General features: G+C 43.2%; 2 protein-coding genes across 3 annotated transcripts; both read left to right on the top strand.

Moving 5' to 3' along the window:
- Positions 1-22,684: 22,684 nt before the first annotated feature.
- Positions 22,685-34,720, top strand: LOC120929418 (chymotrypsin-like elastase family member 1). The gene is made up of 8 exons (XM_040340833.1): positions 22,685-22,773; positions 23,605-23,702; positions 25,725-25,825; positions 27,476-27,601; positions 29,559-29,695; positions 31,552-31,697; positions 33,316-33,465; positions 34,578-34,720. Exons 1-8 carry the CDS (start codon positions 22,734-22,736, stop codon positions 34,584-34,586), a joined length of 807 nt encoding a protein of 268 aa, XP_040196767.1. The 5' UTR covers positions 22,685-22,733; the 3' UTR covers positions 34,587-34,720.
- A 15,794-nt stretch (positions 34,721-50,514) lies between these two features.
- On the top strand, positions 50,515-108,800 carry BIN2 (bridging integrator 2). 2 transcript variants are annotated; one of them, XM_040340835.1, is made up of 11 exons: positions 50,515-50,625; positions 66,228-66,308; positions 69,619-69,673; positions 74,730-74,824; positions 80,828-80,923; positions 82,427-82,534; positions 86,584-86,669; positions 93,929-94,004; positions 95,783-95,865; positions 98,726-99,775; positions 108,476-108,800. In XM_040340835.1, the coding sequence occupies exons 1-10, from the start codon at positions 50,548-50,550 to the stop codon at positions 99,729-99,731; spliced, it is 1,764 nt and encodes a 587-aa protein (XP_040196769.1). In that variant the 5' UTR covers positions 50,515-50,547; the 3' UTR covers positions 99,732-99,775; positions 108,476-108,800. The 2 variants fall into 2 exon arrangements, with proteins under 2 accessions (XP_040196769.1, XP_040196768.1); XM_040340834.1 differs by having other exon boundaries at positions 108,479-108,800.
- Positions 108,801-114,253: the final 5,453 nt, after the last annotated feature.

Raw genomic sequence — 114,253 nt, forward strand, 5'->3', positions numbered from 1 at the left:
GGCATCGCCGCTTAGTGAAGGATTGGCTCGGGCGGCTCGGCTGCTCTAGTCCTGCAAAGGGAACTACGTTCCTGCTGTGAAAAAAGTGCAGGAACTCCGTTCCCACGCGTTCCCGCAGGACTAGAGCCCTGGGTGATATGTATTATAGGCCTGCAATTCTTAGTAATTACTTACTTAAACCTGATCAAAACAAGACTCTAGTAGACATTCCAGATGTGATAAATTTGAAACACAAACACATGAATTATAATTAATCAATAATATAAATTTTATTCAATAAAGCAATGAAAAATAAAGAAATTAGTCAAAGAAAGAAATTCAATACACATCCATAGTGTGAAAAAGTTTGAAGCAAGGAACTAGACAAAGTCCGACATTGCAATCTGGGCAATAGTACCTTGATTCTTTTCGGACTTTTTTCCCATTTTCATCCCTCTTGGAGCAGCAAACGACGCACATCCTGGTAGGCGCTAACTTTCGTGCGGTTGGCGGTACAAATTCTACAAAATGACGACCTGTCAGGCGTTCTGGATTCCCAACGTCAACAGAGCGTCGTCCGGGTCTGTTAGCAGATACTGATGGCGTCGGGTGATTGATAAAGATCTGCTCAGCCACCTTCCATATAAAGTCAGAATGAACAAGAGGTATGTTCGTGTTTGCTTTATAAAGGATATAGGCGTTCCAAAGACATTGTTCAAGGAGATGCCTGAAAATCTTTTTGTAGTATTTCTTTTGTTGTTTTCGCATCGCCGGGTAAAATGTCATTGCCTGATCGGCTCGGTCGACACCTCCCATTGTGTGGTTATAGTCGATCACGACTTGTGGTTTCAGCACATCTTTTCCGTATTTTGTGCGGACCATGGTAGTGGAGGTGCTGTGCACGGTGCTCATGAGACACACGTCCTTTTTGTCTCGCCAGCGCATTGCCATCATTTTACCCTTTTGAAAGGCAACCATCTCTCCTTTTTTTAATTTCTTCTTGCCAAACGTAGATGGCATGTCACGCCGGTTTGGCCTAACGGTACCATACCCATCCGTTTTATTGAGGAGCAAAACCTCATAAAGTTCCGGCGACGTATAAAAATTGTCCGTTGTCACGCAGTATCCCTGGTTCAGTAATGGGTCCAGCAGTGAAAGGACAGACGATGTGGCCATCCCATAGTGGTTGCACCTCGGATTAAACTTTGTACCTTTCCCGGTGTAAATGACCACATTCCATATATACCCGGTGGATGATTCACAGAGCATATAAAATTTGATGCCAAAGCGCGCTCTTTTGGACGCAATAAATTGGATCCAACTCAGGCGTCCCTTGTCGGCCATCAGACTTTCGTCCACACTGACATCCCTTTCTGGCACATAGGTCTGCTGAAAGTTGGCGACAATCATCTGGCACACCTCCCAGATTTTTTTTAGCTTTTGGCGCAGGATGCGTGGCCTCGTCAAATTCTTCGTTGTTGGCGAAGTGTAAGTTTTTCATAATTCGTGAAAAACGATACTCGGACATCACAGTGACAAAAAATGGAGTGGCCAGCATCTTATTGGTGGTCCAGTACCATTTCTGGAGCGGTTTGCCCACCACCCCCTGAAGGATGATGAGTCCCAGAAAATTCCAGATGTCCTCCTCAGTGACCGGTTCCCATTTTCTGGATCTGGAAAATCTGCCACGCAGCGTAGCAGATTGCTGATCGTGGTAGCGATTGGTCTCCGTCACAATTTTTAAAATTACCTCCTCAGATAGAAAGAGTTTCAGGTACGCCAGAGGGTTGTTGGCCTCCACATCTACCTTCATCCCAGGAGATCCAGTAAATCGGAACCTCGGGGGCGCTGTCTGGTCCGCATCGCTGTCTATAGGGCACCAAGTGCGCACATCACTCAGGTCAGGTGCGGGATCATCGGCGGCGTCACTTTCTGGATCAGTGTCAGTGTCAGATCCAGATGACAAATCTCCCCACGATTCACTGTCGCTCTGATCTGCGATCAACTCCGTGTCGCTGTCGCTCAGCTGATCCAAAAGCGCATTTGGAGGACAGCGCTTTTTTGATGCCATTTTTTATAGGGTTTTATATGGTTTTATATGTCAGAAATGACAATGGCAAGGGGCAATGAAAGGGAACTGTGTCAGTTTTCAAAGTGATACAGTGTAATCCTCTCAGATTACATTGTATCACCACCTTTTTATGTGTTTGTGTTGGTGCAACTTTTGAATTTCCCTCCCAATTCCGTTCCCATGCACCATTGCGGTGCATGGGAACGGAACCAGGAAGTCAGATGAGCGATGGACGGCGCGGTGGGGGTCTCGGCGCCGATCACAGCAATAATAGATCATCGCTGGATCGCCTGGAGAAGGTAAGGAACCCCGCTGCGCTCTCTGCACATCCACCCCGAGCGTGACTTGGAGATACCGATCGTACCATAAAAAACCAACCCCGAGTCACGCTCGGGTTTACCGCCAAGGGGGTTAATGTTCATATTTAATTAGGATTATCACTATTATTTTTATTTATTTGTCTTTGTTCACATATTGAATGTTTGCACAATCATTCTAGTTAATAGAACATAGTTTGTTCATAACTTAAGAAACATATCACTCTTAATAGAACAATGGGAAGTTATGAAAAGTTTTAGAGCATAAAGTATATTTCCAAAGAGCTAAAATATTATTTGAGCACACATATGGAAATATATTATTGCATCATTTACTTATTTTAATAATATTAATTATCAGTATTATTAGTATTGTTATTAATATTAATAATTATTGATATTAGTTATGATTATGTTTTACATTTGTAAAATCTATACCATTTTTTTAAGTTTTTGAATAGATAGATCTAAGAGGAGTTAAAAGTAAAGGGAAAAGCATTTAGAAGGAGGAATATTTCTAGCTGCTTCAGTTCTGAGGAATATTGTGTCCAATCATTTAATACAAGGTGGAGCAATTGTAATGCAAATGTGGTTCTGTATGTATTTAATAATTGTAATGATTAATCATAATTCAGGGGGGGTTGTTAGAATATTATTTCAAATTCATAATTCGGCACTTATAGGTGTTCTATTATATTCATGGCAAGCTTGCAAAACATATTTGGTTTTATGATTAATCATAATAATTAGGTATGAGTGAATGACCTTGATCAATTGATATGACATGATTCTTCAATCTAAAGCTGAGTATTTCTGGATTTTTCTGGTTAGTCAATTTGAGTATGACATATAAGGCATCTTGGTGTAGGGTGACAAGAATAGATCTCCAGAATAGATCAGTATTTACGTAGTGAGATAAATAATATACTTGTTTATATTATTGTTTAGTTAGTGGAATCTTATTCATACTAATATGTATTAGTATATAGTCACTTTATTTGTACTTATAGTTAGTAATATATGTTCATATAGGAGATGCTTGGTTATGACATTACATCATCAGCACACCACTCTAAGTATAGAGTGCCACATGTGTGCTTGTCAATCAAACTCCATATGACTCTATTACATATTCCCGTATTGGCAGAAATTAATGTGTGCCATGCAAGGTTCTAAGTTTGTATGTATGAGGTAATGACATTCATTTGTAACATATATATTTAAGCTATGCTTTATGAAGGCACATCAAACTTGCACGACACAGTGACACTCACACACACAAAGACACACTCACATACTCACTCACACCCACTTTGGAAGATAACACTGACATATTTACTCAGACTGACCAGGAGAATAGGGATGAGCCGAACACCCCCCATTCGGTTCGCACCAGAACCTGCGAACAGACCAAATGTTTGTGTGAACTTTAGAACCCCATTAAAGTCTATGGGTCTCGAACATTTAAAAACTAAAGTGCTCATTTTAAAGGGTAATATGCAAGTTATTATCCTAAAAAGTGTTTAGGGACCCGGGTCCTGCCCCAGGGGACATGTATCAATGCAAAAAAAAGTTTTAAAAACTGCAGTTTTTTCGGGAGCAGTGATTTTAATAATGCTTAAAGTGAAACAATAAAAGTGAAATATTCCTTTAAATTTCGTACCTGCGGGGTGTCTATAGTATGCCTGTGAAGTAGCGCGTGTTTCCCTTACTTAGAACTGTCCCTGCACAAAGTGTCAATTCTGAAGGAAAAAAAGTCATTTAAAATCACTCGCAGCTACAATGAATTGTCGGCTCCCAGCAATACAGGGAAAAGTCATTGATTAAAAAATAACATATATTGGAGTTCCCCTTAATATCCATACCAGACCTGAAGGTCCTGGTAATTGAATTTGGGGGGACCTCCATGCATTTTTTATTCTGAAGGACTTTCAATGCCTTTTCTCTGTATTCCCGGGAGCCGACAATTCATTATAGCCACGAGGGGTTTTAAATTACTTTTTTTTCTTCAGAAATGACACTTTGTGCAGAGACAGTTCTAAGCACGGGAAACAAGCGCTTCTTTACAGGCATACTTTCACACCCCCTAGGTATGAAATTTAAAGGAATATTTCACTTTAATTGTTTCACTTTAAGCATTATTAAAATCACTACTCCCGGAAAAAAAACGGAAGTTTTAAAACTTTTTTTGCATTGATACATGGCCCCTGGGGCAGGACCCAGGTCCCCAAACACTTACAGTTGCTGTATCGCTGGGACTAGTGAGAGGGCATTGCTGCCATTAATCTATTACTGCTAGCAGGGACTGAGTACATAGGGACCGACGATCTAACTAGTAGCCTTATTTGCTGAATCCAGACTTGAGTCTGAGTGAGTATGGGCATGGACCTACTGCGTGCAATGTCACACTATGCCCGCCTGCTTGCTGTAGACACACTCCTTGCTATGGGGAGAGTGAACACAAAGGAAGCTGTGTGGTCATGTGACCGCATGACCAAAGAAAGAAAAGGTACAGTCAACGCTGTATCTTGGCCTAGGCCAACAAGGCCCAGGCCTAGGGCAGCACTTTGCAGGGGGGCAGCATTAAAAGAGTCCCCGTCAGCTTGCACTACACTTTTAGTGTAGCGCCAGTCTTATGAGGTTGACAGGGCCGCAAGACAAATCGGCCGAACTGCTGCCGGTATGATAGGGATGGTGGATACACAAGGGACACTATGGTTACCTACACCTGGCAGTTAGGTAGTAGGACTCTCCTGCAATCCTTTTCTTGAATCAGTTGTACATATTAAAGCGGATGTGCCATGGGAAAAAAATATTAAAAGCCAGCAGCTACAAATACTGCAGCTGCTGACTTTTAATATTAGGACACTTACCTGTCCTGGAGTCCAGCGCTGATCGCAGCAGAGCACGAGCGATCGCTCGTCTCTCTGCTGCTCCCCCCGCCATCCTCGCTGAGGGAACCAGGAAGTGAAGCGCTGCGGCTTCACTGCCCGGTTCCCTACGGCGCTTGCTGATGAGAAAAATAAACAGATGGATTTATTTGTTCCTGCCCCCAATCCTTCCTTTGCTCACTACCTGAACCACATACCTTCATCACTATGCTATATGTTATCTGCTGCACCACTGGCATGGTTATATCCTCTTAGTCCTCCATAAATTTAGCAGAAATGTGTGCTTAAAGTTAATTTCTCTTTATTTTCTGCCCCATAGCCAAACAGGAAGTGAGGGGAAATTTCTGCAGATAGGAACCCCCCCCCCCCCCCAAGGCCCTTAAAACTAGTGTCCCCACTGGAAAATTTCAGGGCAGGTCTTAAACAGGAAGGGGTGTAACCTTGACAGGAAGGGGTGGATCATAATTAAATTAGGGGTTGCACAAATTTAGTCAGGCCTAGGGCAGCAAGAAACCTAAATACACCACTGAGTACAGTACATCATTTTTTTGTTGATAGTCAAAGTAAACTGAGTAAGTAATTAATATGTGCTGTCTTATTCCTGAGTTTAAATACTGAGTTCACAAATACTTTAATGATAATCTGATGTCACATCCTACTGAAATCCACTTGCATAATTGTAGAATAATTTACAGATTACACAGAGCACACTGCACAGAGCAGCCAGTGATAGATAGACACAACCAGGGCAAAGTTGATTGGGTGACTATTAGCAAGGAAATGCTTCACAGATCAGACATTCATCATCAAAAAATCTTAGACAAAAATACTTATTTTAAAAGGGTTGTGGTGGGGTGGTTGATGATGCAAAAGAAGATTTTTTTTTATATAAATGTTACAAAATCAGGCCTATGATAAAAGATCATGTATGCAAAACGGATAGGTTAAAACTAGATACATTTCTGAGATGTGACCCTTCATTCTCTACAAGTGAGAAAGCCAGCAATAATTTTGGCAGTAAAACTATAAATTTTTAATAAAACATTTTTTCTAAAAGGTTTTTTATCTTGTAGTCACTTATAGACTGCTGTATCTTACTCCTCACAGAGTCAGCCAATCACCCATATGAGGTCACACGCAATCTAATGTCGTAATGTTTTACTTTCAAAAGTGTTTTTGACTTTCTCACTGTAGAGAAATATATTGATCCTTCAGAAATTAGGTCTTCAAGTGCGATGGTAATACTTAAGGGAAGGTGGTCTATAAACCTGAAGCATTGTAAAATAATCTTCAGAATTTAAGTCTACATTCAGCAAAGATGGAGAGAAATGTCCTACCTTCTCAGGGCCTTAAGTTAAACCTAAGCTTATATGCGGGAGTATAGCCTGTAGATGGGGTTGTGCCTTTTTTAATTTGCATAGTGTCTGAACCTGTTAGAAGTTTTGGCTACACCCACATGTTGAAGACTTACTTTCCAAAGGTGCAAGTCCCTTGGCTTTAGCCCTCATACCTACAGTATGCTGGGTTCTGAATTTCCATTAGTATGGCATCTCTGTGTCTAGTTTTGAACACCACTGAAGGACAGATTTTGGACCTATTCCTCCTTGGTCCTTACCTTCGTTGAGGGTATTACTCATATTGCCCCTACTGTTATGTCCAGGGGCTGTCCTGGTTTATCTCTCCTTACAGGTTCCTTTAGGAAGACTGACTACCTGTTTGAGGTTCTAGAAGATCACTGCAGGAGGTCTTTGGCATCCAGTGCAATCATATCCAGGTGGACTTGCTAAATCATTTGTTATGTTTATCTCCAAAAACAACGGCTCACTGTTAATTTTACAAGGGCAGGAAATGTTTTCAATTCTTTCCAACACCAAGATTCAGTCTTCAAGGTTTGCAAAGCTGCACTATTCAAATTTATGCACAGACGAAAGGAATTTAAACAACGCTAAGACCAGTCAGGGATACAGGTATGGGGGAGGGTGTGGTACTTTAGGCTGAAGAAGGGAAAAAATGAATGCACTTTATTTACAAGTGCACTTATATTTTAAGGTAGCTGAAGTTTCCTGCATGCAGAGACAGATTTCATCACTGAATCACGTAAGTTTAACAGGGGACCAAAATCACCCCTGTTAAACAGATCTTTTTTGCTTTACCGATCCCAACCTTGTTTATTCTGACAAAGTGTAAATAAGTTACATTATGACTGTTTTTCTTCTGTTGATGGGAAAAAAAGAATGGGTAAAATGAATGGCGGATTACTATAGGATAAAGCCTCCTCTTTGCATCCACTGCTTATAGGCACAGGCCTATTTTGCCTAACGGTAAATCCGCCCTGTTAGCAATTGGGACAGTTCATGGCTATGAATGAAACATATACTGTATAGTCACATTCTATGGGTCTAGGTATGATAAACTGATTTGAGTGGCTGTCACATTCTGTCTTTGCTATTGGTAAATAAATCAGTCTGACTATGTATGAAAAGCTTGTGCCTGAACACTCACTGCTTCCAGGCTCCTGTAGGATCATCATAAAATCTGAAGAAGGTTCCAAAACCCAGGAAGCTGTAATAAGAAATATCCGCTACATACATCCTGGGCTTTTTGTATTGGCTGCCAAATATGATGTGTCTGACCACTGACCACTGACCACTAGGAAGGTGGAGGGCTTGAACAGAGAGGATGGGTTTGATATCTACATGAAAAGTGTCGTTAGGTTTACATATTCTTGGATGTCCAGCAGACAATCTGCGAATGTGAGCAGGCACTCTGGGGTGTCTAATGAATGGATCTTGGACCTTTTTAGAAAGTAAGGTGAGTCTACAGGTTTACTGGAGGTCTGAACATGTTACTGCTCTCTGTAATATCATATTTTTCTCATCTACCCAGATACAGTTGTGCTCATAAGTTTACATATCCAGGCAGAATTTATGCTTTCTTGGCCATTTTTCAGAGAATGAGAATGATAACACAAAAACTTTTCTTTCACTCATGGTCTGTGTTTGGCTGAAGCCATTTCTTATCAATCAACTGTGTTTACTCTTTTTAAATCATAATGAAACTACCCAAATGACCCCTGTCAAAAGTTTACATACCCCACTTAATACCGTATATTGCCCCTTTAACATCAATGACAGCTTGAAGTCTTTTGTGGTATTTGTGGATGAGGCTCTTTATCTTCTCAGATGGTAAAGCTGCCCATTTCTCTTGGCAAAAAGCCTCCAGTTCCTGTTAATTCTTGTGCTGTCTTGCATAAACTGCACGTTTGAGATCTCCTCACAGTGGCTCAATGATATTGAGGACAGGAGCCAATAAAAGGTCGACTTGGCCTTGTGTTTTGGATAATTGTCATGTTGGAATGTCCAAGTACGTCCCATGCGCAGCTTCCTGGCTGATGAAGGAAAATAATACAAGGAAAAGAGAGCACACCCTAGTGTGATTCCGTTTTAATGATAAAAATGTAGATAGAGTAAGCACCACAAAAGGAATAAATGTCTCTTAGGCCTTGTACACACGAGAGGATATCCGCTGGAAACGGTCCGCCGGACCGCTTCCAGCGGATAAATCCTCTGGCGGATTTGGATCTGATGGCTGTACACACCATCAGATCGAAATCCCCGTGGAATACATCCGCGGTGACGTGGCCGCGCCGTCGCCGCGACGATGACGCGGCGACGTGCGCGACCCTGAAGGTAAATACTTCCACGCATGCGTCGAATCATTATGACGCATGCGAGGGATGGGAGCGGACGGACTGATCCGGTGAGTCTGTACAGACGACCGGATCAGTCCGCTGGACTGGATTCAAGCGGATAGATTTCTTAGCATGCTAAGAAATTTTTATCCGCTGGGAATCCGTCGGCTGGATTTTTATCCGCTGGGAAATGTCCGCTCGGACGTACACACGACCGGATCTATCTGCTGGAACTGATCCGCGGATCAATCCCAGCGGATAGATCCGGTCGTGTGTACGGGGCCTTAAAGTAATGTCTCTCAATACTAAACTCAACAGCCCATTTAAACGCAGAATGATGTGGAAAACAGCCCTGGAGAAAAACTGTAACATTCTATGTGTGCAAGAAACACACTTTGCAGAACACTCTTAAATGCACCCACATCAGATTCCTGCACATCTTCACAGCAAATAACTCTTGCAAGCGCAACGGGCTATTAGTGGTAATTAAAATTAATCTTGAATGACAAAATGGACACCTCCTCTGTGGGGGGAGGCACAGACCATCCCTATATGAGGGAGGAGCTATATGGAGCTATATGAGCTATATGATCCATGGCAGTGCCTCCACACCACAGAGAGGGACTACACGTACTTCTCTCCAATGCAAAAAAGCTACTCCAGGATTGATTTTTTCCTCACGGATAAGTTCACCCTACAAAGTGTAGCCAAAGCGGATATTCATAATATCACATTGTCTGACCATGCCCCAATTACAATAGACATTATGGATACCCCGCAAATCCAACCTTAGACCTTTATGGCGTAACAACACCTACCTTCTTTCACTACCCCAAATTAGGGAGGAGATGCAAACCAAACTAGAGGAATGCTTTAAATGAACACCAGGAGACTCGCCCTATCACAGTATGGTGCGCACACAAGGCCTTCTCCAGGGGAGCACTTATACAAATAGCGGCTAGAGAGAAAAGAAACAAAGTACGACATACAGAACACCTACACAATTGCATCTCGGATCTGGAGACCAAACACAAACAATCACCCGAACACTCAATACTCCTGCAATTAAACACCTGCAGAGAGGAACTAAAACAAACACTAAAAAATTACTAATGATCTATACTTTAACCACTTGTCCACCGGGCCTATTTTGGCACTTCTCTCCTTCATGTAAAAATCAAAATTTTTGTTGCTAGAAAATTAATCAGAACCCCCAAACATTATACATTTTTTTTTAGCAGACACCCTTGGGAATAAAATGGCGGTCATTGCAACTTTTTTTCTCGCACGGTATTTGCGCAATCATTTTTCAAACACCTTTTTTTGGGGAAAAAAACGGTTTCATGAATTAAAAAATAACAAAACAGTAAAGTTAGCCCAATTTTTTTGTATAATGTGAAAGATAATGTTATGCCGAGTAAATTGATACCTAACATGTCACGCTTTAAAATTGCGCACACTCATGAAATGGCGCCAAACTTCGGTGCATAAAAATCTCCATAGGTGATGCTTTAACATTTTTTACAGGTTACTATTTTCGAGTTACAGAGGAGGTCTAGTGCTAGAATTGTTGCACATGCTCTAACGCACGCGACGATACCTCACATGTGGGGTTTGAACGGCGTTTACATATGTGGGCGGGACTTGCATGCGTGTTTGCTTCTGCACGCAAGATAACTGGGACAGGGGCGTTTTGAAAAAAAAAATGTTTTAATTTTATTTTTATTTTACTTAATTTTTTTTATTTTTACACAATTTTTACATTTTTTTTATCACTTTTATTCATATTACAAGGAATGTAAACATCCCTTGTAATAGGAATCAGTGTGACAGGTCCTCTTTATGGAGAGATGTGGGGTAAATTAGACCCCACATCTCTCCTCCAGGCTTACAAGCATGAAATCGGTAAAAAAAATCACCGATCACATGCCGACAGCCGCGATTGCGGCTTTGTTTACTTCTGAGTACCGAGCGTGACGTCATAACATCGTGCCCGGGCCTCCAACGGTCATAGAGATGACTGGTGACCATCTGGTCACCAGTCATCTCTATACTTTCCAGGCAGCACCGAACGATTTGCTCTCCGGCCCCCGATGGCACGGGAGAGCCCGGAGAAGCACCGGATGGCGACGGGAGGGGGGGACGTCCCCTCCCGCTGCTTATAAGAACGATCACTTTGATCGTTCTTATCATACACAGAATCGGCGGCTGAAGACGGCGATATCTGATATCACCGCACAAAGTCGAGGACGTCATATGATGTCCTCCTTTGGACAAGTGGTTAAAAGGCTTAAACTCTCATACTACTCCCAAGGGAACAGAGCAAGCAAAATTCTACAGTGGGTGACCGCGATATTGTGTCAATCTCGCTCCCTTTTTTGGCGAGATTGAGCACCTACGAGCCCCATCGCGGGAGCCAGTGCCGAGCTGGCCAGCCGCGATGGAGACAAAGCCGTCATAGAGGCGACGGGAGATCCGACTTGGATTCCCGCCAATTCTAGCGTCGGCATTTGGTATGCATTCCTGAGAGGGAGAACTCCACGCCAATTTTTAAATAAAAAAAACGGCATGGGTTCCCCCCCCAGGAGCATACCAGGCCCTTAGGTCTGGTAGGGGTTGTAGGGAGACCCCCTATGCTGAAAAACCGACGTAGGGGGTCCCCCTACAATCCATACCAGACCCGCATCCAAAGCACGCTACCCGGCCGGCCAGGAAAGGAGTGGGGAAGAGCAAGTGAGCGCCCCCCCCCCCTCCTGAGCCGTACCAGGCTGAATGCCCTCAACATGGGGGGGTCGGGTGCTCTGGGGCAGGGGGGGCGCACTGCGGGGCCCCCCCACCCCAGAGCACCCTGTCCCCATGTTGATAAGGACAGGGCCTCTTCCCGACAACCCTGGCCGTTGGTTGTCGGGGTCTGCGGGTGGGGGGCTTATCGGAATCTGGGAGCCCCCTCAAATAAGGGGGCCCCCAGATACCGGCCAGCCCTGAAGGAGAAGGCACCGGACAGCGGGAGGAAGAACCGGGGTGCGCCGAGTCAACAGCGGAGAGTGGCGAAAATAGAAGAAGACTCCTGGAGAGCGGAGAAGACCCCCGGAGAGCGGAGGAGACCCCCCGGACAGCGGAAGAAGAAGCCCCCCCCTGGAGAGCGGAAGAGAACCAGACGGCGGTGAAGAAGAACCCCCCCCTGCTTAAAGAGCTAAAGAAGACAGGGGGGGCCTCCGGAGCAGACTAATAAATTATTTTAAAAACCCTGTGTTGTGTGTTTATTTACTTTAACACGTTGCCTCCAGGTGAATGGGTAGGGGTACGATGTACCCCATATCCATTCACTTAGAGTGGGGGGCCGGTATCTGGGGGTTCCCTTATTTGAGGGGGCTCCCAGATTCCGATAAGCCCCCCGCCCGCAGACCCCGACAACCAACGGCCAGGGTTGTCGGGAAAAGGCCCTGTCCTTATCAACATGGGGACAGGGTGCTCTGGGGTGGGGAGGCCCCGCAGTGCGCCACCCTGCCCCAGAGCACCCGACCCCCCCATGTTGAGGGCATGCAGCCTGGTACGGCTCAGGAGGGGGGGCGCTCGCTCGCTCATCCCCACTCCTTTCCTGGCCGGCCGGGTAGCGTGCTTTGGATACGGGTCTGGTATGGATTGTAGGGGGACCTCCTATGTCGGTTTTTCGGCGTAGGGGGGGTCTCCCTACAACCCCTACCAGACCTAAGGGCCTGGTATGCTCCTGGGGGGGGGAACCCATGCCGGTTTTTTATTTAAAAATTGGCGTGGAGTTCTCCCTCTCAGGAATGCATACCAAATGCCGACGCTAGAATTGGCGGTAAATCCAAGTCGGATCTCCCGTCGCCTCTATGATGCGCTCGCTGGAATGTGCTTTGTCTATTCCAGCGAGTGCGAGATGTCGGCACCATGTCGCCGAGAATCAGCGCGATGCTGTCGTGCTAAAAACACAATATCGCAGTCACCCACTGTAGCTTCACAACTTAAACAATGTCAAGCCCGGGCAAATATTTCGGTAATTAAACACCATAAGAACGAAAGCTTATATATTAACCCCAAAGACATAGCAAACGCCTTCAAAGACTACTATGAATCCATATACAACCTCAGTCCAGATGCGAACACACACCAACCCACAGATACAGATATCACTGCTTTTCTCTTGTAGCGCCCCCTTTACTTTCGATAAGGGCACTACACTAAAGTGATTGGGAGAATGAGAGGGGTAAGTTGCTCTCATTCTAAATTTTGTTAAATTTGTCTGTCGCCAAATCCTGGATTGTCCTGTGGGTCAGTCTGTGCGTCCAGAGATATGGTCTCATCTCTGGACGGCAGATGGCGCCAGAGGTATCCAGGCGGAGCCGCTTCTTCCCAGCAGCCAATGAGAGGAGTTGAGCCTCGCTGTGCATGCTGAGAGGGGGTATTTCTGTGGCGTAGGCCGTTGTTCTGGGTTCTTTGTGGGTTCCTGGTTCCAGGTGCAGCACCCACCTTTAGGGTTTGCGCACATCGCGGGCCCCACCACTATGGCCTGCCTGGCCTGGGGGTCGCGCGCCATGTGGAGTTCCAGACTCTGGGCCCTCCTGGCCTGGAGCCACTGATGCCACAAAGGGGCCCCAGTGACTTACTGGGTCCCCACTTCTACTGAGGAGATCCCAGGCTGTATGACCTTCGGTGGGAGATCGGCTTGCGGAGAACAGGACATTGACAGGTACACTTGCACTGTCAACCGGTGACCGCGACGTTAATTGATTGGGAGGATTCGCTCTGCTGTTCACATTGTCAGCATTGAGCCTGTGCCAGAGGCCTCATCTGGCATCCTAAATTAATCAGAGCCAAGTCAGTGGCAGAGACTTGTTCCTCCCAGCAACTTAAAGTGACACTCCGGCTGCCAGGCTCGTGGCAGGAGTCTGTCCGGGGGCACTTCACCCACTCTGGCTGGAGTGGCGACGTATTGCTACAGCTGCAGAAATGCAGGACTGCTTTTCCTTATCCAAGGCCTGATACCACAGATTTCTTTTACTTCATCAACCTTTTCTGTTTACCTCAAGATAATGTTGGTCGTGTTGGGCCAAGAAATAAAGCATTCAGAAAACTTAATCTTCAGACTGGACATTCAATTAGTGCTCTACTCACTACCTTCACCCCTAGACATTACATAGAGGTAACTTAATACGCAGATCCCAAAACAATCAGCGGCTCCTGAGGGGGTAGCGCTACACGTGGGGGTCTTCCGGGATATCGGCTGTTACCTCTGGCAACAGAAATTGTGAGTACAAGATTTACTAAAGAGCGAAGAGTGTCGTGCTCCTGTCGAGGAGTTGCGAGGAGCTGTCCGTAAAGATCCAGCCGTTTGCCCGGTGCCAGAAGTGCCGGGCCTACCTGTTTGTTGCTGAGTCGCCTGCTAAAACTCCTAGGTAGTATAGGGTGGACTATATTACAGGAGTCGTCAAGGCGGAGGAGGAAGCCACATGGCCAGAACCATCCACGTCGGTGAAAATTTTGGAGCCGAAACCTTCCAACGTTGAGGTCATCTCGGTCTCATCAGCCCTGCCCCTTCGAACGGCTACCTACTCACCGTAGGTAAGCCCGACGACCGAGAAAGACCAATAAGGTGACCCGACCAGTGCAACAGGTGTGACCAGTTCTAATGCAGAGACCACATTGGGGAATACTACTTCCACAGCTATCTCTTTGTGGTGTGCCTCTATAGGAACAGGGCCTGCTCCAGCCTCCCGCAGCCGCGGTCGAGGCCTACCTATTCAACGTTCCTTGCCGGACTGGCCAAGGGACCCTACAGCCAAACCTTACAGTCTGTTGCCAGCAGAAGAGTTGAACTCGTCAGACTTTGACTCGCTCTCCGATGATGGAGATCTCCATGATGAAATGTTCGAGGCAATGTTTCCTGAGTCGCAGGGCTTCGGGGGATCCCGTGCCCTCTACGGTACTCGGAGGAGGAAAAAACGCTCCGGCCGGAGAGCAATGCGCTGGTCCCAACAGCCGTCCATGGACGTCCCGCAGCTAACCTGGGGAATCGGTGAGTCCTTTCCTGTTGTTTCACTCACCACCCCTGTGCCCCTTGTTGCTCCCACTTTGAAAAGGGCATCGGAATCTATAGTGCGGCGGAGACGCGGAGACCTACGTACTTTGCCAAGTTTGGCCAGGCTACAGCGCCTGGTAATCCAAAGGGTTGCTGCCAGTCACGGGTATGAGTACCCATATGTGCCACCTTCCCTTTTGAAGCAGATTGACCAAGAACGGGAAGCTTGGTGCCAGGAAGCTATTTGGTCCCACCTGAAGATACCCCGCATTTTGGAGGGTGCGGATTTGGGACTGTCCTACCTAAACACCAAGTTTGAGCGCTGTCATCGAGCCTGGAGTTGGGGCCGACGTATTTACAGCGATTTGGTCGTGCTGAAATTTCCTGGGAGAGAGGACCAGGTGTTTTCAGTCACCACGACCATTGCGGATGGTGAAATTATTATTTTGCCGGACCCGCGCTTCTACAAGTGAGCTGCATGTCTGCTTTGTCTGGCATATGTACTTTTAAGAAGTTCTGGACAAGGGTTCTTGCCCCTATTCAAGTTGTTTTTCTCCCTTTTCCCCTTTCCCCCTGGCCTTTCCGGATCCACATTCTGGCCGATGTGAAGAACTTTGGAGGGGTTGGGTTCAGTCAGTTAGAGGGGGTCCTTGCCAACTTCTTCACAGCGCAAGAGGAAAATTCAGCGAGAAAATAAATGTTTTATCTTTTTACTTCCTTTTTGCTGCTATTTCTTTGCTATTGAACTTGGACTGCCGTAGTACCAGCGCACTGGCCGCTAGGGGCAGTGTTCTGCAACGTTTTAAATGCAGAGCTGTAATGTATATATTGTTTCTTTTTATATATTTCTTGCAACAAAGTAAAGAGAAGCTTATGCTCAGCATTTAGATATCTCTTTGGGAGGAAGGGAAATTTCACTCTCTGACGGGAGGGTGCAGTTTCAATTCTGACCTTAGAGATTGTAAATAGGAAAAATTTTATAATATATCAGGATGTATATTTTTCATGTATGTTCTCTTTTATATTTTTTATGCAGGTTTTTGGACCCACCTACTATCAACACTGCGGAGAATGGGCAGACTAGATAGATAGGGTTGTGTATGTTATTGTATGTCATGTTATATTTAAAGCACTAAGATTTGTAATCCAATGTTTTACATTTATGTTTCTCTCTTTTTCCTACTTTCCTTTACTATTTGGCAGGTATCAGGCTGGCATTCAGGCTTGAATGCCTTAGGACACTGGGGACAGTGTCATTTCAAGTGGGGGGAGTATGTAGCGTCCCCTTTACTTTCAGTAAGGGCACTACGCTAAAGTTAGTGGGAGAATGAGAGAGGTAAGTTGCTCTCATTCTAAATTTTGTTTAATTTGGCTGTCGCCAAATCCTGGATTGTCCTGTGGGTCAGTCTGTGCGTCCAGAGATATGGTCTCATCTCTGGACGGCAGATGGCGCCAGAGGGATCCAGGCGGAGCCGCTTCTTCCCAGCAGCCAATGAGAGGGGCCTCGCTGTGCATGCTGAGATGGGGTATTTCTGTGGCGTAGGCCGTTGTTCTGGGTTCTTTGCGGGTTCCTGGTTCCAGGTGCGGCACCCACCTTTAGGGTGTGCGCACATCGCGGGCCCCCCTCTATGGCCTGGGGTCGCGCGCCACGCGGAGTTCCAGACTCTGGTCCCTCCTGGCCTGGAGCCACTGATGCCAGAAATGGGCCCCAGTGACTTACTGGGTGCCCACTTCTACTGAGGAAATCCCAGGCTGTATGCCGTTCGGTGGGGGATCGGCTTGAGGAGAACCCAGAGGCAGGTTATCTAAAAGGGCTTGAACGAACCATCGGGGATCTGGTGACCGGACATTGACAGGTACACCTGCACTGTCAACCGGTGACCCTGACATGAATTGATTGGGAGGATTCGCTCTGCTGTTAACATTGTCAGCATTGAGCCTGTGGCAGAGGCCTCATCTGGCATTCTAAATTAATCAGAGCCAAGTCGGTGGCAGAGACTTGTTCCTCCCAGCAACTTAAAGTGACACTCTGGCTGCCAGGCTCGTGACAGGAGTCTGTCCGGGGGCACTTCACCCACTCTGGCTGGAGTGGCGACGTATTGCTACAGCTGCAGAAAAGCAGGACTGCTTTTCCTTATCCAAGGCCTGATACCGCAGAGTTCTTTTACTTCATCAACCTTTTCTGTTTACCTCGAGTTGATGTTGGTCGTGTTGGGCCAAGAAATAAAGCATTCAGAAAACTTCATCTGCAGACTGGACATTCAATTAGTGCTCTACTCACTTCCTTCACCCCTAGACATTACATAGAGGTAACTTAATACGCCGATCCCAAAACAATCATCGGCTCCTGAGGGGGTAGCGCTACACTCTAAAAAATGTACCTTCCAGCAATTGATGGGAACACACTACACACACTGATTCGACCATTCACTGAAATCGAAATCGGGGAAGTGATCAAGCATCTCCCAAAAAATAAATCCCCCAGAGCAGATGTTTTTTTCAGCGGAGTATTATCAAGCATTCTCCCCCCTTCTAACCCCCAGATTAGTAGAAGTTTTTAATCAAGCAGCAGAAACAGGTAAATTCCCAAGTAAAAAAATGCTACAGGCCATAATAGTAACCATATCGCTCTTTCAGCTTAATATAACCTTGTCAACCTACGAGTATCTTATACACAATTTTTCCACACACCACTGGAAACAAAAAGGCATCCACTTCTCCACGGCAGATCTAGCAAATCCTACGGCTCTAGTATATATTCTTAGAATGCAGCAGATTAACCACTACACACAAAAAATCCAATCCCGACAATGACAATCCCACTTTCCAACTGGAATTTTCTACTGAACAAACACAAACCCAGTACTGAAGGAACATCATTATGCTATAAATATTGTAACTTTTTATGACACCCACGTTAATCTACCAACGATGGATAAATGGGAAACGGAACTGCAAATGTCTTTCAATCTACCGCAGTGGCTACTGGCAATAAAGCACAATAGTACCTCTTCAGCATGCGCCGACCACTGGGAAAACTCACATAAAATGCTCCACAGGTGGTACATAACTCCCATGCGTCTACACACTATAGACACCACACTTTCACCACTATTTTGGACAGACTGCCATCACAAGGGCAGCCTCATGTGGCACTGCAAAACCCTACACACTTTCTGGAAGGATGTATTCTCCCCACTATCGAAAACTACCCATACTATGTACACCTTCTCCAGCACTAGCTTTACTAAGCCTAGGAATACACTCTTTTCCCTTCCTACACAGAAAAGTGATGGTACACATTCTCTTTGCAGCACACATCTCCATTGCAAAAAAATTGAAATCAAACTATTAGAGAAATCATTGATAGAGTGAACTCGCAAAGCCTTGAAGGCAGGATACAAAGTACTGTAATAGCTGGTTAAATATCCAAAATAACCTCTAGTGTTGAACTTGTTGAAGACACCTACAACGTTCAATTATTGAAAAACACAGCACATCTAAAGGTGCTATAGTAGCAATAGTGCAAAGGGTTTAACAGCTATACACATGACAACTTACTATGTTTGATATTGAGATTTAGGCCCAGATTCTCAAAGGACTTACGACGGCGTAGCGCCATGTACGCCGTCGTAAGTCCGAATGAGAGCCATCGTATCTATGCGGCTGATTCTTAGAATCAGTTACGCATAAATTCGGATAAGATACGAGCGGCGTAAGTCTCTTACGCCGTCGTATCTTAGTTGCATTTTTACACTGGGCGCTAGGTGGCGCTTGCGTAGATTTCCGCGTCGAATATGCTAATGAGCTAGATACGCCGATTCACGAACGTACATGCGCCCGTCGTAGCAAGATACCTCGTTTACGTAAGACATACGCCGGCGTAAAGTTACCCCTCATAAAGCAGGTGTAAGTCATGTTAGGTATGGACGTCGGAAACGTACGTACAGCGTTGTGTTTTACGTTGTTTCCGTATGTCGTCCGTAAATTTGGGCTGGACGTAATTTACGTTCACGTCGAAAGCATTGACTATTTGCGCCGTAATTTTGAGCATGCGCACTGGGATACGTTCACGGCCAGCGCATGCGCTGTTTGTTAAAAACGTCAATCAGGTTGGGTCACGATACATTAACATAAAACACGCCCCCACACTAGCCTACTTTGAATTACGCGGGCTTACGCCGGCACAGTTACACTACGCCGCCGTAACTTTGGCCGCAAGTTCTTTGAGAATACGGGACCTGCCTCACTAAGTTACGGCGGCGTAGTGTATCTGAGATATGCTACACTCGCCTATAGATAGGCGCTTTTTTGAGAATCTGGCCCTATGTCTCCACGTTTTGAATATTTAACCACTTTCCGCCCGGTCAATAGAAAATTGACATCCGGGAAGTGGTTCTGTTATCCTGACTGGACGTCTATTGATGTCCTGCAAGATAAGGCCGCGTAAACACGATCGGTTAAACCGATGAGAATGGTCTGATGGACCGTTTTCATTGGTCCAAACCAATTGTGTGTGGGCCCCAATGGTTATTTATCCATAGGTTAAAAAAAAGTAATCTTGATTTAAATTCAATTTAACCGATGGATACCTAACCGATAGAAAAAAAACGATCGTCCATCGGTTAAAAATCCAGGCATGCTCAGAATCAAGTCGACACATGCTTGGAAGCATTGAACTTCGTTTTTTTCAGCACGTCGTTGTGTTTTACGTCACCGCGTTCTGACACGATCGTTTTTTTAACCGATGGTGTGTAGGCACGACTGACCATTAGTCAGCTTCATCGGTTAACCGATGAAAACGGTCCATCAGACCGTTTTCATTGGATGGACCGATCGTGTGTCGATCTCCGACGGAGGCTCTTTACCACGTGATCAGCCGTATGCAATCATGGCTGATCACAAGATAAACAGGAAGAGCCGTTGATCTGCTCTTCCTCACTCGCATCTGACAGACGCGAGTAGAGGAGAGCCGATCGGCGGCTCTCCTGACAGGGGGGTTCACGCTGATTGTTCATCAGTGCAGCCCCCATCGGATGCCTGTCCAGGACCACCAGGGAAGCCACCAGGTCCACCAGGGAAGCCTTCAATTGGCACCCATAAGTGCCCATCAGTGCCGCCTATAAGTGCCCATCAGTGCCGCCTATGAGTGCCCATTAGTGCTGCCTATGAGTGCTCATCAGTGCCGCCTATGAGTGCCCATCAGTGCCGCATACCAGTGCCACCTATCAGTGCCCATCAGTGCCACCTATCAGTGCCCATCATCAGTGCTTATCAGTGCCACCTCATCAGTGCCGCCTTATCAGTGCCCGTCAGTGCAGCCATATCAGTGCCCGTCATTGAAGAATAAAACTTTTTCTGTCTTTTTTTATTTGTTGCGCAAAAAAGAGGTGATCAAATACCATCAAAAGAAAGCTCTATTTGTGCAAACGAAATGATAAAAAAATTTGCGCGTCGGAATTGCTACAGACGATCGTAATTTACGATTGGAATTTTTTTACGTCAGAAAAATTGAGAACAAGCTCTCAAATTTTTCGTTGGTGGAAATTCCAACAGGAAAAGTCAGATGGAGCCTACACACGGTCAGAATTTCCGACCAAAAGCTCACATCAGATTTTTCTTGTCGGAAATTCCGACCGTGTGTATGGGGGATAAGAGGAGACACTTCACTCACTTGGTTCTTCCTTTGCGGCTGCAAGTGATGTCACGCAGCGCCGGCTAGACCGTGCGCATGCCCCGCAGCAGAGACAGTCGGACGTGATGAGGAAGCAGAGTCTGCAGTGACATCCCACATAAACATTACCACTCGTTTTTGGGAGCCAACCCAGTTATACAGGCCAGGAAGGGAGACATGCGATCTAAGTCCCACTGACATTTCTGGATTGTTAGGAATGAGGAAAGCAAAAGAATTGTCATATATCTGCAGGGAAAGGTAGTTGAACTGTATAAAACATAAGTGATATAAAAGGATTTCCAAGGAATTGAAATATACAAGGAAAAGAGAGCGCATGGCTGCCCTAGTGTGATTCAGTTTTAATGATAAAAATGCAAAATCAAATAGTAGAGGATTGCACTCACAAATATGGGACTTAGATCGCATGTACAGCAGGATATATGTCTCCCTTCCTGGCCTGTATAACTGGGTTGGCTACCAAAAACGAGTGGTAATGATGTGGGATATCAATGCAGACTCTTTATCATTCACCCACATCATTACCACTCAATTTTGGGAGCAAACCCAGTTACACAGGTCAGGAAGGTAGACATTTATCCTGCTATACGTGCGATCTACGTCCCATGTTTGTGAGTGCAATCCTCTACTATTTGATTTTGCATTTTTATCATTAAAACAAAATCACACTAGGGCAGCCGTGCACTCTCATTTCCTTGTACATTTCAATTCCTCGGATATCCTTTTATATCAATTATGTTTTACACAGTTCAACTACCTTTTCCCACAGATATATGACAATTCTTTTGCTTTCCTCATTCCTAAGAATCCAGAAATGTCAGTGCAGCACTGGATGAAAGATGCAAGGGTCTGTCAGGAGTCCAGAAACACATTGACCTTTTATACACACACACTAATTACAAGCAAACAGATCACAGGTGAGGATGGTTACCTTTAATAGCCATTCAAACCTATTTATGTCAACTTGTGTGCACGTTATCAGGCCGAAATCACCAGGGTATGTAAACTTTTGATCAGGGTCATTTGGGTTTCTGTTGTGATTATGATTTAAAAAGAGTAAACACAGTTGATTGATAATAAATGGCTTCAGCCAAACAATAACCAAGAGTGAAAGAAAAGTTTTTGTGTTATCATTTATATTCTCTGGAAAAATGGCCAAGAAATCATAAATTCTGCCAGGGTATGTAAACTTATGAGCACACCTGCAGAATACAACAGAGTCTTGCAAGGTCTTGCAAAGGTCTGCTATGATGATTCATCAGTGTTACGTAAACGTCAGACATGTCTATATTTGACAATTTCCAAATAACATTCTACTGTGTATCAATTTGTGTGTTTGCTAATTTTTTTTTTACAAACTTTTTTTATTGAGGTAAAATTTTGGTATAATAAGAGGTTTTAGGGTTTTGTACAAATAAATGCCTGTACAATAGAGTAATATATATATATATATATATATATATATATATATATATATATATATATATATATATATATATATATATATATATATATATATATATATATAATGAAAAAATAAATAAAAAAATATAGAAATATAAATTTGAACTAATATCTTTATTCAATTGTTTGCATTTCTGAACAATACAATGTGAGAATCAAGAGTCACATTTTTTATTATAAAATTGTATAGAGTTGTTTAATAAGTGAAAGATTTTTTCCATCTGGTTAATGGAACTAATTCTTGTTTTTAATTGATTTATCGGAATTGGGGAGGTTTCCAGTGATAGGCTATGAAGCAATAAATCGCAACATATATATATATATATATATATATATATATATATATATATATATATATATATATATATATATATATATATATATATATATATATATAGTGTGATTGTCTGTTTGCTAATCTTTTTAAAAAAGGTTAAAAATATCTATTGTCCTTGAGGAATCTTGGACAATCTTGCCACCTGCTATCACCTGGAAATGTTCTCACTGGTTGTTGACTTCTCCTTGCTATAAAAGAGGAGACATCTAAGGCTTGGTTGTGTAAGAGATTGTCCCTGCAATTGCCTTACAATGTTCAGGCTTCTGGTACTTGCTGCCCTTGTCCTCTGCGGTAAGTGATGTTCCCTATACATCGACACTTTATTTAAGTCTATAACAGGGGAAATAATTGAATAAACCCAGGTATATTTTAGAGAAGAAAAAGGTACTGAATAATTGAAGCAAATATTAACAATTTGTTTTGCGAAGTTTATAATTTCCTTTAGTAAATCAACCCAAAAGTATATTATATATTTTATAGTATGCTATACCCACATTGGTCTATCTTTTATTTTTAGATTTAAAGTATATGCAAAGCCATTTTCTTTATATAGTAGGAATGGGTTTAAACCATTTTATTTTTTGGGGTGGGGGAGACACTATCTCTATTTGTCCAATCGCCAGGACTCAAAGTGGGGAAAAATCCCACATTTTCAGCTGTCAGCAGAACAGGAAGGTGGGAGATACACTGATACTGAAATGTTAACTAGATGCACTACTAATGGTTGTTTTTCTACTACAATTTAATGGTCATAGCAGAATTAACTTAAATGTAAAGGCAATTTCTGCAAGTTTCTACTGTGCTGAATAACTGTGATCAGGTTTTTTACGTGTCAACTTCACTTTTGCAATTGAGTTTTCTTGTTCTTTGTATAAAGCCCCATACACACTATCAGTTTTCCTGCAGGTTTTTCTCTTCAGGTTTACCAAAACCATCTAATATGAGGTCAAACCTTAAGAGTTTCAATTTGTATGCAATCAAGCAGGCCGGTGCACTACAAGGTTTTGGTAAATCTGATGAGAAAAACCTGCAGGAAAACTGATAGTGTGTATGGGGCTTAACAGTATTTTCACATAACGTATTCACATGCACACTTTTTGTCTTTTTAAATTTTGCTTAAAGGATACTGTCATGATGAAAACGTCCGCTATGTTGAGGACAGTGATAATAGCCGTGTGGTAGGAGGCACCAATGCAGCCAAGAATGCCTGGCCATGGCAGGTTAGTTATGAAAAAGCACAAGATCAGGTCATTGATTTGACCTTTAAAGCACAATTGTTCATAAATGATCAGTATACATTGTAAAATGTACATCGTTTTTGATATTGATGATTTCATGGAGGTGAAGCATTTACAAAATAATTTACTAACTCTATAACCTGTTTTTGCCAACTTTAACAGAATTAGTCAAATTAAATGGAAAGTTAAAGAACTGTGTCTAACCCAAGTGAAATGATATTCAGGATAAAGTTTGAATATTATCTGAATATGGCTGCAATCAGAAAAAAAACACACAAATCACTTCTAATTAGAGCTCTATATAGACCCTTGCAGTCACTTTGTTCAGGGTCTGCACAGTTATGTTGGGTGGGACAATAGACTATTTTCACATAGTTTTGACCTGTGCTTACTGTCTTTTCAGGCATTGCTTGAACATATGAACACACTTAGGCTGGATTCACATCTATGCATTTTTGGTGCTTTTTGCATTTTGCAGATTTTCACTACAGATTGTGTTCCATAGGAAACCATGTAAAATGGACTGTAGTGCAAATCTGCAAAATGCAAAAAGCACTAAAACTGCATAGGTGTGAATCAGGCCTAATGCCGCGTACATACGGTTGTTTTTTGTGATGAAATAAAACAACGTTTTTCATCATGAAAAAAAACGACGTTTTTCTAACTTCATCATAAAAAAGGACGTTGCCCACTCGTTTTCTGAAAATGCTCTAGCAAAGCGCGGTTACGTACAACACGTACAATGGCACTCTGTTCCATTCAAGCTCTCGTCTCATTACTTGCTTCTGAGCATGCGCGGGTTTAAAACATTGTTTAAAATGTCGTTTTAGCCCACACACGATCATTTTTTATGACACAAAAAACAACATTTTAAAAAACGACATAAAAAATTGAAGCATGTTCGAATTTTTTTTTTGGTCGTTTTTTTTAAAACAAAAAATGATGTGAAGCCCACACACGATCATTTTAAATGACTTTTTAAAAACGTCGTTTTATTTTATCACAAAAAACGACCGTGTGTACGCGGCATAAAGGTTTAAAGTCTTGCTGGCACAGATTTAGGCCAGATTCACACCTATGCAGTTTGCATATTTCACGAATGTGCTATCTCCATTACGAACGCTACTTTTACCTAAGGTGCGCTCACGTCTCACACTTTATTCTGAGCATGCGTGGGTTTCTAAGCATACACACGAACGTGTTTCTCGTCCAAACCAGCCCAACGAGAAACACGACGAGGAACTTGAGACTTCCGACGAGGAAAAAGACAACCGTTTTCCTCGGCAAAAAAGCTCTGCCACCAAGTTTCTTGATGAATTTTGTCAAGGAAAACGGTCGTGTGTACGAGGCCTCACTGGTGTGCACGATTAGTAACCTCTTTAATATGGCACACAGTGTGACAGTCAGGCTATTATATGAATTCACAATTGGCATGTACACAAATTGCATCTATAAACATTAAGCGATAAAAAGATGTCAAAATATTATAGCTATTCAGATTGAATCAAAAAACAAAAAAGGGGAATAGGGACGGGGAGAGCACTCACATTAGCCACATCCGTAAATATTGTAAACAAAAAAAGGGGAGCAATTACTCGCAAAAAGCAATTGATGGTCGGATTTTGGAGGCAAGACGGAAGTATATAAAAAATACAAATTTATTCCAAAAATATATAGATTTAACAAGGAACAATAAAGATAATAAAAACAACATATAGATTGAATAATAAATATGGACAATATCCTCTGTACATCGTCAGTATCTTTATTGTTCCTTGTTAAATCTATATATTTTTGTAATAAATTTGTATTTTTTATATACTTCCGTCTTGCCTCCAAAATCCGACCATCAATTGCTTTTTGCGAGTAATTGCTCCCCTTTTTTTGTTACCAGATTGAATCAGGTTAGAAAAGTAAAGATTATATCAGATTACTTGCCCTGGCAACATCCTCCATTGTTTTATCTTTCAGCAAAGTTATATTTCTGCTCTTTAATTCCTCCAGGTATCTCTGCAGTATCTCTCTGGCAGCAGCTGGTACCACACCTGCGGAGCTTCCCTGATCCGTGCTAACCGTGTCTTGACTGCTGCTCATTGCGTGGACAGGTATTATTACATCACTGTACTTAGACAATAAAATATATATATATATATATATATATATATATATTTATTATTTCATATATATATATATATATATATATATATATATATATATATATATATATATATATATATATATATAGTATTCATAGGTGTGCGCAGCTTATTGCATTAGGGTGTGCAACCCAAAGTTTAAACGCACATACGTGTGTGAGTGTGTGTGTGTGCATATATATATATATATATATATATATATATATATATATATATTGCACCCCAGTATTGCATGTATATATATATACACAATTATTATTTTTATTCCCCTAAAGCATGGGTGCTCAACCTGTGGCTCTCCAGCTGTTGCAAAACTACAATTCCCATAATGCCTCAGCCTTTGGGAGACATGCTTGTACCTGTCAGCGGCTTGCAATGCCTCATGGGAATTGTAGTTCCGCAACAGCTGGAGAGCCACAGGTTGAGCACCCATGCCCTAAAGTAATATATGTAACCCCTGTAAAAATCTCTGCAACCATCCCTGTACTCCTATTATCATAATATATATGTATAGCGATGTATGTGGCCCCTCTACATTAGTAAATGTGAGTGTATAGGGCCCCTCTACTGTGATGAACCCCTGTAGCGCTCACCAAATCAGTGACAGCCTGATCCCCATGATCCCATTAGCTGTCCCCCCAGGATCAGGGAGAGAGAAGCGGACAGGCTGGAGATAGGGCGGAGAGTGGAAGGATCAGTAAGATGGCTTTTGTGTGTGCCTGGTCTGCTGCTGCTCCTTTTCCCCCCAGAGGCCTATGATCAGACCTCCTCAACCACTCCTCTACACTGCTACCCTGCATGCCATGCCTTCTTTGCTCTGACCTGTCAGGCTGCGGGAGTGGCTCCTGCTTTGGATGCCCAGTGCAGCTGTCAGCACCTGTTTTGGTGCTGCACGGAAGCTTGTGGGGGGGGGGGTTGCCCCCCCATCCCCCCCATGTCTACTCTCCTGCTCCCCTGATGTGTGCTGTAGCCCCAGTGAATTTCCAAATACTTTAGTACTAAGCTGAACAAAGTGCACTTTTGGCAGTAAAAGAGACACTGTCACATGGCAGAGAGAGTGACACCACCACTCCCCATAGTGTCTGTAGAAAAATAGACTGTGTACTTAGCTTCATCATCAACATATTCTTCCTGTGCTCTCTCTACTCTAACAAGGGACAGACGTGAGATATACAGATCAGAGAGTGCAATAGATGTACAGTAAAACCTTGGTTTGAGAGTGTTTTGCAAGACAAGCAAAATGTTTTAATAAATGTTGCCTTGATATACAAGCGATGTCTTGATATAAGAGTAGTTTCATGTCACAACTGAGTATAAAAAAGAAGAGAGGAGCCTCTAAGTGTAGCACTATGGTTACATTTAAATGAAGGTACAACATTTAGCAACTTATTGCTACACTTAGAGGAGCCTCTCTTCTCTTTTACACCCTGTAAGTGCTTTGGATTACAAGCATGTTTCTGGAACGAATTATGCTTGCAAACCAAGGTTTTTCTGTATGATATTCCTACAAGTACTAACTTTTATTTCCCTCTGAAATTTAGTATATGCCTAATAGTAGAAACATCTCTCATTTTCTTTATTCTTTCTAATTTTCCCTAGAGTTGTCTCCTTCCGTGTTGCCCTGGGAGACCACAATCTTAACACTAATGAAGGAACTGAACAGTACATCTCTGTATCTTCAATTAGAAAGCACGCCAGCTGGAACACCAACAACGTCGCTGCTGGGTAAAAAATCTGAAACATGGTGATAGATCTGTTATTGTTTACTCAAAGTCATATAAATGTCCTTTTACATAAAAGTGGATAAGGTGGCATTAAGTACAATGTGAACAATAAAAAACAGTAACTGTTCTGCTGAAGAGGTTGTTAGAGCAGACTCTATGTCATATTAATCCAATAAATGTACATGCACTCAATAGAAACCTGTAAGTGGTAATATAACCCAAAATATCATATACATGTTCCAATTTAGCCACAACTATTAACATTTTCTTAACTTTTAAGGGGCAGGACCTCATAAAAAAAGCAATGTCTTTGCAACTTAGTCATGTGAAAAAATATAATAGACTTACTGTATGTTCTCTGGGATATCATAATGAATCGTTTCTGTTTTCTAACAACAATTATAAACCTGGTAAACTTCTCTATGACCTCCAATTTTCTGCTAGTAAATAGGACTACTAGTGTTAAGTTATCCATGCACAGCTCAATTTTCTCTTCTTCAGCCTTTGGGGAAAATCAGTTGCTTCCTCCATACATGCTAAACATGGAGGAATTTCCACTGACACAAACTGTATTAAGCAGCCGTGACACCTGAAGTTGCCTGATTACCTGAACAGTGACTGCATCTAATAGGATACAGTCACTGCTCAGCCAATAGTGTTCACTTGTCCCACCATAGAGTTTTTGCACTGTTGTAATCATATGCACTGGAGGTATTTGGATATCTGCTTAGTTCTGGAACCTGTATGTTTGTACTAGGGTTGTCCCAATATCGATACTAGTATCGGTATCGGGACCGATACCAAGCATTTGTGCGAGTACTTGTACTCGCACAAATGCTCCCGATGCCTGACCCGATACCTGGTCGGCGGAGAGCGGACTCTGGGTGGAGAGGGTGGGCGGCGTCAGTAGGTGGCATTTCAGTGCCTGCCCATAAGTGCCAGCCACCTGTCAGTGCCAGCCACCTGTCAGTGACATTAGTGTCACCTATCAGTGCCATCTAAGAGTGCCAACCACCTATCAGTGCCCATAACTGCCACCTATTACGGCCAGCCAATTGTCAGTGCCATCAGTGCCCATAACTGCCGCCTATCAGTGCCATCAGTGCCCATAAGTGCCGCCTATCAGTGCCACCTGTCAGTGCTGCCCATCAGTGCCAGCCACCTGTCAGTGCCCATAGGTGCCACCTATCTGTGCCCATCAGACAGTGCCATCTATCAGTGCCCATCAGTCAGTGCCACCTATCAATGCCTATCAGTCAAACTGTCACATGGCATTAAAAAAAAGTATCGGTAATCGGTATCAGCGAATACATGAAAAAAAGTATCGGTACTTGTACTCGGTCCTAAAAAAGTGGTATCGGGATAATCCTAGTTTGTACAAACCTAATAAAGTTTTTTGGGGAAAAAAAACATTTGTCCCACAAGGTAATACTTGTAGATCCACCCATGGACCAAATCTCTTCAGGCTGAATCAGCCAAAATTTGAGTTGGCTATGACCCGCCTTATCCTACAGAAGAATCTCGCTTCTTGCTTTGAAATGCTTTGGAGTTTATTTTTAAACCATAGAATGTTATATCACAGTTATACAAGGCACACAACACTAGGGACATTTTTGGTGCAAACAAATTGACCTACAAGTATATTTTTTGACTGAAGAGAGAAAATAGATCACCTGGGGGAAATCCAAGCAAACATCAGTAAAACCAGCAAACAAATTAAATGCATTTTCCCTGATGGAACTTCAGCCCCAAACCACAGCTCTACAAGGCCACAGTGCTAACCACCTAGCCACTGTGTACATATTAGGTTTACCCCTGCTATAGAACCAACATATCAATGCCCTTAGTATTTTGTCTTGTCTCTTTTCATGGACAGTAGACTGTGCAAATGTCATTATGTTTTGTCTATTTTATGATGTAGTAATGTAAAGCACTCATGTCTTTTGTATAATTTATAGTTATGATATCGCTGTCCTGTGGCTGGCCTCCAGCGCTACCCTGAACACCTCTGTGAAAGTAGCTACTCTGCCAAGTGATGGCTACATCCTGGCAAACAACTACAACTGCATTGTCACCGGCTGGGGAAGAACCAGCAGTAAGTATTGATTCCATCATAGGGAAGCTTAGTGACATAGTTCTGTTAATATAGTCAGGAGAGGGTTAACAACTGTGGTGTGCAGACACATTTCAGAAAATAAATCGTGTAAAAGTGTTTTTAAGACAGATATGCTGTATGATTGTAGCTTTACTCAGAACATATCCCCTCTGCTGATTGGAAGTAGTGCTACAAAAATATCAAGCAAGCCCCTGGCAAGTTCTATAATGTGAGCCTGTTTAACCACGTAACCCCCGGACCATTTTGTTGCTAAAGGACCAGGCCCCTTTTTGCGATTCGGCACTATGTCACTTTAACTGACAATTGCGTGGTCGTGCGACGTGGCTCCCAAACAAAATTTACGTCATTTTTTTCCCACAAATAGAGATTTCTTTTGGTGGTATTTGATCACCTCTGCGGTTTTTATTTTTTGCGCTATAAACAAAAATAGAGCAGCGATTTTGAAAAAAAAACAATATTTTTTACTTTTTGCTATAATAAATATAGCAAAAAATGCTATAAAAATGCACTGATAACTTTGAAAATTACACTGGCAGTGAAGGGGTTAACCTGTAGAGGGCACTGAAGGGGTTAAGTGTGACCCAATGAGAGATGCTTACTGTGTGAGGGCGTGGTTTGGCGTATCACGTCACTGATCGTCGTTCCCTATGACAAGGAACAGACGATCAGTGAAAGTCTGACTAGGAAGCACGGGGAGAGGTTTGTTTACACTTACCTCTCCCCATTCTTCAGCTCTGTGGCCTGATCGCGGGACACCGGCGGCAATCGGGTCTGCGGGTCCCACGGGCGCGGTAACGGAGGGGACGTACCTGTACGCCAATATGCGCAGCTGTGCCATTCTGCAGACGTACATCAGAGTGTGGTGGTCTGCAAGTGGTTAAAATGTAATAAAAATGCATAAATACATAATACATTTGTTGTTAATGAATGTAAAACCTGGTCACCAGAGATTACAGGCATAACTTTGTATTTGGTGTGACACAACACTTACCCATTAAGCTAGTGTACCGTATAATCATGACTCAGGCCCCGTACACACGGCCGAGGAACTCGACGTGCCAAACACATCGAGTTCCTCGGCGTGTTCAGTCCTGGAGCCGCCGAGGAGCTCGGCGGGCCGAGTTCTCCCATAGAACAACGAGGAAATAGAGAACATGTTCTCTATTTCCTCGCCGAGGTCCTCGTCGGCTTCCTCAGCCAAAAGTGTACACACGGCCGGGTTTCTCGGCAGAATTCAGCTCCGACCGAGTTTCTGGCTGAATTCTGCCGAGAAACTCGGTCGTGTGTACGGGGCCTCAGACTGTGCACTTTGCAAAGTGCAGATGTGTTCTGCAAGAGCAGTTGCTCCAGAGCTTAGTAAATGAGCAGAAGCTCTGCTGACTTCCATCGTCCAATCATGTGCAAGCAGAAATGCTGTTTTTTTTGTTGTTTTTTTTATTTTTAACCTTGCACATGATTGGGTGTTCTTTGCAAAGTGAAGCCTTACCTCATTTACTAAGCTCTGCACTAAGATTTTGCAAAGTGCAAAGTCTATTTGCCTTTAGTAAATTAACCCTGTTGACTCTCCTGTGGAAGTATTAATAGCAAAGAGAGAATCAACTAGTTTCCAGGCAATTTGCAATATTTCCGGACTCTCCATTTATGCATGCAGATTTGAACAATCTGCAGGGAATCAATCATACAATTTAGAATTCAAAATTGTCTGAATTACTGAATTTTATGATCCCCACAGATTAGACAAAATCTGTGAATCACTTGTTCTTCTGGTTTACCAATTACTGGACCTAAGTTTTTTCTTTGCATTGGCTGTAATGCAAACCTTTCTTTGTCTGCAGCTGGTGGTTCCTTGGCTGCCATCCTCCAGCAGGCCACTCTTCCCACCGTTGCTTATGCCACCTGCTCCTTGAGCAACTGGTGGGGCAGCACTGTTAAGACCTCTATGATCTGTTCTGGTGGTGACGGAGTCAAGTCATCTTGTAACGTAAGTTATTTTGTTTTGTTTTTATAAAAACATGCTACTACGTTTGTATATGACAGGAAAACAAATCCCCAGTTTGAATATTGTTGTCATTAACATTATCAGAAATAATATTATTTCTACAATTATTTATTTATTAAGTGGAAATATACAAAATTCCATGCCACTTTACAATCTGTGAGATCACAATAAATGTATTTATATCACATATAAGGATAGACAAGGAGAGAGCGGCTAGGACCTCTACTTTCAGGGTTTAGCAATCTTCCATAAGAACAGAAACACATCATGAGACTTACTGATAAACGTCCCTATATTTCTTACAATATATGTCATTTTATACATTTATATTTATCACAATTATATTGCTACATCATTTCTAAAGTCATAATTACTGAATGTTCTACTACAACTAAATTGTGCATGCAGCAATTTCATTATCTGAACTTTATTTAGATGCTCCTATAAATACAAGTCACTTTCAGATTTTGAAAAAAAAATTTGCCCCCTTTGTACAGTATATTGTCAGCCTACTATATGTAGTGCCCTCTACCATAGGTAGGTGTAAGAGGTGAGGTTTTTTTTGTGATAGCTGCCAGGCAGGTAAATTTAGGCAGGCCTATGCTTCATGCTAGACCTGTGGAGAATGTTCTGGAAGCTGGGCAGGGCTGGGAATTGGAGTGACAGGGAGCTCATTTGAGGAGCCCTGACCAATCCCCAACTGGAATTGGCAGCGGGCAGGCCTTCTTCTCAAGATCAGGTCCAGCCCACTGGAGTGGAGTTGTCAGCTGGGTGAAGTACAGAATGGAGTGTTAGACTACAGCATCAGGGGGGGGTGCAGGCCTCGGCGGAGGAGCTTGGGAGATGGGAGGGAGCCTCTCTCCCTACACGGTCATGGAGGAAGTGCCCTGGAACAGAGGAGTTGGAGAAGCAGACGGTACGCATGTCCTGGTAAATTCTTCACCATGTACTCAGGCAGGAGAAGTTCAGTGAGTGAGGCACAGTGGATATCTGGAGGAGGCATGCCAGGGGAGCTGGGTGCAAGGCCATAGGAGAGACTGTGGGGTTTTGTGTCAAATCGATGTAGCCTTCGTGCACAGGATTTGCAAGTCGGGCTAGCTAGGATCAGTAGTCCACCAATTATCTAAAGCTGCTAAATAACTAGGCCATCAAGAGGGGGTACTGCAGCCCCCTGGCCTATTACAACTCAGCAAGTTCAGCCACCACCTGGGATTATTCAGAGTGATGGGAGTAACAGTATTCAGGAGTTGGTGCAGAGGAGAGACTGTAAATGTTAGAGTCCATCATTTGTTCAAAGCGCAATTGATTCAACAATTGTTTAATAACGATGGCAAAGTGATCTGTTCTTTGGGCATCCCTTACCCCTTCCCCAACCAAGTTATATCCCCCAAATAAACAAAAACAAAACACAAGCAAATGACTGTTCATTGCCTCCTGGAGAGTTATTTATGAAGGTCTGGCAGCAAGGTGAACATGGTGGATGTTAGTAACTAGTATATATTGCCAAATAATGAGAATACATAACACCATGCCTTCTTAAAAGTCAATTATAAAGCAAGTGATTGTTGTGATTTCAGCAATATTTTTCTTACAATTTCAGGGTGATTCTGGTGGACCCCTGAACTGTTCCATCAATGGTGTGTACCAAGTCCATGGTATTGTCAGCTTTGGATCCTCTCTTGGATGCAACTATTTCCAGAAACCATCCGTGTTCACCAGAGTGTCTGCCTACATCTCCTGGATCAACAGCGTAAGTAACCAATATGACCTTCCCAGATAGAATACACAGTAGAATACACAGGTATTTTACTTTACTTTGCACAGCTCAGCAAAAATCTATTTAAGTGTTATCACATGGAAATCAGCCAATGAAAGCTGGCCTGGTTCACACCTATGCAGGTTGCAGTTTGCATAATCCAGGTGCATTTTGCATTTTTCAATACACATTATTTAACCATTAAAGTCTATGGAACCAAAAACTAGAAAAAAAAAGTCCCTGGCCCTTTCCATAAAATGCACAGATGTGAACTACATCCATAGGAAACCATGTTAAAGCAGACCCCCACCCTAAAGTGGAACTCCCGCTGATCGGAACCCTCCCCCCTCCGGTGTCACATTTGACACCTTTCAGGGGGGAGGGGGCTGCAGATACCTGTCTAAAGACAGGTATTTGCACCCACTTCCAGCCGCACAGTCTGCGGGTAGACTGCGGGCAGGATGTCAGATCCCGTCCACCCCCCGTTGTGTTCTGGGAAACACTCGGCTCCCAGAACACAGCAGGAGCCAGTCAACACGGCGCAGTGCGACTCGCGCATGCGCCGTAGAGAACCGGGCAGTGAAGCCGGAGCGCTTCACTTCCTGGTTGCCTCACCGAGGATGGCGGGGGGGGGGCAGCAGAGTGACGAGCGATTGCTCGTTCTCTGCTGCGGACGGCGCTGGACTCCAGGACAGGTAAGTGTGCTGATATTAAAAGTCAGCAGCTGCAGTATTTGTAGCTGCTGGCTTTTAATATATTTTTTTTCAGCGGAGCTCCGCTTTAATGCAGAGAATGCATTAAGGAATAAAAAGAAAAAACACATGCCTTTAGGATCACTTTAATTTGCACTTTCTGTTTTGGCTATGGGATAGAAAGTGAATGGACATCTCCCCAATGGGATACAGATGGAAAAATAATCCTGACAGGGTTATAACCCTCACTCTATCCAAAATAAATGTTTTGCCTTTAGTTCTACTTTAGTTGCCCACTGATGGCTGTATACTTGAGTATATTCAGAATGCTAAATATTACACTATATTTACAGTAATTCAGTGAATTGACTAACAAACATATAATCCTTTATTTTATTTTTTTGCTTCTTTTAGAACATCTAATCAAAGAACCCTTTCTAAAGCATTTTTGAAGAGAAATCAAGTTGTTGCATTTCATCTATGATATATTTTTTTTAACAATAGAACATCTATATTTAAATGAGATCAGCTTGATAATAAAGAGTTGAACATCAGTACATTTTGAGTATATTGTTTTTCTTTCAATATTTACATAAAACGCATCCTATTAATACCTCCACACTGTATCTATATTATTTACAGTGTATATAGGAATATACAGGAGATCCAGCTATAAAACTGCAAGCCCTTGGGAAGCGCATATACTGTATGGAACAATATTGCAAACTAAGTGTTATATATCCAAATATGTGTTTAAACATTTAATTATTCTAACGTAGCAAAGACAGGTATTATCTATTTCCCATCTTTTTTAGTGTTGAACTTAGAGCTTTTTTTCTCAGAAAATAGGTGCAGGAACTAAACCATGACCCCGTTCAGATTTAAAAAACAGTAGAAGGGTCTTAAGGGGTATTACATACCAGGATTGCATTACATACAGAGTGCAGAGTTCAGGGGGTTACACACAGAGTGCAGAGCTGTCAGAAACCAGACTTCTGTGTTTACAAGTGATTGTGATGAGCAGGCACCAAAGGGTCTGAGCCAGAGGTGGTGGAACTGAGTTCCCCCAAGTTCCCCCTGAAAAAAAGCCCTGGTTGAACTATTTACATCAGTCCCTGTGTTCCAGAATGAGTTCACAATCTTTTATTTATGTCTCACTCAAATATTTTATGGCAAAATTGAGAAGAAGCCAATCAACCAATCAGTATGTTTTTGGGAATATACAGTACTTATGCAAGCATAGGCAGAACATACAAAACTTCATGCAAACTGTGTCCCAAGTGCACACTCAGGACAGCAGGGCAAGTGCAATAGCTGCTTTTCACAGTCTTTTGTATACCAATAGACAGTCCATGCCTCCACATATGTCTGCCCTTTAAAGTCTATGGCCAGGTTTACAGGTGGATACTGATAATTCTTTCTCTACACAAGGAAAGTAATACTGTAGTAAACATATAGATATTTCAACATTGTATTTATATGTTTGCCTGGGATTGCACTTTATTTCTAGAAATCAGTCAAGGGGAGTTATTATTAGGGGACCCCTTCAATTTATTAGAAGTTCGCTTCTTTTACTGAACAATGTCACCGGCACTCCCAAAAATCAATATGAATGGATTTACTCAGGTTTTTTTTTTTCTCAAACAATAGGTGCTGGAACTTAACCACGACCCCCAAAAGCCCCTCGACCCAGACACACCCTCCAAATTTTCACTAACAGTAGGAGGGTTTTAAAGGGGCATTAAATGGCAGGATTGCATTACATACAGAGTGCAGAGTTTAGGGGGGTTACACGCAGAGTGCAGAACTGTCACTTGTAAACACAGAAACCGGACTTCTGTTTTTACAAGTGATTCCGGTCAGCATCCCCCCCAAGGGTCTGAACCCCTGAAAAAAAAGCCCTGGATTTACTAATTTCCTTGATATAGTAGCTTCATCAATTTTCCTTTCCAATGAAGCAATGCCAACCGTTTTTGGAAGCAATGCAATCAGCTACTCTTCTAATGATGACCACTACTTATAGAATCTGCTAATAACCTCAAGATAAGGACAGTTTGTTAAGCCTCGTACACACGACCGAGGAACTCGACGGGTGAAACACATCGTTTTCCTCGTCGAGTTCCTTGTTAGGCTGTCGAGGAACTCGACAAGGCAAGTTTCTCCATTCCCGTCAAGGAAAAAGAAGACATGCTCTCTTTTTGGCTCGACGGGATCCTCGACAGTTTCCTTGTCGAAAAATGTACACACGACCGGTTTCCTCTGCAAAAAAAAATCCCAGCAAGTTTCTTGTTGGTTTTTGCCAAGAAACTCGGTTGTGTATACGAGGCCTCAGACAGAATTCTCTAATATATCCATCCAGAAAGATTTAAATGCGGAAAAAAAACGATTTGTAAGTCAAGAGCAGTGGCCTCCAAAGTGCGGCCTGGGAGCCGGATGTGCCCCTTTGCTTGCCTTTATCAGGCCCTTTGGACACTATTCCTCCCACTGATACAAGGCATTATATTCCTTCAACACCTACAATTGGGAATAATTCCTGTCACTGAGGCCTCGTACACACGACCGTTTTCCTCGACAGAATCCATCAAGAAACTGGGTGGAAGAGCTTTTTTGCCGAGGAAAAAACGGTCGTGTGTATGTTTTTCATCGAGAAAACTGTCGAGGAACTCGACGAGAAAAAAAGAGTACAAGTTCTCTTTTTCCTCGGCGGGAGTCTCAATTTCCTCGTCGTTTTCCTCGTCGGGCTTGTTTTCAACGAGAAACACGTTCATGTGTATGCTAAGAAACCCGCGCATGCTCAGAATAAAGTATGAGACGGAAGCGCACCTTCGGTAAAAGTAGCGTTTGTAATGGAGATAGCACATTTGTCACGCTGTAACAGTCTGAAAAGTGCGAATCGTCTCTCACCAAACTTTTACTTAACACGCAGTAACATGAGATTAGCAAAAGCAGCCCCAAGGGTTGTGCCAGTGGAATCGAACTTCCCCTGCTGTTGTATGTGTTGTACGTCACCGCGTTTGAGAACGACGAGATTTGGTCTTGACAGTGTGTACGCAAAGAAAGCTTGTCGAGTTTCTCCACAAGCCTGACAATGAACTTGTCGAGGAAAGCGATGTTTCATTTACGACGAGTTCCTTGGTCGTGTGTACGAGGCCTGATACCAACAATAGGGCGCTATTCTTCCCATTGACACCAACTGCAGGGCCCTATTCTTCCCAATGACCCCAATGACAGGGCTCTATCCCTTGCCCTGATACCAACAATGCGGCACTATTACTCCCACTGACACCAATGATGGGGCACTATTTCTTCCCCTAATACCAACAATGGGGCAATATTCCTCCCAATACCAATAACAGCATTCCCATTGATGCCAGGGCATTTTCTACCCATGCTTGCCACAGTCCAGCCCCCAGGACTGTGGCTGAGATAGGCAGTCATAAACTAAAAGCTGCGGAAATTCCAGAAAATGTACCCTAGTTTGTAGTTGCTATAACTTTTGCGCAAACTAATAAATATATGCTTATTGACATTCTTTTTACCATGTGGCTGAATACATTTTGGCCTAAATGTATGACTAAAATTGAGTTTATTGTATTTTTTTATAACAAAAAGTTGAAAATATCATTTTTTTTCAAAATTGTCTGTCTTTTTCCGTTCATATTGCAAAGAATAAAAATCACAGAGGCAATCAAATACTATCAAAAGAAATCTCTATTTGTGATGAAAAAAAAGGACGCAAATTGTGTTTGGGTACAACATTGCAAATTACCAGTTAAAGCAGTGACAAATTGTAAAAAGTGCTCTGGTCATTCAGCAGCCTAATCCTAAAGTGGTTAAAATGTTTTTTTTATATATCTATACACAAATGTTTTGCCTTTCATTTCTATTTTAAACTGAATGGGTTGTTTTACAAGGTGATCGTTTACAATCACTTTAATCAATTGACGCCAGTATAATGTAGTTATACTACTACTACGCTAGAGAGTCTACCAGCTCTTACTCACAAGGTTCCAGTGTAAGGCTGCATTCACACCTGAGCGTTTTGTCGCCTGAAGCGCGACGCTCAAATACGCTAGAGGGGAAAAAATACATTATTTCCTAAGGAGATGGTTCACATCTGCACGCCAATACGCCTGACGCCGAACGCCTGAAGCTCAAACAAGTCCCGGACCCTTTTTTGTCGTGCGTATCGGGCGGTTTGGGCGTATTTGAGCGTTTCCATTTCCCATAGAAAGTAATGGAAACGCTCGATTCAAGCGACTAGCGCGACAACGAGCGTTTGCTACGGGCGTTTCGTCGCTTTAATCAATAGAACTTCTCACCCATGCATAAGATTAAAAACATCTACCAACATAGCAACAAGTGATGAAAAGATGATAATTTTTCCTATTGGCTAAAATAAAAAACGTCGAAGTACAAAAACGTCGGACAACGCTGTATGCAAACGCGCAAATAAGCATGAATATGCGTGACAAAACGCCGGAAAAAAACGCCCTGAAAAATCTCCATCATGTTCCCAATTTTCTGCAGAAGAGTCAATCACCTTCCATGGAACTCCATCCTGCCTCCAGAGGGTCACCAGCAACAGGCATAAGCACCTAAGCGCCAGGCCTAAACACATTCAAGCCTCTTTAGGCAAGCAAGCCTAAATAAGCAGCTCCCACACATGCACCCTCCCCAGGTCAGAGCCTGGGGGGAGGAAGAGCTTGCATTGAAATATGTATACCCCTTCCCATAATGCACCACTGGCACAGGAAATTACGAGTAGTAGGCTGGGAAAATATATACATATTCATAATCCATGTATCTGCTGTGTGATCTCACACTAATACCTAAGGCAGACCTGGGCAAACTACGGCCCGCGGGCGTATACGGCCCGGCGGACCTTTTAATCCGGCCCACGGGCAGTGTTGCCAACCGTCCGTAGAATTACGGACAGTACGTAAATAAAAGGCACTTTTTCCCTGTTCGTAAAAGTCCGTAATAAGGGAAATGTGCCCGTAAAAAGATCCGAATGTGAGCCGCAGCGCAGGCAGCGTCTAGTCCTCCTACATTATGCATAGCCTCGCCCTCTCTGACCGCCCAGCCCACCACCACCCGCCGCGCAGCCAATTATCAAAGCGCATTTTCGCGCTAACAACACTGCTGCCAGCCTATTCAAAAGAGCAGCGCGGGGAAACTGAGGAACATCGTAGAATGTGTGGACTCTGTGGAGAGCGGCACCGGCGGGATAGCACACAGCAGCAGATGTAGTGGACACACTACAGACGCACCCCCACTGTGACGAAGTGGACTGAGTGGAGGCAGACGGAGACCGACCAGTGCGCCTGCCTGCCTGCTCTGCCCGCCCGACTGACTGTAGCAGTCGGCCAGCCGCCATGCTGGTGCCCGGACCTGGAGTGGACCCTGGTCTCCACTCTCTTCGTTGGAGTAGGACTCCTCGCGACGCCTGCTGCCTGCCCTCAGTGCCACTGCCCTGGCCTTGTCTGGTGAGTCCTCCTCAGTCCAGCAGCAGAGTGTGAAGTGCTATCCTACCTAGACATCATCAGTATGCTGTGTCCTCCTCCTGTGCCCCTTTCACCTCTCCACAGGTCAGATCTGTGGAGAGGTGAAAGGGGCACAGGAGGAAGACACAGCATACTGATGATGTGAAGAAGTGATATGATAATTTATTTGCAGCCTCTGTGCCATGTCCCCAGCCTCTGTCCCCCTCCTGTGTCATGTCCCCAGCGTCTATCCCCCTCCTGTGTCATGTCCCCAGCGTCTGTCCCCCTCCTGTGCCATGTCCCCAGCGTCTGTCCCCCTCCTGTGCCATGTCCCCAGCGTCTGTCCCCCTCCTGTATCATGTCCCCAGCGTCTGTCCCCCTCCTGTGTCATGTCCCCAGCGTCTGTCCCCCTCCTGTGTCATGTCCCCAGCGTCTGTCCCCCTCCTGTGTCATGTCCCCAGCTTCTGTCCCCCTCCTGTGTCATGTCCCCAGCGTCTGTCCCCCTCCTGTGTCATGTCCCCAGCGTCTGTCCCCCTCCTGTGTCATGTCCCCAGCCTCTGTCCCCCTCCTGTGTCATGTCCCCAGCCTCTGTCCCCGTCCTGTGTCATGTCCCCAGCCTCTGTCCCCCTCCTGTGTCATGTCCCCAGCCTCTGTCCCCCTCCTGTGTCATGTCCCCAGCCTCTGTCCCCCTCCTGTGTCATGTCCCCAGCCTCTGTCCCCCTCCTGTGTCATGTCCCCAGCCTCTGTCCCCCTCCTGTGTCATGTCCCCAGCCTCTGTCCTCCTCCTGTGCCATGTCCCCAGCCTCTGTCCCCCTCCTGTGTCATGTCCCCAGCCTCTGTCCCCCTCCTGTGTCTTGTCCCCAGCCTCTGTCCCCCTTCTGTGCCATGTCCCCTGCCTCTGTCCCCAGCCTCTGTCCCCCTCCTGTGCCATGTCCCCAGCCTCTGTCCCCCTCCTGTGCCATGTCTATAACAAGTACTCGTACCAGTTGTCCAACAATGATATTTACTGCTTTTTATAAAGAAATACAATTGATTTTATGCAGTATTGAGTTTAGCCTTTTGGCCCGGCCCTCCAAAATATTTTTAGTTTCTCATGTGGCCCCATCGAAAAAATAATTGCCCACCCCTGACCTAAGGTGACGGTGACACCTACAGACAGAGGGGAGAATTGACAGGCAGGCTGAATTTAGGGGAAGCTGAACACCGACAGATTATATTTGGCATTGGCTAACTGCAGCAAAGCAGAATTAAATTTAAAGACTCTCCTGCTTAAAACAGGGTGGCTGCATGCATTACTTTACCAATCTTAGGGAGGTAAAATAGTTCACAGACATGATTCACCTATGCATTTAGCTGTCTGGTTGTAGTGTGATGGATCTGGATACAATTTCTATTTTGAATTCTTTTATTAGAACCACTAAAATGTTTTAATGTCTTTTATATTTTCATATTGTTTCTATATTGTTGTTTTTTATATTTCTTTTTATATATGCATATGTATGTATGAGAATGATCAATACTGCTTATTTTCCTTGATAAGATTTGTCAGATATGTTTTTAAAGTATATTTCAACGTCGATGGACATACAAAAGGACTTTTATCAAGAGCAGATGCTGTCATCCTCCATTTTCCCCTCATGTTACAAATGTGTTCAAGCCTCCCCCTCCCCCTCCTTCTCACTCGGACCTCTTGCAAAGGAGCTGAATGAACTTGTTTACACTGGATGATGTGGGCAGCATGCCCAAACATGGACTTCCATTTTTTTCCCTTTGCTCCTGGACTTTGGAATGTGTGTGTCATATGCTACAGACGTCACAAGGGGGTGGGTGATACTGAGGATGGAGTGGGTGTATCTGTATAATGTGAACCAATCAACTGTAATGCCTTGTGATTCTATGTTTTTTTAATAAAGCTGTGGGGGCCATAGCTCGCTCTCTTGGCCGTTGACCGTTGGAAGGTGAGCATGTGAAATCATTTTGTCTGGATTGCATGCTCTCAGTAATTTGAATCAGGCCGAAGGAATGGGTTAGTCCTGAGATTGTCAGGATATCAATTAAAGAGTCCATATCAGTAGCTGCCCTTTAAATGCAGATCACTATGGAGGCTGTCCTTTAACATTTCCCTAAGTCTATTCTTTAACCACTTTCCATCCCTGCTATAGCAGAATGAAAGCTACAGCGCAGATCTACTTTGCTGGAAGGCCGTCAACAGACATCCTCCTCTTTGCACGCTCCCTGCGCATGCTGTAATCACAGAGTCACTGAGACTCGGGTGATCACAGCTCCGAGTAAGCTCTGTAATGGGGGTTTTTTCTCCTCACGCTGACAGCGCAAGGAGAAAAAAAGCCTATCCCTGGCTTTTGTGCAAGGGACATCGGTCCAGAAGAGGAAGAGGCACATCCGTCTCATCAGTGCTCACCAGTACCACCTGCCAGTGCCCCTGCTAGTGCCCCCTGCCTGTGCCACCTGCCAGTGTCCACAGTGCCCACCAGTGCAAAACAGTGCCACCTATTAATGCCCACGAGTGCCACCTAACAGTGCCCACCAGTGGTGCCAATCAGTGCCTCATCAGTACCACTTAGCAGTGCTGCCTATCAGTATCACCTACCAGTGCTGATCAGTGCCTATCATTGCCACCCATCAGTGCCACCTATAAATGCCAATTTTCAGTGCCCACCAGTGCCACCTATAAATGCCGTTTAGTGCCACCCATCAGCGCCACCTCTCAGTGTCACCTCTCAGTGCCCATCAGTGCCGCCTATCAGTGCCCACCAGTGCCACCTTATTGGTGCCCATCAGTGTCGCCTTATCGGTGCCCATCAGTGCAGCCCATCAGTGCAGCCCATCAGTGCAGCCCATCAGTACAACCTCATTAGCGCACATCAATGAAGGAGAAAAATTACCTGTTTGCTAAATTTTATAACAAATATAAATTGGTTTTGTATTTATTTATTTTTTAAATCGGTCTTTTTAATTATTTTTTTTACAAAAAATAAAAACCATAGAGGTGATCAAATACCACCAAAAGAAAGCTCTATTTGTGGGGGAAAAAATTATAAAAATCATTAATTTGGGTACAGTGTTGTATGACCGTGCAATTGTCATTCAATGAGTGAGAGCACTGAAACCTGAAAATTGGTCTGTGTAGGAGGGGGGGTTTAAGTGCCCAGTAAGCAAGTGGTAAATATTCTTTCTAGTGGCTGTTTCTGAAAATGCCCCCAAAATATAAAGTGCAATGAAATATGCTAATATTTTCCCTGTGTTTATAACTATGATCTTATAGGTGTTCCTGGACCTTATAGCAATTACAAAATCTTTCTTATATTGATATATAATTACAGTTGTACTACTGCATGGAAAGTGTGTGAAAAGACACATCTGAGAAGCTTGTATTTTTTTCAGTCTAATAACACCAAAGCTAGAGCAGAAATATACCATGGAGGTGAAACTGGTGTTCCAATGCGGATTGAGGAACATTGATGAGATCTTAATTCATGAATAAAGATTATGCTTCACACCTGTTAACTCATTTAAATAGATTCTGCTTTTCTAAGGCCTCATGCATGTTTACTCATGTAAATGTGGGTTGCTTCTGCATTGGCATTTACCTGCACAAGTGCGATATGGCACATGAAGTATGTAGAAGCAATTGGCATTTACACAAGTGTGACCGTCTACAGCCATTTGTATTGGTGGCTGTATGTGGCATCTATGGCTTTCTAGGGAAGGAGCCAGGAATGTTTCTCTTAAAGAAAAAGTAGCTGTTATATACTGTTTCCATAGGCATGGGGTCAATAATGCAATGTTTTACAGAGTACAAACATTCATTTACACCAGTTCCTGTGTCACAGAAGACTACAGTTTCTTATACTTACCACAGCCTGTGACGGTATCGGTATGATATCCCCGTCAAGCATTCCCTCCTCTCCATACAAGAACATCACAGGATCCCCCACACATGAGTCAAGACTGGATGCTGGAACCAAGACTGATTTATTGGCAGCTTGCTGCTGGTTATAAATACAGTTTTACAAGCTAAATCCTTAATCAAGGAACAATGGGAGCTCCACCCCCTTTTCACCCACTCTGGAGTTCTCATACAGAATATAGCCAGACAATTCGGAGCCGACCTGAAAACACATTTTCTTTAGATAAGGACATCAGCGGAGTTAATTACTAGGTGTAACAGCCTGACCACAATGAAGCAATCAGAATAATTAACATGAGCCACTTATCTAATCATTGTAAACAGTAAGGCCGGTCTCCTTCCCACACACAATAAATCAATTACCATTTGAACTAGGGCGCTGGCTGAGGAAGGGTCATTAACATATCAATCAGCCTGTAACACATGAACCCTTTTTACCTCTAACACACACAATATCTCTAAAACAAGCAGGGAGAATTACATGCTTCACAATGGCCCCCCTTTTTCTCCCTGCTCCGGCAAACCCGGTTGGACCTTCCCTGGTCCAGTAGGGTTGACGGGTTCAGAGCTTTTAGTCCGAGGTTAATTCCGTTTGGCGGGACTGACCTCCCTTGGCAACTGCTTCAGACTCAGGTATGCCACCGGGTCGTCAGATCACACGCCGGTCAGTCCACAAGTCTTTGTGCGATCTGCAGAGTCACCAGAAGTCAGTGTGAAGACAGCGAATGGGTCTGTGCGCCGCCATCTAGGTGTCCCGCTATGGGAGGGGCAGGTTATGGCTCTGAAGTGACAGTCACAGGAGATTCATAAAAAGAAAAAGTTATATTTGTTGAAATGCTGTAGCACTGGTGCTCAGAGTCCGGGGGGGAGGGGACTCAGAGCCCCATAAGGTCAGCCACCCCCTGCTCCCTCCGCAGCCGCCGGTTCTCCTCTTTGAGCTTCTCCAGCTCCATCTCCAGTTCATGGAGCCTGGGGGGGTCAGCCCGCTGTGACCTCAGGTGGTTGTTCTCCTCCTCCATGCGGCTTATGCACTCCTCCAGCTCTATGTACTCACGGATCAGATCCTGCTTGCTCATGTCCTGCAGGCTCTCCACGTGGTCCTTCATCATCAGGAACTGGGTGGTGGTGTAAGGGGCCACCGGTGGGCCCTTGGCGAACATCTCGGCCCGCATCTGGGGCGCCCGCTGCGATCCCATCTCCTCCAGTCGCTTCTTCTCCTCCCAGGTCCGCTGGTTATATGACTTCCAGGACCTCTTCTTCTTGGAGGGTAGCTGGCGGTGCCTCTTTCTGCCCAGCTCCCTCCAAGGCCCCTCCGGCTCATGGCTGTCGCCCATGACCAGCTGACAATGGTGTTCCCTGTTGTCCGTAATAACAGATTGTACCATGAGGGCTTCGTAAGGGGTGCCCAATGGTTCTTCCTGACCCAGCTCCTGGGGATCCCAAGCCGAGTCTACACAATGGGCTGCTGCTGGTGGGCGGTACCCATGTTGAGACCAAGTTGACCTGGTGTTGTCACTCATGGGGCAATTCTGCTTGAAGTGACCGAGCTGTTTGCACCGGAAGCAGCGTTGTTCGTTGTCCTCCTGGCGTGGATAGCGAGGGCTCAATGTCATCGGTCTGTTAGGCGGTTGGTATCTAGCGGCTGGTGGGTGTGAGGGCGCCGTTGGTCGTGGAGGTTGTATCCGTGGTGTGACCTGGTTTGTCTTGCGAGTATCCGCATATTCATCCGCCAACTTCGCGGCCTCTGGTAGAGTCATGGGCCTGCGATCTCTCACCCAATCTTTGACGTCCGTCTGGATGTGATTGTTAAATAGCTCCAGGAGCATTAGTTGCAAAATGTCCTCTGCGGTGGTGGCCTGGCTGCTGTTAACCCAGTTAGAGGCCGACAGGGATAACTGGCATGCCCACTCCGCGTAAGAGTCTTTCGTGGTTTTGCGTGAGTCCCTGAACTTCTGTCGGTGGGACTCTGGGGTTACTGCATAACGAGCCAGGAGCACTTCTTTAACCCTGGCGTAGCTATGGATATCCTGATCTGGCACGGTCCGGAAAGCATCAGAAGCTTTGCCTGACAGTTTGCCTGACAATATTGCAACCCAGTCTCCTCTAGCTATTCGGTGCAGGTTACATTGTCGCTCAAAATCCGCCAGGTAGTTATCAATCTCACAGTCCTTTTCATCAAAAGCTTTAAAAGCGCTAAACGGAATCTTCCTTGTGTCTGCTGTGCTGTACTCACTGTTCGGAGAAGGTGCGGCTGCTTGTTGGACTGCTGCCAGTTTTAACTGTAGTTCTGCGTCCCTTATTTGTTTATCCTTCTGTAGCTCTGCGTCTCTTATTTGTTTATCCTCCTGTAGCTCTGCGTCTCTTATTTCTTTATCCTTCTGTAGCTCTGCGTCTCTTATTTGTTTAGCCTTCTGTAGCTCTGCGTTTACTAACAGGTCCATCACTTTCAGCACCACATCCGGCGTTGGGTTCGGGCCGAACCACGCTAGCTTCTCTCTCATTAGCTTGTTGGCTGGCGATTCCTCCTCCTGAATCACTGGTGTCTCCATCTCTTGTACTGCTGGCGTTGCTGCAATCCCGTCCTCCTGGTCTAGCTCCATTGATTCTGCTATGATGACCCGCTTGGTTTTGTTGCTAGCAATCCTTCCACGAACTTCCAGTAGTTCTTCCAGTGTCGGCTTGGAATCCGGGTGTGAAGGGGAGTAGAAGGGAAAATCCCGCTGCTACCAACCAATTGTGACGGTATCGGTATGATATCCCCGTCAAGCATTCCCTCCTCTCCATACAAGAACATCACAGGATCCCCCACACATGAGTCAAGACTGGATGCTGGAACCAAGACTGATTTATTGGCAGCTTGCTGCTGGTTATAAATACAGTTTTACAAGCTAAATCCTTAATCAAGGAACAATGGGAGCTCCACCCCCTTTTCACCCACTCTGGAGTTCTCATACAGAATATAGCCAGACAATTCGGAGCCGACCTGAAAACACATTTTCTTTAGATAAGGACATCAGCGGAGTTAATTACTAGGTGTAACAGCCTGACCACAATGAAGCAATCAGAATAATTAACATGAGCCACTTATCTAATCATTGTAAACAGTAAGGCCGGTCTCCTTCCCACACACAATAAATCAATTACCATTTGAACTAGGGAGCTGGCTGAGGAAGGGTCATTAACATATCAATCAGCCTGTAACACATGAACCCTTTTTACCTCTAACACACACAATATCTCTAAAACAAGCAGGGAGAATTACATGCTTCACACAGCCATACAGTCACGCTAGTTTGGTCAGAGAACTCTATGATTGTGGGTATAAACCACAGCATTCAAAGGAAAAAAATGCAAAGGGAACCTATAATGTTCATGCAATGTCCACTGTAGACATTCCCATAATCCCCAGTACAGTATAACTACCTAACAACAATTCTTTGTAAGTGTACTGTATATGTTAAATGCATTTTATTTGAAAATATACATTTGGTAATAAACTACAAAAATAATTTCCCAGGATATTTGTGAGTGTACGTGCATCTCTGTAAGAATGTGTTTGAATTCTATGTGTCTCAATTAATAAAATGCTTAATTGGTTTTAAGTGAGAATTTAACATTTAGATGTGTCACAGTGCGTTTACAACTCTTGTGTAATAAAATGGCCCCTGACTGTATGGTTTTTCTAGTTCAAGACGTGTGAATGCAAATTATACACACTCTGGGGTAGATCCCCGTACAGCGGCGCATTATTGCGCCGGGCGTAGCGTATCTAAGATACACTACGCCGCCGTAACTTACCTTTTTTTTCCGAATCCTCAAAGAATTTGCGCCGTAAGTTACGGCGGTGTAGTGTATCTTTGGCGGCGTAATGGCGCGGCATTCAAATCTCTGTGATGGGGGCGTGTTTTATGTTAATACGTCGTGACCCGACGTAAACAACGTTTTTTTAACTGCGCATGCGCCGTCCGTGGGGGTATCCCAGTGCGCATGCTTGAAATTAGCCCGGAACAAGCCAATGCTTCCAACGGTGACGTCATTCTACGCAAATCCCTATCCGCGAACGACTTACGCGAACGATGTAAAAATTTCAAATTTCTACGCGGGAACGACGGCCATACTTAACATTGAGTACGCCTCATAACAGTAGCTTTAACTATACGCCGGAAAAAGGAGAACGCAAATGGCGTAAAAAAATGCACCGGCCGGACGTACGTTCGTGGATCGCCGTAACTAGCTAATTTGCATACTAGACGCGTAATTCGATGGAAACGCCACCTAGCGGCCGCCGAAAAATTGCATCTTAGATCCGACGGCGTACTAAGACGTACGCCTGTCGGATCGACCTGAGATGCCGTCGTATCTTGTTTTGAAGATACAAAACAAAGATACAACGCGGCAAATGTAAAATTACGGCGGCGTATCAATAGATACGCCGGCGTAATTCTTTTGTGGATCTGCCCCTATGCTTCTACAAATAATAAAGCTTAATTCCAGACTCAGGAACACCACATAGAAATTGTTGACTCTTTCAATATATTTAATGGACAAATAATAGATTTTTTACTCAAACAATACCTACAGAAAAAATGTGATATACTTGAGTTATGACTTTTTTTTATATAATTCCTAATATTCAATAAAAATTCAATAGATATAATGCTGTATTGTGGAAAAAGTAGGTAGACACGACTTCAGAAGCTTGTATTTACTCTTTAGCAGAAATGACTTGTAGGTGTTTCAACTGACATTAACTGGGTGAATTTCTTGACCGTAAACCTATACACAATTCCTTCATTTGCAAGATGTTGGTTGGATCCTTGCATGAGTGGTCCATTTAAAACCCCCCTACTACAAATCAATGGCATTTAAATCAGGGCTTTCACTAAACAGGTTCATAGCCCTCCATTTTTATTAAGCCATTTCTTGATATATTTACTATTGTGCTTCAAAACATTATAATATGGAAAGATCCATTTCCAGTTCAACTTTTAAGCAAATGATAATACATTTCTCATCAAGCCCACATATATATGATGCATAAGTCACAGTTGACTCAATGGCTGTAAGATTCCTAAGCCCTAAAGCAGTAAAGCAACTAAAAACTATAACATTTTCACCACCATGCTTCACGGTAATTATGAGGTTCTTCTATTTTCTATAATGTTGTATTTGGTTTATACCAAGTATGTATACCTTTACTGTGGCTAAACAAATTTATCTTTGTTTCATCAGATTACAGCACATCTTTGAAGAAGGCCTGGTCTTTGTCTATATGTTCAGTGGCAAATTAATGTCTTCCTCCTCCATTTGGTGTAAACTGTTTCTGATTATAGATGGATTCACTTTGACACCCAAAGGTTTTGAGACTTTTTTAGCATCAAACAGTCAGATTTCCTGGGCCAGCCAGTCCTTTACAATTTATCATTCATTTAAAATACTTATAGCATATTATAGCATCTCGTGACGCGATGGATGCGTCGGTCGGATGCCTGTCCATCAATAAGGAACGCCCACCGCCAGCATCGTACCCGGAAGTGGCGGTGGGAACGAATATACCAAACGCTACGTATGGAGGTATTTTTTACATAAAACCAGCCGATTCTAATTTTAATTATTATAGAAAATGCAATGTCAAAAGTTTATTTTTAGGGGAACCACCGCTTTAAGGGCTGTGTCTCTGTCTACAATCAACATTTGGACCCAGACTACCACAACAGATATACTGTTCTCTTTTGGCATCTTGTATTGCCCTTTTAGTAAGATAGTGTTTATGTTAGGTGGATATATCTTACCCATCACATTTTTGTAAATATTTTATTATATCTTTTCATGTGACAACACTGACCAGTATGAGAGAATGAGAGCGATAACACCAAATCTAACACACCAGCTCCCCGTTCACACCTGAGACCTTGTAACACTAACGAGTCACATGACAGCGGGGAGGGGAAATTGCTAATTGGGCCCAATTTGGACATTTTCTCTTAGGGGTGTTCTCACTTTTGTTTAGACATTAATGGCTGTTTGTTGAGTTATTTTGAGGGGACATCAAATTTACACTGTTATACAAGCTGTACACTCACTACTTGTCACATGAAAAGATATAATAAAATATTTGCAAAAATGTGAGGGGTGTGCTCACTTTTGTGAGATACTGTATATAGGACTCACAAAAACGACACATCTTTTTACCTATCCCTCATCATTATTAGCCATATTAGCAACCACATATATGTCCTAGTATAGATGATGAAGAACTGCTCAGACCCCAAATCGAAATAATCCATCATTTCAAACCGTTATCAATTGAAAAGTTTACAGCTACTGGGCAATGTAACAGTGCTTCAGCCCCATTGATTGGGTATGCCCAATCACACAACAGCCCAACCTGCAAGATGTTGCAACATGGTATACGTATATATATTCAGTCATGGATATGTCCTTTCACAACACAGTTCCAGAACATAAGCAATCTCCTTGGTGTAGTACACATCATATCCAGTCAGTGGGGAACTGTTTTGATCAGACACTTTAAATGACATTTGATGTCAGTATCAGACTCAGAGTAAGCAAAGCTAAATAAAGAATCAAATATTCTGTCATAAGTATACTCAACAGTTATAATAATGCCTTGCATAATGCCACTTGTGCTGGGTTCTCTTTAAAACCACTGATATCCAGGCTTTATAATTATGGCCTTTCCTTGCTCTTTTAGCTAAAATTCAGCATCCATTTGATTAAAGGAGGGTTCTTCTTTGAGAATGTCCCTTTGCTTTACTAAGTCTTTATGTGTAATATGCATTTACAAAGATATATACAATATTAGGTGCAAGCATACAAGTGTCTAAAAAAGTGAAGTGGTTTTAGAACTCTTACAGCGGAAAAAGCATAGCTTGGGAGGAGCTGACGTTTCCCTTTTACTGCAGAAGTTCTCATACGTACATTAGGAAACCACATCTGCTAGCAAACAATGGCAGAGACCAAGCAAGGAGGTGCAGGGATCTTTGCCAAAAATGTCCAGAAAAGATTTTCTCGGGCACAAGAAAAGGTATTGTGAACAGTTGTGGTGTTCTAGATCTAGGATTTGATTGGTTAAATTATGTGCCAGAGAATACGTGAAGTAGTTATAAGTGATAAGGTTATAGTTCGTGTTCGTTTTTGTTTTTTTTGGTCAAAAACTGTTTGTTTTTTAAACTGTCGTTGGACTGTAAAATTATGCAAAAACTCTGGAAAGCAATCAATCAGACACTGCCATTTTAATCTTGCACATTCCCTAGGATTGGCTGCATATCTATCAACATTCTGCAGCAATATTTACACTATATGTAGTGGCAATTGTAATGCTAGGGACGAATCAAAATGGCAAACTTTGGTGAGTGTTGAGTTTATGGCATCTGCATATTTTTGTGAATCTCTGGTGAATGTGTAGTTGATTGAAAAAAAATATTGTAGAGAATATAGAGGCTCCTAATTAGTATACAGGGGGATTTACTAAAACTGAAGCACTCAGAATCTGGAGCAGCTGTGCATGGGAGCCAATAAGCTTAACTTCAGCTTGTTTAATTAAGCTTTCACTATAAAACCTGGAAGCTGATTGGTTTCTATGCAGAGTTGCGCCAGATTTTGCACCAGTTGTAGTAAATATCCAGCACAGTCTGTTTGTTGGTCTTTGAAAATGATCTTTGATCTTTTCAGCTAAATACATATTAAAGAATAATTAAAGTACATACATGTTTTCTAAAACTATGAAGCCATTTTCACTTCAATCAGTCAATCATGTGCAAGTTCCTCTAAAAAGGATTTAAAGTAAATACAGCTTCACTTTCATATTCTCTAATGCCTTTGATATGCTAGTAACCTAGTGTGTTTTTTTTAATAAAATACATTTTATGTTAGTATTATAGAGAAATTTGTTATGCTATCGGAATGTCTTTGCATTGATGCTTCCTTTGACATGAAGTGTTTTGTATATAACATGTGGCAATCATGAAATTCTAGTTACCTGGGCCTGTTCACTAATGGCCCGTACACACGATCCGAATATCGTACGACAGATCGTACGACCTTTTTTCACTTAATAGTCGCAAGTAGAAATTGAATAGCTTGCTAAAGTCACGAAAATTCTCGTACGACAGAAAAAAAAATCGGAAGTGATGTCATGTGTTGTAATGTATTTGTATTGAATTTTCGGACGACAACTATACTGACTAAACGAAAATCGTACGATCTGGCATTGTACAAGAAAAATGTTCGTGCTTGTCCAATCGAATACTATCGAAAGTAGTGTACACACGATCCGAAAATCGTACGATTCTTCCTCGGACAATCGTTTTTTTGTCCGATATTCGGATCGTGTGTACGGGCCATAAAAATGGGGGATTTGTACACATAGTAATCATAAAAGTGGAGTACGTGCAGCATGAGTGCAATCTATGGCACCTATGGTTCCCTGGAGAGATCTCCATACTTGAGTGTACAGGGCTGCACATTCATCACTGCACTCACAAAAGAGTCCATCCCTGCTGGATTTTTTGAAATATTTTGTTAAACCATTGCAATACATGGCAGTTATACACCCTTACTGTCCAGACCAATTTTCAGCTTTCAGCGCTCTCACAATTTGAATGACAATTACTCAGCCATGCAACACTGTACCCAAACAAAATCTTTATCATTTTTTTCCCACACAAATAGAGCTTCCTTTTTTGTGGTATTTAATCACCACTGGGTTTTTTATTTTTTGCAATATAAGTAAAACAAAAGCAAAAATTTTGAAAAAAAACACCCCCCTTTTTTTTTCTGTACAATTTTGCAAATAAGTAATTTTTGCTCATAAATTTGGGCCACAATTTATACTGCCACATATCTTTGGTAAAAATATCCCAAATTAGTATATATTATTTGGTCTGTGTGAAAGTTCACCAGCTATGGTGCAAATCATTCAAAATTGATCACACCTGATGTACTGATGACCTATATCATTTCTTGAGGCCCTGAAATGGCAAGACAGTAGAAATACCCTTCAGATAACCCCTTTTTTGAAAGTAGACATTACAGTCCAAGGTATTTAGTAAGAGGCATGGTGAGTTTTTTGAAGTTGTAATATTTTCCCACAATTCTTTGGAAAATTAACTGTTTTTGTTTTTTACACAAAATTGTCATAATAACAAGTTATTTCTCACACACGGCATATGCATACGTCCAATTACACCCCAAAAAACTTTCTGACACTCCTCCTGAGTATGGTAATACCACATGTGTGAGACTTTTTCACAGCCTGGCCACATACAGAGGCTCAACATGTAGGGAGCACAATCAGGTGTTCTAGGAGCATAAATTACACATCTAATTTCATTCCTACCTATCACACTTTTGAAGGTCCTGGAGCAGCAGGACAGTGGAATTACCCACAAAATGACCCCATTTTGGAAAAAAAAAAAAACACTGTATAATCCATGAGGCATTATGAGTCTTTGGAACATGTCATTTTTTTTCCAAAAGTTTTTAAAAAACGTGGAAAGAAAAAAAAAACATATTTTTTTTTTACACAAAATTGTCAATTTATACGATTTTTCTAATACACAGCATGTACGTAGCAAAAATGACACCCCAACATACATTCTGCTACTCGTCCTGAGTATGGCGATACCACATGTGTGAGACTTTTACACAGCCTAGCCACATACAGAGGCCCAACATGCAGGGAGCACCATCAGGTGTTCTAGGAGCATAAATTACGCATTTAGTTTCCTGACTACCTATCACACATTTGAAGGTCCTGGAGCACCAGGACAATGGAAACACCCCGACATATATTCTATGAGGCATGGGCTGGTGACAGGTACTCGAGTACTCTCATGGGCTGGTGACAGGTATTTGGGTACTCTGATGGGCTGGTGACAGGTACTCAGATACTCTGATGGGCTAGTGATAGGTACTCGGGTACTCTGATGGGCTGGTGACAGGTACTCAGGTACTCTGATGGGCTGGTGACAGGTACTCAGATACTCTGATGGGCTGGTGACAGGTACTCGGGTACTCTGATGGGCTGGTGACAGGTACTCAGATACTCTGATGGGCTGGTGACAGGTACTCAGGTACTTTTATGGGCTGATGACAGGTACTCAGATACTCTGATGGGCTAGTGATAGGTACTCGGGTACTCTGATGGGCTGGTGACAGGTACTCAGGTACTCTGATGGGCTGGTGACAGGTACTCTGATGGGCTGGTGACAGGTACTCAGGTACTTTTATGGGCTGGTGACAGGTACTCTGATGGGCTGGCAAAAGGTACCCAGGTACTCTGATGGGCTGGTGACAGGTATTTGGGTACTCTGATGGGCTGGTGACAGGTACTCAGATACTCTGATGGGCTAGTGATAGGTACTCGGGTACTCTGATGGGCTGGTGACAGGTACTCAGGTACTCTGATGGGCTGGTGACAGGTACTCAGGTACTCTGATGGGCTGGTGACAGGTACTCGGGTACTCTGATGGGCTGGTGACAGGTACTCAGATACTCTGATGGGCTGGTGACAGGTACTCTGATGGGCTGGCAAAAGGTACCCAGGTGCTCTGATGGGCTGGTGACAGGTACTTGGGTACTCCGATGGACTGGTGACAAGTACTGGGGTACTCTGATGGGCTGGTGACTGGTACTCGGGTACTCTGATGGACTGGTGACAGGTACTGGGATACTCTGATGGGCTGGTGACAGGTATTTGGGTTACTCTGATGAGCTGGAGATAGTTACTCGGGTACTTTGATGGGCTGGTGACAGGTACTCGGGTACTCTGATGGGCTGGTGACAGGTACTTGGGTACTCTAATGGGCTGGTAAAAGGTACTCGGTTATTTTGATGGGCTGGTGACAGGTACTCTGGACCTGGTGACAGATACTCTGATGGGCTGTGACAGGTACTCTGATGGGCTGTGCCGGTTACTATGATGGGCTGGTGACAGGTCCTCTTTATTTGGTGGAAGATCGGGCACTGTACTGTACATTTTTCCAGGTCTCCTCCTCACACTCTAAGGAGGAGAACCCGGAGACGGCACTACGGCAGTTTGTTCACATTTATGACCGCCTGTGATTGGACACAGCCAGGCAGGTGGCTACCCTGACTGGGGATAGGCTGTGTCCGAGGGACACACTTTATCCCCAATCACCACGCTGCAGGCCCCCCGGGGACCACAGGAGCAGGGAGGACCTGTGGGCGTCACGTGACGTCCACCTAGAGGGGAGATGTTCCTGCCGTGATCATTTCTCTATGGCCCAGGATGGAAGTAGTTAATATAGGAAAAACACAACAGGATTGATTTAAATAGATTGTTCACTTTACAGGAGAAGTTGCATTTTGAAAGAGATGTTCTCCCAGTTTTTAGTGAATGTGGTGAAATTTCATTTAGCAAAGAATACTCATTCAAGTGCAAGAAATTTTTTAAAAATTAGTAGTTTTGCTTGCACGTGACTAGATGATGGAAGTCAGCAGAGCTTCGCCTCATTGTTCACCTTATTCTAAAAGTACTGGGTAAAGTTTGTTTGCAAAGTGCAAATAGTGCACAGTCTATTTTATTTTATTAATTTCATATTGGCAGGGAGTTCTCACTGCTGGAGTTCCAAAAAGACAAAATAAGTCAGCATGTGACATAGGTGATCAGTCTCCACTTTTGAGTGGATTTTTTTATGATGCAATCATAAGAGGGTTAAGGCAGTGCAGGAAAATAATGGTGGCCACACAAAATATTGACACTTTGGGCCCAATTTGGACATTTTCACTTAAAGCGGGGGTTCACCCAAAAAAAAAATTTTTAACATGACATTAACCCGAGTTTTCTAAATGACAATCGGCTGTTTTTTTTTTTTTCAGTGCAGCACATACCTTATTTTCACCGCCGCTTCCGGGTATGTTCCTAAGGCGTTCCTAAGTGATTGACATCCTTCCGAACTAGTGACGCGCTGTATGCGCCGGTCGGAAGGATGTCAATCACTTAGGAGCGCCCATACCCGGAAGCGGCGGTGAAAATAAGGTATGTGCTGCACTGAAAAAACAAACAAACAGCCGATTGTCATTTAGACAACTCGGCTTAATGTCATGTGGGATACCGTATATGTTAGTCTTTGCACGCTCACATACACACATCAATTTAAAAAGTGTTATTACACATATGTTGGTTTTATTTAATCTCATATGTTTAGACCGGATAAGTAGAGAGCTTGCATCTGACTGCTATTATTACACGGTGGTTAGAACTTCCTGTTCAATATATCAGATACAGAAGAGCAATGAAGCAGGAAGTTTTCATTGTAGCAACATTCTGTAGATGTTGCAACCTGACCTTTATTCTAACCCCATGCATTCAGCAGAACGTCAAAAATGAGTAAGAATCATTCTTTGCCAGATCGACAATATTTACAAGGCAAAATTTACAATTCATGCTCTAGGCACAACTATTTGATTAAGGCTTGTTTCACACGGACACAAAAGCCTATAGCGCATGAATGAGAGGTTTTTCTACACACACCACCTGCATTCAGGGCCCCACACCCGTGTAAACAGGTGCAGGTAGCAAGTCTTTTAGCTACCGCCCTCCTTTAGTAATGTAATGCATGAGTCAGTGCCCACATAAAAGCCAGGTTGGGAAGAGCCCTACTGCAGTTGGGGAGTGGGAGGCAGAGACCCCACCAGCATGAAGATGTAGTCGGCTAAGTGGAGGCCCTAGATAAGGCTGGAGGACAGTGAGAGGTAGACCTGCACCCACAAGAGCCATCGGTTATTAGGTTATTATCCTGTATCTTATGGTGGTGGAGGCTAGGGAAGGTTGCAAGTGAAGGGTGTACTCACTTTTGTGAGATACTGTATGTACCTGGCACTTCCCAATCTGTCAACAAGCTCGTCGACCCGAGGCATTGGGTACGCATCAAATTTGGACACGCTATGCAACTTCCCAAAATCATTACAAAATCTTATAGTGCCATCTGGCTTTGGGACCAACACTATGGAACTTGACCAGTCACTGTGGGACTCCTTTATCACGTCCAACTCTAACATGTTCTTTATTTCATTTGCAACTGCTTCTCGACTAGCCTCAGGTATTCTATAGGACTTTACATTTACGCGGACACCTGGTTTCGTATTTATGTCATGCTGTATGTAGTACCCTGGTGTTTAGGCAGGATTGCTAATACATTTAGTTTGTCAGGTATTAATCATTCTGGCTGATTTGTTAGAAGATCCACTGATTACTCTCTAACTCTGGATTTCTGTACCTTCTCTTTTCTGTCACCAGGTGGTGATTGCTGGTGGCATTAGATTGACAGGGGTGTAGCAAGTTCAGACTATGGATGGATGGTGTGTCTCAGCCAATTGGCAGGGGTTTCTTTAGTCCCTTGGCCTGCTGGTAAAGCATATTTATTTGGGTGGAGTCAGGTGATCAGGGTTCTTTGCCACCTGGACGGCTGTCTGGGTGGATGTATTACATCACCCCGGGCTGCTAGGCCAGAAGCCTGAGGCCTATTTCAGGGACTCCAGGCTGCTAGGCTGCCGGAGGCCTATCCAGGAGCAAGAGAAGCAGCGTAGGAATGGAACTACAGGAGTTGAAGGTTCAGCCAGACGGGGAACCAGGTGTGGTCGGAGGTAGAGGGGAAGCTGTCGCCACTGAGGGACCATCCACCTTGCTGCCAGAGACTACAGTGAGTAAGCTGGAGCCAGCTTACTCACTGTAGTCTCTATACAGAAGTGTTTCCTAGCTGGAGGCCTTCCACTGTATAGCTGTCTACCTATAGAAGTCTCTGAGTCTGCCAATTATCATTGCATCTACTTAAGGGTGTCCTGGCCCTATCCCTCTCTCCCACAGTTCTGTTAAGAGACAATAAATCTCTTTTGCATCCAAAAAGTGTCTGGCGTCCATCAGTCCATCTTGCATCACACTCATCATGCCGTGTAACCCACTCTACAAAGACGGATGTCATCATTAGGCCTTGGAGGTCCGGGACCTTGCTTTATGTATAACTGTGGTCAGTCCGGGTAGGTAAGAGAAAGAGTCTCTATTTTTACTCACAACATTTTTATCGTCCTTCTGTTGGGCCACTGACAATGTTTCACTTATGGGTACCTCAGGTGTCACAAGGGCCATGTCTTTTTGGGGGGTTGACATTGGCAGTAAAGTCTCTGTCCTTCCAAGGTTTCAAAAGATTAAGGTGATATATTTGCTCTGGTTTCCTTTTCCCTGGCTGGTAAACTTTGTAGTTTACATCCCCTTCTCTTTCCCTAATTTCAAAGGGACCTTGCTACTATGCTAGGAATTTACTGTCAACTGTGAGGACTAGTACCAGTACTCTATTCCCAGGGTTGAAGGTCCAGGTCTTGGCACCCCAATTATAAACCCTTCTCTGGGCCTCCTGGGCTTGCTCCATATGTTTCCATATAAGCGGCATGACAGCCTCGATTCTATTATGCAACAGTGAGATATGCTCGATGACGCTTCTATAAGGCGTGGTTTCTCCCTCCCATGTTTCTTTTACAGCATCTAGCAATCCCCTGGGATGTCTACCATACAGTAGTTCAAAAGGGGAATAACCTGTAGATGCCTGAGGTACCTCTCGTATGGCAAACATATTTTTGCGCGTTTTGTTAAAATCTCTCCACAAGACCATCAGTTTGGGGGTGGCAGACAGAGGTATGAGATGGGAGATTTTGTACAACTTATACAATTCTTTAGTGACTCTGGACATAAATGGTGTGTTTTGATCCGTTAACAACTCTTTTGGAATACCCACACGAATAAATACTAAGCTCTTTGGCAATAGCCTTAGCTGAGGTATTAAGCAAGGGAATGGCTTCAGGATACCGTGTGGCATAGTCCAGTATTACCAGTATGTGCTGATGGCCACGGGCAGACTTCACTACTGGTGCCACCAGATCCATGCCAATTCTTTCAAAAGGCACATCAATTATCAGTAACAGTACCAGCGGACTGCAAAAATGGGGTGATGACGCAGAATACTGACACTCTGGGCATGACTCACAATATTCTTTGACATCTGCATGTAACCCAGGCCAAAAGAATCTCTGGGTTATTCTCTCCTTAGTTTTCTCTATAACCAGGTGTCCATCCATTATATTACCATGGAGCAAATCTAATACATCCGGTGATTGGGTTTTGGAACCACTAATTGCTCTACCTCCTCCACCCCTTGCTTTACCACTTGATACAGCAAGTTATTTTTAAGTGGCATATAAAAGACAACCCTTCATTGGGTTCAACAGGTTCGCCATCAATCGTTTTTATGATTTCTTGTTAATTTTCAAGCTGGGGGTGGATTCCAGCTCCTCCTGCTCCCCAGCCATTATCAAAAAAGGAAAAGGATCTACCCCTTTGTTGGACACACCAACAGGTTCCCTTTCAGTTTTGCAATCAAAAGGGTACAGAGTGAGCTCCAGTGTTTCCTCAGCAGGGGGTGCTCTGTCCTCCTGACTCCTTTTGTTTTCCCATAGACTCCAAAAGTGTGGAAAATCTCTGCCCACTAGGGCTTAATGAAGTAATGAGAGTACCACCCCTGCTGAATGTGTCACAGTGCCCCAAGGGGTATCAACCTCAACCACAGCAGTCTGGTAGTCACGTGCCACACCTATCAGCAAAAGTATGTAGGCATAGGACACACCCATTGCCACGCCCCCTTAAAGGAGAATTGTTAAAAAAAGATTGGTTAAACCCACAAGTGTTTTTTTTTACCGCTACTATTCCTTTATATTGGCTTTTGGGATCTACAAATGCAGAAAATTTAGAAATCAGATGAAAGGTTTAGACAGGGCCGATCCTCCCTATAGGCTCACTATGCAAGCCGCTTAGGGCCCCCCGCAAAGCTGCAAAGGGCCCCCCAAATTACTAGAGGCCCCGCCTGGTGAGAAGTAATTTTTGCCCCCTCACCCCGCAGTCATTTCCGACAGCAGAACACCCCCTCCCCCTGCTTCTCAACTTTCTTTAATGTGACATGTCACTGTCGTCAGCGCCCCCCTCGATTCTCATTTTTAATGTGCCATGTCATTTTGCTTAGGGCCCCAGGGAGGTCAGGATCGGCACTGGGTTTAGAGCTGGAAAACACTTTTTGATAGATAAAAAGTGCATTTTATGTACAATGCTATAGATCAGACCAAAATGAGGGACAAATGATGAGTAATGAGGGACAGAGGGACATTGCTCCAAATCAGGGACAGTCCCTCGAAATCAGGGACAGTTGGGAGCTATGGGATTTACACAATCACCTTTGACTAATGTCACAACACTACCAGAATCTAGCAGAGCAATGACTGACTTTCCATCAACTTAAATCATACACATTTGTTTTCCCATATGTCCCTGACATGATGCAGTACAAACCACCTATGCAAAAAGACATGCGTTTTTTCAGATAATAACTATTATCACATTGCATTTGCTCATCATTTAGGGAACAGTTTGCAGCAATATGACCTAATGCATGGCAACAATAAAATGTTATGTTTTCTGTACCTAGACCTCTAAACGGTCTCAGAGACCTTCCTGACCTATTTGGCCAGTCTCCAGGTCCTGAGTCCATAGTCTCAGTATAGTATCTTTAGCAACAGTCTTGTAATATTTCCCAAAGCCTTTGAACCCTGGAACAGTCTTACCGGATCCTACGGGTGTTTTTTCACCCCTAGCGACATTGGGGTGTGGCATGGATGGGTTCAACAAGTCCTCAGCAGATGTATATCTCTCCACCAGGTCCACCAGCTGGTTTGCAGTCTTAGGGTCCCCATGGCTGACCCAGTTCCTCAAAGTGGCAAGGAGCACAAACAAATAATGGTTAATGGCCACACGCTCCACAATCTTAGGGCCTGACAATGCCTCTGGCTGTAGCCACTTCTTGGTGAAGTGTATCAAGTCAAACATCTGGGAACGGGGTGGCTTATCAGTACTGTATGACCACTGATGCACCAGACTCCAATGGTGACACCCAGGCGTGCAAGCATCTCAGCTTTCAGCATCTCATAATCCTGGGCAGCATCTGGTTCCAGGTCATAATAGGCCTTTTGGGGTTCTCCTATCAGAAAGGGCGCTAGCTGTCCTGCCCATTGCTCTTTTTGCCATCCTTCTCAAACAGCGACTCAAAAGTTGCTAAGTAAGCCTCCATATCATCTGCAGGTGTCATCTTCTGTGGGTAATAGCTGGCACGCACCATTTTCTATTCCACTGGCAAAAGACCTGCGGACCCCTTCTTTAACCCCCCTGGCGGTATTCCCGAGTCTGACTCAGGGTTAGATTTTTGTGCTAGGATCGGTAACCCCGAGTCAGACTCGGGCTCGCCTCGCTGGATCCACAGGCAGTTTACTTACCTTGTCCCTGGATCCAGCGATGTCACCGCGCTGTGTGAGCGAGCGGGACCTCGCTCGATTCACACAGCGTCCTCCTGTGCCGCCGATCTCCGTTCCCTGCGACGTTACGATGCACGGGAGCGGAGAACAGCGCCAAATTCAAAAACGTAAACAAACACTTTACATACAGTATACTGTAATCTTATAGATTACAGTACTGTATGTAAAAAATACACACCCCCCTTGTCCCTAGTGGTCTGCCCAGTGCCCTACATGTTCTTTTATATAATAAAAACTGTTCTTTCTGCCTGCAAACTGTAGATTGTGCATAGCAACCAAAAGTGTCCCTTTATGTCAAAAATGGTTTTAGAGCCGCTAGAAAACAGCGATAATTAATTATAATCACTTGCAGAATTGTGCGATAGCGATCTGTGGGGGAATTCGTCATAAAAAAATAAAAGTAATGACAGCGACAATTCTGCAACTGAGAAACTTTCAGTGATTTTGAGTTGATTACATTATTGAATAATTTTTATTATAATTATATTATTATTTGTTAGCATTATTTATAATTATTTATTATATTCTAATTTACAATTTTGTTTTTAAAAAAATTTCATACCCGGGTTGCCTACTAGACTCTTGTTTGGTCAGATTTAAGTGAGTTATTCCTAAAAATTACAGGCCTACAGTACAAATCACCAAATTTCCTTGCAAATAATGGTACCGCTTTCAACACCTTTTTTCTGAAAGAATCATACCGCCAGGGAGGTTAACTTCACTAGGGCCTTCGCAAACTGGCAGTTGATTTCCTGCTGGCCTGAAATGGACTTACAATTCGCCTCGTTCTGGGAGACAAAAGGTGGTGAGCATACTGATGAATTAACAGCTACATGCAGACCAGGGATTGCTATATGAGATTTATGTGTTGCATCATCACCAGCCTTTATTCACCCAGCGACGTGTGGCTGTGAATCTCCTGTCAGGGGGATTCACTTACACCAACTTTTGTGACTGGTTCTGCTGTTCGTCCATAGACCTTATTCAAGGTATAGCCAGCTACTTCCATTCCCATCCCACCTTTATCTCCCCATCCCACCCTTATCTCCCCTTCCCACCCTTATCTCCCCATCCAGCCTGCAATACCCTCATTGCAATTCTATTGAACACTCAGTTTCAGCTGCATTCTATGTGGATTGTTATATCAATTGGAGAAATTCCAGGGTTGGTCTCTGTGGATAGAGTGATTTACCATTGGAATAATCTCATCCTATTTATCCCACTGTGTGTGGAAGAGCCCATGTATCCCCATAGACTTTTTGTAGTGTGGACTGTGTGTGGTGGTGCTTGAGGTGTGCTGACGGCAGGTATCTGAGTTGTTTGACAACGATGAAATTTTTTTCCTCGTTCAAAAGTTTTTTATTTTTGAAACATTGAATAATAACAAATACAGTATATCTGACAACATTTTCTGAATACAAATTTACAGATAATACAAGTAGATATGTTACACTATGTTTATGACCAAAGGAAATGAGTTCAATTTAGAACAGACTTCTGCTTTCATAGTGTTAAAATAAACACTCCATGTAATAGTAAAATATTAGATTATCTTATGTATATAAGTTGTTTACAGTTAAAGGGGTTGTAAAGGTTCGTTTTTTATTTTCGAAATAAATAAAATTCTAAATAGGTTCCTTTAAGCTAGTGCAATGTTGGTTCACTTACCTTTTCCTTCGATTTCCCTTCTAAATATTTTTTTTTCTTTGTCTGAATTTATCACTTCCTGTTTCTCCTCAGTAAGCTTGCCTCATCCGAGCGGTGGAAAGTCAGTCAGAACAGCTTACTGAACAGCTTACTAAGGAGGAACAGGAAGTGAGAAATTCAGACAAAGAAAACAAAGAAAAAAAAGATTTAGAAGGGGAATTGAAGGAAAAGGTAAGTGAACCAACAATGCACTAGCTTAAAGGAACCGATTTAGAAAATAAAAAAACAAACCTTTACAACCTCTTTAACTGTAAACAACTTATATACATAAGATAATCTAATATTTTACTATTACAACTCCTTTAAAGAGTTAGAAATCTTAATAAACTGGAGTAGACATAAATAGATCAATTTAATGTTTTGAATCTAATTAAACCTTGACCATAACTTAAATTATGTAAAGTTATCTGTTCATAACAAATATTGTATGTAAAAGAATAAGGGGAAAAAATAAATAAGAGAAGATAAGGGAAAATGGGAAGGGAAGACAGCAGGGTTCCGGAGGCAAATTTTGTATATGAGAGGGTATCGATCACCATGACGAGAGTACTCAATTATCAAAGTTGTCTGTCAAGTAATATTTGATTCATGGTTTCCATATGTTGTCAAACTTCTTCATATTATCTTTATCTAGAGCGTCCATCCTAGTATGTATAAATGATTCATTCTAAGTTTGGTATCTGCAATGTTCACAATAGGTATTTTCCATGCATTAGCTATTGTCTGCTTTGCAGCTATCATGAACACAAGGAATCGCTTAAATAGTTTCTGTGTAAGAGAAACTGGTTTTAAATTGAGCAGAGCTGACATAGATTCTGGTGAAACAGAACAGTCAAATATTTTTGAGGCTATTAGGAAACCCTTTTCCCAAAATGTGTGCATGGTTGGGCACTTCCACCAGATGTGCGATGACATTTTTTTATGTTTGCACTAGTGGTAGTTTTTTGTATCAATTAATTTAATCATTTTCGATAAAGTTGTTTTTTAGGTCCAGCGTGTTCCTTAACCAGTTCCTTGCCGAGCCATACTAAAATGACGTTGGCAGGAACCTTCTTTCCCTCCAGGTGGACATCATATGACGTCCTGGGCTTCCTGGCGATCTAGGGGGCGCACGCCCACCGCATCACTCGGAACCCTGTGCCCGCCGCATCGCACCCGCAATTGCCCTTGATCACAGCAGGACTGTGGATCTGTGTGTGTAAACATACAGATCCACATCCTGTCAGAGGACAGGAGACCAATGTGTGTTCCCAGTACAGAGGAACACACATCGGTCTCCTCCCCTTGTGAATCCCCTCCCCCTACAGTAAGAATCACTCCCTAGGGAACATATTTAACCCCTTGATCGCCCCTAGTGTTAACCTCTTCCCTGACAGTCACATTTACACAGTAATCAGTGCAGTTTTATAGCACTAATTGCAGTATAAATGTGAATGGTCCCAAAAACGTGTCAAAAGTATCCAATATGTCTGTCGCAATGTCACGGTTACAATTAAAATCGCAGGGCGCCGCCATTACTAGTAAAAAAAAAAAAATGCCATAAATCTATCCCCTATTTTGTAGACGCTATGGGCCAGATTCAGGTACAAATGCGGCGGCGTAACGTATCATCTTTACGTTACACCGCCACAAGTTTTTCTCGTAAGTGCTTGATTCAAAAAGCACTTGAGTATAAACTTGCGGCGGAGTATCGTAAAGACGTCCGGCGCAAGCCCGCCTAATTCAAATGGGGCGTGTACCATTTAAATTAGGCGCGCTCCCGCGCCGAACATTCTGCGCATGCTCCGTTAGTAAATTTCCCGACGTGCTTTGTGCAAAATTACGGCGCCCCGACGTGTTTGTGAATGGCGACGTGCGTAAAGTACTTACGCCGAAAAAAAAAAATTAATTCGCCGCCGGAACGATGGCCATACTGTAACATGGCTGGTGTAAAGTTAAGCCATGAAAAAGATGGCTTAACTTTGCGACGGGAAAAAACGTCGTAACGCACGCGAGTAGCTTCGTGGATCGCCGTAAAAGCTAATTTGCATACCCGACGCTGGAAAACGACGCAAACTCCACCCAGCGGCGGCCGAAGTATTGCAGCCTAAGATCCAAAGGCGTACGAACCAGTAAGCCTGTCGGATCTTAGCCAAATGCCGTTGTATCTTGTTTGTGAATCACAAATTAAAGCGGGGGTTCACCCTATCGACGGGAAAAAACATTTTTTTTTTTCTTTTACCTTAAAATCAGGCATTGTAGCGCGAGCTACAGTATGCCTGTCCCGAATTTTTTACCCCCGTACTCACCTTGTAGTCGTCCATCGAAGATACCGGGGAATGGGCGTGCCTATGGAGACGGAGGATGATTGAAGGCCGGCTCTGGCGCGTCACGCTTCTCCGGAAATAGCCGAAATAGGCTTGGTCTTCACGACGCGTGCGCATAGCCTGTGCGCAGGCGCCGTGAAGAGCCGAGACCTACTCCGGCTGTCTTCGGGGAGAGTGACGTGCCAGGGCCGGCCGTCAATCATCCTCCCTCTCCATAGGCACGCCCATTCCCCGCGGGAGCCGAAATCTACGATGGACGACTACAAGGTGAGTACGGGGTTAAAAAAATCGGGACAGGCATACTGTAGCTCGCGCTACAATGCCTGTCTCGATGGTAAAATGTGTCGGGGGGGGTGAACTACCGCTTTAAGATACGACGTGGCAAATTTGAAAATACGCCGGAGTATCAGTAGATACTCCGGCGTATTTCTTCTGTGAATCTGGCCCTATAACTTTTGCGCAAACCAATCAATATACTCTTATTGCATTTTTTTAACCAAAAATAGGTAAAGGAATACATATCGGCCTAAACTGAGGAAAAATTTTTTTTTTTTAATTATGATATTTATTAAATCAAAAAGTAAAAAATATTGTGTTTTTTTCAAAATTGTCACTCTTTTTTTGTTTATAACGCAAAAAATTTCAATCACAGAGGTGATCAATTATCACCAAACGAAAGCTCTATTTGTGGGGGGAAAAAACAAAGATTTTGTTTGGGTACAGTGTTGCATGACCGCGCAATTGTCATTCAAAGTGCGACAGCGATGAAAACTAAAAATTGGTATGGGCAGTAAAGGGGTGAAAGTGCCCTGTATTGAAGTGGTTAAAAAGGTTTCTTTATGTGGGAGAATTTGGCCACAACCCCACCCTGCCCACTATCGTCATCAGCCCGGGAATAAGCTGCAGGCTGATAGAGAGTACCTAACTGCTGCTAGCTACAGCAGAATAATCACCAGGCAAAGAAAGCTGTGCTGCACTGTGCCCAGCTATTGCTGCCAGCAAACCGATGGAGCTTGTTCTTGTAGCGGATGACTGCATATAGCCTATGGGCTGCCCTGGGCTGCCCTGGTCTTTTTGGGGTGCTATAGCACCCACTTGCTGCCTGCCGCCCCTGCTTTTCAGTGCTTTATATCACAAAATTTTTTAAAATATCCATCAAAATGTGTTGTGGTGCATTGGCAACCCATTTTATTGCCAATTAAGAATGTCTAATCATCATATTTTTTTGCCACTATTTTACTTTTAGGTCCTTCAAAAACTTGGACGAACCATAGAAACCAAAGATGAGATGTTTGAGCAATGTTCTTATGAGTTTAACAAGCAGCAGGTAAGGGGTCAAATGCAAAAAGACACTGAGCACTGCTTATCATAAAGGGTTGCTTACTTTCAATTTTCAATTTTAAATGTACATTTAAAAGATCAATACACTCGAAATAGGTATTTCAATAATAGGTGGACTTCATAGGTTTGCTAGTGGTTTATTTTTTATTGAACATGGAAACCAATCAGAATACTTGGAGTTGATTTACTAGGGGCAAATAGACTGTTCACCTTGCACATGCAATTGCAATTAGAGTTTAGTGAATGTGGTAAAAATTCACGTTGTAAAGAATACCCAATCAGATGCAAGGGGAAAAAAAACAGCATATTTGCTTGGATGTGATTAGATGATGGAAATCAGCAGAGCTTCACCACATTCACTAATCTCTGGGTCTTTACTAAATCAACTCCATTGTTTCATTTTCACCTCTGCATAGCTAAAATCATAGTTGGAAGCTGACTGGTTGTTACACAAAGCAATATTGTATTTTTTCTTGTTAGGAGACGTGTTAAACATAAGCCTCTTAAGTGATCTGGTGACTAGGGGCCAAATCCACAAAAGGGATACGACGGCGTAATTGCTGTAACGCCGTCGTATCCCTGTTCCTAACTATGGAACTGATCCACAGAATCAGTTTTCCATAGTTAGGCAGAAGATCCGGCATGTGTAAGGGACTTACACTGCCGGATCTTAGGATGCAGTACCGCATCCGCCGCTGGGGGCATTTTGTGTCGAAATGCCGCCTCGGGTATGCAAATTAGCACTTACGGAGATCCACGAAGCTTTTCAGCTTCGTTTTTTCTCCGTAAGTTTTAGTTTGCATACGCAAAATTAGGGCTGCTTTTACATGGTGTAAAGTTAGTACACCATGTAAAAGCAGACCTTTCTGTCCAGCGACGCGATTTTTTTAAAATTTTGAAAAAAAAATTTCCCGCCGTATCTTTTTTTTTTCCCAACGCAACTTTATTTACCCATCGCAATCCACAAAGCTCGACGTAACGTAATTTTGCGATATGCACGTCGGGAAAATGACGTCACGAGCATGCGCAGTACGGCCGGCGCGGGAGCGCGCCTAATTTAAATGGGAATCGCCCCCATTTGAATAGGAACGCCTTGCGACGGCGGAATTTAAGTTACACAGCCCAAAATTTCTAGGTAAGTGCTTTGTGGATCGGGCACTTAGGTAGAAATTTTAAGGCAGTGTAACTTAAATGGAAAAAATTAAGTTAGGCACGATCTTTGTGGATTTGGCCCTAGATATCTGTACTTGAGTTGCCAATATCTAACTGCCATAACTATTGTCAGGCGTCACTCTCCGTGCTGAAACATTTATTTTACTTACAAAGTATACATTATTGAGAATAGTGCCTAGTACATACAATGAGAAAATCGGACGAAAAATAACGTTTTCGAAGCTTTCATCCAATAAACTGATCGTTAGTACACTGCTTTCGACAGTTCATGCAAAATTATCTAAAAGGACAAACACAAAAAATGTTCTCATATGATACCAGAATTAATTTTTTTAGTTTAATCAGTAGAGTATTCGTCTGAAAAAAATCGGAATACCAAGACAACACGTGCTCAGAAAGAAAGAATACATTACAACACATTACATCACTTCCGAAGTTGTATTCTGTTGTGCAAGAATTTTCCTAACTTTGGTAACCTATTGGTTTGCAATATGAGACTAGCATGCAAAAAAAAAAAACAGATCAATCGTCAGATATTCTCATCCTGTGTACAAGGCTTAAGAATTCCTGTGTTGCAGTAGGAGAAATGAGACTCCGGGATAAGAGGAAGCAACTGGGTATTTTAGCTTTATGTGGAAACAGGTTTTAAGAGAGCGTATATCGATTAAAACCAATCAATGTCTATTCACTACAATGGATGACCATATTAACTAGCATTAGTAATGCCATGTACACACCATTTTTACTGTTCTAGAAAAAAACAAAGGGCCAGATCCACAGCCAGCGGGCTTAACTTAAATCTTCCTATTTAAGTTACACCGCCGCAAAATTTCTACCTAAGTGCCACAAAGCACTTACCTAGAAATTTTCGGCTGTGTAACTTAAATCTGTTTGGCGCAAGGCGTGCCCAATCTAATGGGGCGAGTCCCATTTAAATTAGGCGCGCTCCCGCGCCGGACGTACTGCGCATGCTCCCGACGCGATTTTCCCGACGTGCTTTGCGCGAAGTTACGTTACGCCGAGTTTTGTGAATCGCGCCGGGTAAAAAAAGTTGCGTCTGGAAAAAAAAGAGATGCGGCGGGAAAAAAAAAAAGTTTAAAAAAAAAATTGACAGCGTTGCGGGAAAGAAGGGTCTACTTTTACATGGTGTACTAACTTTACACTTTGTAAAAGTAGCCCTAATTTTGCGTTTGCAAACTAACAACTTACGGAGACTTCACAAAGGGAAACCGCTTCGTGGATCTCCGTAAGTGCTAATTTGCATACCCGACGCGGAATTTCGACGAGAAATGCCCCCAGCGGCGGCCGAGGTACTGCATCCTAAGATCCGACAGTGTAAAACTATTACACCTGCCGGATCTTAGGAATATCTATGCGTAACTGATTCTGTGAATCAGTCGCATAGATAGAAACAGGGATACGATGGCGTATCAGTAGATACGCCGGCGTATCCCTTTTGTGGATCTGGCCCAAAGTTTTCTTGTCAAGCTTGCCTTGCATACACACGATCGTGAAAAAGAAAAGGTTCGAGCAAAGCGCGGTGACGTACAACACGTATGACGGCACTATAAAGGGGAAGTTACATTTGGATGGCGCCACCCTTGGGGCTGCTTTTGCTGATTTTGTGTTAGTAAAAGTTTAGTGAGAGACGATTCGCGCTTTTCAGTCTTCGTGCTTTTCAGTCTGTTACAGCGTGACGAATGTGCTATCTCCATTACAAATGCTAGTTTTACCAGAATGAGTGCTCCCATCTCATAACTTGCTTCTGAGCATGCGTGTTTTTTTCCCGTCGTTAAAGCCTACACAAACGTGAAAAACGACACAAAAAATTAGAGCGTGTTCTAAATTTTTAATGGCTATTTTTCACGTCATGGAAAATGTTCTGGAGCCTAAATACGATTGTTTTTAATGACCATATTAAAAAATTTCATTTTTCACCTCATGAAAAACGGTCGTGTGTACGCGGCATAAGGTTCACTTTAAGAAAGCTGTACAGTAAGCTGGTCTTCAGGGCACACATACAGTGGTATTTAAGTGATGTATCCAGTGATGTCTGTTCTCTTTTTAGTGGTTATTTAAATTAATCTTTAAATTAAGACAAGTAACAACAATTCTTATTTCAGAATGAAGGTAACAGATTATACAAAGATTTAAAGGCTGTTTTCAGTGCTGTAAAAGGTAAGACATATTGTAAAAAAAATTGTTCTAAATCCTACATTTTAAGGCCCTTTTCAGACGGGGTGTAAAAGGGCCTAATAACAATATGCAGAGATCTGTAACACATTTGTTATCTCCAATATTATTAAGCAATACATAGAGTGAATGGTTGGTTTTGTTTTGTAAAATGTTATACCACTTAACCCAGGACACACTGGCACTGTGCCAGAAATGTAAGCAGAGCTGTGCATGCACAACTACTGTATATGTAAATTTTGCAGAGCAGGTAGGCAGGATTACGAACAGGCAGGTAGGTATATTTTATTGCAGAAGAGAGGTTGCATATTTCTCTTCTGCAATGAAGAGCCTGCCTTTTCTCATTTTTTTTTAGCCCTTAGTTCCGCTTTAGGTTGGATTCACATATATGAGAATTGGATTTGTTTTTAACCGCATTCCAATTTGCATAACATGTGAATGTGACCAGCTTTTAATGAAGCCGGTTCACACATGTGTTGGGCGGCCGCGGTGTGGTTTTGAAAAGGGTCTGGTGCATTTTTGGGTCCCGTTCAGGTGCAATTTCAGGTAAAATTTCGCACCTGAATTGCACCTAATTTGGTGAACAGAAACGCACCGGACTGCCACGCTGAAACCGTGGCCACATATATGTGAACCCAGCCTAAGTGGTTATTCTCTGTTAAGAGTTAATTAATATGTCAGTGTGATAAATATAGAATGAGCAAGTGAGCAATATGTGTTTTCTGTTCTCCTCTTGATGCAGACACTGCAGACTGCACCTTTGTCATACCTCGCACTTAGATCACCAATAATCATGTATCATCAGCTATAATTAAATGAGCAAAAAAACTGAAAACTTGTCAGATCATTTGGAAGAGAGGAAACACTATTACAGAGTTGTATCTCTTTTTTGTAATTCATTTATCAATTTTTTAGATACTGAAAGCCCATTTATATCTGTAAAACCATTATTCTCATTTTAAACCACAATGAATAATTGTTGACCTTTTGGATTTATTATGAAACTGATGTAAAAAACAACTGCAAACAGATTACCCACATTTTACAAGTACTCCTGCAAACTTTGTGAAAGTGGTAGTCTTTCAAACCAGACTTTCCGTACACAGGATTCTTGTAGACTGTTAAGCACCATATCTGACCTCTCTACCTCTGCATCAACGCTTTACTGGCACCAGGGCAGGACAAAGCAAGCGTCCACTCAGCACATATGACATGACGGGTGATATTGGATGAATGTGAAAAGTTACAAAGCTCCAGCCCCTTTACACAAAGTATCTCTCTTTCAACAGTCTTGTCATGGGATAGAATGCTGCCCTGTCCTCATACATATAAGTGGCTAGTAAATACACCGGTATGCCTACAGGGGGGCAGAAATGCCAATAATGAGCTTCAGTCTTTTTGTCAACTGTACTGCATATAAAAGGGCCAACAAATTAATCCATTTTTATCAGGGACATTTTCGAGAATGCAGTGGGCTTGTGTGCAAGAAAATAAGTTGAACACTACTGTGGACCTGCAACAGGAGAAAGACATGCCACACAGCAGCCACCTATACATGTACATTTTAAACACTGCCCCGCGCCCTGTCCCGCCATTAAAAAAAAAAACAGTATGAACGTTTTGTGCTCAGGGTGCCACACCAAATCATAACGGTAGTCAGATTGCACTAACAGTGGGTGGGTCTTAGGCCCCGTACACACGACCGAGTTTCTCGGCAGAATTCAGCCAGAAACTCGGTTCAGAGCTGAATTCTGCCGAGAAACCCGGCCGTGTGTACACTTTCGGCCGAGGAAGCCGACGAGGACCTCGGCGAGGAAATAGAGAACATGTTCTCTATTTCCTCATTGTTCAATGGCAAAAGTCGGCCCGCCGAGTTCCTCGGCGGCTTTCACACTGAACTCGACGAGGAACTCGATGTGTTTGGCACGTCAAGTTCCTCAGTCGTGTGTACGGGGCCTTAGAGGGACATGATTAAATAAAACTTGAGTCTAACACACATGTACAACACTCAAGACCATGCAACTCTTTCCTTACATATGCTTTCCAGCCTGACTTACGGAAAAACTCTACAAAATAGGCAATAATTACTTGGGCAACAAGGCACAGAAAACTTACATCAGAAACCCCCTATTCACATCAGGAGTCCTCTCTTACATCGGAGTACACCTTCACATCAGAGTCTCCTCTTACATTAGAGACATTCTGTGCACTGCTATATACTCTTTTTAGCAAACTCTGCAAAAAAAAAATACATACTGCAATACATGTTTAGACAAAATGCAAATGCTACAGTGGATATATTGCCAATATGGGGCAAATAGACACAAGAAGAGAGCTACAAGTTACAGGTCTGGCCACTGACTTGCAATGCAATAGAAACATTCTCTATAAACATGTACATAATCCAAATTCTACAGTGGATATTGTGCCTATATGGGGCAAATAGACACAAGGGGGTAGATTCACAGAGAAAGGCTTAAACTTGCGGCGGAGTAGCTTAGCCTGTTTAGGCTACGCCGCCGTAAGTTAGCTAGGCAAGTACATGATTCTCAATGTACTTGCCTGCTAATATACGGCGGCGTAGCCTAAAGCGGGCGGGCGTAAGGACGCCGAATTCAAATGTCTTGGAGGGGGGCGTGTTTTATGGTAATGAGGCTTGACCTCACGTTTTTTACGTTTTTTTTTAATGCGCATGCACTGGGCGCCTACATTTCCCAGTGTGCATTGCGGCTAAGTACGCCGCACGGGCCTATTGATTTCGACGTAGACGTAAACGACGTAAAAATTTTGAATCTCGCGGCGGGAACGGCGGCCATACTTTAACATTGTTATTCCACCTATTAGATGGAATAACTTTAGGCCTGCTAATGCCTTACGGAAATGGCGTAAAACTACTGCGGCGGCCAGGCGTATGTTCGTGAATCGGCGTATCAACTAATTTACATATTCTACGCCGACCGCAATGGAAGCGCCACCTAGCGGCCATCCGAAAAATTGCAACCTAAGATAGGACGGCGCATAAGTCGGCGTAGATTCTGAGTTAGGTCGGCTTATCTACTGATAAGTCGGCCTAACTCTTACTGAAGCTGTGTGAACTTAAAATCCCCATATTAGCACTATATCCACTGTAGCTTTTGCATTTTGAAGGCCAACCCAGGTGTATCTTGACTGACAAAGGTGCACTGTGAAACAAGAGGGCTTGTTATATACACCTCTTCTCAGGATTCCAGACAGTCTGGCGACAGTGCATGAGCAGGGCCCAGTCCGAAGCACAGCACGACAGTCACATTCTAAACCGCCATGGTCTCTTTAGTGGTGGTCTTCAGGTGCATGTGGTGGGCAGGGCGTATTCTGCTGACTATGCCAAGTTGTGGAGGTGCAGCGTGGTGCTGCGCTAGTAAACACTCAGAGTCCCCTTGCAGAGAACAAAACTTGTATTAATGTAGACTCCAATCATTCACAGAAAACCTGGTAGGAAGAAACCTGACTGGGAAAACTCACAGAATATATCAGCAGTGTGTAGCAGAGCAGGTCTCATATGTGCCAACAGCGTCTGTCTTGAGAGGTGGAATGCGACCCGGGAGTGCTGTTGTCCAGAACGTTTTTCAGGAATTATGAAAAACAGTGGGTTGATATGGCGCACTCTGGATATAGCTGTCTAAAAAGAACAATAAGATATATAAATGGAAAGTGGAAAGTGGATGGGTAGGGAAGGGGTTAAAATCACTATGAGTCCATATATGGTATATAGGCCATGTAAGGAGGTATAAAAGAAAAGTTGCTAAGTTAGTAGATGGCTGCCAGTCCAAAAAGCTAGAAGAGACTCTGAGAACAAACAAGAAGAAAGAGAACGACGCCCTCTAAGTGCAGCATATTTAAAACATCTTTAATATAAAGGGATTAAAAACACTCACATATAAGTAAAGATAATCAGGCATGTCAAGGGTTAAACGTGTTTCATCCGCATTAGTCCTGGTGGAGTGTGTACATCACGGGCTGATGGTGGAGATCTAGGTCCTGTAGCAGTCCTGTCTGCACTTAAAGTGGAGTTCCACCCATAAATATAACATTACATCAGTAGTTTTAAAAAAAAATCATTAGTCCTTTACGAAAATTTTTTTTTTTTTTAGATGCCTTCAAAGTGTTGTTGCTAGGCAGAATAGTTAATCTTCCCACTTCCTGCACCTAGGTGCTTAATGCTTCCTAACCTACACCGCACAGACTCCTGGGAATGTAGTGGGTGTAACTTTCCAGGAGTCTGTGCACTCCCCAGTCTCAAAGAATCATGTGACTTGGACAGCACAGGTGCTGAAACCTGATCTGACACTGCTTGTGCAGCACTGAGCATGTGCGAGATCTGCAAGGCTGAAATCCAGGAAGTTATACAGTCTGGCTTCATGATGCCCACACTTAAGATGGCCCCAGTCAATTTCTATTTTATAAAGTGTCTAAATGCTGTAACAACCTAACAAAACGGACCATAGTTTACAGACTAACTTTACTAGAATACATTAAGCTCGTGTATTACAGGGGTATTTATATTTAAAAAGCAAAATTGTGGCCGGAACTCCGCTTTAATGTGTACAGCGCTGGCCGGCAGCTGGGACAGGGATCGTGGAGGCTCCGTGATGTAATGATGTCGTCACTTCCGGGATTCAGGTTGGCGGGAGTCTCTGCTTACGTCAGAGTGCACCTATACATCAGAGTCACCTCTTTTATCTGAACCCCTTACCTTACAGCATGGCAGGGTGGGAGTCAAGAGGCAGAGAAGGGCTAAACAGAAGAAGTTCTGTTCTGCTATGAATGCTGGGATAGTGTGACATTAGTTGCTAGGAAGCTGGCAGTCCTAGCAACCAACAACAGTACCGATGACAGCGGCAGTGGGAATCTGGGCTGGAGGCTCCCAGAAGGGAAATGGAGACCACAGTTTGTGCCATATGTGAATGCACAGTGGGTACCATTCCACGCTTAGGATACGTGACTGATTTCACCTTTTTTTCGCATCTCATTGTCATTTTGTCATTTTATTTTTTTTTTAAAGCAATGCATGACGGCTCTAAGAGATTGGCAGAAACACTTCAAGTAATTTACAGCGCAGACTGGGATGGATACAACGACCTGAAAGACATTGTAGAGGTAAATACTGTACATACCTGTTTTTGCTTATAACTTTTACAGAAAGTGAAAGCCAGGTGAACAGTCAAGTGCCAGAATGAACAATAGAGGTGGTCAGGCAGATGCAAGAACGCTGCGAGTTTGTTTACATGCAGCTGCTGCTGTAGTAGTTACTGCAATACAAGAGGCAATTTCATGGTACAGACATACTCCATTCTAGAATGGTAAAGCAAATTACATCATGCCAAATAGTTTTGTAGCAAACTGCCAAGATTGGCTGAACTACATTAGCATGTTTATATCTAAAAAAGTCTATAAATGCATTCGTTATCCTATCCTAATGTAGCATCCTACCCTAGGCTGGATAAATGTAGTTTGTGGCTACGCTGTACTCAGCTGAGCAACACATTGGGGGTTATTTACGAAAGGGAAATCCACTTTGCACTACAAGTGCAAAGTGCACTTGGAAGTGCAGTCTATTCGCTCTAGTTCTGGCTAGGGATTGCCTAAAAGCATGGCTCCATAAAACCCAGCAAGGAAAAGGAGCACTATTAGCAGGTAATTAACTACTTTAGTCCCGGGCCATAGTAAAAAGACAGCCTCCAGGTGGCTCTATAAATCCGGGAGGCCGTCTTTTTATGGCCTCGCGCCCGACACGTCACCGAGATACCGATGCGCGTGCCTGGCGGCCGCGATGTCCGCCAGGTACCCGTGATCGCCAGTGACAGAGCAGAGCAGTAAACACAGAGCTCCGCATCCTGTCAGGGAGAGGAGACTGATGCTGTGTCCCTTGTACTAAGGGACACAGCATCGGTCACCTCCCCCAGTCAGTCCCCTCCCCCCACAGTAAGAATCACTCCCAGGATACACATTTAACCCCTTCCTCGCCCCCTAGTGTTAACCCCTTCCCTGCCAGTCACATTTATACAGTAATCGGTGCATTTTTATAGCACTGTTCACTGTATTAATGTGAATGGTCCCAAAAATGTGTCAAAAGTGTCCGATGTGTCCGCCATAATATCGCAGTCCTGACAAAATTCGCAGATCGCTGTATTACTAGTAAAAAAAATAATAATAAAAAAAAATGTCAGAAATCTATCCTCTATTTTGTAGCCACTATAACTTTTGCGCAAACCAATCACTATACGCTTATTGCGATTTTTTTTTTTTTACCAAAGATATGTAGAATACATATTGGCCTAAACTGAGAAAAAAAAAACGTTTTTTTAAAAATATAGATATGCAAATAACCTGTCACTCAAAGCAAGGAGAGAGGAACAGACTTTTTATTTAGACAGGGTTTTATCTGGAAGTCTGTTAATTTTCACTGAACAATAAAAGAGGATTACTCAGAGCTGGATTAACTCTGTGTGGCAAGACTGGGCACAGATGATAGGAAATCTTATACTCTACATTGTGACATAAAAAAAAAAAAAATGTTGAGTTTACATCCACTTTAAATCTGATTGGGACTAGAAGTAGACTAAAAGAAGAAGTGTACATACAGTGCTGGGAAGGATAAGCAGTTGGTTGGGTGGAAGTGACAGTGATAGGTTAAATGGGAATTCGGGGCCAGATTCACAAAAGGGATACGCAGGCGTATCTGCTGATACGCCGTCGTATCCCTGTTTCTATCAATGCGGCTGATTCATAGAATCAGTTACGCATAGATATCCCTAAGATCCGACATGTGTAATTGTTTTACACTGTCGGATCTTAGGATGCAGTACCGCGGCCGCCGCTGGGGGCATTTCTCGTCGTAATCCAGCGTCGGGTATGCAAATTAGCACTTACGGAGATCCACAAAGCTTTTTCCCTTTGTTAAGTCGCCGTAAGTGTTAGTTTGCCGTCGCAAAGATAGGGTACCTTTTACAAAGTGTAAAGTTAGTACACCATGTAAAAGTGTACCCGTCTTTCCCGCGTCACTGTCAAATTTTTTTTTTTTTTAATTTCCCGGCGCAACTCTTTTTTTACCAACGCAACTTTTTTTTACCCGTCGCGATTCACAAAACCTCGGCGCATCGTAACTTCGCGCAAAGCACGTCGAAAAAATCGCGTCGGGAGCATGCGCAGTACGTCCGGCGCGGGAGCGCGCCTAATTTAAATGGGACTCGCCCCATTTGAATTGGCCCGCCTTGCGCTGGACTGATTTAGGATACACCGCCGCAAATTTCCAGGTAAGTGCTTTGTGGATCGGGCACTAACTTGTGTAATTTGCGGCGGTGTAACTTAAATCAGAAAAGTTACGTTGCGCCCGCTGGCTGTGAATCTGGCCCTTGGTTACTTGGAAGAAGATACTGCATTGGTACAATGTTAGAGGAAGAACTCTGCTGTTTGCATCTTAAATTCCTAATATATAATTATGTTATTTTTTTTAGAAGAAAAATTTGTAAGACCAATCTAGTTTTTTGGTGCCTCCTTTCCCTTTTAGGTACCTGGGCACAAATGTGAGTCTCTATTCCTTTGTATGGCCACCGCTGAGACTCCACAGTTTCCAAAGTTCAAAGACAAATTTGTTAATAAAGATATGACATATTTCCACTGTATACCGACCCTGCTTTAAAAATAGTCAGGGTGCAACATGAAGCATTGAGGTGCAACATGAGACAGATTTATTACAAGGTTACAGCCTTACATAAATTGCTCCTCTGGCTGCTCCAAAGTCACAATTGTAACTGGATGAAATCTGACCCTGACCACTTTTTATTTATGCATGTGTATGTACGGGGGCTTCTAATTGGCTGATGGTTGGCGCCAAGTCCCTTAAGCTCCCGCCCTTTCTTGGATAGTGCAACCGCCATTAAGCCGGCCATAGATGGCTATAAATTTGGCACGTTCAGACCGGCCGAATTTCAATCCATCTATGCGCATGCTGCTTGTATAGAAGTTAATGGAGAGAGGCTGTACAGAAGGGGCAGTTTACAATGGGGAACAGACAGTAGACAAGAGAAGGCAGAACATTGAAGCTCCATCACCCCCCCCCCACCACCCCCAAGTCTCAGTTGTGCCTTATCATTGCTTACCCCCCATCTCCCCTCTCCTCGGCTGAGCTGTCCAATCAAGTAGTGGAAAGAAGGGAAAGGGAGGAGGGGAGATTTATAGCCTCTTATTAGCCTCTTATCAACTATGACCAATCTGACCAGCAAGGACTGCCTCAAACTCAATGGATCCAAAACAGAGCTACTCACCCTTCACGCAAATAGGAAATCCATTTCCAGGACCACATGGACACCACCCACCATCCTCGGACAAACCATCGCGCCAAGCAATAAAGTCAAAAGTCTCTGAGTCATCTTTGACGCAGACATGACGATGGATGCACAAATAGGATCAGTTGTCAGCGGTTCTCATCATCTGCTCTGCAGCCAGACTGGTAACAGGTAAAAAGCCATGGGAACCAATCTCCCCGGCCTTGAGGTCCCTCCACTGGCTGCCCGTACAGGACCGGATGACATTCAAGACTCTCTGCCTCACCCACAAATGTACACAGGGTAAAGCTCCTCAATATTTAAGTGAGAAAATAAAACCCTACATCACCCAGCGCGTGCTCCGATCAACCAACCAAAACCTTCTCCAAATCCCCAAATCTCGCTACAGAGATTTGGGGAGAACGTAGATTTTCGGTCCAAGGACCACCGCTCTGGAATGCTCTACCCACGACCATCCGCTTGGAAGAAAACCATCGGGTTTTTAGGAAAAAACTGAAGACCCACCTCTTCTGAAAGACCTGTACAACTCTGGATGCCAGCGCCTTGAGGCGATTAAGTTCGCATTTGTTTGCGCTATATAAGTTTCTCACTTATTCACTCACTCACTCACCGATCATCCTACATTAAGATCACTGATCAGGCAGTTTTATCGGCTATATTTCCTAAATTGTAATGCAAATGTGTTTGTATTTTACTGTAGTATACCTTTATACACTGCATTGCTGTTTAAAAAAGTGTTTGATGTGATCATGATTACTTATCTTTGAGCTAACAATGGTTGAGTATGCTTGCTCCAAGGACTTCTATAAAGACAGTAATAAAGAATGTTATTATGAATTAGTATTATTCGACCTAGTATTTTTCTCTGAGTGTTCATAACAATCCTTAAATACACAGAAACAACATTATACAAGTCAGCTGTTTATGTTCCCATGTTATTTTATTATCTGTAAACTCCTAAATAGAACACAAGTCACCTGTGAATGATAAATTGTCCTTGGAACAACTGCAAGGTTTACTGTATAGTTTTAATCAGACAGCTCCCCCTAGTGGCTGGCACAATACACAAAAACGTTTAAAGAAGTTGTAAATAAAAAAATGACTGTTTACAGGTTATAGAGACATAGGGGCAGATCCACAAAGGTATTACGCCGGCGTAATTTGAAATTTCCTGCGTCGTATCTTTGTTTTGAATCCTCAAAACAAGATACGACGGCATCTAGGCTAGATCCGACAGGCGTACGTCTTCGTACGCCTTCAGATCTTAGATGCAAGTTTTCGGCGGCCGCTAGGTGGCGTTTCCGTCGAAATCCGCGTTGAGTATACAAATGAGCTATTTACAGCGATCCACGAACGTACGTCCGGCCGGCGCATTTTTTTACGTTGTTTGCGTTTGGCTTTTTCCGGCGTTTAGTTAAAGCTGCTATTATGAGGCGTACCCAATGTTAAGTATGGCCGTCGTTCCCGCGTACAATTTTGAATTTTTTATGTCGTTTGCGTAAGTCGTTCGTGAATAGGAATTTGTGTAGAATGACGTTATCGTCACAAGCATTGGCTGGTTCCGGTTTAATTTCGAGCATGCGCACTGGGATACCCCCACGGACGGGGCATGCGCAGTACAAAAAAAAAAGTTGTTTATATCGGGTCACGACGTATTAACATAAAACACACCCCCATCACAGCCATTTGAATTCCGCGCCCTTACGCCGCGAGAGATACACTACGCCGCCGTAACTTACAGCGCGGATTCTTTGTGGATTAAAAAAAAAAAAGATAAGTTACGGCGGCATAGCATATCTTAGATACGCTGCGCCCGGCGCAAAGGTACGAGGATCTGCCCCATAATAGTTAACTGATTCCTATTAAAAAATGATTAAAAATAGAAAAAAATCAATCATATAATGTACCTGTAGTTTCTAGTTTCGTTTTTGCATGTTGTTTCCTGCCTCTGCTGTACAGAGCCACAGAGCCAATACAGGGCAGTGATGGTTTTTAAAACGAAACTGATTGGTGCTGAGGGGTTTTAGACACACAGTGATCACACCTCCTTGATTAGCGACCACAGAGAGAAAGCTCCCAGTACTGTGGTTATCAGGAAACAGACAACCAGGAAGTGTGGAGATCAGAGAAGAATTACAGCAACTTGAGAGCAAAAACGAACAATGAGGCCATGAAAACAGCACTGCATTAAGGTAAAGGAAGCTATTAAGATAAAAAAAATCCTTTACAAACCCTTTAACCTCCTTCAAGCAGGTTGTTAAACCAGGTCCTGCTGGAGGGCTAAATTCATTATCAGGTATTTAAGGGAGGTCAGAAATCAAGTCACTTAACTCAAGACTCACTTGTACACAAGTTCATAAAGCATTTACTTCATGGGATCCATCTGCCTTTAGCTCATGCATGCAGACAGGAGGGTGTGCTTAGATGAAACACTCCTCCCCTGCATCCACTCCTGGGATGTATGTCATCCTTTACCTAGGCCAGGAAATCAGGAAGTAACTGAAGAAATTTTAAATAAAAAGTTAAAAACAAATAAATATGGAATACCTTCCTATCTATTTACTAATGCTAGCAGCATAAGGATTAAAAATAGTTATGGTTTAAGTTATGAATCTGGCACCTGAAGTATCTGCTTCAAGTTTATTTAATTTTTTGGGGCCGGAACACTGCTTTAAATGTCTTTTTAATTGTTATCAGATTGCTATGAAATACATTATCAGCTGGAATACTTATCAATTGCGGTAAATTATCATTTGTTGTAGCAGATTTTTTTATCTAGCTTGTTTCCTTTGTTGATATCATTTGATTCTTTCAGAATAATGATCTTCTGTGGAGTGATTACGAGGAGAAGTTATTTGACCAGGCAGTGCATACAATGGAGAATTATATGGCACAGTTCTCTGAAGCGAAGGTATCATAATAATAGTTTATGTTTTTATTTAAAAAAAAAAACATTTTCCAATATACCATCTATGCATAATATATAACTCCATTTTGAAAACATTAGGGATGTATATCTATATTTATATGAAGATGGGATTACAAGGCTTTTTCTTTTCTAAATCACATTTACTAAAACAACAATCCACAGAAAAGCATGTCTGAAAGCTGTGCTTATTAAAGAGGAAGTAAACTCTCTTTTTTTTTTAAAAAAACACCCTGCAAAAGACAAAGGCATAATAAGCTAGTATGCATAGCATACTAGCTCATTATGAAGTACTTACCTGAGATCGAAGCCCCCGCAGCGGTGCTCTTTGCCCTCCTCCGTCAGCGCCATCTCTCCACGAGTGACTTCCGCATATCGTGGCTCTGGCGCTGTGAATGGCCGGAGCCGTGATGACATCACTCCCACACATGCGCGTGGGTGCCGCCACTAACGGCATGATCGCCGTTAGAAGCAGTGCACCTACGCGCCGTTGTCATTGGTGCCTTTCTTTTGCAAATATTTCCTAAACCGTGTAGGTTTAGTAGATATTTGTTGCACCTACAGGTAAGCCTTAATCTAGGTTTACCTGTAGGTTAAAATGGTCTGTAAGCAGGCCCAGACTGGGACAAAAAATAGGCCCGGGCATTTTAGACTGAGCAGCCCGAGGGGGGGCACGGTGGGGGTGCTTCGCAGTGGTTAATGATGAGATGTGGGGTTCCAGCACCTTGTACCTCTGGACCTCTTTACATTACACACCACCTTGTACCTCTGGACCTCTTTACATTACACAGCACCCTGCACCTCTGGACCCCTTTACATTACACAGCACGTTGCACCTCTGGACCCCTTTATATTACACAGCACCCTGGACCCCTTTACATTACATAGCACCCTGGACCTCTTTACATTACATAGCACCGCACCTCTGGACCCTTTTACATTACACGGCACCCGGCACCTCTGGACCCCTTTACATTACACAGCCCCCTGCACCTCTGGCAAAAAACTGACTTTGCCATGTGCAGATAAAAACATATTTTCTTTACCAAGAAACAAAAGCCAAGTTAGAACCAGTAAAACAATAATGTTCTGTGTAAAAGAGGTGGCCCTAGTAGAGGGGTGCTGCTTTGGGATTAAACAAAGTATGCTGACAAATTGCAAACTTACAGGTTCCAGGGATAAATATCCAGCTCCTGCTCGCTCAGACCCCTTACACACTATTAGATTTTCTGCAGATTTTTATGTTCAGTTTTACAAAAAACACATAATATGAGGTCAAACCTTAAGGGTTTTAATTTGTATGCAATCAGGCAGGCCCTTGTACTACATGGTTTTGTTAAATCTGAAGACAAAAATCTGCAGAAAATCTAATAGTGTGTATGGGGGGTCTAAGACCGGGACAGCAAGGCCATTGGTAAGTCAAAAATAAACAGTGGATAATTATGTATACTGTACATTAGATTCTAACTATATGACGTCACATTCTAGGAAAGAATAGCAAAGAGAGGGAGAAAACTGGTGGATTACGACAGTGCAAGACACCACTTAGAAGCTCTACAAAATGCAAAGAAGAAAGACGAGGCAAAAATTACAAAGGTAAATGTAAATCCTTCATACTGTATATTTCAAAGAAAACCAACGTTCTATGCTCACATCTGTGTGATGTGCCAGTGCATGTGGATTGTGGTACGTTTTTATGCTCAGTACTATGCATTGCAATCAGGGCAGGATTTAGGGTGGTGGGGGCCCCTGGGCTTGATTGTTGATTGAGGGGCCCCCTGGAGGGGGGGGGTTGAGGTTGTTCAGCAGGGGGGGTCGCCGATTGATCAAAGTTGTTGAGGGGGGACCGCCGACCGTAGTTCTTGAGCGGGGGGGTGAAGGGGACTTCTTACCTCTTCATCAGCAGTGGCATGGCTCTTCCTGCTTCCTCCTCCCAGGGCCCCCTATTGGGCGGGGCCCCAGGGGCTTGAGCCCAGTCAAGCCCAATGGTAAGTCCGGCCCTGATTGCAATAGCTCAGTTTATTCATTTTAACGGGCTGCCAACCACATCTAAATCACACCAAATAAAGCCTCCTACACACGATCAGATTTTCTGATGGGAATTGTGTGATGACGGGCTGTTGTTGGAAAATCCGGGCCATTTGTATGCTCCATCGGACAATTGTTGTCCGATTTTCTGCCAACAAATGTGGGATAGCATGTTTTAAAATTTTCCGACAACAAATGTATCTTGTCGGATTTTCTGATAATGTGTACACAAGGCCATTGGACAAAAATCCAAACTAAAAACATGCATGCTCAAAAGCAATGCTATCCATAACACAACATTAGCAGAAGTTGCCCAAAGGGTGGCGCTAAAGAGCTGAAAAAACACGTAGTTTTGTGTATGTTGACTGACAATTGTTTGCCGTTTGTATGCAAGAAAAGTTCATGGCCAGCGCCCTTCGGACAAAAGTCCTATGCTTTGTCTGCAGAAAATCCAATCGTGTGTATGAGGCTTGAGACTCTTCTCTTCTGGCAATCTGTATTTAATCAGCTCAACACATATTAAAATATGTTTATGTAACCTTCAAACTACAAGTGCAGCTAGTATTTTTTTTTTTATTATGACAATTTACAATAATTTTAACTTTGAGATAAAATATTAAATATTCAAAGAAGGACTAGGGGTGACTACTTACTAAATAAATATAAAGAAACCTAGATGACAGCCCTATAGGAACAAAGGCTGCCCCTAGGTAAGAGGCTACTGTTGGCAAAGCAGGGACTATACTCAGGGTGTGCAAAAAAATATATTATAATTTATTAATTGCTGATTTACTACAAAACATGATAAAACTGATCAAAATAGAAATAGAAAATGTGGCAGAGCTATTAAGTAGAACAGTATGCTGCCGCATAGGCGGTATAGCTAGTGTCAGACAAACAAACAAAAAACAATGACAAACATACAACAATGAAACTCAGACAGTCCGGACACATGAGTATCACTTCTGTGGTGGTTCACTAGGGGAAGACACACCCCAATCGATTTATAAATAGATGTACAAGAGATTGAGTAAAGATAAACCTAATAAATGGTGAACAGACCACAGAGGTGACACTGCGGGGGGGGGGGGGAGCAAACAGGTGAAATAAGTTACCCTAAATAAATCTGGTTGATAAACTTGTATATGCTACAAATGTCGGCTGGCACGGAAAACGTGTGTGGGGCCCACCAATTTGGTGAGTGATGCCCTGTATTTCAAAATGTCCAGACCTATCAACAACGAAAAAAAGGGGGTATCAAGATGACATTAAGACTGCAAAAAGATCTTCAGCTGAAGAATAATTGATAGACCATGCTGGTCATGTTCCTATGTAGTCTCACTCCTTATTCATTGCCATGAAGGGGATCGGGACAGCTGCTAGGATGAAATGCCATTCCTCAATGGAAATGATGATGGAAAAAACTCTGTAGTCAGCGAACTTGTTGCTTTTAAGAAATAATAATTAGAACAGTCTTACCGCATCCATAAACTGAGGTGTGAGCTGTATTGAAGTTCTCCAAGTTGCGAACAAACGTTGTGATTCCAATGAATGAAACTATACAGCGAGGTCCTTAATCAAAGCCGCTGTAGCCCGATCATGCCCTGCTCCCGGCATGTAGGGGGACACCGCCTCGAGGTATGGCCCTCAGATGTGCCGGAACCGCAAAGAACCTAGAGAATAACATGGCGGTTGTTACAATATTTAATGTCACACAGTATTTGTGCAGCGCTCTTCCAAACGCAATTTTTGGGGAAATAAGACACTTAAAAAAAAAAACAGTAAAGTTAGCTCAATTTTTTTGCATATTGTGAAAGATGATGTTACGCCGAGCAAATAGATACCTAACATGTTAAGCCTCGTACACACGACCGAGGAACTCGATGGGCGAAACACATCGTTTTCCTCGTCGAGTTCCTTGTTAGGCTGTCGAGGAACTCGACAAGGCAAGTTTCTCCATTCCCGTCGAGGAAAAAGAAGACATGCTCTCTTTTTGGCTCGACGGGATCCTCGACAGTTCCCTCGTCGAAAAATGTACACACGACCGGTTTCCTTGGCAAAAAAAAAATCCCAGCAAGTTTCTTGCTGGTTTTTGCCGAGAAACTCAGTCGTGTGTACGAGGCCTCACACTTTAAAATTGCACTTGTGGAATGGCGAAAAACTACGGTACTGAAAAGTCTCCATAGGCGAAGTTAAAAAGATTTAACGGTTACCTGTTTAAAGTTACAGAGGAGTTATTTTGCTAGAATTATTGCTCTCACTCTAAAGATCGTGGCGATACTTCACATGTGTGATTTGAACTCCGTTTACATTTGCGGGCGTGATATGCATATGCGTTTTCATTTGGTCCGCAAGCTCGTAGGGACAGTGGTGCTTTAAAATTGTCATTTTTTTTTCTTATTTTTTTTTATTTAACATTGTCCCTTTTAAAAAAAAGTCTGATCACTTTTTTTGCTGTCACAAGGAATGTAAACATCCCTTGTGACAGTAATATGGAGTGACAGGTACTCTTTATGGAAGGATTAGGGGTCTAAAAGAACCCAAATCCCTCCTTTGCAATTCAAAGTATTCAAAACGCCAAAATTGGCCTTTTGGAATACTGAAATTTAAAAAAAAATCTGCGCCATTGGCAGCCGAGTAAGCCGGAAGTGGCGTTGTTATATCGCTTCTGTGTTTTTTTACATCAGAGACCCCATTAAAGCCGTTTCCGTCTTCGTTCGGGACTCAACACAGCTGGCAGAAGTGGCAGATGGTCGCTTCAGTCTCCCGGTGAGACGGGAGACCCAGGCAGAGAGGTGGAAGGTGTCGGGAGAGGGGGGATGCCCCCTCCCGCTCCTTTATGATAACGACAGAGCAGCTTATTAGTCGCATCAGTTGTTACCATGAGAGAGCCAACCGCTAGCTCTAAAAAATGGTACCGGGGTGAAGCTGCAGGCATCACCCCGGTACAAGCACTTCTAACAAATGACGTACAGGTATGTGATTTAGCATGAAGTGGTTTAAAGAAATTCTAGCTGTAGTTGGGAGTCTGGCTGCAGTGTATCCTTCATTTCTCTTGGACTTTTCTCTTAAATGATTGAATACAGTTACATATAGCAAAAATTCTAACGCTCAGGGCAATTAAAGGAAATATAAAGTCTCCAGATTTTTCACCTTAATGCATTCTATGCATTAAGGGGATAAAAACCTTCTGTGTTGCAGCTGCCCCCAGAGCCCCCCTTTTTCTTACCTAAGTCCATCCATTCAAGCGATGTGCACGAGCACAGTTGCTCCAGCCGCTGTCTCTGTCCTCATTGGATAGATTGATAGCAGCAGGAGTCCCGCTTCTGTCAATCAAATCCAGTGACACAGGAGAAGGGGCAGGGCCAATTACCCGTGTCTGTGTCAATGAACACAGCAGCGAGACTCGGGAGCACGCCCTCATGGAATGTGGAGGAGCCCGATGAAGGAGAGGAGCCAGGAGCGCCGCCGGGGCCCCCCAGAAAAGGAGGATTGGGGCTGCTCTGTGCAAAACCCTTGGACTAAGCAGGTAAGTATAACAAGTTTGTTATTTTAAAAATAAAAATCTACCCTTTACAATCACTTTCATTCCTTATTATGTCGTCTTCTTTTATCAGGCAGAAGAAGAGTTTAATAAAGCTCAGATGATCTTTGAAGACTTGAACAAAGAATTGAGAGAGGAGTTGCCAGTTTTATATAACAGGTATACAGGATCCTAAGCATGGATGCCAGTGTCTCTATTACTACCTTCAAAGTTCCTGTCTTTAGCATTTTTAGAGTATAACTGTACATGTGGCTGAACACTATACTTATTTTATGTTCATACATACACTTTAACCACTTCAGCCCCAAACCTCTTTCTGAGATTTGGGGGAAGATCCACATACATCTGCACCGGGCGCAAATACGCTTCGCCGCCGTAACTTACCTTTTTTAGTTTGAATCCACAACAAATCCGCGCCGTAAGTTACGGCGGCGTAGTGTATCTCTCGCGGCATAAGGGCACGGAATTCAAATGGCTGTGATGGGGGCGTGTTTTATGTTAATACGTCGTGACCCGACGTAAACAAAGTTCTTTTTTAACTGCGCATGCGCCTCCCTGGGGGTATCCCAGTGCACATGCTCGAAATTAAACCGGAACCAGCCAATGCTTATGACGGTGACGTCATTCTACGCAAAATCCTATTCGCGAACGACTTACGCAAACGACGCAAAAAATTCAAAATTGTACGCGGGAAGGACGGCCATACTTAACATTGAGTACGCTACCATATAGCATTTTTAACTATACGCCGGAAAAAGCCGAACGCAAACGATGGAAAAAAATGCGCCGGGCCGGCGTACGTTCGTGGATCGCCGTAAATAGCTAATTTGCATACTCGACGCGGATTTCGACGGAAACGCCACCTAGCGGCCGCCTGTCGGATCTAGCCGAGATGCCGTCGTATCTTGTTTTGAGGATTCAAAACAAAGATACGACGCAGGAATTTTGAAATTACGCCGGCGTATCAATAGATACGCCGGCGTAATTTCTTTGTGGATCTGCCCCTTGGTGTTTACAAGTTAAAAACTTTTTTTTTTTTGCTAGAAAATTACTTAGGTTCTAACACCCTAGAAAATCTGATGTTTAAAAAATTATGCAAGTTGCATGTTTTGAGTTAGAAAAGGTCTTGGGCTAGAATTATTGCTCTCGCTCTAATAATCACGGCGATACCTTACATGTGTGGTTTGAACACCGTTTTCATATGCGGCGCTGCTCACGTATGCGTTCGCTTCTGCACGCAAGCTCAATGGGACAGGGCACGTTTAAATATATATATTTTTCTTATTTATTTTTACATTTAATTTAATTTTATTTTTACACTGTTCTTTTTATTCCTATTACAAGGAATGTAAAAAAAAAGCATAAAACTTTTATTAATTTGCAAAAAAACTTTGCCATGCTTTGTACCAGAAACATGATTTTAGTGTCATTTATATGGAGCAAATTATAGAATAAAACATATTATTTTTATTTACAGTAAAACATTTTATTTAAACTAACACTGGTCAAAATGTAAAACATTTTTTTTTTTTTTTTTTTTGTGTATAGATTACATAGAATCTCAAATAGTTTTTTGCACAATAATTTTGTCAAAAGAAAGTTTAGTTTGTCTCCCAAAAACAATGTATGTATTACCAAATGTCACCAAATAAACAAAGCAGAATTATAAAAATTGCTCTGGCCCATTAGGGGTATAAAGGTACAGGAGCTGAAGTGGTTATCTGCAATACAATCAGACGCAGAAGTTTCTCTTTTGAAAACTTTGCCTTACCTGATTTTATTTACATTTAGCAAAAAAAAAACACTTTATAGAAACGTTTAACTGAAAAAAACTTGAGCGCTCAGAGATAAACTGTATGTCTAATTTCTGGTGAGTGCATAAGGGTGGATGAACACCAACACTTTATCTATTTGCACAGTGGGTGATTACTTATGCACAAAAACGAATAACAAAGTTGGGACTTTGAAGGTGCTGAAAACCTCCCCCCACTAGTTGTATACCATTTAAAATTACAGTGGAACCTTGAATTACGAGCATAATCCATTCCAGGAGAATGCTCGTAATCCAAAGCACTCGCATATCAAAGCAAGTTTCCCCATAGAAGTCAATGGAAATGAAAATAATTTAAAGTGGAGTTCCACCCATAAATATAACATTACATCAGTAGTTTTAAAAAAATGTCATTAGTCCTTTAAGAAAAAAAATATTTTTTTTAGATGCCTTCAAAGTGTTGTTGCTAGGCAGAATAGTTAATCTTCCCACTTCCTGCACCTAGGTGCTTAAGCTTCCTAACCTACACCGCACAGACTCCTGGGAATGTAGTGGGTGTAACTTTCCCGGAGTCTCTGCACTCCCCAGTCTCGAAGAATCATGTGACTTGGACAGTACAGGTGCTGAAACCTGATCTGAAACCTATTACACTGCTTGTGCAGCACTGAGCATGTGCGAGATCTGCAAGGCTGAAATCCAGGAAGTCATATAGTCTGGGTTCATGATGCCCACACTTAAGATGGCCCCAGTCAATTTCTATTTTATAAAGTGTCTAAATGCTGTAACAACCTAACAAAACGGACCTTAGTTTACAGACTTAACTTTACTAGAATACATTAAGCTTGTGTATTACAGGGGTATTTATATATAAAAAGTGAAATTGTGGCCGGAACTCCGCTTTAAATAATTTGTTCCGCATTGACTTCTATGGCATGCAATACCACATGTGGCCACAGGTGGGGGTGCCGGAGAGCCTCAGAAACACTCGGAAAGGCCCGGGAACAGCTCAGAAAACCTCAGAAAGGTTCTGGAACTGAGTATTTCTGAGTCTTTCCGAGTATTTCCGAATGACTCCGCTCGGTTTCGCTCAGCTCCGGCGCCCCCACACCTCAGGCCAAACGTGGTACTGCACACTGCTGTGGCTTAAATTCTGCTCATTTTGCGAGACAACACTTGCAAACCGAGTCAGGATTTTCCAAAAAACTCTTATTAAAGCTCTTATTACGAAACGCTCGTTAACTGCGTTGCTCGCAATCCGAGGTTTCATTGTATAACATACTTTTATTAGAATAATTAAAAATCGTCTCAAAACATAAGACACAACATAAAAACATCATGTACCAGCATCATACCACAAGGCCCCATACATTCCCCCCTTTCTCCAAGGGTATATACCCTACAGTAACTGATGAGATATAACAACAATATCCAAAATTGAATCAGTCTGGGGAAATGAAACCAAGGAGATAATCACAACCCAACGCATTTCGCCTTGTCGGCTTCTTCAGTGTTTTTTTTTTTTTATGAAGGGCAGATGGGTAAGTAGAGATACTGTAAGAGAAATAGACATACTTAATCTACGTTCATATATAAAAAAAGCAAGTGGATCAATCAACCTCAGTTATACCCTAAAGTAACTGATCAGATATAACAATAATATCCAAAATTGAATCAGTCTGGTGAAATGAAACCAAGGAGATAACCACAAACCAACGCATTTCGCCTTGTCGGCTTCTTCAGTGTTTTTTTTTTTTTCCATGAAGGGCAGATGGGTAAGTAGTGATGCTGTAAGAGAAATAGACATACTTAATATACGTTCGAATATTAAAAAAGCAAGTGGATCAATCGATCAAGTGGATCTAATCCTCTCTCCACATTGGCATTCCTCCACCCTCATGCACTCACCAGAAATTAGATATACAGTTTATCTCTGAGCGCTCACTTGTATGCCCCCAGTATGTGTGCATACTTTACTTCGGGATGTGGTGCTGATGTTCAACTGAATACATTTCTATTCAGAAAACTGATTGTTGAGAGTCATACTTATCACAGAAATTTGCACTTTTTATGGACTCTTTTAGCTAGATTCAGGTAGAGTTAGGTCGGCGTATCAGTAGATACGCCGACCTAACTCAGAATCTGCGCCGACCTATGTTTAAGTGTATTCTCAAACAGAGATACGCTTAAACATATCTAAGATACGAGAGCTTGCGCCGTCCTATCTTAGGTTGCAATATTTAGGCTGGCCGCTAGGTGGCGCTTCCATTGCGGTCTGCGTAGAATATGTAAATCAGTAGATACGCCTATTCACGAAGGTACGCCCGGCCGACGCAGTACAGATACGCTGTTTACGTAAAGCTTTATCAGGCCTAAAGTTATTCCAACAAATAGTTGGAATAGTAATGTTAAAGTATGGCCGCCGTTCCAGCTTCGAAATTCGAAATTTTTACGTCGTTTGCGTAAGTTGTCCGTGAATAGGGATTTACGTCGTTTACGTCCACGTCGAAATCAATAGGCCTGTGCGGCGGACTTAGCTGCAATGCACACTGGGAAATGTAGGCGCACGGCGCATGCGCAGTTTAAAAAAACCGTCAATCACGTTGGGTAAAGCCTATTTATCATAAAACACGCCCCTCAGCCGAATTTGAATTAGGCGCGCTTGCGCCCGCCGCATTTACGCTACGCCGCCGTAAGTTAGGAGGCAAGTACTTTGAGAATACAGTACTTGCCTCTCTGACTTAAGGCGGCGTAGCGTAAATACGATACGCTACGCCGCCTTAAAGTTGCCGCGAGGTCTGTGAATCTAGCTATTTAATGGGACTTTTGAGTGCTAAACAGTGATGTTAGAGCACTTTTGCACTTTATGTTTTATCTTATGTTGATATTTAATCAGCACTGAAATTGATGCACTGTAATTGATTTAATTATTTGTATTTATTTTGCACTAGAATGAATTCACTTTAATTGATTTAATTATCAATGTATTTCTTTTAATTTACTGGGTGAGTTACACATTCTCTGCACACTTTTTAGTGCATTATAGAACAAACGTTTGCTTTTAAACTAAACTGCTGCTGACATCTAGTGGTTAAAAAAGTCAAACCATTTTGTTTAATATGTTTGAATTGAGTTTTGTCAGCTGGTTATATTTATATGTTTCTGTATTAATATCCTTGCCAGACTATGCATACTTTAATAATTAGTGCATGCATAGGTTTATTTAATTACATAATTAAATAATGATACATAAATGTATATGAATTATGTTTTTTGTTAAATCATTTATTTTTACTGTGATGTCAACCACAACCGTACACAAATACACTATAGTTTTGACAGTTTGCTCCATGTAATATGGTCACCATTCAGTTCTAAATGACAGGAACCACTGTGACTAAGAACACAATATAAACATATTCGTGCATTAGGTTTAAACTGATTATTTGCAATTAGTTACAGCATATATTCATATGTTAAAGTGGATGTAAACCCTCACATATACCCAGTGAAGAGATTAATCAAATCTCCCAATATAAGTTGTACATATATATCTGCTGTCTTCACCTTTACCTACTGTTTAGAAAGTGCACACACAGTTGGTGAGGCTGAAAAAAGACACAAGTCCATCAAGTGCACCTCCTGTTAGATTTTTCACTTTCTCCTTCATCTGTAGGAGGAGATCATTGCTAGACACTGTGAGAAAGCTGATTGGAGGAAAGGCACACACCCCCTCCCCACACATGCAGAGCCTGCCTGTAAATTGTTTAGCTGGCTGCTAATCTAGTAACCTCCTCCTACACACAGGTCTATCTCTGGGCTTCGGAGAGCTTGTCAAAAGTTATTAGGCTGATAACAGAGGAACGGGGCAGGACAAAGCTACTAGACCAAGTGCTTAGAAGAGAGATAACAAAACACTGCAGATAGATGTGCCCAGCTCAAATTTCATGAAAGTTTACATCCACTTTAAACTTTACAACTAAGGCCTCTTTCACACGGACCATCTGATTGGGTCCACCTGTCTGTTTTCCAGATAGAGCCTCAATGGGCAGTCGATGTAAATGGACTTGTGGAAGGGCAGGGGAGTGTAAAGCAGTGGCGGCTAGTGTTTTTTTGGGGGGAGGCAAACCCCCCCCCCTCAGGTGGGCGGCGGTGGCACCGCCCCCGCAACCCTTCCGCTCGCTGTCTGCCAGTCTGTCCAGCACTTACCCCATCTAGGGGGCTTGCTGTGGGCAGCAGCTTCAGTGTCCTCTCCTCTAGGTGATGGGCAGCAGCTCCAGTGTCCTCTCCTCCAGCACGGCAGCTTTAGCTGAACTCACACAATTTGAACCCGCAATGCAGTTCTACTTTGGGAGGCAATTTGACAGACATCTGTGCGGGTTCCTGCACAAATATCTATACAAATTGCACCCAAAGTCGCCAAAAGTAGTATAGTCAGCGTTGCACCGATTCGGAAGGTACCATTGCCGGCAATAGCTGCCAATTTGGCATGCGATTTGACATGTCAAATCACATGCCAAATCGCATCAATGTAAACCTAGGCTTAGTAAGTAATATACAATAATATTATAAGGTAATTTACTATATTTTCAAAAACTGTACTCATATGGCTTAATGGACAAATTGCTGAAGTTTAAAGGTATAACTTCAAACTAGTAATTTCACAGTAAATAGATAAATAATACATTTTTATGTTATAAGATATGGCATAATAATATATTATTTAGCTTGAAACCTTATACCCAATAACCCCCTTCTATGACACTGAAGTGAGAGGAGAGTCTCCACTGTAGCATTTCTATTGTAAAGCTTGGACCAATGGTGCTTTACCATTGGTCCAAGGCTCCAAGCTGTCCATTGTGCTCATTGCCCCTGACAAGAAGTCTGCTGCAAACAGCGTGTGACAGCTTGTATTTAAACTGGCCACGTTGTATGTAGCTTCTGACAGGCTGCGCAAAGAGCCCCATATCTCCAGAACCATAGGTGCTAGGAGACCCACATTTTGGCCAGTGGTGGGATAAGAATTTGACCACCCACCCCAGGCCGCCAAGCTACGACCCTCGAAGTTTGATCTTTTATTTGTTTTTTATGTTCATGGCAGGTGAGGCTCTACCTCACCCGCCTCCTAAGACGTCCCTGGCATACACAGCCTTCAGGAGAGCAATGATGATGCTCTGAATCCTGCAGCAGTGCAGCTTCACTACCACACTATTATGGGAAGCTGCATTAAGTGGATTTACAGGTATTTATGTGACATTCCACGGAGACTAAGGCCTCGTACACACGACCGAGTTTCTCGGCAAAAACCAGCAAGAAACTTGCTGGGATTTTTTTTTTTGCCGAGGAAACCGGTCGTGTGTACATTTTTCGATGAGGAAACTGTCGAGGATCCCGTCGAGCAAAAAAGAGAGCATGTCTTCTTTTTCCTCGACGGGAATGGAGAAACTTGCCTTGTCGAGTTCCTCGACAGCCTAACAAGGAACTCGACGAGGAAAACGATGTGTTTCGCCCGTCGAGTTCCTCGGTCGTGTATACGAGGCTTAAGAGAAAACTGTGTGTGCAGATGGTCTTATGTTAAAGTTTTGCAGCACATATTTTGTGGCAGGCCATAGTTCTACTTTAATGCCTCCTTCTTTGGTTTTTATTACAGTCGAATTGGATGCTATGTGACCATTTTCCAGAACATATCTAACTTAAGGGATGTCTTCTATAAGGAGATGAGTAAGGTATTGGTTCCAGAGATTTCTGTATCTGAATCCAGAGCAGTGTGTGGTATTATAGAATAGTTTTATTTTAATGCATAAAGGTCACTACAAGCAGAAATATCTGCCAATCTTGCATTGGGACTCTGAATATAAATCAACACATGGGAATATCTTTTCTTTTCCAGCCCATATATAGGACAATCATTTGGCGCAATCTGCATTACCACAATAGCTTTGAAACTAATTCGGTTTTGTGGTATTCCTTCATACTGCTCCAGAAATTACCCTGTTAGTGAATTTTCCAACATCAGTTCACTCGGCACACTGCCCAGCAATTAGTTTACTATTCAATCCCCTGTGGGGACGCCCTTGCTGACAATTCCCTTATTTCTATATATCTAATATACAACATATGGTGATTTTCACCGCATGGGAATTTCAGCAGGTGCGCTCCATTAGGCGTCCGGACCGCCAAAACGATTTGTTGTTTATGTTTGTCTCAGTCTTCTTTTGTGTGTTGTTTGTTTGCACAAATCAATGAACCAGGTTCATTGGTGCAGCACTGGCCGGCCATAGTTAGTTGGTATTTTAATTAGCAATTGTTAGTACAACATTTTTGTAATTTTTGATACTATTTATTCCACTATTTGCATGTTTACATAACTTTATAAAAAAAAATTTGTAACCTATATCATTGTCCGTCACTGCCTTAGTAGCCCCTTACATCCCCAGGGACACCCTATCTTGTTTTTTCCTGTGGGATTTGGTTTTCTTTATTTGCAGGTGTTTTGGCTACAGTGGTGACCTCCATAGTGGAGGAGTGACTAGCTATAGGTTTATGGGATTAGTATCTAATACGTCAGAAGGGGTGTTCTCATCTCTTTGTGGCGTTCAATCTCTAGCTAGACTCAATAACATTAGCAAAGTCATAAGTAGTATGTCAAACTCTTCCTAATTTGTACTTTCATACTTAGTTATCGTAATTTTGTTGTTCATTGCCTGCAGGCAACTTTTTTTAGTTACCATACATTTAAAGCTCAAATAGTTTTAATTTTGGATAGAGTAGAAAAACCCCTGGTGGTTAAAATCCCTGTTAGCTTTTTCCCCATCTAGTTCTGATGGGGAGCTATCCCCTCACTTTCTGTCCCAGAGTCACAACATAATGTCATTTAAAATCTCTCCAAAGTTTTGGAGTCCTGGAATGTAATGTTACTCCATAAGAAGATTTTTTCAGTTTACGTGATAATTATAAAATGCAACGACAATGGTCAGAAATAGAAAAGGTGGGGAATCGTCTCAGTGGGCACCATGTAAAAATGGTTCTAACATTTTTACCTTCTATTCAAAACTAAAAAAAAAATGCTTCAAGAATAAAACTCTTTATTGAAAAAAGCCAGATATGAACTGAAATAGGACATGCCAGAAACTGATAAAAAGTAGAAGTTGTTGCCAGTAAAGTTCAGTATGTCTGATCAAGACAGAAAGGGGTTAATTTACTAAAACTGGAGAGTGCAAAATCTGGTGCAGCTTTGCAGATAAACCAATCAGCTTCCAGGTGTTTTTGTCAAAGTGTCATTGAACAAGCTGAAGGTAGAAGCTGATTGGCTACCTTGCACAGCTGCACCAAATTTTGCACTCTCCAGTTATAGTAAATGATCCCCAATGTGAGGGAGAAAATGGAATGTATTAAGGACATCTGTGACTGGATGTTATGGCTTGTTGTTCATCAATGCATTTTGCATGGTTATAAATGATTAGTGTTTTTAATCAATACACTGATCTTATAATCTTACCTGCAGCTAAACCACGAGCTATATGATGTGATGAGCAAACTGGAGAAGCAACATTCCAATAAAGTCTTTGTCATTAAAGGTGTTAAAAGGTATATTTTGATTCCCGTAAATGATATGGAAATGTGATAGATGTTTATGCAGAAGATGTTTTGTACAGCTGGTATACTCTAGTATAGACCTAGTAAATGGCTAGTGTACATGGGTGTTTGAGATGTGTTTGCTACGCAATCAAACGGGCCTGTATGGAACCATAGGGTCAGGACTGACAGTCAGGCCTCGTACACACAACCGAGTTTCTTGGCAAAAACCAGCAAGAAACTTGCTGTTTTTTGTTTTTTTTTCGAGGAAACCGGTCGTGTGTACATTTTTCGACGAGGAAACTGTCAAGGAACTCGACGAGCCAAAAAGAGAGCATGTTCTCTTTTTCCTCGACGGAAATTGAGAAAATTGGCTTGTCGAGTTCCTCGACAGCCTAACAAGGAACTCAACGAGCAAAACGATGTGTTTCGCCCGTCGAGTTCCTCGGTCGTGTGTACGAGGCCTCTCACTCCCAGGAACTTCATGACTCCTCTTACAAGTGGTCGGAGCCCTCAACTTGTGACACCAAAAATCTCTAAGCACAGTCTCTGGAGAGGAGTTCCTTCTTCCAAGACAAGCCAACACACCTTTTAGGCTGAGTTCTTCTGGTTCCCCCCACACATACACACATCACAGGGATCCTAAATCCTGAGGTACTCAGGCACTAGTGTATAAGAATCCCTCACCTCTTCCAGTCCAATGCAAACCTTCAAGGCCAAAGATAGCTAACATCCTTCAATATGTGGTGGGTTGTGAGGCATAGTGGGTGCAAAGGTGGTAAAAGTTATTGGGCGCCAGACACTTTTTGGACACCCTTAAAGTGGACCTCCGCCGTTAAAAAAATATTAAAAGCCAGCAGCTACAAATACTGCAGCTGCTGAATTTTAATATATGGACACTTACCTGTCCAGGAGTCCAGCGAAGTCTGCAGCAGAAGACGAGCAATCGCTCGTCTATCTGCTGCCCCCACTGCCATCCTCGGTGAGGGAACCAGGAAGTGAAGCGGTCCAGCTTCACTGCCCGATTCCCTACGGCGCATTCACGAGTCGCGCTGCACCGTCCTCACTGGTCCCCGTTGTGTTCTGGGAGCCGAGTGTTTCCGAGGACACAACGGGCGGGTGCGGGAAGTGACGAACTACCCGCAGAATACCCGCAGGAGGACTCCTGGAAGTGGGTGCAAATACCTGTCTTAGACAGGTATCTGCACCCCCCCTCCCCCCTGAAAGGTGTCAAATGTGACACCGGAGGGCGGGGGGGTTCCGATGAGCGGAACTTTAGGGTGGAGCTCCGCTTTAAGTAGTTGCAATTTCAAAAAGCAGACTCCAAGACTTCAACAGGCGGACAGCCGTACAGGGAAAGGCCCCAGCATGGTGCCACTTCTGCACCGGCAGGATTGCTGTCTCCTATGGCAACAGTACTTAAACAGTTCCTAACTCAAAGTAACAGTTCTCCTTGTAGTTCTTCAGCCCCTTGAGCTCCTGGTCTCTCATTGGTCCCTCTGATTCACTGACTCTGAATCCCGTGAGCTCCTCAAGGCTTTTGTGGTGGTATACCACCAAAAGAAAGCTCTATTTGTGGGAAAAAAAGGACATCAGTTTTGTTTGGGTGCAGCGTCGCACGACAGTTAAAGCAACGCAGTGCCGTATCACAAAAAATAGCCTGGTCATTAAGGCCAAATACTTAAAACCCTATATTGAAAACATATAGGGGCAGATCCACATACATACGCTGCGCCCGGCGCAGATGTCAGATACGCTACGCCGCTGTAACTTACTTTGACTTGGTTTAAATCCTCAACGAATTTGCGCCATAAGTTATGGCGGCGTAGTGTATCTCTTGCGGCGTAAGGGCGCAGAATTCAAATTGGGCGGGTAGGGGGCGTGTTTCATTTAAATGAAATGAACTGCGCATGCCCCGTCCGTCAAAACTCCCAGGGTGCATTGCTCCAAATCATTGTTTTCGACGTGAACATAAATGGCATCCAGCCCCATTCACTGACGACTTACGCAAACGACGTAAAATTTTCAAAATTATATGCGGGAACGACGGCCATACTTAACATTGAGTACGCCACCAGATAGCAGCTTTAACTATACGCCGGAAAAAGCCAAACGTAAACAACGTAAAAAAATGCGACGGCCGCTCGTACGTTCGTGGATCGTCGGAAATAGCTAATTTGCATACTCAACGCGGATTACGACGGGAACGCCACCTAGCAGACGTCGAAAAATTGCATCTAAGATCCGAAGATCCGAAGAACCCAGATGCCGTCGTATCTTGTTTTGAGGATTCAAAACAAAGATACAACGCAGGAATTTTGAAATTACACCGGCGTATCAATAGATACGCCGGCGTACTTTCTTTGTGGATCTACCCCATACTGTATAGCCTGCTAGTGCCAACTTCTTCTGAAATACTAGCTGTCTGGCTGTCATGCTGATCCAGTGGCGTCAATACTTTCTGAGTCACTGACCTAGAACAAGTATGTTATTCACTATTCACTTACAATTTAATGTATGTTCCAGGTTATCTGTATCTAGATACAGATAAGTAACTAATATTTTGGCATTCGTTGTATTTTCCCCAGCAAAGGTTTTCTTTAGGAATACAAAATTAATAACTCAATTCATTTTTGAGGTACTGTATTTATTGGCGTATAACACTCACTTTTTTACACTGAAAATAGAGGGTAGACTGTGCCTGCGTGTTATACGCAGGGGGCTGTGGAAAGTTTTTTCCTGAAATTTTAAGGTGCGTGTTATTCGCCTGTGCGTGTTATACGCCGATGAATACGGTACTTTACCAATTAATTGTAATTAAAATGTTATTTTCTATGTAGTCTAATAATAAGTATTTAATTCTCAATTTCAGCAACAGGAACTCTCTGATGATCTCATCTCCTATAAGTTCGACAAATTCCTTTTTCATGGCTTCAGTAGACCCAGGAGTGAGTATTTCCACACCAGGAAAGGAGAAGAGTAAGAATGGCTCCCAGTCTTCTATGACAAGTGACACCCAGGATTCCTCCACAGATGGCAACTCATGTGCTTCATCTGAGGAGGTGCAAACTGACCCGTCTCAAAATGTTCCTGATGAAGAACATGATAAACAACCCAAAAGATCAGCAAATGACATTATGGAAAACACAACAAAGAAAGATTCACTAGAGTCAACAGAACACAATGATGTGGAAAACACAACAGAAAGTAATTTTAAAGAAAATAGTTCAGACAACTTAGCTGAGAATGTCCCTGAAAAATCTCCTGTAGAGGCTGTAGATGATAAGAGGTCAGAAACCATTATACAGGGCAACAATGATACTCCAACACAAAGGGAAACAACAGACATTCCACCAAGTGATTCTGAACATAGTACTGAGATGATCACAGATGAAGAAGAATGCACAGGAGCAGGCGATACAAGTCAGCCAGACTCTGTAGACACAATAGATGGAGAATCCAGGATTACAAACACTTTAAAAGATGTGGCTGGAGAGAATCCAGAGACAGTTGATAAGAAGCACTTATCAGAAGTTTGTACAGAGAGTGCCACAACCCAACAAAAATCAGGCGAGGTGATGACAGAGAATTCCGAAGAAAATTCCCCCATTGACAATATCCAAGGGTGCTTGGGGAACATAACAAAGAATGAGTCAGATGATAAGATGCAGGACCCATCCACTGAAACAATAGTGGCTGACACTCAAAGCAAAGAATATAATGCACAGGATTCGGACTCTGGAGCACAGAACATCAATAACGATGTTCTATCAGAAGATAAAAGTACATCTCAAGTCATTACATCTGACATTGTGACTGAGAAGAGTAACACAGAGAGGCAGTCAGATGATGCCTATGATGAAGAACATCGGTTCTGATGCTGGAAATGTCACATTGCCTGAAAGTTCACAATCTGATACAGGTACAGTATATTACAATTATTCAGATTGATTAGCCAGTTGATATACATTTTAGATGCGAGCCCTATATAAACAGTTAAAATTGAAACACATGAGTATCGGGTGATTTTTTTATATCATTGGCTCACATATTGATGCTCTTAAAGATGGATTTCAAGTAGGGCAATTTTTACATTCAGCGTGGACCAATGTAAGTATGTATGTTCCACACATATGAAAAAAAAGGAGCCTCAACAAAAGTGTAGCCCATGCTAATCTCTGAACACGGTGCACATGGATTTCAAAACATCTTTAAATGTTTATGTGTATTGAGCTTTTTGGGGTGTAAGGTAGGCTATGTAATCATTAGAAACGTATGCTTGGTACCAGGGCCATCTTTAATATTGATTGGACACTGGGCAAAAAAATTCTCCACATACAATAAATATCAGCTAGACTTAAAATCAGTTTACTGTATCAGATCAGGCAGCGATTGCGATTGGTTGCCAGAGGTTACAGCATATAATTACCACTTACTGACTGGTTGCTAGAGGTTACAGCACACATTACGGCTCACTGATTAGTTGCTAGAGGTTACAGTACATGATTATATAGAGATTACTGTACAGTAATACTGCTCAGGCCTCGTACTCACGACCGAGTTTCTCGGCAAAAACCAGCAAGAAACTTGCTGCATCCTATGCATTAACCTGCCTGGCGGTCTTCCCGAGTCTGACACGGGGTTAGATTTTCCTGCTGCGAGCGGAAACCCCGTGTCAGACTCGGGCTTGCCTCGCTAGATCCACAGGCACAAGTTACTTACCTTGTCCCTGGATCCAGCGATGCCACCGCGCTGTGTGAGCGAGCAGGACCTCGCTCGATTCACACAGTGCCTCCGTGTGACGCCGATCTCCGTTCCCTGCGACGTTACGACGCACGGGGACGGAGAACGGCGCCAAATTCAAAAAAGTAAACAAACACCTTACATACAGTATACTGTAATCTTATAGATTACAGTACTGTATGTAAAAAAAACACACCCCCCCTGTCCCTAGTGGTCTGTCCTGTGTCATGCATGTCATTTTATATAATAAAAACGTTTCTTTCTCCCTGCAAACTGTAGATTGTCCATAGCAACCAAAAGTGTCCCTTTATGTCAAAAATAGTTTTAGATCAGCTAAAAAACAGCGATAATAAATTATAATCACTTGCAGAATTGTGCGATAGCGATTTGTGGGGAAATTCGTCATAAAAAAATAAATAAATAATGACAGCGACAATTCTGCAACTGAGCAAATTTCAGTGATTTTGATTTGATTACATTATTGAATAATTTTTATTATAATTATATTATTATTTGTTATAATTATTTATAATTATTTATTATATTATAATTTATAATTTTGTTTTTAAAAAAATGTCATACCCGGGATGCCTATTAGAAGCTTGTTTGGTCAGATTTAAGTGAGTTATTTCTAAAAATTACAGACCTACAATATAAAACGCCAAATTTCCTTGCAAATAATGGTACCGCTTTTAGCATGTTTTTTCTGACAGAATCATACCGCCAGGGAGGTTAAGGTGAAAAAACACCTTGCACTCTCCGGCCCCTCCGAGCTCCTGTTTTACTCACCTGAGCCCCGAACTTCCGTGGGGGCAATCCCGTGTCACTTTCCAAATGGCTTGTCAGCTCTTCATTGGTTAGATTGATAGCAGCGCAGCCATTAGCTCCTGCTGCTGTCAATCAAACCAATGATGCGGCACCCGGGAGGCGGGGCCGAGTCATACACTCGGTGGCTATGGCCGCCAACTGTATCACACCGTAGTGCGCCTGCAAGGTAATCCCCTCAGGCGAGAGCTTCCCAAAGAGGGTTAGGTCTTGTGGGGAGGTGCCACGAGAGCCGGCATGGGGCCCCAGAAGAGGACGGGGTAAAACGAACTGCACAGTGGAGGTAAGTATGACATGTTTGTTTTTTTAAAACTAAACCTATAGTACCACTTTAAGCTTTGACAATAAAATCTGAAAGCTGATTGGTTTCCATGCATATTTCGCACTCTCCAGTTTTAGTAAATCAACCCCATACTGTACATACAAATAGATCACCACCATACATTTTATTGTTTTTCAGTGTGATGAAACCTAGAAAAAAAATTCTTTAGAAATGCAGACATTTTAGCCTGTATAATGTGAGACTGCATTTTGTCTATAGCATCTTTTTTGCTGCTACTTTATTGCAGTGTTTCTCAACTCCAGTCCTCAGGGCGCACCAACAGGTCATGTTTTCAGGATTTCCCTCAGATGAAACTGCTGTGGTAATTACTAAGGCAGTGAAACTGATAAAATCACCTGTGCAAAATAATGGTAAGCCTGAAAACAAGACCTGTTGGTGCGCCTTGAGGACTGGAGTTGAGAAACACTGCTTTATTGAACTTGTCATTGAATGGTGCTTGCTTTTCCCTTTCCTATACAACCTTATAAGATATAGGTATCTTAGTTACATCATGTTCCACTTTTCTTTTCTTTTTCCTTTTTTTTTTTTTCATTTAAGGCTTGATCCATAGACCTTGCAACATTTTTCTTGCCAATCTCTGGACTCCCTGTATCATATTAATATGTTTTTGTAAGTGAGGTCTCCAGAACTGGAAAAACTATTGTAGCGGAGTGCAATATTAAAGTCCACTATCTCCGCTGGTAACCAGGGTGAATCCACAGTCAGCGCTGAAAAATAAGGCAATGTCCCAAATCCCCCCCCCCCCCCCCAGTAACCGGACGAAACACAGCTCTGGGAGTCAACTGACTTTTTATTCACAGGCTTTCATATTTATATAATTCCCCATGCAAGGGGTTTCCAAACAGCCAAACAGATTTAGCAGGGGTAGTACAGTGAGGACCACATGGGGAACTTAACATTTTGGATAATTCTCCCATCAGGCATTGCTGCACGAGGGAAAAGTCGGTTGATAGCTGGGGTTATGTGTTGTGGGAGTTCGGTTTAAAACTGCCGAACACCGATTGGGCAACATAAAACAAAGTATTCGAATGCTAGTGGATTACGGCTGCTAGCATACGAATTACTATGCCCACATAAGACCCAGCAGAATACATAGCATACAATACAGATAACCCTTTGACATGTAACGTCCAGCGTTCCAGAAGTGGCTAGGTTTGCCACAACTATTTTAAATGAAATTTAAAGTGGATGTCCGCTGAAAAAAAATTATTAAAAGCCAGCAGCTACAAATACTGCAGCTGCTGACTTTTAATATTAGGACACTTACCTGTCCTGGAGTCCAGCGCCGTCCGCAGCAGAGTACGAACGATCGCTCGTCACTCTGCTGCCCCCCCCCGCCATCCTCGTGAGGGAATTAGGAAGTGAAGCGCTCCGGCTTCACTGCCCGGTTCCCTACTGCACATTCGCGAGTCGTGCTACGCCTGCCTATTGGCTCCCGCTGTGTACTGGGAGCCGAGTGTTCCCAGAACACAACAGGGGACAGGAGGTGACGTCATGCCCGCAGGTGGCTGGAAGTGGGTGCAAATACCTGTCTTTTGACAGGTATCTGCACCCCCCTCCCCCTGAAAGGTGTCAAATGTGGCACCGGAGGGGGGGGGGTTCCGATCAGCGGGAGTTCCACTTTAGGGTGGAGCTCTGCTTTAACTAATGCTCTATATAGTAAAATTAGAACCTCCTTCTGGTGATCACTCTAGTGAAGCACCCAGAATTTAGTTTGCTTTCCACAGTGCTGGGTAACACTTTTGCTAACTTTGGGTTGTGAGAGTGTAACTGGCATGTTATGCCGCGTACACACGATCATTTTTCGGCATGAAAAAAACATTGTTTTAAAAAAATGTCATTTAAAATGATCGTGTGTGGGCTTCACATCATTTTTCGGGGTTCTGAAAAACGACAAATTTTTTTTTTGGAACATGCTGCATTTTTTAACAACGTTTTAAACTATGTCGTTTTTCGGGTTGTAAAAAATGATCGTGTGTGTGGGCTAAAACGACGTTAAAAACCTGCGCATGCTCAGAAGCAAGAGACGGGAGTGCTCGTTCTGGTAAAACTACCGTTCATAATGGAGTAAGCATTCATCAGGCTGTAACAGACAGAAAAGCGCAAATCGTCTTTTACTAACACGGAATCAGCTAAAGCAGCCCCAAGGGTGGCGTCATCCGTATGGAACTTCCCCTTTATAGTGCAGTCGTACTTGTTGTACGTCACCGCGCTTTGCTAAAGCATTTTTTAAAAACGATGGTGTGTGGGCAACGTCGTTTTAATGATGAAGTTGGAAAAACTTTGTTTTTTCTACATGACGAAAAAATTCTTTTTTTTTTCATGCTGAAAAATGATCGTGTGTACGCGGCATAAGAGTAAATTATACATAGTGAAGATTTTTCCTAAAGATTGATTCAAACTTTAGTGTCTTCTCCCCTTAACATGCATTGCAATAAAGCTAATTAGTTTAAATGGGCTGTCAATGAACCACAGCAAAGGCAAATTTAGACATTTTTTGAACCCAGTACACCACAACTTACAACATGTGCCTTGTAATACGCTGCCTTGTGGGTGCATTGCCCGTCATTATTCTAGTGTGTTGGGATGTCATTTAAAATGAATGACACTGCCCTGCTCCACAATGCCGTATGCAATCTAACAAGCATTACAGTAACATGGCAAAATGTGAATCTTATCTATTGTTTCTGGAGCACATAGGTGTAAATGAGCCTACAATCAGTAATTTATAAAAACCAAGCCAAGAAATGCCGGTGTCTTGTCACATTCGGCTACCCATCACAGATTGCTCCGGAAGTGACGTTCCGTCGCCGCCATCTTGCTACACCCCACACCAATGCACAGTAATGATAGAGTGTGAAGGGGGCAAGCGGACATTTTGTTACACCCACCGGTGCTGACCTTACATGGTTGCTATTGTGACACAACACCTTTGATTTTCACATTTAAACAGTCCGTCGGATTTACAAACACTTAGCTGGATTCACGTAGATGAGCCTAACGTTAGGCAGGCGTAGCGTATCTCATATACGATACGCCGCCGTAAGTTAGAGAGGCAAGTGCTGTATTCACAAAGCACTTGCGTCCTAAGTTACGGCGGCGTAGCGTAAATGTGCCGGCCTAAGCGCACCTAATTAAAATTGTGAAGAGGTGGGCGTGTTTTATGCTAATGAGTCGTGACCCGCCGTGATTGACGTTTTGAACGAACGGCGCATGCGTCGTCCGTGGACATATCCTAGTGCGCAAGCTCTAAATTACGCCGCAAACACTTATTGGTTTAGACGTGAACGTAAATTACGCCCAGCCCCATTCACGGACGACTTACGCAAACGACGTAAAAATTTAAAAATTTGACACGGTTCCAACGTCCATACCTAACATTGGCTGCGCCATCTTTTTGGTGGAATAACTTTAGGCCTGAAAACACCTTACGTAAACGGCTTATCTTTACTGCGGCGGGCAAGCGTACGTTCGTAAATAGGCGTATCTCGCTGATTTACGCATTCTAGGCGTAAATCAGCGTACACGCCCCTAGCGGCCGGCCTAAATAGACAGCTAAGATACGACGGCGCCCGCAGTCGTATCTTAGCTAGATTTAAGTGTGTCTCAATTTACACTTAAATTTACGACGGCGCAGATTCAGAGTTACGACATCGTATCGACTGATATGCCGGCGTAACTCTCTCTGAATCTGGCTAATAGTATTTAAGCATATAAGCTCCGTTTTGTGTTGAAAATAACTGTGAAATCTAAAACTCCGATGGGTGTAACAAGATGTCCGCTTGTCCCCTTCACACTCTATCATTACTGTGCAATGGTGTGGGGTGTAGCAAGATGGCGGCGAGGGAACGTCACTTCCGGAGCACTCTGTGATGGGGAGCGGAATCTGACACTACACTGGGGTTGTTGTCCAAATTAAAAAATGAAAAAAAAATACTTTAAAGTAGCATTAAACCCTCCAAGTTTTTTTGTTCATCACATTGAGCATACTAAAATAAACATTCCGTAGTAAACTATTTTTTTAAATTCTTACCCCAGCACTTGTAGGTTGCAACCTTTAATGCTGCTGGATCCTGCTCTCTTGGTGCTGCTTCGCTGAACATTCGTTTTTCACAGGCAAGAGTTAACAGTGGACAGTGCAGTCTCCTGACAGTCTGTTAACTCTGAGAAGGGAGGAGGGGGAGGAGGAAGGAGGATCCTAGGATACAGGGCTGTGTGCTTCTGTTGATGCACAAATTGTAGAGAGACACAACCCTAGCCTACATTCAAGGGTGACTCCATAGGATGCAGCAAGAGAAAGGAGCCATCTTAAACAGGAAACCTTGGGCAGTGGTCATGGCACCGGCATAAACTGGAACATAAACATACTCAGTGATTAAATCAGCTGCTGAAAATTATTTAATAAACTAAGGGTTTAACCACTTCCATACCGGGCACTTACGCACCTTCCTGCCCAAGCCAATTTTCAGCTTTTAGCGCTGTCGCACTTTGAATGACAATTGCTACATGCTACACTGTACCCAAACAATTTTTTTATAATTTTATTCCCACAAATAGAGCTTTCTTTTGGTGGTATTTGATCACCTCTGCGATTTTTATTTTTTGCGCAACAACTAAAAAATTTTGAAAAAAAGTTTTTATTTTCTTTTTACTCATTTTTTTTGTAAATAAGTAAGTTTTCTTCTTCGATTACGGGCACTGATATGGCGGCACTGATGGGAACCGATGAGGTGGCACGGATAGGCGGCACTGATGGGCACTGATAGGCGGCGCTGGTATGCGGCACTGATGGGCATTCATAGGCGACACTGATGGGCACTCATAGGCAGCACTGATGGGCACTCATAGGCGGCACTGGGCACTCATTGGCGGCACAGATGGGCACTCATAGGTGGCACTGATGGGCACTCATGGGCTCCGCCGGAGGCTCTTTACCAAGATCGGAGATGCAGGGTGTCAGACTGACACCCCGCATCACACATCGCTGCGCTGCACGCCCCCACCGCCGCGCGCCGGCATGTTATCCTGCTGGACATCAATAGACGTCCAGTCAGGATTTCAGAACCACTTCCCGCACGTCAATTTACTATTGACCGGCCGGGAAGTGGTTAACCTGCCTATTGGTAATCCTGAGTCAGGCTCGGGGTGGAATTTCAGCACCAATAGCGGTAACCCCAAGCCAGACTCGGGATTGCATTGCAGTATACAGGCGCAGATTACTTACCGTGTCCCCTGGATCCTGCAATGTCTCCCCGCTGTGTGATCGAGCTGTCTCCTCGCTCGATTCACACAGTGCCGAGTGCCGCCGAGCTCTGTTCCCTGCGACGTTACGACGTACGGGGGCGGAGATTGGTGCTAAATTCAAAAAAGTTAAAACACAATACACATACAGTATACTGTAATCTTACAGATTACAGTATACTGTATAAAATAAATACACACCCCCTTTGTCCCTAGTGGTCTGTCCAGTGTCCTGCATGCACTTTTATATTATAAATACTGTTCTTTCTGCCTAGAAACTGTATATTGTCCATAGCAACCAAAAAGTGTCCCTTTACATCAAAAGTGGTTTTAGACAGCTAGAAAACAGCGATAATAAATTACAATCACTTGCTGAATTGAGAGATAGCGATTGGTGGGGAAATTGGTCATCACACACTAAATCTAATGACAGCGGCAATTCTGCAACTGAGCAAATTTCAATGTTTTTGATTTGATTACATTATTGAATAATTGTTATTATATTATTATTTGTTATAAATATTGATAGTTATTTATTATATTATATTTTATGATTTTGTGTTTCAAACTTTATCATACCCGGGATGTCTACTAGACTCTTGTTTGGACAGATTTAAGTGAGTTATTCCTAAGAATTACAGGCCTACAATATAAAACGCCAAATTTCCTAAAATCTGAAAGAATCATACTGCCAGAGAGGTTAAAGAGGAGTTCCACCCAAAAATGGAACTTCCTCTTAACCCACTCCTCTCCCCCTTACATGCCACATTTGGCATGTAATTTTTTTTGGGGGGGGGGAGTGGGGGCTTCAGGAGAAGGGGACTTCCTGTCCCACTTCCTCCTTCCGCCAAGGGGCTGCAAAGGCGATACGTCATATTGCCTTTTGGCAGCCCCTCCCTGTAGGCGATCGCCTGGGACACGTGACAGGTCCCAGGCGATCGCCTGTCCAATCAAACAGCGCAGCGCCAGGCGAAGGGGACTTCCTGTCCCACTTCCTCCTTCCGCCAAGGGGCTGCAAAGGCGATACGTCATATTGCCTTTTGGCAGCCCCTCCCTGTAGGCGATCGCCTGGGACACGTGACAGGTCCCAGGCGATCGCCTGTCCAATCAAACAGCGCAGCGCCAGGCCGCGCCGCGTGCGCATGCGCAGTGCCGCTCGCGCATGCGCAGTGGATGCCCGGCCGTGAAGCCGAAAGCTGTCACGGCCGGGTGCCCACAGTGACAATGAAGACGCCGGCCGGGGAGGGGGGGAGAGGAGCGAACCCCCGGCCGGCGCGTCGCTGGAACGCTGGAGCAGGTAAGTGTCAGTTTATTAAAAGCCAGCAGCTACACTTTTTGTAGCTGCTGACTTTTAATAAACTTAAAAAATGGGTGGAAAACCCCTTTAATATCACGCTAATGAAAGTTATAGCTGTATAAATGCTCTGTGTGTGTCTAAATCATTGTTCTAAAATAAAATCTCTTTATCAGCAGGTATGGAAGAACAATCAAGACTCCAGAACCAACATGGAGAGAGAGAGTACAAAGCACTAGCTGAACTATGGAACTGTATTTGCTCTATTCAGATAAATCAACTGCATACAAGGGAAATGATGCTGCAACCTTAGTGGGAAAACTTTCTCCAAAGATTAAAGGGAATATATAGTATTAGTAATTATTAGTTATCCATATAAAGAAAACCAGAAAAATAATCGTATTATTATGTTTTACTGTCATCGAAGCTTTATTTCTGCAACGTACAATATGTAATTTAATAATACAATAAATGGGGTCTGCTATATTTGCTAATAAGGAATGTAGAATGTGCGTCATGCTTTGCAGTTGTACACAATAGCCGTGCTTTACTGCTCCGTCTTACCCTTTAATCTACGAGTCAGTAAGTGCTTTGAAATGAATGGCACTCCCTGCGTAGCGTGAAAGTGATTGTAAATGTTTAAAGCTGAATTTTAATCTGCTTATATTTTGCCTTTCTTGGCTCCTCTTTTTACCCCTCATAAACATGCTAATGACCTTTTTTTTTTTTTTTTTTTATAAAAACCTTTTCATTTTCATCATATACCTTATTTTAGATCCAGTGATGTCATCACTGAGCCTTTGTGCTTGTCTATGCAATGCAGGTAGAGGATTGATGGTGGGAGAAAGGGCCACAGGGTTCTGATATTTAACATTTATAGACACAGAATGCCATTAACACATACAGCCAGACTATGTCATATAAGACGTTTTATTTTTCAACATATTTACAATGCAAGAATTACATACATTTAATCACTTAAGGACCGCCTAAGGCCGATATACGTCTGTCAGAATGTCGCGCACGCCGGTCCGAAGCTCCGTGACTGCGGGACCCGCGGACCCGATCGCCGCCGGTGTCCCGCGATCAGTCACAGGAGCTGAAGAACGGGGAGAGGTGTGTGTAAACACACCTTCCCCGTTCTTCACAGTGGTGCTGTCATTGATGGTCTGTTCCCTGATATAGGGAAAGGCGATCAATGACGTCACACGTCCAGCCCCGCCCCCCTACAGTTAGAAACACATATGAGGTCACACTTAACCCCTTCAGCGCCTCCTAGTGGTTAACTCCAAATTGCAATTGTCATTTTCACAGTAAACAATGCATTTTTATAGCATTTTTTTAAACCCGCGCATGCTCAGAAGCAAGTTATGAAGCAAGCTTGAATGGAGCTTGAAACAGAGTGCCGTTGTACGTGCTGAACGTAACCGCGCTTTGCTAGAGCATTTTGAAAAAACGATGGTGTGTAGGCAACGTCATTTTTTTAAATGAAGTTTGAAAAACTTTGTTTTGTTTCATGATAAAAAAACTTTGTTTTATTTCATCACAAAAAACGACCGTGTGTACGCGGCATAAGTGATTCTAAGCCATTCAGAGGAAGCTTTGTATTTTTATTATTAAGTACAAGAATTCCTCTGATTGGCCAAAGAGGAAATTGTGACATCATTCACCTGCCTGAGAGGAAGCTTTGTATTCATTAATAAAATAAAAGGCTTCCCCTGAATGGCTTAAAAGCATTCAGCCAAATTTAATTTTGTTCCAGCAGTCCACAAAAAAGTGATACAGCTCTGCATACTGTATGGATTTTATGCTACTACCCTCTGTAGTGAAAGGATACATGAAGTTGTGCTTCAATAGACATTATGTTGCCCATCAACATGCACTGCATTTCAGCAGCCTCGTTAAGAGGAACTGCAGTCTGCTCACAGCTGAAGCTGCTGCCTGTTCACTTCCTGGATTTACACAGACACACAGAGGCACGCCTTCAGCTCGGCGTCTCTCATTGGCCCTCTTATGACTCATCCCCCCTCACTTTCTGGCAAACTCTCACAAAAGTGAGGGAGAGAGATGATGTCATAAGCCTAGGCTCATGACCAGACAAGAAGAAGGAAGTGGGCTGTATAAGGTATTTACTGGCAGAAAAAAATATGTTTTACTATCCAAAGTTAAAACAACAATGGCAGAAGATTTAATAGATGGAAAAAGGAAAAAATGACTGAAGTTCCACTTTATTTAAATGAGCTGCCTAAACTCACCGGAACACACAAAAAAATGTTCCCGCATTTTTAGCAATGCAGTGCACCCCAAGGCACAGTAGTGCATTACCATTCAATGTGGTGTGCTGCAGTACTGGTATATTTGCTAGACCCCGCCCCTAAATTTTGCACAAAGTACAAATTATGCATTTTTTTATGGAACCTGGAGGGGGTCTCTCTCTAGAAGTGTCCATTAGACAGTCCATTAGAAAGTGTCCCCTTAATGCCCCATTAGAGTCTACAACAGTGTCTAATGGGACCTGGAGGGGGAGGTCTATCTTTTACATTGTCCATTAGAGAGTCTCTGTTAGAGAGAGACCCCCCTCCAAGACCCATTAGAGACCACAAAGGAGTCTAATGGGACCTGGAGGGGGGTCTCTCTAACAGTAAACACCTTCATTCACTCTTGTTCTCACAGGACCCCCTCCTTGTGCCGTAACTCTCACCCCTACCTCAACCTCTCACAAAGTAGAAATAAAATTGGCACTGTGTAGCGCTTCTCTGACCTTAACTATGGGTACTGTATCTGTGGCTGGCTTACTCCCACATCCTCTGTGGCTGGCTCCTGTGGGTGGCTGGCTGGCACCCTGCTGTGGCTGGCTCCCTAGTGTGGGTGGGTCACCGTGGGTGGCTGGCTGGCACCCTGGCCCTGCTATGGGTAGGTCACTGGCATGTGTGGCTGGCTGGCACCCTGGCCCTGCTATGGGTGGGTCACTGGCATGTGTGGCTGGCTGGCACCCTGGCCCTGCTATGGCTGGCTGGTGTGTCCTCTCCTTTTCTGCCATTCCGGGCACTGTTTGTGGAGGCGAGGGAGGGACTTGGAAGGAGGCGGCGGCCTTTGCCCTATCCGGGACGGTAGAACTAGAAGGTTTGCAGCGGGCCCACTGTGGAGGTGCACGATTCAAAATTACATTGTGTGGATCCTCTCTGTGTCTATTTGAGAGTCTAGGTTAGAAAGGCCCCCATCAGTGCCCATCAATGCAACTTCACCAGTGCCCATCAGTGCAGCCTGATAAATGCCCATCAATGCAGCCTCACCAGTGCCCATCAATGCCCGTCAATGTAGTGTCTGATCAGTGTTTATCAATGCAGCCTCCCCAGTGTCCCTCAATGCAGCCTCACCAGTGCTCATCAGTGCAGCCATACCAGTGCCCATCAATGCAACCTCACCAGTGCCCCTCAATGCAACCTCACCAGTGCCCATCAATGCAGCTTCACCAGTGCCCATCAATGCAGCCTCATCAGTGCCCATCAATGCAACCTCACCCGTGCCCATCAGTGCCGCCTGATCAATGCCCATCAATTCAGCCTCACCAATGTCCCTCAATGCAGCCTCATCACTGCCCATTAATGCAGACTCACCAGTGCCCATTAAATGCAGCCTCACCAGTGCGTGTCAGAACGTGGTGACGTAAAACACAACGACGTGCTGAAAAAAATAAAGTTCAATGCTTCCACGCATGCGTCGACTTGATTCTGAGCATGCATGGATTTTTAACCGATGGTTGTGCCTACAAACATTCGTTTTTTACTATCGGTCAGGTATCCATCGGTTAAATTTTAAATTAAATTTAAAACAAGATTGCTTTTTTTTAACCTATGGATAAATAACCGATGGGGCCCACACACGATCGGTTTGGACTGATGAAAACGGTCCATCAGACTGTTCTCATCGGTTTAACCGATCGTGTGTACGCCGCCTTACAGATTTTCTGTAAAGGTGAACTTACACTTTAAAGTTTGTTTTTTATTTAAGCCAATAATAAAACGACCGCGGACAATCTTTATCCAGCCAAAGGTGTAGTGTTACTTATTTTAAGAGCCCATTCACATCTAGGCGACAAAACGCCCGACACCGGACACTTGTGCCGCTAGAGGGGGAAATTCCCATTGCTGTCTATGGAGATGGTTCACATCTCATAGACGCCGTACGCCTTTTTTTTTTTCAGATTCTTCCCATTGCTGTCAATGGGCGAACGCGAATGTCGCCTGAAAAAAAGGGTCCGGGACTTTTTTTCAGGCGACATTGGCGTTCGCCCATTGATGGGAAGAATCTGAAAAAAAAAAAAAAAAGATACACTATCCGCGGCAAAATACGCCGCGTACGCGGCGTTGCTTGTCGCGGAGATGTGAATGGAGCCTTAGTGTTACTGCTGCCTGCTTTCCCATATTAAAAGTCACTGATGACCTTACCTCTTTTACAATGTTATCCCTGTAAACAAATTCTTGAAACTGCATAGTCCACAGCATATTACAGTATATACAATAATAGTAGATTATTTGATGTTACTATACGGGCACGCATCACAGTGATCGTGGGCCTGCTGTGTCACTGGGATGCGGTGCGACCTCGATTTCAGTAAAGAGCCGCTGACATGGTGATCAGCTGTGTCTAATCACAGCTGATAACATGTAAACAAGGAAATGCCCGTTGTCGGCTCTCCTCGCCTCACACTGACAGAGTGCAGGGAGAGGAGAGCCGATCAGCGGCATCTCCTCACAGGGGAGACCAGTACAGTGCAGCCCCAACAGTGCCCTGCAATGATGCCAGTCTATGCCCATGAGTGATGCCAATCTGTGCCCATCAGTGAGGCCAATCTGTGCCCATCAGTGATGCCAATTTGTGCCCATCAGTGAAGCCAATCTGTGTCCATCAGTGATGCAAGTCAGTGCTGCCTTTCATTGCTTATCAGTGCCTGCTCATCAGTGCCGCCCCTTAGTGCTGCACATCAGTGCTGCCTATCTGTGCCTATCAGTGCCACCAATCAGTGACCATCAGGGCCGCATATTAGTGCTTCCTCATCAGTGTCATCTCATCAGTGCCCTTTAGTGCTGCCTCATCTGTGCCCATCAGTGCACATCAGTCAAGGAGAAAAATTACTTATTTACATTTTCTGACAGAAACAAAAACTTCCAACTGCCCCTCATTTTCCAACTAAATCCCTCTCTCCCTCTTTCTCCTCAGTTGTTTTTTGTTTTTGGTCCAAAATGCAACTACCAAAATGTTATGCTACACTAAAAAAACTATTTTCTAGCCTCTGAATTGAAAGAATGAAGAAAAACTGAAAGTATAAAGCCGGGTACACACGAGAGGATTTATCCGCGGAAACGGTCCGGGGGACCGTTTCCGCGGATAAATCCTCTGGCGGATTTTGATCTCATGGTTGTACTAACCATGAGATCAAAATCCCAGCGGAATTCCGTCCGCGGTGACGTGTCGCGCCGTCGCCGCGATGATGACGCGGCGACGTGCGCGACGCTGTCATATAAGGAATTCCACGCATGCGTCGAATCATTACGACGCATGCGGGGGATGGATTCGGACGGATTGATCCGGTGAGTCTGTACAGACCAGCGGATCAATCCGTTGGAATGGATTCCAGCGGATCGATTTCTTAGCATGTCAAGAAATTTTGATCCGCTGGAAATCCATCCCCGGGGACAAAAATCCGCAGAAACAGATCCGCTGGATCGTACACACCAGGGGATCTATCCTCTGAAACCGGTCCGCGGATCAATTCCAGCGGATCGATCCTCTCGTGTGTATGGGGCCTATAGAAGTGAAAGAAAGAACTTGTAAGTCTGGTTATTAATTTTTGATGGTTCACGAAACTGGGGGTGTGGTAGAGTAAAGTGGTACGTGTTCCTTTTTCTAATCTCAGAAACTTGGGAGTTAAGGGCACATCTTTGCATAGTCTT

The sequence above is a fragment of the Rana temporaria genome, chromosome 2 (genome assembly GCF_905171775.1).
Source record: "Rana temporaria chromosome 2, aRanTem1.1, whole genome shotgun sequence".
Taxonomy (NCBI): Eukaryota; Metazoa; Chordata; class Amphibia; order Anura; family Ranidae; genus Rana; species Rana temporaria.

Excerpts from the sequence above, each read along its gene's own strand:
- LOC120929418 (XM_040340833.1), top strand. The coding sequence starts at position 22,734 with ATGTTCAGGCTTCTGGTACTTGCTGCCCTTGTCCTCTGCG. Across the intron at positions 22,774-23,604 it reads TGCTGCCCTTGTCCTCTGCG|GATACTGTCATGATGAAAAC; the intron begins GTAAGTGATGTT and ends TTTTGCTTAAAG. Across the intron at positions 27,602-29,558 it reads ACCAACAACGTCGCTGCTGG|TTATGATATCGCTGTCCTGT; the intron begins GTAAAAAATCTG and ends TATAATTTATAG.
- BIN2 (XM_040340835.1), top strand. The coding sequence starts at position 50,548 with ATGGCAGAGACCAAGCAAGGAGGTGCAGGGATCTTTGCCAAAAATGTC. Across the intron at positions 86,670-93,928 it reads TTGCCAGTTTTATATAACAG|TCGAATTGGATGCTATGTGA; the intron begins GTATACAGGATC and ends TTTTTATTACAG. Across the intron at positions 95,866-98,725 it reads GTCATTAAAGGTGTTAAAAG|CAACAGGAACTCTCTGATGA; the intron begins GTATATTTTGAT and ends TCTCAATTTCAG.